Here is a 107,247-nt window from a genome sequence, read left to right as displayed (position 1 = left end):
ATAGCGGTGGTGGTGGGATATCTGTGGAGGTGGGATAGTGGGCCCTTTAGCTGCAATGTCTTGCTGCAGAGGTCCTGTTCCAGAAGTGTTGAAGGTGATCACAGCCCTATCAGTGCCAAGTTCAGTACCTGATTTATGTGCACAGATAGTTCATTTTTTAGGAAAATCTTAATAATTCCGCCAACTTCCTCTGGGGGAAGGGTCTCGGTCCCAGCGGTGGAGGAAGGGTCCCGATGTTAGCGGTGGAGGAAGGGTCTCAATCCTAGCGGTGGAGGAAGGGTTCCTGATCCTAGCGGTGGAGGAAGGGTCCCGATCCTAGCGGTGGAGGAAGGGTCCCGATCCCAGCGATGGAGGAAGGGTCTGGGTTCCAGAGGTGGAGGAAGGGTCTCGGTTCCAGCGGTGGAGGAAGGGTATTGGTCCCAGCGGTGGAGGAAGGGTATCGGTCCCAGCGGTGGAGGAAGGGTCTCAGTCCCAGCGGTGGAGGAAGGGTCTCGGTCCCAGAGGTGGAGAAAGGGTCTCAGTCCCAGCGGTGGAGGAAGGGTCTAGGTCCCTGCGGTGGAGGAAGGGTCTCGGTCCCTGCGGTGGAGGAATGGTCTCGGTCCCAGTGGTGGAGGAAGGGTCTCAATCCCAGTGGTGGAGGAAGGGTCTTGGTCCCAGGGGTGGAGGAAGGGTCTCGGTCCCAGCAGTGGAGGAAGAGTCTCGGTCCCAGAGGTGGAGAAAGGGTCTCAGTCCCTGCGGTGGAGGAAGGGTCTCGGTCCCTGCGGTGGAGGAAGGGTCTCGGTCCCTGCGGTGGAGGAAGGGTCTCGGTCCCTGCGGTGGAGGAATGGTCTCGGTCCCAGTGGTGGAGGAAGGGTCTCGGATGTAGTCTGCAGTCTCTCCCCCCCTGTAGAGGTCATTCACTCATTGCAGATGTGTGCCGAGACTCCTTTTCTTGTGCTGCTCCTCTGCTGAAGAGACCCCACTGACTCCCCTCTGTGCTGCAGCCGAGGACACCGTCACCTTTCCCTCTTCACCCCATCCGCTTCTGTATTCCCCCCGGCATCCCAATGACACATCGCTCTGCAGATCCTACGTGGGCTTCGGGAACTGAGACTGTTCCAAAACGCTGCGGAGAACTCAAGGAGCAAATGGATTTGTGGCGGAGTCCCCCCCCCCTCCTATAAATAGACTGCAGATCCCCCCTCCCCGTACTACTAGGAGACCCATTCTATTCCTGACACCGATATGGACATATTACACCCGATGTGAGATCATACCCAACTCCGACAGGACGGGGGACGCCGAACACCCATCACCGCAATAAAGTGTAAGCTCCTGGGAGCCGGGGTCCCCATCCTGTTGAATCTGATCAATTACATTGTATCCATTATCCTACTGTGTGTGTGTGTGCCTCTGTCCTAGACATCTGCAGAGCATCGCTCCGTCCCATCCTCTTCCTGACAGATCCATATTGATATATTCTGCAGATTATCCCATCACTGGCCTCTCTAGAGATCTGCAGAGCATTGCTCCGTTCCATCCCCCTCCTGACAGATCCATATTGATATATTCTGCAGATTATCCCATCACTGACCCCTCTAGAGATCTGCAGAACATCACTCCCATCCCCCTCCTGACAAATCCATATTGATATATTCTGCAGATTATCCCATCACTGTCCTCTCTAGAGATCTGCAGAACATCGCTCTGTCCCACCCCCCAACAGATGCATATTAATATATTCTGTAGATTATTCCATCAATAACCTCTCTAGAGATCTGCAGAACATCGCTCCCTCCCACCCCCCCCCCCCCTGACAGATCCATATTAATATATTCTGCAGATTATCCCATCACTGACCTCTCTAGAGATCTGCAGAACATCGCAATGTCCCACCCCCCTCCTGACAGATCCATATTGATATATTCTGCAGATTATTCCATCACTGGCCCCTCTAGAGATCTGCAGAACATCGCTCCCTCCCATCCTCCTCCTGACAGATCCATATTGATATAATCTGCAGATTATTCCAACACTGACCTCTCTACAGATCTGCAGAGCATTTCTCCATCCCATCCTCCTCCTAACAGATCCATATTGATATATTCTGCAGATTATTCCATCACTGGCCTCTCTACAGATCTGCAGAGCATTTCTCCATCCCATCCCTCCCTGATAGATCTATATTGATATATTCTGCAGATTATCCCATCACTGACCTCTCTAGAGATCTGCAGAATATCCCCCTCCTGATATATTCTGCAGATTATTCCACCACTGACCCCTCCCTCTAAGGATCTATGATTTGGGGGTCACACAGGTGTGGTGGTGGGGGGGGGGGGGAATAAGGCCGTCTCGGTACAGATGAGGAGGATTCCGGGTTTCTCTGATCTGGAATGAAATGAAGATAATGATGATAGTTATCCGGATGTGAATGGGGGAAATGAAGCAATAAAGGGTCACTAATTGTTAGAGGAGACAAAAGACAACAAGGAAATGCAGATGAAGAAATGAGGAGCTAAATAGAGATTTGTAAGCAGGTCTCTTTCAATAGGAAGGTAGAAATGAAAAGTGAACCTGTCATCATCACATGTATTTCCTCATGTAGCACCCTCTAGTGTGCTAGAATGGGAATTGCACATAGTTTGTTAGTGTAGGTAAATTTGAGTTGTCTGGCAGCCAGGCTGGTTTGAATGGTTCAGGGTTTCGGTGACTCCGGGAGGCTTGATGACTCAAGCAGCATCTCTGTTACCTCCCCCTGCTTGCTGGAACTTTTGAGAAACTTCCAGAAGAATGGGGAGGGAGGTTAGGAGAAGATGCCTGGAGTATTGACCAGGGCCCCAACCATTCCCTGGCTAAATGTGCTGGCAGGGGGAGAGACCTTTTAAATACTCTGAGTCAGGCCAGCAGGGGTGTTCTCCCGAAAACTCCAACTTGCCGAGATCTCCAACGACGTTATTTACGGTGAGTGTACACAAGAAGTAATTGGAGATTTCGACCACTTGGGGCTTTCACAGAACACCGGCAGCCTTTACACTCCGGTAGATGCTAATATTAGTGGAGATAGTTAGTCCGTGGACTAACAATCTCCACTAATTATAAAATCTCCTGGAACGTATAGGCTGGCGGTGTTCTGTGAAAGCCCCAAGTGGTCGAAATCTCCAATTATTCGTAGTGTACAGTCATAGGAAATAACGTTGTTGGAGATCTCGGCAAGTTGGAGTTTTCGGCAGAACACCCCTGCTGGCCTGACTCAGAGTATTTAAAAGGGCTCTCTCTCTGCCAGCACATTAAGCCAGGGAATGGTTGGGGCCCTGGTCAATACTCCAGGCATCTTCTCCTAACCTCCCTCCCCATTCTTCTGGAAGTTTCTCAAAAGTTCCAGCAAGCAGGGGGAGGTAACAGAGTTCGTGGAGAGCAGTGGAGTTCGGGTGGAATTTGGAACAATCGCCATTTTATTCCCTGGGGTCTCTGCTAAAAAAAAAATGCATAATGATTGGGGGGTTATAAGTAAATTTTCTAGCAAAACAAATACTGATTTAAACTTGTAAACAAAAGTGCCAGAAAAGCCCGTTCTTCAAGTGTTAAATAGGAAGTTAATGGGCGGAGCAAAGGGTTCAAGGTTCAAGAGAAACAAGGTACGGTTGTCTAAAGAATCAGGCAGGGAAAGTTAATGGGTGGAGCAAATGTTCAAGGTTCAAGAGAAACAAGGTACGGTTGTCTAACGAATCAGGCAGAGAACTATCCAGCATCTCAGGTGGCTCAGCAAGAAGAGAAACCGCCAGACACAGCAGAGGTTGCAGGTTCAGATCCAGGTCCCGATACTAGCAGTAAAAACCCAGCAGGGTTTCTGGTCCTCCCCTGCTCCAATCAAAACTAAGAAAATAAAGTTTTTTGGTTGATATATACTTTAATATTGCTCATGTAGGTCAGCCCCTATTTATCATCAAGACGTTGCCTGGGAATGACACTTCTGCTTAAACCAAATCTTCCCGGCCCCTGAGTGCCCATCGCAGCATCAATGACTGACTCTTGGATTGGTTTACATACTTTTCAGACTTCATTCAAACTTGTGCGACTACAGTGTGACTTTGATCCAACTTTACACTTTCTGGATCAAAGCAGTGCAGGCACCAAGTCGAACCGATTTTAACAGGTGCCATCAAAAACAATAGGCTGCGGCTTGACATGCAACTTTGATGTCCAAAGTCGCATGAGAAGTTGCACAAGTGTGAATGGAGTCTCAATGTGTTCTTATGTACACTAAAGAGGTAGGAGAAATTTAGTCTACATAAGAACACATTGAGACTCCATGCACAAGTGTGAATGGAGTCTCAATGTGTACACTAAAGAGCTAGGAGACATTAAGTGTACATAGGAACACATTGAGACTCCATTCACACTTGTGCATGGAGTCTCAATGTGTACACTAAAGAGCTAGGAGACATTGAGTGTACAGAAGAACACATGGAGACTCCATGCACAAAGTGTGAATGGAGTCTCAATGTGTACACTAAAGAGCTAGGAGACATTGAGTGTACATAGGAACACATTGAGACTCCGTGCACAAGTGTGAATGGAGTCTCAATGTGTACACTAAAGAGCTAGGAGACATTGAGTCTACATAAGAACACATTGAGACTCCATGCACACTTGTGCATGGAGTCTCAATGTGTTCCTATGTACACTCAAGAGCTAGGAGACAGCGGCACTGTTGTACTACACGGTCAAGACTGATTGCTCCGCAATGTTGAGATCATCCAATCACGTGCAAAGCAAACTGATTCAAGGTGAGCGCAGCCTGACTTCGCTATCAAATCAGCTCCCACCAGCAGCCAGACCCCACCCCCTCACCCTGACTCTCAAGCTGAAAAGTCAGGCTCTGATAAAGTCATTATTTTTATTGAGTCGGCCGGTTCTCTTTAAAGCGAGTCGGTGGATTCCCGTAAATGAATTTGGAATCGGCCAGGATGGTTCGCCGCCAGGATGCGTCATTGGAAAGACAGAAGGTTTACACGTCTCCATTAATAATCGCTGACAAGTTTCTCCGGCCAACTCCATTAGCGAGATTGATTTTTCAGTTCAGGTTGTTACGAATCCTCTGAGCCGAGAGATTAAAAGCAAAAGTGTTAACGCCCCCCCCCCTTTCCCTCCCAACGCGCCGGCTTCGAACAGAGCCCCTATCAGCCGGATAATTGCCCCCTCCTTTCCTCTCTACGCTCCCCCTTCATACAGAGCCCCTATCAGCCGGATAATTGCCCCCTCCTTCCCTCTCTACGCTCCCCCTTCATGCAGAGCCCCTCTCAGCCGGATAATTGCCCCCCTTTCCCTCCCAACGTGCCCCCTTCGTGCAGAGCCCCTCTCAGCCAGATAATAGCCCCTCTTTCCCTCCCAACGTGCCCCCTTCATACAGAGCCCCTCTCAGCCGGATAATTGCCCCCTCCTTCCCTCTCTACGCTCCCCCTTCATACAGAGCCCCTATCAGCCGGATAATTGCCCCCTCCTTCCCTCTCTACGCTCCCCCTTCATACAGAGCCCCTCTCAGCCGGATAATTGCCCCTCCTTCCCTCTCTACGCTCCCCCTTCATACAGAGCCCCTCTCAGCCGAATAATTGCCCCCCTTTCCCTCCCAACATGCCCCCTTTGTACAGAGCCCCTCTCAGCTGGATAATTGCCCCCCTTTCCCTCCCAACGCACCCCTTCGTGCAGAGCCCCTCTCAGCCAGATAATTGCCCCCCTTTCCCTCCCAACGCGCCCCTTCATGCAGAGCCCCTCTCAGCCGGATAATTGCCCCCCTTTCCCTCCCAACGCTCCCCCTTCATACAGAGCCCCTCTCAGCTGGATAATTGCCCCCCTTTCCCTCCCAAAGCTCCCCCTTCATACAGAGCCCCTCTCAGCCGGATAATTGCCCCCCTTTCCCCCCCAACGCTCCCCCTTCATACAGAGCCCCTCTCAGCTGGATAATTGCCCCCCTTTCCCTCCCAACGCGCCCCCTTTGTACAGAGCCCCTCTCAGATGGATAATTGCCCCCTTTCCCTCCCAACGCGCCCCCTTTGAGCAGAGCCCCTCTCAGCTGGATAATTGCCCCCCCTTTCCCTACCAACGCGCCCCCTTTGTACAGAGCCATTCTCAGCCGGATGATTACCAGCGGGTGGGCTCACACATCACAGATCGGTGACGAGGAGGGGGCAGGAGGAGGAGGGGGGCGCTACTTCTTTCCCCTACCAGCGCAATAAAACTGAAGAGCAAAACCCATTAAGCAGCGATTACCCACCTGGGAACGGCATGTAATATGGTTATAACCATCTCTAATTTATGAGAAGTTGGGAAGGATCCCGCTAAGCGTTATTAATACACAACATACGAGCCGTTATCCGTGTACAAAACACTCACTATTATTATTATACCATTTATATACATATACCGCAGCGCTGTACAGAGATCACTGAGCCAGTCACATCAGTCTCCGTACCAGAGGAGCTTACACTCTAATGTCCCCTCCCCCCACAGTCACATCAGTCTCTGTACCAGAGGAGCTTACACTCTAATGTCCCCTCCCCCACAGTCACATCAGTCTCTGTACCAGAGGAGCTTACACTCTAATGTCCCCTCCCCTACAGTCACATCAGTCTCTGTACCAGAGCAGCTTACACTCTAATGTCCCCCCACAGTCACATCAGTCTCTGCACCAGAGGAGCTTACACTCTAATGTCCCCTCCCCCTACAGTCACATCAGTCTCTGTACCAGAGGAGCTTACACTCTAATGTCCCCTCCCCCACAGTCACATCAGTCTCTGTACCAGAGGAGCTTACACTCTAATGTCCCCTCCCCCACAGTCACATCAGTCTCTGTACCAGAGGAGCTTACACTCTAATGTCCCCTCCCCCACAGTCACATCAGTCTCTGTACCAGAGGAGCTTACACTCTAATGTCCCCTCCCCCACAGTCACATCACTCTCTGTACCAGAGGAGCTTACACTCTAATGTCCCCTCCCCCACAGTCACATCAGTCTCTGTACCAGAGGAGCTTACACTCTAATGTCCCCTCCCCCACAGTCACATCACTCTCTGTACCAGAGGAGCTTACACTCTAATGTCCCCCCACAGTCACATCAGTCTCTGCACCAGAGGAGCTTACACTCTAATGTCCCCTCCCCCTACAGTCACATCAGTCTCTGTACCAGAGGAGCTTACACTCTAATGTCCCCTTCCCCACAGTCACATCAGTCTCTGTACCAGAGGAGCTTACACTCTAATGTTTCCTCCCCCCACAGTCATATCAGTCTCTGTACCAGAGGAGCTTACACTCTAATGCCCCCTCCCCCACAGTCACATCAGTCTCTGTACCAGAGGAGCTTACATTCTAATGTCCCCTCCCCCACAGTCATACACTATTATAATACATTTATATAGCTCTGACGTATACCGCAGCGCTGTACAGAGATCACTGTAACTGTCAGCTTTTATTTCTCAGGTCTTCCTGGCTCTTATAGTGCCCCCTGCGGGAGGGTGGGGAGGGGGGGTCACGTGCCAGGTCCCGCAGCCAATAAAATTCCAGGAAGCTTTGGCTGTTTGATAGGTGATAAGCGGCTTCATCCCTCCGCCCGTGCGGCTGATCGGTGAATCAAAGGAACTATTTTTATCTCTCGGCACCCCTGAGGATCTTCCTTTACAAAAAGTGTCAAATCTTGCGGCTCTCCGACGTCCTTGAGAGACGAGCTCGGTGGGAGGGGTGGTGTAGATACGTTCGATAATCCCTCCGCTGTACAATAGCGCATGAGTCACCGACGCGGGGTTATATTTCGTTACAACCGATCGTAACGTGAGATAAAAAGAAAGCCAAAAAAATATAGAAGAAACCAATCACCACAAAACAATCACCAATACATAACAGCAGCTCTGCACTCAGCGTCATCAAATCCCAAAACAATCATGTAAAAAATAATAATCAGTGCAGCGCTGCACTGATTCATTTTTTAAATAAAAAGGAGCCGCTGACTCTGCTGTAACTTTTGAAAGAAATTTTCCCCATGTTTTGGCTGAACATTTGCCAATTTTGGTTAAGTTCTTTATTTTTGCCTGTGACCAAGGGGAGGACTGGGCCAGGGGGCAGGGAGGCAATTGCCCCCTGGGCCACTCTGATGCCCTGTAAAAAGGCTGCACTGCTTCTGCTACAGACATGCCTAAGGGATTCCTGGTGAAGAGAAGAAAAAAGCCCCTGCCGCTGACCCCCCCCCCCCCCCCCAGCATGGATGGTGTAAACTGTGTCTGAGCAGAGGCCAGTTTAATGCCCCACTTGAGACTCTCCTCCCCCAGCCAGCCCCAACTGAGCTGTTCCAGCTCCTTCCAACTGCCCCCTGGTGGCCAGGTTGGGAACCAGGATTCAGTCGGTGAGTAGAGAGTACCGGGAGCAGAGCGGCCAGGTTGGGAACTAGGATTCAGCCGGTGAGTAGAGAGTATCGGGAGCAGAGCGGCCAGGTTGGGAACTAGGATTCAGCCGGTGAGTAGAGAGTATCGGGAGCAGAGCGGCCAGGTTGGGAACTAGGATTCAGCCGGTGAGTAGAGAGTATCGGGAGCAGAGCGGCCAGGTTGGGAACTAGGATTCAGCCAGTGAGTAGAGAGTATCGAGAGCAGAGCGGCCAGGTTGGGAACTAGGATTCAGCCGGTGAGTAGAGAGTATCGGGAGCAGAGCGGCCAGGTTAGGAACTAGGATTCAGCCGGTGAGTAGAGAGTCCCAGGAGCAGAGCGGCCAGGTTGGGAACTAGGATTCAGCCGGTGAGTAGAGAGTAACGGGAGCAGAGCGGCCAGGTTGGGAACTAGGATTCAGCCGGTGAGTAGAGAGTAACGGGAGCAGAGCGGCCAGGTTGGGAACTAGGATTCAGCCGGTGAGTAGAGAGTACCGGGAGCAGAGCGGCCAGGTTGGGAACTAGGATTCAGCCGGTGAGTAGAGAGTAACGGGAGCAGAGCGGCCAGGTTGGGAACTAGGATTCAGCCGGTGAGTAGAGAGTACCGGGAGCAGAGCGGCCAGGTTGGGAACTAGGATTCAGCCGGTGAGTAGAGAGTACTGGGAGCGGAGCTTCAGCCTAGAATGAGGGTCAAGAGGAGGATAGGAAGAGGTAGAGTGGGAGTCTCTGCACCATGGGCCTCTGGCTTGTACTTGCCCCATGGGCTGAAAGTTGCCGGTCTGCCCCTGCTGTGACCCCATTGGAGAGTTTTTCCTCCCTTCCTGTGCCTGTGACACCTGTATAGGAAATGGAGTGGTTGTCATTATGACAGGAATACCCACTATATGACTAAGGATATTCTGGGGTCATGGGGTGAACTAGAGTCAATAGATGACTCAGAATACTCCGGGGACACAGGGCAAACTGGAGTCAATAGATGACTCAGGATACTACGGGGACACAGAGTGAACTGGAGCCGCTATATTACTCAGAATACTCCGGGGACACAGGGCAAACTGGATTCAATAGATGACTCAGGATACTCCGGGGACACAGGGTGAACTGGAGCCGCTATATTACTCAGAATACTCTGGGGACACAGTGCAAACTGGATTCAATAGATGACTCAGGATATTACGGGGACACCGGGTGAACTGGAGTCATCTAGTGACTCTAGTTCACTCCTTGACCCCAAAGTATATTGAGTCATCTAGTGACTCTAGTTTACTATGTGCACCCCGTAACCCTAGGGTATCCTAAGTTACCCACTGCCTTCAATGCACCCCATAAGCCCCAATACTCAAAGTCTTCTTAAGAGGTATATTAGTGTTGTCACCAGGAATCCTGTCTGCGGGGGATTTTACACACCAATGTGAAAATTTTTAGCAGCAATTTTGCAGAAAACTTTGTTTTTCCTGTAAACTTTCTGTCTCCTGTCATATTCTCTTTAATCTGGAGATGAAAGCTTCGGCCGCAGTAATGAAGTGTTTTTCTCGCAGAGTAAACCTGTATTTAGGCCGTTCACATCACACACAGAACCCTGGTAATTGGCCGGAACATACATGGCGACAATGGATACTTAGGGATCGATGGCAGCGGCGTGGACATGTGAATTACAGGGGAGGACGCCGCCTGCAGAGATCACATCCTTCTTTATGCTCGTGAAGGAATTTATGGTTTGCAGAGGATCCCTGTAATTACAGGCAGTGGAAATTTGTTGAAACAAAGTAACATCAGATCTGGATTTCCCATGCAGAAAAATGTGCCACTTGTATGGAGGATGGCGAAATCCCGGAGTATATTATACAGGTAATGGAAGAATTAGAAGGAGACGATAAGAGGTATTTAGCAAAAATTTGTTGGAAGATTCGCTCAACATTCGGCCAAGATTCACCAAGAAAAACTAGAAAATAACTTCTGCTGTGTCTGAGATGTTAATAGGACATTTCATTGACAAATTGCAGTTTTTCAAGATTCGCCCACTATCTGCGGTGTATTATATACAGCGATTGCTGCCAGAAGCTGAGGGTCAAATTCCATTGGCTCTTAGGAAGAACACATTTCCCCTCGCATCATTCTTAAAACGACCTGAATGTTTAGTGCTATAAAGTACACAGGCCTACTCTAACCCTATCCTAACCCAATGTCAACCCTAATCCTAATCTAACCCTAATCCTAACCCAGTTCTAACCCTAATCTAACCCTAATCCTAGCCCTAACCCTATTCTAACCCAGTTCTAACCCTAATCTAACCCTAATCCTAGCCCAGTTCTAACCCTAATCCTAGCCCAGTTCTAACCCTAATCTAACCCTAATCCTAGCCCAGTTCTAACCCTAATCTAACCCTAATCCTAGCCATAACCCTATTCTAACCCAGTTCTAACCCTAACCCTACTCTAACCATAACCCTAACCTTATCCTAACCCAATTCTAACCCTAATCTAACCCTAAACCTAACCCAGTTCTAACCCTAATCTAACCGTAATCCTAGCCCTAACCTAACTCTAATCCTAGCCCTAACCCTATTCTAACCCAGTTCTAACCCTAACCCTACTCTAACCCTATCCTAACCCAATTCTAACCCTAATCTAACTCTAATCCTAGCCCTAACCCTATTCTAACCCTAACCCTACTCTAACCCTATCCTAACCCAATTCTAACCCTAATCTAACTGTAATCCTAACCCAATGTCAACCCTAATCTAACCCTAATCCTAGCCTTAACCCTATTCTAACCCTAACCCTACTCTAACCATAACCCTAACCTTATCCTAACCCAATTCTAACCCTAATCTAACCCAGTTCTAACCCTAATCTAACCTTAATCCTAGCCCTAACCCTATTCTAACCCAGTTCTAACCCTAATCGAATCCTAATCCTAGCCCTAACCCTATTCTAACCATAACCCTAACCCTATCCTAACCCAATTCTAACCCTAATCCTAACCCAATTCTAACCCTAATCTAACTGTAATCCTAGCCCTAAACCTATTCTAACCCAATTATAACCCTAACCCTACTCTAACCATAACCCTAACCCTATCCTAACCCAATTGTAACCCTAATCCTAACCCAGTTTTAACCCTAATTTAACTCTAATCCTAGCCCTAAACCTATTCTAACCCAATTTTAACCCCAACCCTATTCTAACCCAGTTCTAACCCTAACCCTACTCTAACCATAACCCTAACCCTATCTTAACCTAATTCTAACCCTAATCCTAACCCAGTTCTAACCCTAATCCTAGCCCTAACCCTAACTCAGTTCTAACCCTAATCCTAGCCCTAACCCTAACCTAACTCTAATCCTAACCCTAACCCTATTCTAACCCAGTTCTAACCCTAACCCTACTCTAACCATAACCCTAACCCTATCCTAACCCAGTTCTAACCCTAATCTAACTCTAATCCTAGCCCTAACCCTATTCTAACCCAGTTATAACCCTAATCTAACTCTAATCCTAGCCCTAACCCTATTTTAACCCAGTTCTAACCCTACTCTAACCATAACTCTAACCCTATCCTAACCCAATTCTAACCCTAATCTAACCCTAATCCTAACCCAGTTTTAACCCTAATCTAACGTAATCCTAGCCCTAAACCTATTCTAACCCAATTTTAACCCTAACCCTATTCTAACCCAATTCTAACCCTACTCTAACCATAACCCTAACCCTATCCTAACCTAATTCTAACCCAAATCTAACCCTAATCCTAACCCAGTTCTAACCCTAATCTAACCCTAATCCTAGCCCTAACCTAACTCTAATCCTAGCCCTAACCCTATTCTAACCCAGTTCTAACCCTAACCCTACTCTAACCATAACCCTAACCTTATCCTAACCCAGTTCTAACCCTAATCTAACCCTAATCCTAGCCCTAACCTAACTCTAATCCTAGCCCTAACCCTATTCTAACCCAGTTCTAACCCTAACCCTACTCTAACCCTAACCCTAACCCTATCCTAACCCAGTTCTAACCCAAATCTAATCCTAACCCAGTTCTAACCCTAATCCTAGCCCTAACCCTAATCCTAACCCAGTTCTAACCCTAATCCTAGCCCTAACCCTATCCTAACCCAATTCTAACCCTGATCCTATTCTAACCCTAACCTAATCCAATTCTAAACCTGACACTACTCTAACCATAACCCTATCCTAATCCAAATCTAACCCTAACCCTATCCTAACCCAATTCTAACCTTTCCCCTAACCATATTCAAACACAAAACCAATTATAACCCTAAGATAGAGCAGGGGTCTTCAAACTACGGCCCTCCTGCTGTTCAGGAACTACAATTCCCATCAGGCCTAGTCATGTCTGTGAATGTCAGAGCTTTACAATGCCTCATGGGATGTGTAGTTCCGCAACAGCTGGAGGGCCGTAGTTTGAGAATCCCTGGTCTAACCCAATTATAACCCTAACCCTATTCTAACCATAACCCTAACCCTATTCTAACCATAACCCTAACCCTATTCTAACCATAACCCTATTCTAACCACAACCCTAACCCTATTCTAACCCTAACCCTATTCTAACCCTAACCCTATTCTAACCATAACCCTAACCCTATTCTAACCATAACCCTAACCCTATTCTAACCATAACCCTATTCTAACCCTATTCTAACCATAACCCTATTCTAACCATAACCCTAACCCTATTCTAACCCTAACCCTATTCTAACCCTAACATAACATTAACCCTATTCTAACCCTAACCCTATTCTAACCCTAACCCTATTCTAACCATAACCCTAACCCTATTCTAACCCTAACCCTATTCTAACCATAACCCTAACCCTATTCTAACCATAACCCTAACCCTATTCTAACCATAACCCTATTCTAACCCTAACCCTATTCTAACCATAACCCTATTCTAACCCTAACCCCATTCTAACCATAACCCTATTCTAACCCTAACCCTATTCTAACCCTAACCCTAACCCTATTCTAACCATAACCCTATTCTAACCCTAACCCTAACCCTATTCTAACTATAACCCTAACCCTATTCTAACCATAACCCTATTCTAACCATAACCCTAACCCTATTCTAACCATAACCCTATTCTAACCCTAACCCTATTCTAACCATAACCCTAACCCTATTCTAACCATAACCCTAACCCTATTCTAACCATAACCATATTCTAACCCTAACCCTATTCTAACCCTAACCCTATTCTAACCATAACCCTATTCTAACCCTAACCCTATTCTAACCATAACCCTATTCTAACCATAACCCTATTCTAACCCTAACCCTATTCTAACTATAACCCTAACCCTATTCTAACCATAACCCTATTCTAACCGTAACCCTAACCCTATTCTAACCATAACCCTATTCTAACCCTAACCCCATTCTAACCATAACCCTATTCTAACCCTAACCCTATTCTAACCCTAACCCTAACCCTATTCTAACCCAGTTCTAACCCTAACCCTACTCTAACCCTAACCCTATCCTAACCCAGTTCTAACCCAAATCTAATCCTAACCCAGTTCTAACCCTAATCCTAGCCCTAACCCTAATCCTAACCCAGTTCTAACCCTAATCCTAGCCCTAACCCTATCCTAACCCAATTCTAACCCTGATCCTATTCTAACCCTAACCTAATCCAATTCTAAACCTGACACTACTCTAACCATAACCCTATCCTAATCCAAATCTAACCCTAACCCTATCCTAACCCAATTCTAACCTTTCCCCTAACCATATTCAAACACAAAACCAATTATAACCCTAAGATAGAGCAGGGGTCTTCAAACTACGGCCCTCCTGCTGTTCAGGAACTACAATTCCCATCAGGCCTAGTCATGTCTGTGAATGTCAGAGCTTTACAATGCCTCATGGGATGTGTAGTTCCGCAACAGCTGGAGGGCCGTAGTTTGAGAATCCCTGGTCTAACCCAATTATAACCCTAACCCTATTCTAACCATAACCCTAACCCTATTCTAACCATAACCCTAACCCTATTCTAACCATAACCCTATTCTAACCACAACCCTAACCCTATTCTAACCCTAACCCTATTCTAACCCTAACCCTATTCTAACCATAACCCTAACCCTATTCTAACCATAACCCTATTCTAACCCTATTCTAACCATAACCCTATTCTAACCATAACCCTAACCCTATTCTAACCCTAACCCTATTCTAACCCTAACATAACATTAACCCTATTCTAACCCTAACCCTATTCTAACCATAACCCTAACCCTATTCTAACCCTAACCCTATTCTAACCATAACCCTAACCCTATTCTAACCATAACCCTAACCCTATTCTAACCATAACCCTATTCTAACCCTAACCCTATTCTAACCATAACCCTATTCTAACCCTAACCCCATTCTAACCATAACCCTATTCTAACCCTAACCCTATTCTAACCCTAACCCTAACCCTATTCTAACCATAACCCTATTCTAACCCTAACCCTAACCCTATTCTAACTATAACCCTAACCCTATTCTAACCATAACCCTATTGTAACCATAACCCTAACCCTATTCTAACCATAACCCTATTCTAACCCTAACCCTATTCTAACCATAACCCTAACCCTATTCTAACCATAACCCTAACCCTATTCTAACCATAACCATATTCTAACCCTAACCCTATTCTAACCCTAACCCTATTCTAACCATAACCCTATTCTAACCCTAACCCTATTCTAACCATAACCCTATTCTAACCATAACCCTATTCTAACCCTAACCCTAACCCTATTCTAACTATAACCCTAACCCTATTCTAACCATAACCCTATTCTAACCGTAACCCTAACCCTATTCTAACCATAACCCTATTCTAACCCTAACCCTAACCCTATTCTAACTATAACCCTAACCCTATTCTAACCATAACCCTATTCTAACCATAACCCTAACCCTATTCTAACCATAACCCTATTCTAACCCTAACCCTATTCTAACCATAACCCTAACCCTATTCTAACCATAACCCTAACCCTATTCTAACCATAACCATATTCTAACCCTAACCCTATTCTAACCCTAACCCTATTCTAACCATAACCCTATTCTAACCCTAACCCTATTCTAACCATAACCCTATTCTAACCATAACCCTATTCTAACCCTAACCCTATTCTAACTATAACCCTAACCCTATTCTAACCATAACCCTATTCTAACCGTAACCCTAACCCTATTCTAACCATAACCCTATTCTAACCCTAACCCTATTCTAACCCTAACCCTATTCTAACCATAACCCTAACCCTATTCTAACCATAACCCTAACCCTATTCTAACCATAACCCTATTCTAACCCTAACCCTATTCTAACCATAACCCTATTCTAACCATAACCCTATTCTAACCATAACCCTAACCATATTCTAACCATAACCCTATTCTAACCCTAACCCTATTCTAACCCTAACCCTATTCTAACCATAACCCTAACCCTATTCTAACCATAACCCTAACCCTATTCTAACCATAACCCTATTCTAACCCTAACCCTATTCTAACCCTAACCCTATTCTAACCATAACCCTATTCTAACCATAACCCTAACCCTATTCTAACCATAACCCTAACTATTCTAACCATAACCCTATTCTAACCATAACCCTAACCCTATTCTAACCATAACCCTATTCTAACCATAACCCTATTCTAACCATAACCCTATTCTAACCCTAACCCTATTCTAACCCTAACCCTATTCTAACCATAACCCTAACCCTATTCTAACCATAACCCTATTCTAACCATAACCCTATTCTAACCCTAACCTTATTCTAACCATAACCCAATTCTAACCCTAACCCTATTCTAACCATAACCCTAACCCTATTCTAACCCTAACCGTATTCTAACCATAACCCTAACCCAATTCTAACCCTAACCCTTTTCTAACCATAACCCTAACCCTATTCTAACCATAACCCTATTCTAACCCTAACCCTATTCTAACCATAACCCTAACCCAATTCTAACCCTAACCCTATTCTAACCATAACCCTAACCCTATTCTAACCATAACCCTATTCTAACCATAACCCTATTCTAACCATAACCCTAACCATATTCTAACCATAACCCTATTCTAACCCTAACCCTATTCTAACCCTAACCCTATTCTAACCATAACCCTAACCCTATTCTAACCATAACCCTAACCCTATTCTAACCATAACCCTATTCTAACCCTAACCCTATTCTAACCCTAACCCTATTCTAACCCTAACCCTATTCTAACAATAACCCTATTCTAACCATAACCCTATTCTAACCATAACCCTATTCTAACCCTAACCCTATTCTAACCCTAACCCTATTCTAACCATAACCCTAACCCTATTCTAACCATAACCCAATTCTAACCCTAACCCTATTCTAACCATAACCCTAACCCTATTCAAACCCTAACCCTATTCTAACCATAACCCTAACCCTATTCTAAACCATAACCCTATTCTAACCATAACCCTATTCTAACCCTAACCCAATTCTAACCCTAACCCTATTCTAACCATAACCCTAACCCTATTCTAACCATAACCCTAACCCTATTCTAACCATAACCCTAACTCCAACCTAACCCTATCCTAACTCTAACCCTAACCCTATTCTAACCATAACCCTAACCCTATTCTAACCATAACCCTAACCCTATTCTAACCATAACCCTATTCTAACCCTAACCCTATTCTAACCATAACCCTAACCATATTCTAACCATAACCCTATTCTAACCCTAACCCTATTCTAACCCTAACCCTATTCTAACCATAACCCTAACCCTATTCTAACCATAACCCTAACCCTATTCTAACCATAACCCTATTCTAACCCTAACCCTATTCTAACCCTAACCCTATTCTAACCCTAACCCTATTCTAACCATAACCCTATTCTAACCATAACCCTAACCCTATTCTAACCATAACCCTAACTATTCTAACCATAACCCTATTCTAACCATAACCCTAACCCTATTCTAACCATAACCCTATTCTAACCATAACCCTATTCTAACCCTAACCCTATTCTAACCCTAACCCTATTCTAACCATAACCCTAACCCTATTCTAACCATAACCCTATTCTAACCATAACCCTATTCTAACCCTAACCTTATTCTAACCATAACCCAATTCTAACCCTAACCCTATTCTAACCATAACCCTAACCCAATTCTAACCCTAACCCTATTCTAACCATAACCCTAACCCTATTCTAACCATAACCCTATTCTAACCCTAACCCTATTCTAACCATAACCCTAACCCAATTCTAACCCTAACCCTATTCTAACCATAACCCTATTCTAACCATAACCCTAACCCTATTCTAACCATAACCCTATTCTAACCATAACCCTATTCTAACCATAACCCTATTCTAACCCTAACCCTATTCTAACCATAACCCTAACCCTATTCTAACCATAACCCTAACCCTATTCTAACCATAACCCTATTCTAACCCTAACCCTATTCTAACCCTAACCCTATTCTAACCCTAACCCTATTCTAACCATAACCCTATTCTAACCATAACCCTATTCTAACCATAACCCTATTCTAACCATAACCCTATTCTAACCCTAACCCTATTCTAACCCTAACCCTATTCTAACCATAACCCTAACCCTATTCTAACCATAACCCAATTCTAACCCTAACCCTATTCTAACCATAACCCTAACCCTATTCAAACCCTAACCCTATTCTAACCCTAACCCTATTCTAACCCTAACCCTATTCTAACCATAACCCTAACCCAATTCTAACCATAACCCTAACCCTATTCAAACCCTAACCCTATTCTAACCCTAACCCTAACCCTATTCTAACCATAACCCTATTCTAACCCTAACCCAATTCTAACCCTAACCCTATTCTAACCATAACCCTAACCCTATTCTAACCATAACCCTAACTCCAACCTAACCCTATCCTAACTCTAACCCTAACCCTATTCTAACCATAACCCTATTCTAACGCTATCTCTAACTCGGATAGTTCCACTAGAGTGGGGGTCCCCAAACTGTTTTTAAGTCCAAGACCAAGATATTACCAACATAGTACATTTTACAAATATTTCTGGACTGAAAAAACAATTTAAATAAATGAGTTCTTCCTTATATCAGGGTCCCCATCTGAGTCCCTTCTTACATCAAGGTCCTCATCAGAGTATCCCCCTACATCAGGGTCCCCATCAGAGTCCCCCTTATATGAGGGGCCCTTCTTAAATCAGGATCCCCCTCAGAATCTCCCCCTACACCAGTCTCCCCATCAGAGTCCCCTCTTACATCAGGGTCTCCATCAGAGTCCCCCCTTTATCGGGGTCCCCATCAGAGTCCCCCGTGATATCAGAGTCCCCCCTTACATCAGGCTGAAGCAGACTCTGGTGACCCAAATCCTCAATCTGTGCACATGCCACCTTAGCTGCGGGCCATATAAAATATGTTGGGTGATCAGATCTGGCCCCAGGGCTGTGGTTTGGAGACATCTGTACTGCAGTCTGTGCCTGTTTATAAATTCAAGCTGAGAATGACTACACTGTGCGCATGCTGGACTGCAGAGCTAACACTTCACCAATGATTTCTGCCTTTTGTCTCCCCCTAACTGACAGGCACACGTGGAGAAGTTTGAAGTGTTGCTCCTCCTTTTTATTACCCCCCAGCTGAGCGGGTGTCACCCCGAAAGGATCATCTCTGCTCCCATAGGGAGGGGAACTTTCCCTTCTCTGTTGCTGCATGAGTTTTACTGACTGTTTGGTGGATGAGGTGAGTACTTTGTGTGGCTTCCGGGTACAGGACTGCCACTTCAGCTTCTATTCCATTTTTATTTTAACCTTTTAGTCTTTAATTTTCCTGCAGAAAGATTACTACAGAAGTAACCAGCAATACAAAACGAGTGTGTCCTGTGACCAATCACAATACAGTTTACTCCCCCGCTATTCCCATCCACAGGGACTGTCCACTGTGCACTGCTGCCCCCTAGAGTCCAATATTCATATTACACCCAACAGGGAGCTCATTATCCACGACACTGGAAGTCAGAGGAATGCAAAGACCTACAGGACAGGGAATCACTGAGAGGAAGAGCGCCACCCTGTGGGATAAACCGTGCATTACTCATCTAATGAAAATTATTTAGGAAGATTACTGCTTTGTATAATGTGCATAATTATACAGGAGTGACATCACCGCTCTCCAGATATAAGATATATTATACAGGAGTGACATCACCGCTCTCCAGATATAAGATATATTATACAGGAGTGACATCACCGCTCTCCAGATATAAGATATATTATACAGAGTGACATCACCGCTCTCCAGATATAAGATATATTATACAGAGTGACATCACCGCTCTCCAGATATAAGATATATTATACAAAGTGACATCACCGCTCTCCAGATATAAGATATATTATACAGAGTGACATCACCGCTCTCCAGATATAAGATATATTATACAGAGTGACATCACCGCTCTCCAGATATAAGATATATTATACAGAGTGACATCACCACTCTCCAGATATAAGATATATTATACAGAGTGACATCACCACTCTCCAGATATAAGATATATTATACAGAGTGACATCACCGCCCTCCAGATATAAGATATATTATACAGAGTGACATCACCGCTCTCCAGATATAAGATATATTATACAGAGTGACATCACCGCTCTCCAGATATAAGATATATTATACAGGAGTGACATCACCACTCTCCAGATATAAGATATATTATACAGGAGTGACATCACCGCTCTCCAGATATAAGATATATTATACAGAGTGACATCACCGCTCTCCAGATATAAGATATATTATACAGAGTGACATCACCGCTCTCCAGATATAAGATATATTATACAGGAGTGACATCACCACTCTCCAGATATAAGATATATTATACAGGAGTGACATCACCGCTCTCCAGATATAAGATATATTATACAGAGTGACATCATCACTCTCCAGATATAAGATATATTATACAGAGTGACATCACCGCTCTCCAGATATAAGATATATTATACAGAGTGACATCATCACTCTCCAGATATAAGATATATTATACAGGAGTGACATCACCGCTCTCCAGATATAAGATATATTATACAGAGTGATATATGGGGGATTTGCTGTCATGGCCGCCTTCCCTCTCCTCCTCAGTCAGGTGACAACAATGATTTGTTGTCTCACAATCTCAGTAAACATTTTTTTACCCTGAATTCGCTGCAAGAGGTTAAAGGTCGGAGCCAACATGGAACGAGCTTATCAGTGAGTGTGGGTGATGGCATCTTGTGCAACTGTTTGCTTCTCCTCAACCTTCGCCCCGACCTGAGAACGATGACATTGCTGCCTCCAGCACAATTTATAAAATCATTTCTGACTCTCAGGGCCAACAATTGTCAGCTTCAGTCTTTAAAGGCGACTCCGCCGAGAAAATCAGATTTCAGGGTTTGGTGGCGCCTGAAGACTAAAACACGCTCATGGCCGTTTAATTATTTAGCACTTGGAGGAAGCCAGTGCTAATGTCACTCCTCACTCCAATAGGGCCCCTGTGTGCCCCTGTGTGCTCTGTGACTCCAGGTGCGCCCCTGTGTGCTCTGTGACTCCAGGTGCGCCCCTGTGTGCTCTGTAATTCCAGGTGTCCCCCTGTGTGCTCTGTGACTCCAGGTGTGCCCCTGTGTGCTCTGTAATTCCAGGTGTGCCCCTGTGTGCTCTGTGACTCCAGGTGCGCCCCTGTGTGCTCTGTGACTCCAGGTGCGCCCCTGTGTGCTCTGTAATTCCAGGTGTGCCCCTGTGTGCTCTGTAATTCCAGGTGTGCCCATGTGTGCTCTGTGACTCCAGGTGCACCCCTGTGTGCTCTGTGACTCCAGGTGCGCTCCTATATGCTCTGTGACTCCAGGTGCGCCCCTGTGTGCTCTGTAATTCCAGGTGTGCCCCTGTGTGCTCTGTGACTCCAGGTGCGCCCCTGTGTGCTCTGTGACTCCAGGTGCACCCCTGTGTGCTCTGTGACTCCAGGTGCGCCCCTGTGTGCTCTGTAATTCCAGGTGCGCCCCTGTGTGCTCTGTGACTCCAGGTGCACCCCTGTGTGCTCTGTGACTCCAGGTGGACCCCTGTGTGCTCTGTGACTCCAGGTGCACCCCTGTGTGCTCTGTGACTCTAGGTGTGCCTGTGTGCGCTGTGACTCCAGGTGTGCCTGTGTGCTCTGTGACTCCAGGTGTGCCCCTGTGTGCTCTGTGACTCCAGGTGCGCCCCTGTGTGCTCTGTGACTCCAGGTGTGCCCCTGTGTGCTCTGTGACTCCAGGTGTGCCCCTGTGTGCTCTGTGACTCCAGGTGCGCTCCTATATGCTCTGTGACTCCAGGCGCGCCCCTGTGTGCTCTGTGATTCCAGGTGCGCCCCTGTGTGCTCTGTGATTCCAGGTGCGCTCCTGTGTGCTCTGTGATTCCAGGCGCGCCCCTGTGTGCTCTGTGACTCCAGGTGCGCCCCTGTGTGCTCTGTGACTCCAGGAGCGCTCCTATATGCTCTGTGACTCCAGGCGCGCCCCTGTGTGCTCTGTGATTCCAGGTGCGCCCCTGTGTGCTCTGTGACTCCAGGTGTGCCTGTGTGCTCTGTGACTCCAGGTGCGCCCCTGTGTGCTCTGTGACTCCAGGTGCGCCCCTGTGTGCTCTGTGACTCCAGGTGCGCTCCTGTGTGCTCTGTGATTCCAGGCGCGCCCCTGTGTGCTCTGTGATTCCAGGCGCGCCCCTGTGTGCTCTGTGACTCCAGGTGCGCCCCTGTGTGCTCTGTGACTCCAGGTGCGCTCCTATATGCTCTGTGACTCCAGGCGCGCCCCTGTGTGCTCTGTGATTCCAGGTGCGCCCCTGTGTGCTCTGTGACTCCAGGTGTGCCTGTGTGCTCTGTGACTCCAGGTGCGCCCCTGTGTGCTCTGTGACTCCAGGTGCGCCCCTGTGTGCTCTGTGACTCCAGGTGCGCTCCTATATGCTATGTGACTCCAGGTGCGCCCCTGTGTGCTCTGTAATTCCAGGTGTGCCCCTGTGTGCTCTGTGACTCCAGGTGCGCCCCTGTGTGCTCTGTGACTCCAGGTGCGCCCCTGTGTGCTCTGTGACTCCAGGTGCGCTCCTATATGCTCTGTGACTCCAGGCGCACCCCTGTGTGCTCTGTGATTCCAGGTGCGCCCCTGTGTGCTCTGTGATTCCAGGTGCGCTCCTGTGTGCTCTGTGATTCCAGGTGCGCCCCTGTGTGCTCTGTGACTCCAGGTGCGCCCCTGTGTGCGCTGTGACTCCAGGTGCGCCCCTGTGTGCTCTGTGACTCCAGGTGCGCCCCTGTGTGCGCTGTGACTCCAGGTGCCCCCCTGTGTGCTCTGTGACTCCAGGTGCGCCCCTGTGTGCGCTGTGACTCCAGGTGCGCCCCTGTGTGCTCTGTGACTCCAGGTGCGCCCCTGTGTGCTCTGTGACTCCATCAGTGCCCCTGTGTGCTCTGTGACTCCAGGTGTGCCCCCGTGTGCTCTGTGACTCCAGGTGTGCCTCTGTGTGCTCTGTGACTCCATCAGTGTCCCTGTGTGCTCTGTGACTCCATCAGTGTCCCTGTGTGCTCTGTGACTCCAGGTGTGCCCCTGTGTGCTCTGTGACTCCATCAGTGCCCCTGTGTGCTCTGTGACTCCAGGTGCGCCCCTGTGTGCGCTGTGACTCCAGGTGTGCCTGTGTGCTCTGTGACTCCAGGTGCGCCCCTGTGTGCTCTGTGACTCCAGGTGCACCCCTGTGTGCTCTGTGATTCCAGGTGTGCCCCTGTGTGCTCTGTGACTCCAGGTGCACCCCTGTGTGCTCTGTGACTCCAGGTGTGCCCCTGTGTGCTCTGTGACTCCAGGTGCGCCCCTGTGTGCGCTGTGACTCCAGGTGCGCGTCTGTGTGCTCTGTAATTCCAGGTGTGCCCCTGTGTGCTCTGTGACTCCAGGTGTGCCCCTGTGTGCGCTGTGACTCCAGGTGTGCCCCTGTGTGCTCTGTGACTCCAGGTGCGCCCCTGTGTGCTCTGTGACTCCAGGTGCACCCCTGTGTGCTCTGTGACTCCAGGTGTGCCCCTGTGTGCTCTGTGACTCCAGGTGTGCCCCTGTGTGCTCTGTGATTCCAGGTGCGCCCCTGTGTGCTCTGTGACTCCAGGTGTGCCCCTGTGTGCTCTGTGACTCCAGGGGCGCTCCTATATGCTCTGTGACTCCAGGCGCACCCCTGTGTGCTCTGTGATTCCAGGTGCGCCCCTGTGTGCTCTGTGATTCCAGGTGCGCTCCTGTGTGCTCTGTGATTCCAGGTGCGCCCCTGTGTGCTCTGTGACTCCAGGTGCGCCCCTGTGTGCTCTGTGACTCCAGGTGCGCTCCTATATGCTCTGTGACTCCAGGCGCGCCCCTGTGTGCTCTGTGATTCCAGGTGCGCCCCTGTGTGCTCTGTGACTCCAGGTGTGCCTGTGTGCTCTGTGACTCCAGGTGTGCCTGTGTGCTCTGTGACTCCATCAGTGCCCCTGTGTGCTCTGTGACTCCAGGTGTGCCCCTGTGTGCTCTGTGACTCCAGGTGTGTCCCCGTGTGCTCTGTGACTCCAGGTGTGCCCCTGTGTGCTCTGTGACTCCATCAGTGTCCCTGTGTGCTCTGTGACTCCAGGCGCGCCCCTGTGTGCTCTGTGACTCCATCAGAGCCCCTGTGTGCTCTGTGACTCCAGGTGTGCCCGTGTGCTCTGTGACTCCAGGTGTGCCCGTGTGCTCTGTGACTCCATCAGTGCCCCTGTGTGCTCTGTGACTCCAGGTGTGCCCCTGTGTGCTCTGTGACTCCAGGTGTGCCCCTGTGTGCTCTGTGACTCCAGGTGTGCCCCTGTGTGCTCTGTGATTCCAGGTGCGCCCCTGTGTGCTCTGTGACTCCAGGTGTGCCCCTGTGTGCTCTGTGACTCCAGGTGCGCTCCTATATGCTCTGTGACTCCAGGCGCACCCCTGTGTGCTTTGTGATTCCAGGTGCGCCCCTGTGTGCTCTGTGATTCCAGGTGCGCTCCTGTGTGCTCTGTGATTCCAGGTGCGCCCCTGTGTGCTCTGTGACTCCAGGTGTGCCCGTGTGCTCTGTGACTCCAGGTGTGCCCGTGTGCTCTGTGACTCCATCAGTGCCCCTGTGTGCTCTGTGACTCCAGGTGTGCCCCTGTGTGCTCTGTGACTCCATCAGTGCCCCTGTGTGCTCTGTGACTCCAGGTGCGCCCCTGTGTGCGCTGTGACTCCAGGTGCGCCCCTGTGTGCTCTGTGACTCCAGGTGCGCCCCTGTGTGCGCTGTGACTCCAGGTGCGCCCCTGTGTGCTCTGTGATTCCAGGTGCGCTCCTGTGTGCTCTGTGATTCCAGGTGCGCCCCTGTGTGCTCTGTGACTCCAGGTGCGCCCCTGTGTGCTATGTGACTCCAGGTGCGCTCCTATATGCTCTGTGACTCCAGGCGCGCCCCTGTGTGCTCTGTGATTCCAGGTGCGCCCCTGTGTGCTCTGTGACTCCAGGTGTGCCTGTGTGCTCTGTGACTCCAGGTGTGCCTGTGTGCTCTGTGACTCCATCAGTGCCCCTGTGTGCTCTGTGACTCCAGGTGTGCCCCTGTGTGCTCTGTGACTCCAGGTGTGCCCCCGTGTGCTCTGTGACTCCAGGTGTGCCCCTGTGTGCTCTGTGACTCCATCAGTGTCCCTGTGTGCTCTGTGACTCCAGGCGCGCCCCTGTGTGCTCTGTGACTCCATCAGTGCCCCTGTGTGCTCTGTGACTCCAGGTGTGCCCGTGTGCTCTGTGACTCCAGGTGTGCCCGTGTGCTCTGTGACTCCATCAGTGCCCCTGTGTGCTCTGTGACTCCAGGTGTGCCCCTGTGTGCTCTGTGACTCCATCAGTGCCCCTGTGTGCTCTGTGACTCCAGGTGCGCCCCTGTGTGCGCTGTGACTCCAGGTGCGCCCCTGTGTGCTCTGTGACTCCAGGTGCGCCCCTGTGTGCGCTGTGACTCCAGGTGCGCCCCTGTGTGCTTTGTGATTTCAGGTGCGCCCCTGTGTGCTCTGTGACTCCAGGTGCGCCCCTGTGTGCTCTGTGACTCCAGGTGCGCCCCTGTGTGCTCTGTGACTCCAGGTGCGCCCCTGTGTGCGCTGTGACTCCAGGTGCGCCCCTGTGTGCTCTGTGATTTCAGGTGCGCCCCTGTGTGCTCTGTGATTTCAGGTGCGCCCCTGTGTGCTCTGTGACTCCAGGTGCACCCCTGTGTGCTCTGTGACTCCAGGTGCACCCCTGTGTGCTCTGTGACTCCAGGTGCGCCCCTGTGTGCTCTGTGATTTCAGGTGCGCCCCTGTGTGCGCTGTGACTCCAGGTGCGCCCCTGTGTGCGCTGTGACTCCAGGTGCGCCCCTGTGTGCTCTGTGATTTCAGGTGCGCCCCTGTGTGCTCTGTGACTCCAGGTGTGCCTGTGTGCTCTGTGATTCCAGGTGTGCCTGTGTGCTCTGTGATTCCAGGTGTGCCTGTGTGCTCTGTGACTCCAGGTGCGCCCCTGTGTGCGCTGTGACTCCAGGTGCGCCCCTGTGTGCTCTGTGATTTCAGGTGCGCCCCTGTGTGCTCTGTGATTTCAGGTGCGCCCCTGTGTGCTCTGTGACTCCAGGTGTGCCTGTGTGCTCTGTGATTCCAGGTGCGCCCCTGTAAGCGCACTAGGGTAGGGGGGGACACAGATGTAAAGGGTGCTCTGCAGACTCTGTGTCTTCCCCCTGCATCCTGTGCCTCAGAAAAGGTATGTGTGGGTGGGAAATTCCAAGCCCAGCAGCTGGCAGATACATCATGGATGAAAGGTGCCAATGCCAGAGCCTGCTTCCTCGGGTGAATGAGCTCACCATTCGCTGTCTGTAACTGAAGTCTCCCCCCTCCCTCCAAATTTTATTTGGGTACAGCGTTGCACAACCGCGCAACTGTCATTTAACCACTTAAGGACTGGTCCTATTTCTGACACATTTTCTGTCTACAATTTAAAATCAGTATTTTTGCCAAGAAATTATTTAGAACCCCCAAACATTATATATATATATTTTTTTTTAGTAGACATTAAAGGAAAAAAAGAGAGATCATTGCAATACTTTATGTCGCACCGTATTTGCGCAGCGCTATTACAAACGCAATTTTTTTGGGGAAAAAATACACTTTTTTGAATTGAAAAATAAGAAAACAGTAAAGTTAGCCCAATTTTTTTCTATAATGTGAAAGATAATGCTACGCCGAGTAGATAGATACCCAACATGTCAGGCTTTAATATTGCGCGCGCTCGTGGAATGGCGACAAACATTGATGCCTAAAAATCTCCATAGGCGACGCTTTAAATTTTTTTTACAGGTTACCAGTTTAGAGTTACAGAGGAGGTCTGGGGGTAGAATTATTGCTCTCGTTCTAACGATTGCAGCGATACCTCACATGTGTGGTTTGAACACCGTTTACATATGTGGGCGTGACTTGCGTATGCGTGAGAGCTCGGAGGGACGGGGCGCTTTACATTTTTTTTTTTTTTTTATTATTTCTTATTTATTTTACCTGTTACTTTTTATTAAAAAAAAAATTTGATCACTTTTATTCCTATTACAAGGAATGTAAACATCTCTTGTAATAGAAATAAGCAGGACAGGTCCTCTTTAATGTGAGATCTGGGGGTCCAAAAGACCTCACATCTCACATCTACACTAAAAAGCAAAAAAAAAAAAAATGGGCCCTTTAAGGCCGTTGGGAGGAAGCGATGTAGGAGGTCGCTCCGGTCCTCCAAGGCCATAGAGTGGAGTGGGGGCCAGCTTGCCCTTACTCGACTTCCTGCCTAAGACATGGACGGATTGGGTGGTTTTCCCCGCTACCGATGGCTCCAGTAATCGGGGAAAATGAGCGGGAAGCAGTGGGGGGGGGACCTCTCCCGCCACCCATAAAAGTGATCCCGTGGCGAATCCACCACTGGGACCACTTTTATGTGAAAGAGGACCACCAGCCCTGTAAGAAAATACCGGGGTTATGGCTGCTATCTGCTAACTCCGGCATTTAACGCCAAAGTACCGACATAAAACTGCGGCGGGCGGGCGGTCCGGAAGTGGTTAAAGTAACAGTGCCGTATTCTATAATACTAAATTAACAATCATGTTTGTTTTGTAATTAGATATATGTGGCATATTTGCAGCTGGTCTTGAGGAAGCATGAAGCGAAACGCGTCGACCACTACGCCAAATCAACACCTCTTGTGTTAAGTTCATAGGTAGAGGTTTTACATCTTTGCCACTAATTTTATGTGTAACCAATACATAACTTATGTGTGTTGTTTTCACAAGCCACTATGGCGTCTATCATGTTTTTATATATGATGTTTTATAAATTAATTTTTAATCTATATACCGTCCACTAGTGGGACCCGGTTCCTGCAAACCTCCTACTATAACACAGTGCCGTATTGCAAAAAATGGCCTGGTCATGAAGGGGGGCATAGGCATGCACAAGGGGTGTGCTGGGTGTGCCTGGCCACACCCAAATCACCCTGTGTGGCGCAGATTCCCCCTGCGGATATTTCATCAAAGCCCCCCAGCAGAGCTCCTAAAAATTTTTTTTTAAAAATAAGAAAATTCAATAAAAATAAAAAAAAAATACTGACCCCGTCCACTGCCCTACTGACACCAACCTCTGCCCTACTGACAAGTCCACTGCCCTACTGACACCAACCTCTGCCCCACTGACAAGTTCACTGCCCTACTGACACCAACCTCTTCCCCACTGACAAGTCCACTGCCCCACTGACACCGACCTCTGCCCTACTGACAAGTCCACTGCCATACTGACACCAACCTCTGCCCGACTGTCAAGTCCACTACCCTACTGACACCAACCTCTGCCCGACTGACAAGTCCACTGCCCTACTGACACCAACCTCTGCCCGACTGACAAGTCCACTGCCCTACTGACACCAACCTCTGCCCTACTGACAAGTCCACTGCCCTATTGACACCAACCTCTGCCCTATTGAGAAGTCCACTGCCCTACTGACACCAACCTCTGCCCTACTGACAAGTCCACTGCCCTACTGACACCAACCTCTGCCCTACTGACAAGTCCACTGCCCTACTGACACCAACCTCTGCCCTACTGAGAAGTCCACTGCCCTACTGACACCAACCTCTGCCCGACTGACAAGTCCACTGCCCTACTGACACCAACCTCTGCCCTACTGAGAAGTCCACTGCCCTATTGACACCAACCTCTGCCCTACTGACAAGTCCACTGCCCTACTGACACCAACCTCTGCCCTACTGAGAAGTCCACTGCCCTATTGACACCAACCTCTGCCCTACTGAGAAGTCCACTGCCCTACTGACACCAACCTCTGCCCTACTGACAAGTCCACTGCCCTACTGACACCAACCTCTGCCCTACTGACAAGTCCACTGCCCTACTTACACCAACCTCTGCCCTACTGAGAAGTCCACTGCCCTACTGACACCAACCTCTGCCCTACTGACAAGTCCACTGCCCTACTGACACCAACCTCTGCCCGACTGACAAGTCCACGGCCCTATTGACACCAACCTCTGCCCGACTGACAAGTCCACTGCCCTACTGACACCAACCTCTGCCCTACTGACAAGTCCACTGCCCTACTGACACCAACCTCTGCCCCACTGACAAGTTCACTGCCCTACTGACACCAACCTCTGCCCCACTGACAAGTCCACTGCCCCACTGACACCAACCTCTGCCCTACTGACAAGTCCACTGCCCCACTGACACAGACCTCTGCCCTACTGACAAGTCCACTGCCATACTGACACCAACCTCTGCCCGACTGTCAAGTCCACTACCCTACTGACACCAACCTCTGCCCGACTGACAAGTCCACTGCCCTACTGACACCAACCTCTGCCCTACTGAGAAGTCCACTGCCCTATTGACACCAACCTCTGCCCTACTGACAAGTCCACTGCCCTACTGACACCAACCTCTGCCCTACTGACAAGTCCACTGCCCTACTGACACCAACCTCTGCCCTACTGACAAGTCCACTGCCCTACTTACACCAACCTCTGCCCTACTGAGAAGTCCACTGCCCTACTGACACCAACCTCTGCCCGACTGACAAGTCCACTGCCCTACTGACACCAACCTCTGCCCGACTGACAAGTCCACTGCCCTACTGACACCAACCTCTGCCTGACTGACAAGTCCACGGCCCTATTGACACCAACCTCTGCCCTACTGAGAAGTCCACTGCCCTACTAACACCGTCCATGTTTTAATATATTTGGGGTGCACACCCTAATGCAATAGGCTTAGGGGGGTAAATGTTTCCGAGGTCAAGTGGTTAAGGATGAAAACATGTCATGTGACTGATGTCTGAATATTCCCCCTCTCTAAAACGATCTACCATGAATGATTGACTTGGGTCTGTTTGGCGATGGATCAAGAAAAGGTGAAGAGGGGGGAAAACACACAGAGCTTCTCTGGGTCAGCGTCCTCGTCAATCATTGCGCAATCAGCACGCGGATTTGACACTTCCTTATTATTCCTGTGAAAGAAGAGTATTATCTTTCACAAAATGTCCTGGGGAGCGAGGGGAGGGGGGGGAGGGTCTGTTTGTGATGTCCCAGGTGATGGCGGCTAATTGATGTTTTCCTCCTTCGACCCCTTAGAAGTATCTGGCAGGTCTGGGCCAGTTCCGACTTTGTTGTGGATGTTTCAACACAGTTCTGTCCCTGATACTTTTGTACTAAGGCTTCATGCACTTTGGGCGTTTAACCCCCGTGCATCCAGCCCTGCGTCTATAAGAGAACGCGCTCTACGGCGAATTACCTGGAGGACTGGAAACTGGTGCACTGGTCCCAATGCTTTGAATTATATTACTAATCAATAATACAATAAAGCTGGATACTTGGTAACATCCATTGTAACAACTCTTTATTGGCTACATGGCTGGAAACAGCAACAACACCCTAATGCGTTTCGGCTGAAGCCTTACTCGTAGCATGCCGAAACGCGTTAGCATGTTATTGCTCTATCCAGCCATGTAGCCAATAAGGAATCATTGCAGTGGATGTTACGGAGTATCCAGCTTTATTGTATCAGAGGATTACTGTGTGCTTTGACACCCTAAAATACAGTATCACACAAAAGTAAGTACACCCCTCCCATTTTTGTAAATATTTTATTCTATCTTTTCATGTGACAACACTGAAGAAATGACACTTTGCTACAATGTAAAGTAGTGAGTGTACAGCTTGTATAACAGTGTAAATTTTCTGTCACCTCAAAATAACTCAACACACAGCCATTAATGTCTAAACTGCTGGCAACAAAAGTGAGTACACCCCTAAGTGACAATGTCCAAATTGGGCCCAATTAGCCATTTTCCCTCCCCGGTGTCATGTGACTCGTTAGTGTTACAAGGTCTCAGGTGTGAATGGGGGGCAAGTGTGTTACATTTGGTGTTATCGCTCTCACTCTCTCATACTGGTCACTGGAAGTTCAACATGGCACCTCATGGCAAAGAACTCTCTGAGGATCTGAAAAAAGAATTGTTGCTCTACATAAAGATGTCCTAGGTTATAGGAAGATTGCCAAGACCCTGAAACTGAGCTGCAGCACGGTGGCCAAGACCATACATCTGTTTAACAGGCCAGGTTCCACTAAGAACAGGCCTCGCCGTGATCGACCAAAGAAGTTGAGTGCACGTGCTCAGCATCATATCCAGAGGTTGTCTTTGAGAAATAGACGTGCACATTGCTTGATGGGTTTACTTTAAGTTATCTCATGAGTTTCAATGTACTTTAAAGGTGTCCCAGATAATCCTGCAGATCTCGGTTGGTGTATCACATGACCTTTGGAGCCCTGCAATGTGTCTTGGGTCATGTCACGCACACCTGGGGCGGTTGTGAAGGACAAAGGTGATAAGCTTTATGGATTCTCAGCTGAGAGAACCAAGTCTGAGATAAAACAGAAAGCAAAGAGCATGTTGATAGAAAAACCGTGAATAGAGGGAAAGTAGCTTTCAGATATCACCATCTGTGATCAGATCTGAAGGCTGGATGGAAGCCATCTTCAGCTCATCGTCTCCACACAGCCAGCATCGTATTCTTGCCCTATTTAGAGGCAAACCTTTGTCTGTACATGGGGATTGCCATCATGTTGGCTTGGCTATGATGCTCTGGTGTATCAGCCTGAGAAATGGTCTGACCAGTTTAGTTTGGAGGGTCTCCATAAAAATATGGTTTGACCAGTTTTGTTTAGAGGGTCTCCATAAAGACATGGTTTGAGCAGTTTGGTGTGGAGGGTCTCCATAAAGACATGGTTTGAGCAGTTTGGTGTGGAGGGTCTCCATAAAGACATGGGTTGACCAGTTTGGTGTGGAGGGTCTCCATAAAGACATGGTTTGACCAGTATGGTGTGGAGGGTCTCCATAAAGACATGGTTTAACCAGTTTGGGGTGAAGGGTTTCCATAAATACATTGTTTGACCAGTTTGATGTGGAGGGTCTCCATAAAGACATGGTTTGACCAGTTTGGTGTAGAGGGTCTCCATAAACACATGGTTTGACCAGTTTGGTGTGGAGGGTCTCCATAAAGACATGGTTTGACCAGTTTAGTGTGGAGGGTCTCCATAAAGACATGGTTTGACCAGTTTGGGGTGAAGGGTCTCCATAAAGACATGGTTTGACCAGTTTGGTGTGGAGGGTCTCCATAAAGACATGGTTTGACCAGTTTGGTGTGGAGGGTCTCCATAAAGACATGGTTTGACCAGTTTGGTGTGGAGGGTCTCCATAAAGACATGGTTTGACCAGTTTGGTGTGGAGGGTTTCCATAAAGACATGGTTTGACCAGTTTAGTGTGGAGGGTCTCCATAAAGACATGGTTTAACCAGTTTGGTGTGAAGGGTCTCCATAAAGACATGGTATGACCAGTTTGGTGTGGAGGATCTCCATAAAGACATGGTTTGACCAGTTTGGTGTGGAGGGTCTCCATAAAGACATGGTTTAACCAGTTTGGTGTGGAGGGTCTCCATAAAGACATGGTTTGACCAGTTTGGTGTGGAGGGTTTCCATAAAGACATGGTTTGACCAGTATGGTGTGGAGGGTCTCCATAAAGACATGGTTTGACCAGTTTGGTGTGGACGGTCTCCATAAAGACATGGTTTGACCAGTTTGGTGTGGAGGGTCTCCATAAAGACATGGTTTGACCAGTTTGGTGTGGAGGGTCTCCATAAAGACATGGTTTGATCAGTTTGGGGTGAAGGGTTTCCATAAACACATGGTTTGACCAGTTTGGTGTGGAGGGTCTCCATAAAGACATGGTTAGACCAGTTCGGTGTGGAGGGTCTCCATAAAGACATGGTTTGATCAGTTCGGTGTGGAGGGTCTCCATAAAGACATGGTTTGAACAGTTTGGTGTGGAGGGTTTCCATAAAGACATGGTTTGACCAGTTTAGTGTGGAGGGTCTCCATAAAGACATGGTTTAACCAGTTTGGTGTGAAGGGTCTCCATAAAGACATGGTATGACCAGTTTGGTGTGGAGGATCTCCATAAAGACATGGTTTGACCAGTTTGGTATGGAGGGTCTCCATAAAGACATGGTTTAACCAGTTTGGTGTGGAGGGTCTTTTTAAAGACATGGTTTGACCAGTTTGGTGTGGAGGGTCTCCATAAAGACATGGTATGACCAGTTTGGTCTGGAGGGTCTCAATAAAGACATGGTTTGACCAGTTTGGTGTGGAGGGTTTCCATAAAGACATGGTTTGACCAGTTTGGGGTGAAGGGTTTCCATAAACACATGGTTTGATCAGTTTGGTGTGGAGGGTCTCCATAAAGACATGGTTTGACCAGTATGGTGTGGAGGGTCTCCATAAAGACATGGTTTGACCAGTATGGTGTGGAGGGTCTCCATAAAGACATGGTTTGACCAGTATGGTGTGGAGGGTCTCCATAAAGACGTGGTTTGATCATTTTCGGTTGAAGGGTTTCCATAAACACATGGTTTGACCAGTATGGTGTGGAGGGTCTGCATAAAGACATGGTTTGATCAGTTTGGGGTGAAGCGTCTCCATAAAGACTTGGTTTGACCAGCATGGTGTGGAGGGTCTCCATAAAGACTCGTATGTGCGATGGGGCATTTCTAAGCACCTTTGAGGCCAGGGCTCACATTCCAATTCAATGACTTTACAAATGTGTAGAGATTCAGTAAGATACAAACCAGAAAAAAAGAAACAATAGTTAACAAATGAGGCCCCAAGGTAAGCACTGGACCATACCATTAGGTGGTAACTTTTTGCGCACACAGTTGCAGCTATTACAGTGAGCCATTCCTTCCATCAGTGAGCATGATGGAGTATTTTATGGAGCTTCACAGACCCGTTCCAAGACAGGGCCACTTGGAAACTATTAAACAATAATTCCCCCATGGCGTTACACAGTTTTCAAGGCCAAGAAGCATTTACTGCACTCATTTCCTCCTATCTACAGGCAATAAAACCTTCCTACAGCCCTCAAAATTGTGTTTTGTTCAGTTTAGATTTTATTTGTGGTTTTTTTTTGTCTCTGCTGGCTTTTCTCAGAATCCCCGGACTGTCCTCTGTATGTTCATGCCGTGTGATATCAGGGTGACACAACACCAAATCAGCAAAACCTCAGCAAGATAAAGAGGCCGTGTATTGGAGGAGCAAAGTCCTGTAAACACCAGTCAGGTAATAAACTGTCAGGAGCCACCGACCAATGGGAAGTTGGGAGGGCGGGGCTATCTCTGTATATATAGGACCGAAGTGGGAAGCTCCCTCAGTTCCAGAGTTGAGAAGTACCTCCAGATTGGCAGAGGTAAGTTGCACTTTACATCTGGCTTTGGCAGTCATTTATTTATATATATATATATATATATATTATATATATATTTTTTTTTATTTATATATATATATATATATATATATATATATATATATATATATATATATATATATATATATATATATATATATATATATATATATATATATATAGTCATTTATATACATATTTTTTTTTTAGTTATTATTATATATAAATTTGTTTTTGAGTGTTTTAGTTATTATTCCCAATTTTATATATATACAGTTTTATATATACATATAAAAACAATAAAAAAAAATATATATATATATAAATGACTATATATATTTTTTTTTATTGTTTTTATATGTATATATAAAACTGTATATATAAAATTGGGAATAATAACTAAAACACTCAAAAACAAATTTATATATAACTGAAATTTTTTATTATATATATATATATATATATATATATATATATATATATAATTTTTTTTAAATATATTATTATATATCAATTTGTTTTGGGGTGTTTTAGTTTATGTTTATATTCATAATTTTATATATACACACATACATATATTTTTTTTCATATATTATTTTTTATGTAAATTTGTTTTAGAGTGTTTTAACTATTAGCTCCCATTTTTGCTGTAATATTTCTATTGGGTCTTGAGAACTGTTATTTTGCTACGAGCAATTAAAACTGTTTTAATTTTGTCCTCACAACCCAAAAACTAAAAAAACTGACCAATAGGTTTCTTGGCTTTTACCCAAAATTGGTACACGGGACTGCTGTGGGAATGTTGAATTGTAAGCTCTGTGGGGGTCAGGGATATGAAGGGTCTATATAGAATATATGAGCCCCATATAGCTGTACGAATCATACAATTTAACCAGCGGTGGATGAAATAATGCCAAATATTTATTAAAGTGTATATAAAAGGCAAAACTTTTTTTTTTAGTTTTGGGTAATTGGTGAGGGTTATGTCCCTGTGAAAAGTTTTGGGTTTAGATACATTTTATTGCTCTGTACAGAATGTTTTAGCCCCATAATGATAGACCAGTTATTATTATTATTATTAAGGATTTCTATAGCTCCAGCAGTTTACGCAGCGCTTTACAATATTAGAGGGAGACAAAACATATACAATACAATAAAATACAAGAGGATTAAGAGGGCCCTGCTCAGAAGAGCTTACAATCTAATTAAACATTTAAACCGGGGGTTAGAGAAACAACCCCGAATATTTCTTATAATGTGAAGTATAATTAGAATATGTCCGTCCAGCCTATAATCTTCTCATAAAGCTTTGGAAATATTGAATTGATTGGAGAAAATTAATTGGAAAATGAAACAATTTAATTTTTTTTTTTTTTATTTTTAGTAGGTGATAGACAGGCCAACTCATAGCACACAGTTATTTCTTATTATTACACACAGTAACAGATGTATTGGGTGATGTTTCATTTATGGCTGGGACCAAATAACCACACCTTATGGATTCCTATGGGGAGACTGCTGGTGGCGGCTGAGGAGACTCACTCCTTCTGCTGCACATTCTGTAACCTAAAAATAAATAAAAAATCCAACACAAGGGGTGAGACCTGCTTGTAACTCTTAAACACAGAGACCTCAATGCCTGCCGTTCCATATAAATCTGCCTCATGAGTTGCCTTGCTAGCAATAGAAATGGGGGTCATGAAGAAAAGTTTTGGGTGGAGTTGGGATTTAACTATCAGATGGGAGTTGTAGTACCCTGGAGGTTGGAGGGAGTTGTAGTACCCTGGAGGTTGGTGGGAGTTGTAGTACCCTGGAGGTTGGAGGGAGTTGTAGTACACTGGAGGTTGGAGGTGACAGACTAGTCAGGCCCTATGTACTGTATTTAGAATCTCATCATATCATTGTCTCGGATTTCAGAACCTCAGCACTGACAGCCGTCATCATGAAAGTCTTGGCCCTTGTTGTCCTCGTCATCGCCATCAGCGGCCTGGAAGGTAAGATAAAACCAGGAGAAGGTTGGAACAAACTGCTGTGGGTAACGGATTAGGAGGCCCTGTCAGGATAGCAATGAGGGAGCTGCCATTGGCAGTTTGGTATTGGAGGAATCCTGTAGTGTTTCTTCTTTCTGTGGATGAGCACATTGAACCATCATTATAATGGGTAACCAGTTCTATGCTGTCCCATATTTATTACATTTTCTATGTAGGTTTGCATTGCTCCCTCTAGTGGATATCCCTATATTAGATACTGTGATTAGCATAAGGATTGGTCATCCTCACTGAGGGACGGCTGTGTGTAACCCTGACACCACCAGCTAATGATGACAACACTAAACTTTGCAGCGATAGATCACTTTATAACTCTGCAGCTGATTTGCCCATCTACAACATTTTTATACTTTTTTTTTTTATGAACACAGAAGACTTTTATTTTGGATCATGTTTTATTTGAGACCTGGGTGCCATCTGCAGGTTAAGGGGGTAATGGTGTGAAGGATTGGCGTGTCATGGCGATTACATGAGCAGGAACAGAGCTGATCATTAGTACAGGCCTTCCACTACTAACAATGAGGTCTGATGAAGAAGGAGTGAGCCCCGAAACGCGTCCAGAACAGATCTGTAGATTGTATAGAAAGTCTCTCCCTCTCTATCTCTTCTTTTTCTCCACTCTGGACCCCTCTCTGCACTCTGTCTCCTTCCTCTTCAAATGGACCCCCCTACCCCCCTCTCTTCTCTATCTTTCTCTAGCGCCATCTCTTTTCTCTCCACCTCTACCCCCCCCTCCCTTCTCTATCTCCCTCCACCCCTTATCCTCTTGCTCTTTCCCTCTCTTCTCTCTCTCCTTCTCCTTTTTCCCCCTCCCCTCTCGATCTCCCCCACCCCTTCTTCTTTCTCTTCTTATCCACAGCTTTTCCTGTCTCTTCCCCTCTCCCTCTTTCCTTTTACCCCTCTCCTCTCCCTCCACCCCATCTCACCTCTCTATCCCTTTCTCTAGCCCCCTCTCCTCTATTTCTCTCTATCCTCCTATCCTCCCTCTCCTCTCTTTCCGTCTACCATCCTCTCCTCTCTTTCTATCCTCTCCTCCCTCTCCCCTTTCTTCTCTCTCTCCCTATCCCACTCCTCCCTCTCTCTCTCCCACTTCTCCTCTCTCATTTCTTCTCCCTCTCACCCTTCCCCTCTCTCTTCCACTTCTTTTTTTTCTCTCTCACCCCCTCTCTCCTCCCTTTTCCCCTTCTCCTCTCTCCCCCCCTCCCTCTCCCACTTCTTTCTCATCCACCCCTCTCCTCCCTTTCACACTCCCCCTCTCTCTCTCTCCTCCCTTTCCCCCTTCTCCTCTCTCCCTCTCCCACTTCTTTCTCATCCCCCCCTCTCCTCCCTCTCACACTCCCCCCTCTCTCTCTCCTACCTTTTCCCCCCCTTCTCTTCTCTCCCCTCCTCCCCTCTCCCACTTCTTTCTCACCCACCCCTCCTCTCCTCCCTCTCACACTCCCCCACTCTTTCTTCCCTTTCTTTACTCCTCCCTCTCCCCCTTCTCCTCTCTCTCCCACTCCTCCCTTATTCCCCCTCTTCTTTCTCATTTCTCCCCCTCTCCTCTCTCTGCCTCTCCCCTTTCTCTCCTCCTACATCTTTCCTCTCTCCATTCTCATCGCTCATTATAATCCTCCCTCTCCCCTTCTCCTCTCTCTCTCCCACTCCCTTTCTCTGCTGCCTCTTTTCTCTCTCCTCTGTCTTTCCCCTCTCCTTTCTCATCTCTCCTTCTCCTCCCTCTCCTCTCTCTCTCCCCCCTCTCTCTTTCTCCTCTTTCTCTCATGCCTCTTTTCTCTCTCCTCCATCTTTCCCTTCTACTTTCTCATCTCTCCTTCTTCTCCTCCCTCTCACCTTCTCCCCCCTCTCTCTCTCCCTTTCTCCTCTTTCCCTGCTGGCTCTTTTCTCTCTCCTCTGTCTTTCCCCTCTCCTTTCTCATCTCCCCTCCTTCTTCTCCCTCTCCCCTTCTCTCTCTCTCTCCCCTCTCTCTCTCTCCCACTCCCTTTCTCCTTTCTCTCCTGCCTCTTTTCTCTCTCCTCCATCTCCCCCCCCCCTTTTCCTCCCTCTTTCGCTTCTCCTCTCTCTCTCCTACTCCCTTTCTCCTCTTCCTCTCCTCCAACACTCTCCCCTCTCACTCTCCTGCCTCTTTTCTCTCTCCTCCATCTTTCCCCTCTCCTTTCTCATCTCTCCCACTTCTCCTCCCTGTTTCCCCTCTTCTCCTCCTTTTTCCCCTCTCCTCTCCTCTCCTTTCTCATCCCCCCCCCCTCCTCACTCCCTCTATCCAAATCTCTACTCTCTCTCTCTCTCTACCCCTAAACCCCCTCTATCTCCCTCTCTTTATCCCCTTTGTTAAATTTCTACACCTTCTTCTTCCAGCCGGTGTTGTGAAGAGGGATGCAGAGGATCCAGTGCAAAAATTTACTGAGTTTTTCCAAGGACTTTCCAAGACCATCCAGGAGAAGATTTCCAATGCAGAGATTCCAGCTCAGACTCAGTAAGTTGGTTTCCCTGTCGTTGTCTCTTGTCTTGGTTCCCCTGTCGTTGTCTCTTGTCTTGGTTCCCCTGACGTTGTCTCTTGTCTTGGTTCCCCTGTCGATGTCTCTTGTCTTGGTTCCCCTGTCGTTGTCTCTTGTCTTGGTTCCCCTGTCGTTGTCTCTTGTTCTAGGTTCCCCTGTCGTTGTCTCTTGTCTTGGTTCCCCTATCGATGTCTCTTGTCTTGGTTCCCCTATCGATGTCTCTTGTCTTGGTTCCCCTGTCGTTGTCTCTTGTCTTGGTTCCCCTGTCGTTGTCTCTTGTCTTGGTTCCCCTGTCGTTGTCTCTTGTCTTGGTTCCCCTATCAATGTCTCTTGTCTTGGTTCCCCTGTCGTTGTCTCTTGTCTTGGTTCCCCTGTCGTTGTCTCTTGTCATGGTTCCCCTGTCGTTGTCTCTTGTCTTGGTTCCCCTGTCATTGTCTCTTGTCTTGGTTCCCCTGTCGTTGTCTCTTGTCTTGGTTCCCCTATCAAAGACTCTTGTCTTGGTTCCCCTATCAATGTCTCTTGTCTTGGTTCCCCTGTCGTTGTCTCTTGTCTTGGTTCCCCTGTCGATGTCTCTTGTCTTGGTTCCCCCAACGATGTCTCTTGTCTTGGTTCCCCTGTCGATGTCTCTTGTCTTGGTTCCCCTGTCGATGTCTCTTGTCTTGGTTCCCCTGTTGTTGTCTCTTGTCTTGGTTCCCCTGTCGTTGTCTCTTATCTGTACTGTGACATTTTTATTTTCGAGAGTTGGATCCACTTTTAGGTTTTTATTGCAGTGAAATTGCAATGTATGGAGCTACAGCTGGAAGTTAAAGAAACGAGAGGGGGAGGGAAATCGCGGCAAAATCATATTATTGCCAGAGAATGTCCTTTTATTGGATAGATATAGTATCATGTTTTTGTGCTCTTTTCCAAGGGGCGCTGATGATGTCATCACTGGGCTGTACGGCTTTTATATTCACATCATTATTTTTCTCTACAGGGACCTGGGTGCCAAGATCCAGGAACACGGAGCAACAATCTCCGCCAGCATTCAGAAATGGATTGAGGAGATGGTTGCCCTCAGCAAGCAAAAACTGAGCTAAGCTGTAACCCATTATCCTGCGATCTGCGGCACTCCCCCCGAACCCCATCTCTACCCGACCCCCTTCATCTTCTGTTACTGTGTGACTGACTGTTCCTTTTATAACATAATATAATAAAACTCGTATTCTGTGCCAACTCTGGTTTCAGCGTGTCGTTCCTCAAAACCTTTCATGTTGCCCCAATATAGAACCACACAAGGGACTAAAGAGTCACCCCAAAAAGAACTTTTATTTACACGTTTGATGATTGCTGCACAGTTAACCTGACCATCAGTGGGATCCAATCCCAGGTCTGTACACCCGCTGTGCCCATTATGAGGGGTTCCCACCATCCCTGTGCTGAGTTCCCGGGTCTGTACACCGCTGTGTCCATTATGAGGGGTTCCCACCATCCCTGTGCTGAGTTCCCAGGTCTGTACACCCGCTGCGCCCATTATGAGGGGTTCCCACCATTCCTGCGCTGAGTTCCTGGGTCTGTACACCTGCTGTGCCCATTATGAGGGGTTCCCACCATCCCTGTGCTGAGTTCCCGGGTCTGTGCACCCGCTGTGCCCATTATGAGGGGCTCCCACCATCCCTGTGCTGAGTTCCCGGGTCTGAACACCCGCTGTGCCCATTATGAGGGGTTTCCACCATTCTATCTTGGGGGTGCAGAGTGTGGCAGGTAATATTCTTGTCAAATTTGCCCATTGAGCCTTATTGGGCTTGCACTATTTATCAATTCAGCTTAAACCTAAAGTGAACCTGTCTGGCATGGGTGTCTGCAAAACTTTTTTCAGGGGGAGCATCATTTTAAGGTCACCCATGTTCTGCCCCTTTTTGCCCCCATAGATCCCCCTTTAGAGCAGGCCAGGGTCACCCATGGATCCCCCTTTAGAGCAGGCCAGGCCAGGGTCCCCCATAGATCCCCCTTTACAGCAGGCCAGGGCCCCCCATAGATCCTCCTTTAGAGCAGGATACCCATAGATCCCCCTTTAGAGCAGGCCAGAGTCCCCCATAAATCCCTCTTTAGTCCTACCTTTTCACCTATATTCCCCTGTGCTACCAGGTATATATATACAGTATATACTATATAGCCAATATGACCCCCTTTGGAGCAGGCCAGGATCCTCATAGATTCCCTTTAGAGCAGGCCATGGTCCCCATAGATCCCCTTTAGAGCAAGCCAGGCCAGGGTACCCCATAGATCCCCTTTAGAGCAGGGTCCCCATAGATCCCCCTTTAGAGCAGGCCAGGCCAGGGTCCCCCATAGATCCCCTTAAGAGCAGGGTCCCCATAGATTCCCCTCTTACAGCAGGCCAGGAAATTTCCAGGGCGGGGGGGGGGGGGGGGGGGTGCAAGTTGCGGATGCCCATGGTGAACAAATTATTAATAGCGTTTATATAGAGGTACCTTTGTGGTACTCCTGTAAGCACCCCAGTGTTTGATATTGTTGTTGGTATGAATGTTTCAGTTACCTGTCAGGTTCACTTGTTGCTGGGGGGGGGGCAATAGACAGATCCCAACACTATCACATGGTTGGTGAAGGGGATTCATATTTAGGCCTCAGCGTGTATCAACCTCAGAAAGTAGAAATTTCCTGGTAAGGCAGGTAAGGTATGAACAGCTCCTGGGGTTCCAGCATATTCAGGTGGTTGATGGGGGCAGAGGACGTCCTCCAGGGTAGGATGAAGACCGAGGACGTCCTCCTGAGTAGGATGAGGGCAGAGGATGTCCTCCAGGATGGGTTGAAGACATCCTCCTGAGTGGGATAAGGGTAGAGGACGTCATCCAGGGTGGGATGAGGACCGAGGACGTCCTTCTGAGTAGGATGAGGGCAGAGGACGTCCTCCAGGGTGGGATGAAGACCGAGGACATCCTCCTGAGTAGGATGAGGGCAGAGGACGTCCTCCAGGGTAGGATGAAGACCGAGGACATCCTCCTGAGTAGGATGAGGGCAGAGGATGTCCTCCAGGATCGGTTGAAGACATCCTCCTGAGTGGGATGAGGGCAGAGGACGTCATCCAGGGTGGGATGAGGACCGAGGACATTCTCCTGAGTAGGATGAGGGCAGAGGACGTCCTCCAGGGTGGGATGAGGACCGAGGACATCCTTCTGAGTAGGATGAGGGCAGAGGACGTCCTCCAGGGTGGGATGAGGACCGAGGACGTCCTCCTGAGTAGGATGAGGGCAGACGACGTCCTCCAGGGTGGGTTGAAGACCGAGGACATCCTCCTGAGTGGGATGACAGCAGAGGACCTCCTCCAGGGTGGGTTGAAGACCGAGGACATCCTCCTGAGTGGGATGACAGCAGAGGACCTCCTCCAGGGTGGGTTGAAGACCAAGGACGTCCTCCTGAGTGGGATGAGGGCAGATAACGTCATTCTGGGTGGGATGAAGACAGGGGACACCCTCCTGGGTGGGATGAGGACATGGGACGTCCTCCTGGATGGGATTAGAGCTCTGTCAGAAGTTGTGACGTCACCCAGAAGTGTTGGCAGCGCCACCTGAGGTGATTTTTTTAAAAAGATTTTGGCCACTGTTTAGAAATGGGGGGGTTGTCAAAAAAGCCGATTTTCCAAGTCGCACGCTTTAATGGCCGACTCTGTTCTCCCCAGAAGGGAAATCTCTCTAATGGAGCCCCCAGATAGCAAGAAAAACCTGACAGGGGTCCTGACCCTCCCCCATCCTACCCCCAAACACAATGCTGTTTGTAAACAAACTATTCATCTAAAATGGAGAAAAAACAATGACCTCAGGTGGGGCCTCCGACACCTCCGGAGGAACGGGTGACGTCACCGTGCAGAGGTCGGAGTTAGGAATGGTCCAGAGAGCATTTTGGTGGGGTTTTGAGCTCCTGGTTCTGTCAGAAGGCGTAGGGACTAGGGATAGACCGATTATCGGCAAGCCTCCGGAACTGGCCGATATTGCCGATATTTTTGTGACGTCATTTTGCCTTCTTAGGCCGCCTCCCTCGCCTTGGACAGCCTCATCTGGAGTCGGGACTAGTCTCGCGGGAGTGTATCACAGCCATACACCCACCCACAGCAGCCCAGTACCAGCCACTCACATCCACAGGCCCTGTACCAGCCAGCCACCCACAGGCCCTGTACCAGCCAGCCACCCACCCACAGGCCCTGTACCTTCCAGCCACAGGCACTGTACCAGCGAGCCACCCACAGGCCCTGTACCAGCCAAACCCACCACAGGGTGCCAGCCAGCCACCCACCACAGGGTGCCAGACAGCCACCCACCACAGGGTGCCAGACAGCCAGTCACCCACATGCCCTGTACCAGCCAGCCACAGGCACTGTACCAGCCAGCTGTCCACAGGCTCTGTACCAGCCAGCCACCCACAGCCCCTGTGCCAGCCACCCACCTACCACAGGGTGCATGACAGCCAGCCACCCACCACAGGGTGCCAGCCAGCCAGCCAACCACCACAGGATGCCAGACAGCCACCCCCCACATGGTGCCAGCCAGCCACCCACCACAGGGTGCCAGCCACCACAGGATGCCAGCCAGCCATCCACCACAGGGTGCCAGCCAGCCACCACAGGATGCCAGCCAGCCATCCACCACAGGGTGCCAGCCAGCCACCCACCACAGGATGCCAGCCAGCCATCCACCACAGGGTGCCAGCCAGCCATCCACCACAGGGTGCCAGCCAGCCGCCCACCACAGGGTGCCAGCCAGCCATCCACCACAGGATGCCAGCCAGCCATCCACCACAGGGTGCCAGCCAGCCACCCACCACAGGATGCCAGCCAGCCATCCACCACAGGGTGCCAGCCAGCCATCCACCACAGGGTGCCAGCCAGCCGCCCACCACAGGGTGCCAGCCAGCCATCCACCACAGGATGCCAGCCAGCCATCCACCACAGGGTGCCAACCAGCCACCAACCCACCACAAGGTGCCAGCCAGCCACCCACCCACCACAGGATGCCAGCCACCCACCCACCAAAGGATGCCAGCCAGCCACCCACCATAGGGTGCCAGTAAGCCAGCCATTAAGCATTAAAGAGGAAGTAAACCCTCCTCTACAACTTGTACCTATAGGTAAGCCTATGATAAGGCTTACCTACAGGTACTGTAAATATCTCCTAAACATGTACCGTTTAGGAGATATTTACCTTCGATGCATCCAGTGACGTCACTGGCGCATGCGCTATGAAGTAACGGCCGCTCGCGCCGTTCCTTCAGAGCCCCGTGCCGTGACTGTCGAGTGACGTCACCGCGGCTCCGGCCAATCAGATGGCCGGATGCCGCGATCCCGGAAGACGGGCGACTAGACATGTCGCCCGTCATAGAGGTGAGCGGACGGCACGGCGGGGGCTCGTTGTAAGGTAAGTATTTCATAATGAGCTAATATGCAATGCATACTAGCTCATTATGTATTTCTCTTTCAGGTTGTAAAAAAAAAAAGAAAAACATTTTTTACAGAGTTTACAACCTCTTTAAACAAAAATTAACATGTGTTCAGTATCAGATTTGTGTCAAAAATTGTCTTTATTTTTCAAAACTTTAAAACTACAAAATATCGGCCCATATCAGCCGATACCGATACGTTGAGACGAAAATATCGGTAACGGCCCTGAAAAAAACATATCGGTCTATCCCTAGTAGGGACGTCACCCAGAAGTGTCAGTGGCGCCACCTGAGGTATTTTTTTAAAAATATTTGGGCTACAAATGTGTGGGAGGGGCTGTAAAAAAAAAAGCAGATTTTCGAATTCGCATGCTTTAACTACCAACGCAGTTGTCCGCGGAGAGGAAAGCTCTCTAATGGAGCCCCCGGATAGCAAGAAAAACCTGACAGGGGTCCTTAACGCTCCCCCATCCTACCCCCCAAACACAATGCTAATTGCAAACAATCCGTTCGCCCAATATGAAGAAAAAATTACCTCAGGTGGGGCCTCCGACACCTCCGGAAGGAATGGGTGAGGTCACCAGCTCGGTCTGGAGAGCATTTTGGTGAGATTTTGCTCCTGGCTTTGTCACGAGGCATAGTGACATCACCCAAAACGTGCCAGGGGTGCCACCTGAGGTGATTTTTATTTTTTAATTTTGACCACTTTGTTTAGGAATGGGGGGGCTGTCAAAAAATATGATTTTTCCAGGCCGCACGCTTCAACAACCAACCTAGTTGCCCCTGCAGGGGAAATCTCTTAATGGAGCCCCCGAATAGCAGCTAAAAACTGACAGGGGTCCTAACCCTCCCCCATCCTACCCCTAACACAATGCTATTTGCAAACAATCCGTTCGCCCAAAATGAAAAAAAAATTACCTCAGGTGGGGGGCTTCCGACACCTTCGGGAGGAATGGGTGACGTCACTGCGCAGAGGTCGGAGCTCAGGATGGTCAGGAGAACATTTTGGTGAGGTTTTGAACTCCTGGCTCCATCAGAGGGCATAGCGACCTCACCCAAAAGTTCTGGTGGCACCACCTGAGGTCATTTTTATTTTTTATTTTGATCACTTTGTTAAGAAATGGTGGGAGGGGAAATCTCTCTAATAGAGCTCCAGTATAGCAAAAAAAAACATCTGACAGGGGTCCTAACCCTTCCCCATCCCACCCCCAAACCCAATGCAATTTGCAAACAATCTATTCGCCCAAAATTACCTCAGGTGGGGACTCCGACACCTTCGGAAGGAATGGGTGACATCACTGCGCAGAGGTTGGAGCTCAGGATGGTCAGGAGAAGATTTTGGCGGGATTTTGAGCTCCTGGCTCTGTCAGAAGGCGTGGTGACGTCACCCAGAAGTGCCAGCGGAGCCACCTGAGGTAATTTTTCTACAAAATGTGCCCACTTTGTTTAGAAATGGGGTGGAGGGCTGTCAAAAAAGCCAATTTTCCAAACCGCACGCTTCACCAGCCGACGCAGTTTTCCTCGTAGGGGAAATCTCTCTAATAGAGCTCCAGTATAGCAAAAAAAAGCTGTCAGGGGTCCTAACTCTCCCCCATCCTACCCCCAACACACAATGCGATTTGCAAACAATCCATTCACCCAAAATTACCTCAGGTGGGGGGCCTCCGACACTTCTTGTTGTAACAGGCGACGTCACCGCGCAGAGGTCGGAGCTCAGAATAGTTTGGAGAGCATTTTGGTGGGATTTTGAGCTCCTGGTTCTGTCAGAAGGTGTGGTGACGTCACCCAGAAGTGCCAGCGGAGCCACCTGAGGTAATTTTTCTAAAAAATTTGCCCACTTTTTTAGAAATGGGGTGGAGGGCTGTCAAAAAAGCCAATTTTCCAAGCCGCACGCTTCACCAGCCGACGCAGTTTTCCTCGTAGGGGAAATCTCTCTAATAGAGCTCCAGTATAGCAAAAGAAACCTGTCAGGGGTCCTAATTCTCCCCCATCCTACCCCCAACACAAAATGCTATTTGCAAACAATACATTCACTAAAAATAATCTCAGGTGGGGACTCCGACACCTTCGGGAGGAATGGGTGACGTCACTGCGCAGAGGTCGGAGCTCAGGATGGTCAGGAGAACATTTTGGTGGGGTTTTGAGCTCCTGGCTCTGTCAGAAGGTGTGGTGACGTCACCCAGAAGTGCCAGCGGAGCCACCTGAGGTAATTTTTCTAAAAAAAATTGCCCACTTTGTTTAGAAATGGGGTGGGGGGCTGTCAAAAAAAACAATTTTCCAAGCCGCACGCTTCACCAGCCAACGCAGTTTTCCTCGGAGGGGAAATCTCTCTAATAGAGCTCCAGTATAGCAAAAAAATAACCTGACAGGGGTCCTAACTTTACCCCATCCTACCCCCAACACACAATGCTGTTTGCAAACAATCCATTCACCGAAAATTACCTCAGGTGGGGGGCCTCCGACACTTCTTGTTGTAATAGGTGACGTCACCGCGCAAAGGTCGGAGCTCAGAATGGTTCGGAGAGCATTTTGGCGGGATTTTGAGCTCCTGGTCCTGTCAGAAGGTGTGGTGACGTCACCCAGAAGTGTCAGCAGCACCACCTGAGGTAATCTTTTAAAAAAATTTGCTCACTTTGTTTATAAATGGGGTGGGGGGCTGTCAAAAAAGCCAATTTTCCAAGCTGCACGCTTCACCAGCTGACGCAGTTCCCCCCGGAGGGGAAATCTCTCTAAGAGAGCTACAGTATAGTAAAAAAAAGCTTTCAGGGGTCCCAACTCTCCCCCATCCTACCCCCAACACACAATGCGATTTGCAAACAACCCATTCACCCAAAATTACCTCAGGTGGGAGGCCTCCGACACTTCTTGTTGTAACAGGCGACGTCATCGCGCAGAGGTCGGAGCTCAGAATAGTCCGGAGAGCATTTTGGCGGGATTTTGAGCTCCTGGTCCTGTCAGAAGGCGTGGTGACGTCACCCAGAAGTGCCAGCGGCGCCACCTGAGGTGATTTTTTAAAAAACTTTTGCCCATTTTGTTTAGAAATGGGGGCGGAACTGTAAAAAAAAAACGCAGTCCTTCAATTTTTTAAGGAAAATCCACTTTAACCATCAATATATGTGCAGTAAAGCAACACGCGGTCATATATAAGAAAATATAATTTATTAGAAAAAAAGAAAATATAATGTACTCATCCAGCTTGTTGCCTCGGTAACGACAAGATCGCAATAGCCGTCCATATCCGCATGCTTCAGGTAACCTAGAATATGCTGTATATCTTCTGTTGGGACGCAGCCAGCCAAAGTGTGGTTCGATAATCCAAGCCACTTGCTTCAACGACAAGTTCTGACAAAAGCGCTTCAACCACCCACGCATTTCGCCACAGTGATCTGCGGACATCCTCAGGGCAGCAAAATGCAGGCTTTATTGTCATTTCAGTGAGTTATTCAGGATGGTTCCAAGTCTCTCTTTCGTTTTTTGCCGGGCTGACACCATCATTTTAAAAAATTTCTGTCAGAACAAGTGAAAGTTTACAGGAAACTCCAGTTGCCAGTAGTCAAGATGGCGGCGCCGGTCTCAAGCTAGCATGACAGGCACTTCCGGGCTCTCCTCCTCTCGGCCATCATGGTGGATGAGGCTACACGCCGGGTGGTGTCGGAGATCCCGCTGCTGAAGACCGGGGCCAGCCCGCGGGACAGGGAGCTGTGGGTGCAGCGGCTGAAGGAGGAGTACCAGACCCTCATTAAGGTGAGCGGGGAGGGGGCGGTGCGCCGCTGTAATGCGCCCCCCGGGGATTAGGAGGGGCTCAGTGGTTCCGGGGTGAAGGAGGGGGGATCCTCTGACAGAACTACTTATGAGGCTGTTGCACAGGGCCATATTCAATGGGCCTAATACTGAAATCTGATTTATATTGGTTAAATCATGACTATACACTGCAATATGATTGGTCATATCATGACTATACACTGCAATATGATTGGTCATATCATGACTATACACTGCAATATGATTGGTCATATCATCACTATACACTGCAATATGATTTAGGTTAGCTGCCCACTTCCTGTCCCGGTGACACCCTATGGGTTTCCATCCTGGTGCCACCCTATGGCCTTGTGCCCTGGTGACACCCTCTGTCCCGATGACACCCCCACCCTCTCATTTCCTGTTCTGGTGACACCCCCTCACATCCTGCCCAGGTGACACCCCCCAATCTCTCACGTCCCGTCCTGGTGACAGCCCTACCCTCTCACATCCCTTCCTGGTGACAGCCCTACTCTCTCACGTCCTGTCCTGGTGACAGCCCTACCCTCTCACGTCCTGTCCTGGTGACAGCCCTACCCTCTCACGTCCTGTCCTGGTGACAGCCCTACCCTCTCACGTCTTGTCCTGGTGACAGCTCTACCCTCTCATGTCTTGTCCTGGTGACAGCCCTACTCTCTCACGTTCTGTCCTGGTGACAGCTCTACCCTCTCACGTCTTGTCCTGGTGACAGCCCTACTCTCTCACGTCTTGTCCTGGTGACAGCTCTACCCTCTCACGTCCTGTCCTGGTGACAGCCCTACCCTCTCAAGTCTTGTCCTGGTGACAGCCCTACTCTCTCACGTCTTGTCCTGGTGACAGCTCTACCCTCTCACGTCCTGTCCTGGTGACAACCCTACCCTCTCACGTCTTGTCCTGGTGACAGCCCTACTCTCTCACGTCCTGTCCTGGTGACAGCCCTACCATCTCACGTCCTGTCCTGGTGACAGCCCTACCCTCTCACGTCCTGTCCTGGTTACAGCCCTACCCTCTCACGTCCTGTCCTGGTGACAGCTCTACCCTCTCACGTCCTGTCCTGGTGACAGCTCTACCCTCTCACGTCCTGTCCTGGTGACAGCTCTACCCTCTCACGTCCTGTCCTGGTGACAGCTCTACCCTCTCACGTCCTGTCCTGGTGACAGCTCTACCCTCTCACGTCCTGTCCTGGTGACAGCCCTACCCTCTCACGTCCTGTCCTGGTGACAGCTCTACCCTCTCACGTCTTGTCCTGGTGACAGCCCTACCCTCTCACGTCCTGTCCTTGTGACAGCCCTACCCTCTCACGTCTTGTCCTGGTGACAGCCCTACCCTCTCACGTCCTGTCCTGGTGACAGCCCTACCCTCTCACGTCTTGTTCTGGTGACAGCTCTACCCTCTCACGTCCTGTCCTGGTGACAGCCCTACCCTCTCACGTCTTGTTCTGGTGACAGCTCTACCCTCTCACGTCTTGTCCTGGTGACAGCCCTACCCTCTCACGTCCTGTCCTGGTGACAGCCCTACCCTCTCATGTCTTGTCCTGGTGACAGCCCTACTCTCTCACGTCCTGTCCTGGTGACAGCCCTACCATCTCACGTCCTGTCCTGGTGACAGCCCTACCCTCTCACGTCCTGTCCTGGTGACAGCCCTACCCTCTCACGTCCTGGTGACAGCCCTACCCTCTCACGTCCTGTCCTGGTGACAGCCCTACCCTCTCACGTCTTGTCCTGGTGACAGCTCTACCCTCTCATGTCTTGTCCTGGTGACAGCCCTACTCTCTCACGTTCTGTCCTGGTGACAGCTCTACCCTCTCACGTCTTGTCCTGGTGACAGCCCTACTCTCTCACGTCTTGTCCTGGTGACAGCCCTACCCTCTCACGTCCTGTCCTGGTGACAGCCCTACCCTCTCAAGTCTTGTCCTGGTGACAGCCCTACTCTCTCACGTCTTGTCCTGGTGACAGCTCTACCCTCTCACGTCCTGTCCTGGTGACAACCCTACCCTCTCACGTCTTGTCCTGGTGACAGCCCTACTCTCTCACGTCCTGTCCTGGTGACAGCCCTACCATCTCACGTCCTGTCCTGGTGACAGCCCTACCCTCTCACGTCTTGTCCTGGTGACAGCTCTACCCTCTCATGTCTTGTCCTGGTGACAGCCCTACTCTCTCACGTTCTGTCCTGGTGACAGCTCTACCCTCTCACGTCTTGTCCTGGTGACAGCCCTACTCTCTCACGTCTTGTCCTGGTGACAGCTCTACCCTCTCACGTCCTGTCCTGGTGACAGCCCTACCCTCTCAAGTCTTGTCCTGGTGACAGCCCTACTCTCTCACGTCTTGTCCTGGTGACAGCTCTACCCTCTCACGTCCTGTCCTGGTGACAACCCTACCCTCTCACGTCTTGTCCTGGTGACAGCCCTACTCTCTCACGTCCTGTCCTGGTGACAGCCCTACCATCTCACGTCCTGTCCTGGTGACAGCCCTACCCTCTCACGTCCTGTCCTGGTTACAGCCCTACCCTCTCACGTCCTGTCCTGGTGACAGCTCTACCCTCTCACGTCCTGTCCTGGTGACAGCTCTACCCTCTCACGTCCTGTCCTGGTGACAGCTCTACCCTCTCACGTCCTGTCCTGGTGACAGCTCTACCCTCTCACGTCCTGTCCTGGTGACAGCTCTACCCTCTCACGTCCTGTCCTGGTGACAGCTCTACCCTCTCACGTCCTGTCCTGGTGACAGCCCTACCCTCTCACGTCCTGTCCTGGTGACAGCTCTACCCTCTCACGTCTTGTCCTGGTGACAGCCCTACCCTCTCACGTCCTGTCCTTGTGACAGCCCTACCCTCTCACGTCTTGTCCTGGTGACAGCCCTACCCTCTCACGTCCTGTCCTGGTGACAGCCCTACCCTCTCACGTCTTGTTCTGGTGACAGCTCTACCCTCTCACGTCCTGTCCTGGTGACAGCCCTACCCTCTCACGTCTTGTTCTGGTGACAGCTCTACCCTCTCACGTCTTGTCCTGGTGACAGCCCTACCCTCTCACGTCCTGTCCTGGTGACAGCCCTACCCTCTCATGTCTTGTCCTGGTGACAGCCCTACTCTCTCACGTCCTGTCCTGGTGACAGCCCTACCATCTCACGTCCTGTCCTGGTGACAGCCCTACCCTCTCACGTCCTGTCCTGGTGACAGCCCTACCCTCTCACGTCCTGTCCTGGTGACAGCCCTACCCTCTCATGTCTTGTCCTGGTGACAGCCCTACTCTCTCACGTCCTGTCCTGGTGACAGCCCTACCATCTCACGTCCTGTCCTGGTGACAGCCCTACCCTCTCACGTCCTGTCCTGGTGACAGCCCTACCCTCTCACGTCTTGTCCTGGTGACAGCTCTACCCTCTCATGTCTTGTCCTGGTGACAGCCCTACTCTCTCACGTTCTGTCCTGGTGACAGCTCTACCCTCTCACGTCTTGTCCTGGTGACAGCCCTACTCTCTCACGTCTTGTCCTGGTGACAGCTCTACCCTCTCACGTCCTGTCCTGGTGACAGCCCTACCCTCTCAAGTCTTGTCCTGGTGACAGCCCTACTCTCTCACGTCTTGTCCTGGTGACAGCTCTACCCTCTCACGTCCTGTCCTGGTGACAACCCTACCCTCTCACGTCTTGTCCTGGTGACAGCCCTACTCTCTCACGTCCTGTCCTGGTGACAGCCCTACCATCTCACGTCCTGTCCTGGTGACAGCCCTACCCTCTCACTTCCTGTCCTGGTTACAGCCCTACCCTCTCACGTCCTGTCCTGGTGACAGCTCTACCCTCTCACGTCCTGTCCTGGTGACAGCTCTACCCTCTCACGTCCTGTCCTGGTGACAGCCCTACCCTCTCACGTCCTGTCCTGGTGACAGCCCTACCCTCTCACGTCCTGTCCTGGTGACAGCTCTACCCTCTCACGTCTTGTCCTGGTGACAGCCCTACCCTCTCACGTCCTGTCCTTGTGACAGCCCTACCCTCTCACGTCTTGTCCTGGTGACAGCCCTACCCTCTCACGTCCTGTCCTGGTGACAGCCCTACCCTCTCACGTCTTGTTCTGGTGACAGCTCTACCCTCTCACGTCCTGTCCTGGTGACAGCCCTACCCTCTCACGTCTTGTTCTGGTGACAGCTCTACCCTCTCACGTCTTGTCCTGGTGACAGCCCTACCCTCTCACGTCCTGTCCTGGTGACAGCCCTACCCTCTCATGTCTTGTCCTGGTGACAGCCCTACTCTCTCACGTCCTGTCCTGGTGACAGCCCTACCATCTCACGTCCTGTCCTGGTGACAGCCCTACCCTCTCACGTCCTGTCCTGGTTACAGCCCTACCCTCTCACGTCCTGTCCTGGTGACAGCCCTACCCTCTCACGTCCTGTCCTGGTGACAGCTCTACCCTCTCACGTCCTGTCCTGGTGACAGCCCTACCCTCTCACGTCCTGTCCTGGTGACAGCTCTACCCTCTCACATCTTGTCCTACTGACAGCTCTACCCTCTCACGTCTTGTCCTGGTGACAGCTCTACCCTCTCACGTCCTGTCCTGGTGACAGCCCTACCCTCTCACGTCCTGTCCTGGTGACAGCCCTACCCTCTCACGTCCTGTCCTTGTGACAGCCCTACCCTCTCACGTCTTGTCCTGGTGACAGCCCTACCCTCTCACGTCCTGTCCTGGTGAAAGCCCTACCCTCTCACGTCTTGTTCTGGTGACAGCTCTACCCTCTCAGGTCCTGTCCTGGTGACAGCCCTACCCTCTCACGTCTTGTTCTGGTGACAGCTCTACCCTCTCACGTCTTGTCCTGGTGACAGCCCTACCCTCTCACGTCCTGTCCTGGTGACAGCCCTACCCTCTCACGTCTTGTTCTGGTGACAGCTCTACCCTCTCACGTCCTGTCCTGGTGACAGCCCTACCCTCTCACGTCTTGTTCTGGTGACAGCTCTACCCTCTCACGTCTTGTCCTGGTGACAGCCCTACCCTCTCACGTCCTGTCCTGGTGACAGCCCTACCCTCTCACGTCCTGCCCTGGTGACAGCTCTACCCTCTCACGTCCTGTCCTGGTGACAGCTCTACCCTCTCACGTCCTGTCCTGGTGACAGCCCTACCCTCTCACGTCCTGTCCTGGTGACAGCTCTACCCTCTCACGTCCTGTCCTGGTGACAGCTCTACCCTCTCACGTCCTGTCCTGGTGACAGCCCTACCCTCTCACGTCCTGTCCTGGTGACAGCTCTACTCTCTCACGTCCTGTCCTGGTGACAGCTCTACCCTCTCACGTCCTGTCCTGGTGACAGCCCTACCCTCTCACGTCTTGTCCTGGTGACAGCCCTACTCTCTCACGTCTTGTCCTGGTGACAGCTCTACCCTCTCACGTCCTGTCCTGGTGACAGCCCTACCCTCTCACGTTCTGTCCTGGTGACAGCTCTACCCTCTCACGTCCTGTCCTGGTGACAGCCCTACCCTCTCACATCTTGTCCTGGTGACAGCCCTACCCTCTCACGTCCTGTCCTGGTGACAGCCCTACCCTCTCACGTCCTGTCCTGGTGACAGCCCTACCCTCTCACTTCCTGTCCTGGTGACAGCTCTACCCTCTCACGTCCTGTCCTGGTGACACCCCCACCCTCTCACGTCCTGTCCTGGTGACACCCCCATCCTCTTAATTTCTGTCCTGGTGTCACACCTACCCTCTCACTTCCTGTCCTGGTGACACCCCCACCCTCTCACTTCCTGTCCTGGTGACACCCCACCCTCTCACTTCCTGTCCTGGTGACACCCCTACCCTCTCACGTCCTGTCCTGGTGACACTCCCATCCTCTCACTTTCCGTAGAAATTGGGACAGGTCCACCTTACAGCTCCTCCCCTGCACAGAATGACCCGCCTCTGTCCCGCTATGTGATTGGCTGTATATGTTTGTAATTCATTTTCCAATTTTGCCCCCGCAGTATGTGGAGAACAACAAGAAGGCGGACAATGATTGGTTCAGGTTGGAGTCAAATAAAGAAGGCACCAGGTAAGATGTAGGAGGGGCTACTGGCAGGAGCTCCGCCTCCCACGCTGGTTGACGATGTGATGATATAACGTGCTCTCCTCTGCTGTGCTGTAGGTGGTTCGGGAAATGCTGGTACATCCATGAGCTGCTGAAGTACGAGTTTGATGTGGAGTTTGATGTGAGTGGTTTTCATGGCTTTGACCAGAGTGGTGGATTTACTGTCCAATCCCTGACCCTAGATGTCAGGAGACACTCCCAACCTCTCACTTCCTGTCCTGGTGAACCTCACAACCTCTCACTTCCTGTCCTGGTGACACTCCCAACCTCTCACTTCCTGTCCTGGTGAACCTCACAACCTCTCACTTCCTGTCCTGGTGACACTCCCAACCTCTCACATCCTGTCCTGGTGACACTCCCAACCTCTCACTTCCTGTCCTGGTGACACTCTCAACCTCTCACTTCCTGTCCTGGTGACACTCTCAACCTCTCACTTCCTTTCCTGGTGACACTCTCAACCTCTCACTTCCTTTCCTGGTGACACTCCCAACCTCTCACATCCTGTCCTGGTGACACTCCCAACCTCTCACTTCCTGTCCTGGTGAACCTCACAACCTCTCACTTCCTGTCCTGGTGACACTCCCAACCTCTCACATCCTGTCCTGGTGACACTCCCAACCTCTCACTTCCTGTCCTGGTGACACTCCCAACCTCTCACTTCCTGTCCTGGTGACACTCCCAACCTCTCACTTCCTGTCCTGGTGACACTCCCAACCTCTCACATCCTGTCCTGGTGACACTCCCAACCTCTCACTTCCTGTCCTGGTGAACCTCACAACCTCTCACTTCCTGTCCTATTGAACCTCACAACCTCTCACTTCCTGTCCTGGTGAACCTCACAGCCTCTCACTTCCTGTCCTGGTGAACCTCACAACCTCTCACTTCCTGTCCTGGTGACACTCCCAAACTCTCACTTCCTGTCCTGGTGACACTCCCATCCTCTCAGTTCCTGTCCTGGTGACACTCCCAAACTCTCACTTCCTGTCCTGGTGACACTCCCACCCTCTTACTTCCTGTCCTGGTGACACTCTCAACCTCTCACTTCCTGTCCTGGTGACCCTCACAACCTCTCACTTCCTGTCCTGGTGACCCTCACAACCTCTCACTTCCTGTCCTGGTGACCCTCACAACCTCTCACTTCCTGTCCTGGTGACCCTCACAACCTCTCACTTCCTGTCCTGGTGACCCTCACAACCTCTCACTTCCTGTGCTGGTGACACCCCCACCCACTCAGTTCCTGTCCTGGTGACACTCCCACCCCCTCTCACTTCCAGTCCTGGTGACACCCCCACCCTCTCACTTCCTGTCCTCCTGGTGACACTCCCAACCTCTCAGTTCCTGTCCTGGTGACACACCCAACCTCTCAGTTCCTGTCCTGGTGACACTCCCAACCTCTCAGTTCCTGTCCTGGTGACACTCCCAACCTCTCAGTTCCTGTCCTGGTGACACTCCCAAACTCTCACTTCCTGTCCTGGTGACACTCCCATCCTCTTACTTCCTGTCCTGGTGACACTCTCAACCTCTCACTTCCTGTCCTGGTGACACTCTCAACCTCTCACTTCCTGTCCTGGTGACACTCCCAACCTCTCACTTCCTGTCCTGGTGACACTCTCACCCTCTCACTTCCTGTCCTGGTGACACTCCCACCCTCTCACTTCCTGTCCTGGTGACACTCCCAACCTCTCACTTTCTGTCGTCCTGGTGACACTCCCAACCTCTCACTTCCTGTCCTGGTGACACTCACAACCTCTCACTTCCTGTCCTGGTGACACTCCCACCCTCTCACTTCCTGTCCTGGTGACACTCTCAACCTCTCACTTCCTGTCCTGGTGACACTCACAACCTCTCACTTCCTGTCCTGGTGACACTCTCAACCTCTCACTTCCTGTCCTGGTGACACTCCCACCCTCTCACTTCCTGTCCTGGTGACACTCCCACCCTCTCACTTCCTGTCCTGGTGACACTCCCAACCTCTCAGTTCCTGTCCCGGGGGCACTCATAACCTCTTAGTTCTTGTCCTGGTGACACTCACAACCTCTCACTCCCTGTCCTGGTGACACTCCCAACCTCTCACTCCCTGTCCTGGTGACACTCCCAACCTCTCACTTCCTGTCCTGGTGACACTCCCAACCTCTCACTTCCTGTCCTGGTGACACTCCCACCCTCTCACTTCCTGTCCTGGTGACACTCCCACCCTCTCACTTCCTGTCCTGGTGACACTCCTAACCTCTCAGATTATAATAAGTGGGATTTTTTGTCTCCTCGGTGTAGATTCCGGTCACTTACCCGGCCACGGCCCCCGAAATCGCCATTCCAGAGCTGGACGGCAAGACGGCGAAGATGTACAGGTAAGGGGGGGCACTGACGGCCATGTATGCCCATTAAAGGGGAACTCTGACACTCACATTATTACATGCTTGCTGTACCATATTTCCCTTATTGTAATACACAGATATGCGCCATTCACTGGCCGCATGCTTATACGGAGGGGGGGGGGGGTGACAGGCAATGAGCATTTTTAGCTCTTGTATTTTCCCCAGTATTGGTTCTCAAAGATAAATAGAGGGATGGAAGAAACAGCTTGTACTCAGCATGCACCCAGTGAAGGCTCCACCCTGCCCTGCTTGTAATATGTTTTTTTTTTTTCCCCCATAGAGGAGGGAAGATCTGCCTGACGGAACACTTCAAACCCCTGTGGGCGCGGAACGTACCGAAATTCGGCCTTGCCCATCTGATGGCTTTAGGGGTGAGTATCGGTCAGGACGTGAAGAAATCCCTGACATGTCACAGTATGCAGCGGCAGTATCATAGTTCAGAAGAGCTCCGCCTTTTATCAGGCAAAAGCCGTCTTTGATCTCCACCAGTCAGTAACTCCGCCTAGGCTAAGGTGATGTCATCAGTCTGCTGCATGCAGGAGGAAGCATTTCCTCAGTCTCCCCTCCCCCTAGTGATTAGACTCCATCATTGTAATGCTACTTCCCTGGCTCTCATGCTGGACCCATCTGTCTTCAGTACAGACCTAAGACCTGAAGTAGATCTGGTCAGTTTTCAGTGATCTGTTTCTGGCCGAGTTGCAGTGATCTGTTTCTGGCCGAGTTGCAGTGATCTGTTTCTGGCCGAGTTGCAGTGATCTGTTTCTGGCCGAGTTGCAGTGATCTGTTTCTGGTCCAGTTTGCAGTGATCTGTTTCTGGCCCAGTTGCAGTGATCTGTTTCTGGCCAATTTTCAGTGATCTGTTTCTGGTCCAGTTGCAGTGATCTGTTTCTGGCCGGTTTTTAGTGATCTGTTTCTGGCCCAGTTGCAGTGATCTGTTTCTGGTCGGTTTTCAGTGATCTGTTGCTGGTCGGTTTTCAGTGATCTGTTGCTGGCCAGTTTTCTGTGATCTGTTTCTGGCCCAGTTGCAGTGATCTGTTTCTGGCCCAGTTGCAGTGATCTGTTTCTGGCCCAGTTGCAGTGATCTGTTTCTGGCCCAGTTGCAGTGATCTGTTTCTGGCCCAGTGGCAGTGATCTGTTTCTGGCTCAGTGGCAGTGATCTGTTTCTGGCTCAGTGGCAGTGATCTGTTTCTGGCCCAGTTGCAGTGATCTGTTTCTGGCCCAGTTGCAGTGATCTGTTTCTGGCCCAGTTGCAGTGATCTGTTTCTGGCCCAGTTGCAGTGATCTGTTTCTGGCCCAGTTGCAGTGATCTGTTTCTGGCCCAGTTGCAGTGATCTGTTTCTGGCCCAGTTGCAGTGATCTGTTTCTGGCCTAGTTGCAGTGATCTGTTTCTGGTCCCGTTGCAGTGATCTGTTTCTGGCCGGTTTTCAGTGATCTGTTGCTGGTCGGTTTTCAGTGATCTGTTGCTGGTCGGTTTTCAGTGATCTGTTGCTGGTCGGTTTTCAGTGATCTGTTGCTGGCCAGTTTTCTGTGATCTGTTTCTGGCCCAGTTGCAGTGATCTGTTTCTGGCCAATTTTCAGTGATCTGTTTCTGGCTCAGTGGCAGTGATCTGTTTCTGGCCCAGTTGCAGTGATCTGTTTCTGGCCCAGTTGCAGTGATCTGTTTCTGGCCCAGTTGCAGTGATCTGTTTCTGGCCCAGTTGCAGTGATCTGTTTCTGGCCCAGTTGCAGTGATCTGTTTCTGGCCCAGTTGCAGTGATCTGTTTCTGGCCCAGTTGCAGTGATCTGTTTCTGGCCGGTTTTCAGTGATCTGTTTCTGGCCCAGTTGCAGTGATCTGTTTCTTGCCCAGTTGCAGCGATCTGTTTCTGGCCAATTTTCAGTGATCTGTTGCTGGCCGGTTTTCAGTGATCTGTTTCTGGCCCGGTTGCAGTGATCTGTTTCTGGCCCGGTTGCAGTGATCTGTTTCTGGCCGGTTTTCAGTGATCTGTTTCTGGCCCGGTTGCAGTGATCTGTTTCTTGCCCAGTTGCAGTGATCTGTTTCTGGCCAATTTTCAGTGATCTGTTGCTGGCCGGTTTTCAGTGATCTGTTTCTGGCTCGGTTGCAGTGATCTGTTTCTGGCCCGGTTGCAGTGATCTGTTTCTGGCCCGGTTGCAGTGATCTGTTTCTGGCCGGTTTTCAGTGATCTGTTTCTGGCCGGTTTTCAGTGATCTGTTTCTGGCCGGTTGCAGTGATCTGTTTCTGGCCAGTAGCAGTGATCTTTTGCTGGTCCGGTGTCCAGCGATCGGTTGCTGGCCGGTGTCCAGCGATCGGTTGCTGGCCGGTGTCCAGCGATCGGTTGCTGGCCGGTGTCCAGCGATCGGTTGCTGGCCGGTGTCCAGCGTTTTTTTGCTGGGCCGAGGCGTCGACCGTTTGCTGGGCCCGAGGCGGCGATCGCTTGCTGGGCCGAGGCGGCGATTGGTTGCTGGCCCGCTACGTTTTACCAAATTGATAAAAACTGTTGTGTGGCCCTTTGGACCCCATTTGAGGATTTCTATATTTGCTAAGCTGAGCCTCTGTGTCCTCCTTAGGGAGATTTCCCTTCACTTCCTATAAGGACAGGAAGTGATGGGAAACTTCCTCAGGGACACAGACCAAAACTCATCTTCAATAGAGCAGGAAATGGATGTGAACTTCTTATCCTGGTGATGGGTGTCATAGGGACAGGAAGTGAGGGAAAATCTCCCCAGTGGGGTCACATACAGGACCTGATAGGAATTTAACTATTCCCCCCCCCCCCCCCCCCCCAAATTTCCTTCTGCACTCCTGGTAACACTTTTCTCTCCGTCTCTCAGCTGGGCCCGTGGCTGGCAGTGGAAATTCCCGATCTGATCAGCAAAGGATTAATCAAACATAAGGACAATTGAGGATGAGATTTCAGCCAATCAAGACCCGGGGGCAAAGGATCAGCCAATCGCTTTTCCTGATACAAGACCCCGGGGGCCACTAACCAGCCAATTACACCTTTGATACAAACGACTAGCCAATCACCTCCCTGAGAAGAGACCCAGGGACCACCAACCAGCCAATCACGTCGCCGATACAAGACCCAGGAAGTCAGCAGCCAGCTCTGATTCGTCAGAATCTGTAATTTATTTATCATATTTGTACCCAAAACTCTTCCACCGACCATCTGCTATTCTGTGTAATAAACCTTCTGTTGCGCTCACCTGGTCTGTCCGCTGTGACGTCATTACGCCGGGGGAGATTTGGGCAGATTTTGGTTCCTGTGTCTCACTCGTGCAGGAGCAGGGCAGAGCCAATTCTAGATGCTTGGTTCTAGGTGAGAGGTGTACGGGTTTGGAGGTGACACCATAGATCCCATCAGAATACATCGACCACCGAAGGCCTACTACAGCCAAACCTTTGTGGACAGAGCAGGGAAGGGGTGGAATTTTCAGGAAAGGAAATGAGAGGAAATGTTTCCGATGGGGACACAGACAGAAAAAAAAACACATTTTCTTAGTAGATTGTCAATCAGTGTGCTGCCTGGAGTTCCCGGTGGGGTGGAGGGATGAGATTGTTGTCCATGGAAGCCAATCAGATTTACAGCTTCGTAAAAAAAATAAATAAATGCAGCCCACGGTGTGACCACTGACCCCATATATAGTGATGAATACTCCTGTGTGACCCCTGACCCTTCTGTATATTAATCAGTATACCTGTGTGACATGACCCCTCATTATCAAAACAGTGTGACCTCTGACCTCTTCATATGTAAGTCGGTGGACCTAAATGACCTCCAACCCCTCTGTATATAGATCAGTGACCTCTGACCCCTCTGTATATAGATCAGTTACCTCTGACCCCTCTGTATATAGATCAGTGACCTCTGACCCCTCTATATATAGATCAGTTACCTCTGACCCCTCAATATATAGATCAGTTACCTCTGACCCCTCAATATATAGATCAGTTACCTCCAACCCCTCTGTATATAGATCAGTGACCTCTGACCCCTCTATATATAGATCAGTTACCTCTGACCCCTCAATATATAGATCAGTTACCTCTGACCCCTCTGTATATAGATCAGTGACCTCTGACCCCTCTATATATAGATCAGTGACCTCTGACCCCTCTATATATAGATCAGTGACCTCTGACCCCTCTTTATATAGATCAGTGACCTCTGACCCCTCTTTATATAGATCAGTGACCTCAGAATCCTCTGTATGTAGCTTAGTGACCTCTGACCCCTCCCTATATAGAGAAATGACCTCAGAATACACTGTATGTAGCTTAGTGTCCTCTGTATATCGATCAGTGACCTCTCTCTGTATATAGATCAGTGACCTCTGACCCCTCTGTATATAGATCAGTGACCTCTGACCCCTCTGTATATAGATCAGTGACCTCTGACCACTCTGTATATAGATCAGTGAACTATGACCCCTCTGTATATTGATCAGTGACCTCTGACCTCTCTTTATATATATATATATATATATATCAGTGACCTCTGACCCCCTCTGTATATACATCAGTAACCTCTAAACACTCTCTATATAGACCACTGACCCATGGCCCCTCTGTATATAGATCAGTGACCTCTGACCCCTCTGTATATTGATCAGTGACCTCTGACCTCTCTTTTTATATATATATATATATATATATATATATATATATATATATATATATATATATATATATATATCAGTGACCTCTGACCTCTTTTTATATATATATATATATATATATATCAGTGACCTCTGACCCCCTCTGTATATACATCAGTAACCTCTAAACACTCTCTATATAGACCAGTGACCCATGACCCCTCTGTATATATATCAGTGTCCTCTGTCTCCTCTGTATATAGATCACTGACCTCTGACCCCTCTGTATATAGATCACTGACCTCTGACCCCTCTGTATATAGATCACTGACCTCTGACCCCTCTGTATATAGATCACTGACCTCTGACCCCTCTGTATATAGATCACTGACCTCTGACCCCTCTGTATATAGATCAGTGACCGCTGACACCTCTGTATATACATCAGTAACCCCTGATTTATATATATATATATATATATATATATTGATCAGTGATCCCTTGGTGATCTGTACATTATTAATCAGTGATCCCCTGGTGATCTGTACAATATTGATCAGTGATCTCCTGGTGATCTGTACATTATTGATCAGTGATCCCCTGGTGATCTGTACATTATTAATCAGTGATCTTCTCCTGGTGATCTGTACATTATTAATCAGTGATCTCCTGGTGATCTGTACATTATTAATCAGTGATCTCCTGGTGATCTGTACATTATTAATCAGTGATCCCCTGGTGATCTGTACAATATTGATCAGTGATCTCCTGGTGATCTGTACATTATTAATCAGTGATCTCCTGGTGATCTGTACATTATTAATCAGTGATCTCCTGGTGATCTGTACATTATTGATCAGTGATGATCTGGTGATCTGTACATTATTGATCAGTGATGATCTGGTGATCTGTACATTATTAATCAGTCATTATATAATTTTCAGTCACATCCTCCATTGTAAATATAAACAGAGCGGCGCTCGGCGGGCAGCCCCGGACTGTACCATTGTAGTGATGCCGGGGAGGGGGGGCAGGCGGTATCGGTGCCCCGTATCGCTCCGGTGGGATATGTAATCCTCCTAATTTAATGGCGGTACCGGGTGAGACGTCGGGGTGATTCTAAGTACCCTCCCCCCCTCTCACTCCACTTTTATAATCTGCCAGGGAGTACCTTCCCCCCCCCTCGCCTCACCCCAGTGGTTGAGTCCGATTTGTGCGCAGGCGCAGTGTGCTCGGAATGGCCCCTCTGACCATGCGAGGTGCGGGCGGAGGAAGCTGAGTCCGCCATGTTGGCTCCTGGCAGGAGACGGTTTACAAACAGACGGTGACTATGGACAACCGCCGTACATGTGAAAGCAGAGCGGAGCCGCCCGTCACCGGACAGCCCTCCCCCACCCGGCGTGCACCATGACCCGCACCCCCAGCCCCGGTGAGTGTTTACCCCCCTCCCTGTGCGGCCATTAACCCCTCAGTGACCCTCCCAGTGTAATCCGGCCTATCCCCTGCCAGCATGCTGCAAAGAGGGGGTCTAATGGGGGAAGCAGTGGTCTCTCTGCAGAGGTCCAACACTCCCCTCCCCCTTCCTGAGCAGGAAACCCTGTCCCCTGCCAGCATGCTGCAAAGAGGGGGCCTTGTGGGGGAAGCAGAGGTCTCTCTGCAGAGGTCCTACACTCCCCTCCCCCTTCCTGAGTATTAAAGCCTGTCCCCTCCCATCATGCTGTAAATAGGGGCCTTATAGGGGAAGCAGAGGTCTCTCTGCAGAGGTCCTACACCCCCTCCCCCTTCCTGAGAAGAAAAGCCTGTCCCCTGCCAGCATGCTGCAAAGAGGAGGTCTTATTGTGGGGGAAGCAGAGGTCTCTCTGCAGAGGTCCCACCCCCCTCCCCCCTTCCTGAGAAGAAAAGCCTGTCCCCTGCCAGCATGCTGCAAAGAGGAGGTCTTATTGTGGGGGAAGCAGAGGTCTCTCTGCAGAGATCCTACACCCCCCTCCCAGACAAGGAAAGCCTGTCCCCTGCCAGCATGCTGCAAAGAGGGTCCTTGTGGGGGAAGCAGAGGTCTCTCTGCAGAGGTCCCACCCCCCTCCCCCCTTCCTGAGAAGAAAAGCCTGCCCCCTGCCAGCATGCTGCAAAGAGGGTCCTTGTGGGGGAAGCAGAGGTCTCTCTGCAGAGGTCCTACACCCCCTCCCCCTTCCTGAGAAGAAAAGCCTGTCCCCTGCCAGCATGCTGCAAAGAGGAGGTCTTATTGTGGGGGAAGCAGAGGTCTCTCTGCAGAGATCCTACACCCCCCTCCCAGACAAGGAAAGCCTGTCCCCTGCCAGCATGCTGCAAAGAGAGGGGGCCTTGTGGGGGAATCAGGGGTCTCTCTGCAGAGGTCCTACACCCCTCCCCCCTTCCTGAGGAGGAAAGCCTGTCCCCTGCCAGCATGCTGTAAAGTGGGGGCCTTGTGGGGGAAGCAGGGGTCTCTCTGCAGAGGTCCTACACCCCCTCATTCCTGAGTAGGAAAGCCTGTCCCCTGCCAGCATGCTGTAAAGAGGGGCCTTGTTGTTGTGGGGGAAGCAGAGATCCTACACCCCCCTTTCTGAGTAGGAAAGCCTTTCAGCATGCTGCAAAGAGGGGGCCTTGTGGGGGAAGCAGGGGTCTCTCTGCAGAGGTCCTACACCCCTCCCCCCATCCTGAGAAGAAAAGCCTGTCCCCTGCCAGCATGCTGCAAAGAGGGGGCCTTGTGGGGGAGGGAAGCAGTGGCCCCTCTGCAGAGGTCCTACACCCCCTCCTGTCCCCTGCCAGCATTCCTTAGGTCCCTTAAAGGCCACCCCCCCTTCTCCTGCACATATACAGCAAGTGTCGGCCAATGATTTACAGCCGCCACCTGCTGATCAGCTTTGTCCAATCACAGTGCAGAGCTCTGTGTTGACAATCAACACAGAGCTCTGTACAGAGGGAGCGATCTCTCTGTTTCTAATCCCTGCACAGCAGAGAAAAGAAGCCAATTGATGTGTAGTAAAAGCAGGTGGTCCCCTTACAGTGCGGCGGGAAAGGTGGTCGTTTTCCCCACTTACCGGACCCGCTGGCAGCGAGGGGAAATGATTCAGTCCGCGCTCCTCACAGCCAGGGAGTCGAGTTGAGGGCAAGATGGCCCCCCCCCCCACTCCACTCTATGGTCTTGGAGGACCGGAGCAACGCCAAATGTCGTCTCCTAGCAACGCATTTTTTTTAGTGTAGATGTGAGGTGTGAGGTCTTTTTGACCCCCAGATCTCACATTAAAGAGGACCTGTCCTGCCGATTTCTATTACAAGGGATGATTACATTCCTTGTAATAGGAATAAAAGTGATCAAAAAATTGTTTTAAAAAATAAAAGATAAAAAAAAAAAAAAAAAATCATCCGGTCCCTGTTAGCTCGCGCGCAGAAGCGAACGCATACGCAAGTCGCGCCCACATATGTAAACGGTGTTCAAACCACACATGTGAGGTATCGCCGCGATCGTTAGAGCGAGAGCAAAAATTCTATCCCCAGACCTCCTCTGTAACTCCAAACTGGTAACCTCTAGAAATTTCTAAAGGGTCGCCTGGGTATCTATTTACTCGGTGTAACATCATCTTTCACATTATAGAAAAAAATTTGGCTAACTTTATTTTTTTCTTATTTTTTAATTTAAAAAAAAAAAATGAATTTTGTTCCAAAAAAAAAAAAAAATTGCGTTTTGGAAGATCGCTTTGCAAATACAATAAAAGATTTTTGCAACGATCTCCCATTTTATTCTCGCAGCGATGGTGAACCTTGGCACCCCAGATGTTTTGCAACTACATTTCCCATAACTCCTTTGCAAAGTATTTCAGCATCATGGGAAATGTAGTTCCAAAACATCTGGGGTGCCAAGGTTTGCCGTCTCTGCTAAAAAAAAAAAAAAAAAAATATATATATATATATATATATATATATATATATATATATATATTTTTTTTTTTTTTTAATGTTTGGGTGTTTGGGGGTTCTAAATAATTTTCTAGCCAAAAAAAAAAAAAATGATTTTAAATTTTAACAAGTGTCAGGATTAGGCCCGGTCCTTAAGTGGTTAAAAAAATATATATTTTTTAAATTATTATTTAAACTATATTTTATCCAAAAAAATTAAAACCTCTGTGCAAATACAATGTAACAAAAAATTGCAACAAAAGCCATTTTAATCCCTAGGGTCTCTGCTAAAAAAAAAAAAAATAAATATAAAAATATATATATATATATATAAATAAATATAAAAAAATATATATATATATATAAATAAATATATATTTGGGGTTCTAAGTAAATTTCTAGCAAAAAAGACTGTAAACAAAAAGTGCCAGAAAAAAACCTGGTCCTTAAATGGTTAAAGTAGTGCATAGTGAATAGCAAAAAAAAAAAATTATTTTCTAGCCAAAAAATGATTTGAAATTTTAACAAGTGTCAGAAATAGGCCCGGTCCTTAAGTGGTTAAAAAAAAAAAAATATATATTTTTTTTAAATTATTATTTAAAATGTATTTTATCCAAAATAATTGCGTTGAAAACCTCTGCGCAAATGCCGTGGGACATAAAAAATTGCAACAAACGCCATTTAAAGCGTCCTTCCTCCCCCCCCCCCCCCCCCCCTTACCTGGGACGCCTCTCCTGGTGATCGGCACCAAAAGAGTTTTAACCCTTTACCGATCGCTCTCGGCCGTGCATCCATTAACCCATGACTGCCCGAAGAACGGCAGAGTCCTAGAATGGAGGTGCGTTTCGCACTCCTGATGGAGGAAAGACTGCGGCTCTTTCAGCGACTCGGGGGTTAATCCCTCCAGGGCGGCGAATCCCCCGCGGGACGCCATATTTATAGATGCCGTTTATTTCTGTAGGCCTCGGGAATTCCCCTGGGGGGGGCAGCTGCTCTCTTGTCTCGCAGCCCGCAGCGATGTGAGGGTGTCAGGAACGCAAAGCCGGTCGACCACAGGCACCAGTTATGCTCTCAAAATCTCAAAATAAATGGCAAGTGAAGGGTTAATCCCCCCCCTGACACCCCCTGACACCTTCACTTATTTGGCGCCCTAAGTTCGGCTTACAAAATGTCCGCCATCTTGTTTTATGGAAGTCCTGGCAGATGCGACACAGGTGAAAAAATACCGAACTAATATACAGGGGGCGCTGCTCTGGGTGCCAATTACGTTCTAAAAATAAATGGCAAGGGAAGGGTTAATTCCCCCATCCCCCGTGACACCGTCACTTCTTTGGCGCCCTTAGTTCGGCTTACAAAACGTCCGCCATCTTGTTTTATGGAAGTCCTGGCAGATGCGACACAGGTGGGAAAATACCGAACTAATTTATAGGGGGCGCTGCTCTGGGTGTTCTCAGAATGGCACATCTGACAGTCTCATATTTCATTTTTAGATGGGAGGGGTTCAAGCAATGTACAGAAAAGCTCCGCCCACTGTCGGTTGCAGGTTGATGAAGCACTGTGAAAGTCCTGCTGTATTTGGATGCCGAGTATTCTACTGAATGTGTGGGCGGGTCACTAATGTAACATTTTGCTTCTCTCTCTTTTTTCCAGGGGGGCCCCGCCCCATCAGGGCCACAATGCCGCAGGTCTGCGAAGCCAGATTTGGGCGGGGCCGCGACTCCTCGCTGGTCGCCTCCCAACCTCCCACCGCCGGCAAAATCCTCACTTCCCTCCGTACCGTCAGCCAAGAGAGGTCGGCGGTCTCCAGCACGGTTTTCAGCAACGGCGTGCCGAAACGGCGGCCCCTGCCCCCGCCTCCGTGCCTGGAGGAGAAAATCAAGGTGGAACGCGGACGCAGCACTCAGCGGGGGGCGGAGTCCTCCGGCAGGAAGGGGCCCCTAAAGGCCGACCACTTGCTGGCAGTCAGCAGCAGCGCCCCCGCCATAAAACCGCCGGCTCAGCCTCTGGCGCCCAGGCCGGGAAGTCTGTCGCGGTCTAAATCGGTCAGCTATGGAGACCTGAACTCTGCTGGGAAGAAAGTGGAGGAGATCAGCAAAGGACTGTCCCGGGTGACACTCAGGCAGCGGAGCGCCTCCTCAAGTAGGAAGCCGCCATTGGACCCCACCGTGCTGAAAAGGAGCAGCTCGCTAAAGAGGCTGAATTCCTTACCAACGGTGGAGGCGCCACACAAAGCCGGCGCCGTCTCAGTGACGACAGTACGAGCGAACGCTGCAACCAAACCGACACCGCAAGAGGCAGAGGATAGGAAAGACTCACACCAGGCCCGACCAGCCTGCAGCTCGCCGACTACAGAGGCGCCAACCGTCAACGGTACGAAGACGCAGGAGAGGCGACCGTCATCATCTACACCGATACACGTGTCAGAGGTGAGCCTGAACATTGCTATAACTGACAGAATTTATATATATATATAGCTCTGTACCAGAGGAGCTTACACTCTAATGTCCCCTCCCCCACAGTCACATCAGTCTCTGTACCAGAGGAGCTTACACTCTAATGTCCCCTCCCCTACAGTCACATCAGTCTCTGTACCAGAGGAGCTTACACTCTAATGTCCCTTCCCCCCACAGTCACATCAGTCTCTGTACCAGAGGAGCTTACAATCTAATATCTCCTCCCCCACAGTCACATCAGTCTCTGTACCAGAGGAGCTTACACTCTAATGTCCCCTCCCCCCACAGTCACATCAGTCTCTGTACCAGAGGAGCTTACACTCTAATGTCCCCTCCCCCCACAGTCACATCAGTCTCTACCAGAGGAGCTTACGCTCGAATGTCCCCTCCCCCACAGTCACATCAGTCTCTGTACCAGAGGAGCTTACACTCTAATGTCTCCTCCCCCACAGTCACATCAGTCTCTGTACCAGAGGAGCTTACACTCTAATGTCCCCTCCCCCACAGTCACATCAGTCTCTGTACCAGAGGAGCTTACACTCTAATGTCCCCTCCCCCACAGTCACATCAGTCTCTGTACCAGAGGAGCTTACACTCTAATGTCCCCTCCCCCACAGTCACATCAGTCTCTGTACCAGAGGAGCTTACACTCTAATGTCCCCTCCCCAACAATCACATCAGTCTCTGTACCACAGGAGCTTACACTCTAATGTCCCCTCCCCCACAGTCACACACTATTATGGTAGGTACGGTATCTATGTAGATGGGAGGTACAGGATCTATGTAGATGGGAGGTACGGGATCTGTGTAGATGGTAGGTACAGGATCTGTGTAGATGGTAGGTATGGGATCTGTGTAGATGGTAGGTACGGGATCTGTGTAGATGGTAGGTACGGTATCTGTGTGGATGGTAGGGAGGGGATCTGTGTGGATGGTAGGTACGGGATCTGTGTAGATGGTAGGTATGGGATCTGTGTAGACGGTAGGTACGCTATCTGTGTAGATGGTAGGTACGGGATCTGTGTAGATGGTAGGTATGGGATCTGTGTAGACGGTAGGTACGCTATCTGTGTAGATGGTAGGTACGGGATCTGTGTAGATGGTAGGTACGGGATCTGTGTAGATGGTAGGTACGGGATCTGTGTAGATGGTAGGTAAGGGATCTGTGTAGATGGTAGGTACGGGATCTGTGTAGATGGTAGGTACGGGATCTGTGTAGATGGTAGGTACGGGATCTGTGTAGATGGTAGGTACGGGATCTGTGTAGATGGTAGGTACGGGATCTGTGTAGATGGTAGGTACGGGATCTGTGTAGATGGTAGGTACGGGATCTGTGTAGATGGTAGGTACGGGATCTGTGTAGATGGTAGGTACGGGATCTGTGTAGATGGTAGGTACGGGATCTGTGTAGATGGTAGGTACGGGATCTGTGTAGGCGGTAGGTACGGGATCTGTGTAGATGGAAGGTACGGGATCTGTGTAGATGGTAGGGACGGGATCTGTGTAGATGGTAGGTACGCTATCTGTGTAGATGGTAGGTACGGGATCTGTGTAGATGGTAGGTACGGGATCTGTGTAGATGGTAGGTACGGGATCTGTGTAGATGGTAGGTACGGGATCTGTGTAGATGGTAGGTACGGGATCTGTGTAGATGGTAGGTACGGGATCTGTGTAGATGGTAGGTACGGGATCTGTGTAGATGGTAGGTACGGGATCTGTGTAGATGGTAGGTACGGGATCTGTGTAGATGGTAGGTACGGGATCTGTGTAGATGGTAGGTACGCTATCTGTGTAGATGGTAGGTACGCTATCTGTGTAGATGGTAGGTACGGGATCTGTGTAGATGGTAGGTACGGGATCTGTGTAGATGGTAGGTACGGGATCTGTGTAGATGGTAGGTACGGGATCTGTGTAGATGGTAGGGACGGGATCTGTGTACATGGAAGGTACGGTATCTTTGTAGATGGTAGGTACGGGATCTGTGTAGATGGTAGGTACGGGATCTGTGTAGATGGTAGGTACGGGATCTGTGTAGATGGTAGGTACGCGATCTGTGTACATGGAAGGTACGGTATCTGTGTAGATGGCAGGTAGTTGGCGTAGTGACACAGCTTTGTGTACATCACCAAGGTCATATTGGGCTCCCTGCACGCTCGTAGCGTACGTTCTCCTCCCGTCCGCAGAGAGAAAGCAGCGTGACTCCACAGCTAATTAATCCCAAGGAGATGAGCTCTCGTTGATCCACCTTGAACAGTCCCAGGCACAATCCTCTGAGAAGGATGATCAGGAGGAGAGGTTGTCCCTTTAATCCCTGTCATTCTCCCGAGGACGAGCGAGCAGTCAGGACGGACTGGCCCCCTCGCAGAGCCGCACCATGCCTGGGCTGCAGGGGACCGGTCTGGTCGAGCTGCCCCAGAAGCTCCAGCACATGCTGGCCGATAAGAAGGAAGTCCAGGGAAAAGGCGTGGATATCTCCGAGTCCGTGGTCCATACGGCCATGATGGGGCTCCTACTTATGACCACTGAGGTAATGCCGGACAGCAGAATCTTCCAGAACCACTCAGGCCTTCCTAGGGAAGGTTTCATGGACAGAGGTCTATATGTACTGATGGAAGGTATGTTCAGATGATGCAGGAGCATATTGGAGGCTGCATGGGGGCAAAGCTCTCGGGGGGGGGGGGGTGCACTAGGTGTCATTGAATAGCACAGAATGCTCCGGGGTGATCCTGAAGTCACAAGATGCTCTGGGGTAATCCTGAAGTCAGGGGGTACACAGGGGCACTAGTAGTCAGATGACACAGGATACTCTGGGACAGGCCTGAAGTCATGGGGTACACAGGGGGCACAAGAGTCAATTGATTCAGGATAATCTGGGACAGGCCTGAAGTCACGGGGTACACAGGGGGCACTAGGAGTCATTCGATGACACAGGATGCTCTGGGGTGCTCATGAAGTCTCTGGGTACATAGGGGCACCAAGAGTGAGATGACACAGGATGCTTTGGGGGACCGTCCTGTATTCATGGGGTATACAGGTGGTACTATGAATCTTTAGATGACACTGGATGCTCTGAAGTGGTCTTGAAATCATCGGGTACACAGAGGTGCACTAGGAGTGCGATAACTCAGGATGCTCAGGGGCAATTCTTAAGTTACGGGGTACACAGGGGGGCATTAGGAGTCAGATGACATAGGATACTCTGGGGCGGCCCTGAAGTCATTGGGGTACACAGGGTGCATTATAAGTCATTTGTTGACAGAGGATACTCTGGGGCGGTCCTGAAGTCACAGGGGGCACTAGGAGTCAGATGACACAGGATGCTCTGGGGCGGTCCTTAAGTCACAGGATGCTCAGGGGCATTCCTGAAGTCTTGGGGTAAACAGGGGCCACTAGGTGTCATTAGATGACAGAGGATGCTCTGGGGCGGTTCGGAAGTCATTGGGGTACACAGGGTGAATTATAAGTCATTCGTTGACACAGGATGCTCTGGGGCGGTCCTGAAGTCACAGGGGGCACTAGGAGTCAGATGACACGGGATGCTCTGGGGGCGGTCCTGAAGTCATGCAGTACACAGGGGTCACTAGGAGTCATTAGATGACACAGGATACTCTGGGGCGGTCCTGAAGTCTTGGGGTAAACAGGGGGCACTAGGTGTCATTAGATGACAGAGGATGCTCTGGGACGGTTCTGTAGTCACGGGGCACTAGGAGTCATTAGATGACAAAGAAAGCTCTGGGGCGGTCCTGAAGACATTGGGGTACACATGGTGCATTATAAGTCATTCGTTGACACAGGATGCTCTGGGGCGGTCCTGAAGTCTCAGGGAACGCTAGGAGTCAGATGACACAGGATGCTTTGGGGCGGTCCTGAAGTCACGTGGTACACAGGGGGCACTAGGAGTCAGATGACACAGGATGCTCTGGGGCGGTCTTGAAGTCACACGGTACACAGGGGGCACTAGGAGTCATTAGATGACACAGGATGCTCTGTGGCGGTCCTGAAGTGATAGGGTAAACAGGGGGCACTAGGTGTCAGATGACGAAGGATGTTCTAGGGATGTCCTGAAGTCATGGGGTACACAGGGGGCACTAGGAGTCATTAGATGAGACAGGATGCTCTGGGGCGGTCCTGAAGTCACAGGGGGCACCTGAGTGATGGAAGTTTTTGCAGATTTTTGGGTACATCGATCCCAGTTCTGTAGAACGCATTTTTTTTTTTTAAAGTCTTGTTATTCCAACCGAAGTCCTACTGATTTCTCATGTCTGTTCTTCCTTGCAGCCTCCTCGTGTTCCCGTCCTTGGATCTGGCCATGTTGGGCTGCGGAATTTGGGCAACACGGTAAGAATTTGTTGTGTGAGCATTTTTAAAGACTTGGATGGGGGGAACCCCTCATAATGGGCACAGCGGGTGTACAGACCCAGGAACTCAGCACAGGGATGGTGGGAACCCCTCATAATGGGCACAGCAGGTGTACAGACCCGGGAACTCAGCACAGGGATGGTGGGAACCCCTCATAATGGGCACAGCAGGTGTACAGACCCGGGAACTCAGCACAGGGATGGTGGGAACCCCTCATAATGGGCACAGCGGGGGTACAGACCCGGGAACTCAGCACAGGGGTGGGGGGAACCCCTCATAATGGGCACAGCGGGTGTACAGACCCAGGAACTCAGCACAGGGATGGTGGGAACCCCTCATAATGGGCACAGCGGGTGTACAGACCCAGGAACTCAGCACAGGGATGGTGGGAACCCCTCATAATGGGCACAGCGGGTGTATAGACCCAGGAACTCAGCACAGGGATGGTGGGAACCCCTCATAATGGGCACAGCGGGTGTACAGACCCGGGAACTCAGCACAGGGATGGTGGGAACCCCTCATAATGGGCACAGCGGGTGTACAGACCCGGGAACTCAGCACAGGGATGGTGGGAACCCCTCATAATGGGAACAGAGTAAGTAATTTTATTACAGAATGGAGATCAGATTTTCTATAATCATTATTGATTTCGGTTTGATTTTCATTTCAGTGTTTCCTGAACGCCGTCCTGCAATGTCTGAGCAGAACCAAACCGCTCCGGGATTATATCTTGCGTCAGGAATATCGCCAGGAGCAACACACAAGCTGCCGGACACAGCAGGAGCTCACTGAAGGTATATCGCCTTTGTACATCTAGCCGGAGGCTCCGCCCAGTGCGCCGATACACCCACATCTTGCAAATTAAGTATTATGAAAGGACCGCACACATCCCCCTTTTGTGCATTGAGGCATTTTTAGCTTTATCAATTTCCCTCAGAGTATAGTGATGTCATTAGCTGCAAGTATATTGATTGGCTCCTCCTCCACCATTGGCCTTTTCGCTCCGTGTTTTATTAGGCGTACCGCCATTTCTGATCGTCTATTTATGTACATAACACACGAGCGCTTCCAGATAATCCCATTTATCCTGAACTATAAATAGATAAGTCATATCCAGTAATAGCGGCGGATTTACTCCCACCATACCGCAAATCTTTGTTGCCGAAGAATCGCCGTTCTTAAAGGGAACATCCACCCTTTTCACAGCCGGGTTTCCTGTATATCCATATGATTGGTCTAGCAAAATAAGTCCATCTGTTTATGTTTTTCGGAAAGCCCCTTTCATCACTTTGCATTTGGCGATTAGTAATGTAACCGGTTGCTGCCATCTTAGCTTTTCTAAACTAAGGGTGGGTCCATTTAAATGCTGCTCCCCTCCCCCTTCCAAGGCTTTATATATATGGCTTTATATATATATATATATATATAGGCTTTGTATATATGTGTGTGTGTATATATATATATATATATATATATATATATATAAGTTCAGGATTGCTGCTCTCAAATTTATTCAAAAATATAAAAAATGTATACAAATATACAACAGTTTCGGGCTATATATCGTTCACCCCCTTCTTCAAGTTCCTACCTAAAGAAGGGCGTGAACGATATGTAGCCAAAAACTGTAGATATGTGACCTTTCTATATTTGTATATATTCTATTTTTCAATAAATTTAAGTGCAGCAATCTCAGATTTTTTTTTTTGTGGCCTGTGGGATGAGCTTGATTTCTTGCACCTACAAGAGAGGTGAGTGCTATTCGCCTCACCTGTATACTAGATATATATATATATATATATATATATATAACTTTGTTGTGTACACTGCACTGTCTGATCTCTACAAACTGTAAAAAGCAAAAATCTGTCTCTCTGCCAGCAATATATTATTAACTATAGAATTCCACTTATCAATCACCCTCTGGCCAAGCGAATCTAACCCACAACCATCTCAATTGCAAGCCTGGTATTCTACCACCTACGCCACCGTCAAGCATGCTTAGGCTGAACACACTCCCCCTGCCTACACACAGTGAATGAGATAGAAGTTAGGGAGAGTGTGTTCAGCCTAAGCAGGCTTGACGGTGGTGTACGTGGTAGAATACCAGGCTTGCAATTGAGATGGTTGTGGGTTTGAATCCCTTGGCCAGCGGGTGATTTTTTGGAATCCATGATAATGCGGGAACTCAAAGTTCCCACTAAGAAGCCCATTTTGTTCATTATTCGACGAACGAGCGAACAGCCGATGTTCAACTCAAGTTTGCGCAGCTTTTACCAAACATAGCTGAATAGTAAAGCTAAACGTGAACGGACGCATTTCAGGTTTAAGAAAGCCATTTCGTACCCTTTTCATGCTACCTTTCACACTGATGTGGTGCAAGAAACGCAGCGATTCCTGTGTGTTTCCCGCACTGCATGGCAATCGCACTGTGTTCTGTTTACTGATCATCCAAACTATATGACCACCCACCTCATATTGAGTAGGCCCCCCGCCCCTTTTGCCACCAAAACAGCCCTGAACCATTATGGCGTGGACGCCACTAGGTATGGTGTGGTATCTGGCACCAAGCGGTCAGTAGCAGATCCTGCAATCGGCCAGCAATAGGTCACTATAGCATTGATCTATTTCTGTAGAGAGAGACTGGACAGAGCTGCAACCCCTGTGCCCGAACCTCCATACGAATAACGAGGCCGGTCCTTGAAACAACACAGCTCCTATGTCCTTAGAGTGACAAACCACAACCATGGAAAGGCCAACGCGTTTCAACGTACCCTTCATGAAAGCTTTAGGCCCATTGAAATTGCATTGGTAAAGCTGTTGTCCCTAAAGCTTTTGGAAGCCGGTTTTGGACAGTAACTGAGTTCTTGTTCCCTCTGCAGCCTTCGCTGATGTCATCGCCTCCTTGTGGAGCCCGGAGGCTCCGGACGCAGCGAACCCATCCCGTCTACGAGCGGTGTTCCAAAAATACGTCCCGTCCTTTAACGGATACAGGTAAGATCTTCATCCACAAGCACATATAGCAGCAATCAAATCGGGAAATCACAAATGTCCTGGGTCACATGACTGTGAGTGCAGATTCGTCCAGTCAGTAGCCTGGATTCCATGATTGTTGTGTCCTGTTACCCAGAATGCATCAGTGTTTTAATATGGCTGCCAGTGCCGCTATTTCATCCTTCATTCTTAAAAAGGAGAACCTGGATTACTTTCAGAGAAAGCAGATCTTTGATTGTGATATTTGATAGAAACTTTGGGCAGTGGCTTAGTGGTTGGGACATCTGCCGTGCAGCCCTGGGGTCCAGGGTTTAAATCCAGATCAGGACACTACCTGCATGGAGTTTTGTATGTTCTCCTTGTGCTTGTGTTGGTTACTTGCAGGGCAATGGCATAGAGGTTGGGACCTCTGCCGTGCAGCACTGGGGTCCAGGGTTTAAATCCAGGTCACAACACTACCTGCATGGAGTTTGTATGTTCCCCTTCTGCTTGTGTTGGTTACTTGCTTTGCAGTGGCTTACTGGTTGGGACCTCTGCCTTACAGATCAGGACACTACCTGCATGGAGTTTGTATGTTCTCCTTGTGCTTGTGTTGGTTACTTGCAGGGCAATGGCTTAGAGGTTGAGACCTCTGCCGTGCTGCACTGGGGGTCCAGGGTTTAAATCCAGATCACAACATTACCTGCATGGAGTTTGTATTTTCTCACTGTGCTTGAATGGGTTACTAGCTGGGCAGTGGCTTAGTGGTTGGGACCTCTACCATGCAGCACTGGGGTCCTGGGTTTAAATCCAGACCAGGACACTACCTGCATGTTCCCCCTGTGTTTGCATGGGTTACTTGCAGGGCAGTGGCTTAGTGGTTGGAACATTTGCCGTGCAGCACTGGGGTCCAGGGTTTAAATCCAAGACCACGAGATGCATGGAGTTTGAAAGTTCTGCTTGTGTGTGTTTTTTTTTTTGTTTTTTTATTAGTTTTCAATGTGTTTGCATGGGTTACTAGCTGGGCAGTGGCTTATTGGTTGGGACCTCTGCCTTGCAGCACTGGGGTCCTGGGTTTAAATCCAGACCAGGACACTACCTGCATGGAGTCCGCATGTTCCCCCTGTGCTTGCATGGGTTACTTGCAGGGCAGTGGCTTAGTGGTTGGGACCTCTGCTGTGCAGCGCTGGATTTTCAGAATTTAAATCCAGATCACACGACCTGCATGGAGTTTGTATGTTCTCCCTGTGCTTGCGTGGGTTACTAGCTGGTCAATGGCTTAGTGGTTGGGACCTCTGCCGTGCAGCACTTGGGTCCTGGTTTTAAATCCAGACCAGGACATTACCTGCATGGAGTTTGCATGTTCTCCCTGTGCTTGTGTGGGTTACTTGCAGGGCAATGGCTTACTGGTTGGGACCTCTGCCTTGCAGCACTGGGGTCCTGGTTTTAAATCCAGACCAGGACACTACCTGCATGGAGTTTGTATGTTCTCCCTGTGGTTGCGTGGGTTACTTGCTGGGCAGTGGCTTAGTGGTTGGGACCTCTGCCGTGCAGCACTGGGGTCCTGGGTTTAAATCCAGACCAGGACACTACCTGCATGTTCTCCTTGCGCTTGCGTGGGTTTCTCCCACATTACAAAGATATTCTGGTAGGTTAATTGGTTCCTGTCTAAACTGGCCCTCATATGTGGATGTATGTTAGGGACCTTAGATTGTAAGCTCTTTGAGGACAGGGACTGATATGCCTGTAAAATCAATAAATCAATAAAAATAATCCCCCGATCGTTCAGAAATGGTTCCTTCTGCCATCTGTAGGGATTTAGCACAGGACGGCAGGCAAGAGGCTGTAGTCCCACCTGGTGACCTCTTTTCCTCCTCTTACAGCCAGCAAGACGCTCAGGAATTCCTCAAGTTCTTCATGGACCGGATCCACGTGGAGATCAACAGGAAGTGCAGGAAAACTCCCAGCATCCTCTCTGATGCCAAGCGGCCCATGTCTCTGGAGTCCCAAGACTCGCTCAGGTAAGTGGCCCAGGACCAGCAGGCTTCCATGGTTCAGTATAGAAATGGGGCAGATCATTGCCGCATCCTCCACCAAAAGAAATGGGAGGGGTAATTGCCTGCATCCTCCACCAAAAGAAATGGGGTGGATCATTGCCCGCATTCTCCACCAAAAGAAATGGGGGGGGGTAATTGCCTGCATCCTCCACCAAAAGAAATAGGGGGGTAATTGCCTGCATCCTCCACCAAAAGAAATGGGGGGGTAATTGCCTGCATCCTCCACCAAAAGAAATAGGGGAGGTAATTGCCTGCATCCTCCACCAAAAGAAATTGGGGGGTAATTGCCTGCATCCTCCATCAAAAGAAATAGGGGAGGTAATTGCCTGCATCCTCCACCAAAAGAAATTGGGGGGTAATTGCCTGCATCCTCCACCAAAAGAAATAGGGGAGGTAATTGCCTGCATCCTCCACCAAAAGAAATTGGGGGGTAATTGCCTGCATCCTCCATCAAAAGAAATAGGGGGGTAATTGCCTGCATCCTCCACCAAAAGAAATTGGGGGGTAATTGCCTGCATCCTCCACCAAAAGAAATGGGGGGGATAATTGCCCGCATCCTCCACCAAAATAAATGGGAGGGATAATTGCCCGCATCCTCCACCAAAATAAATGGGAGGAATAATTGCCCGCATCCTCCACCAAAATAAATGGGAGGAATAATTGCCCGCATCCTCCACCAATAGAAATGGGGGGATAATTGCCCGCATCCTCCACCAATAGAAATGGGAGGGATAATTGCCCGCATCCTCCACCAAAAGAAAATAAATGGAGGGGGACGGGGGTAATTGCCCGCATCCTCCAACAAAAGAAATGGGGGGGGGGGGATAATTGCCCGCATCCTCCACCAAAAGAAATCTGACTTTCACAGATATATTTCTCTTCCACAGTGACGACGAACGAGCCAATCTGATGTGGAAGAGATACCTGGAGAGAGAGGACAGCAAAGTTGTTGGTGAGTTTCTGACATTGTAGAGTTACCTAATACCAGCACTGACCCCCATCACTGGGTCTATGTGCTTCTCTATGCAATGCAGGTAGATCCTGGCTGGTGGGAGGGGCTGGCAGTGGGCAGAGTTATGCAAACATCAGAATGTCTTGATGGGCAGGTGTCAGTCTGGAGGAGTGGGCATTCATAGGTGGGCTGTATTTGCATAGGTAACACCCACATGTGATGCTGAACCTCCATGATCGAAAGAACTGAAATCCAATGAATGCAAGGGGCGGTCCAGGGAAGGTCAGTCCGGGGCGCGTGCCCCTTTTGCCCCCTTCCCTTCAGCTCTGATGAAAGGTGGGGGCCAGGGACAGTCAGACTGGGGTTAAGGGCTAGATGATGCTGGACACCCTCCAGCCGGGAAATGGGGCGGGGCTCTATCTGACTGGCTGCAGCTTCTAATGCACATTGTGAGAAGCTCACAGTGTGCAGTGAAATCGGAGGAAGCCGTTTCATGTCCAGGGGGAGGAGCCGGTACACCCGGAGGGCTGCCCTGTGGAATTCTGGGATTGGTGTCGCCATGTTCCAATGATTGTATCCGTTTTACCATCCTAACCTCCCTGTCTGTCTCTTTCCTTCCCGTCTCTGCAGATCTCTTTGTGGGTCAGTTGAAGAGTTGCCTTAAGTGCCAATCGTGTGGCTACCGGTCACCGACCTTCGAGGTGTTCTGCGATCTCTCCCTCCCCATTCCAAAGGTACCCAGGAGCGCCCCGCAAAGATAGAATAAATACTCGTTACTGCAGACAGTTTGTGGGTGATAGTGGGGCCCATCTCTGTGTTACACCCACTATCAACTGCTAAACTGCAGCAGCTGGAAGATGTGTGTGCCGCTGTCAGTGACATTTCCCAGCGTTCTGGGTGACATTTCTCAATGAGTAATAAATACCCGGAAGGGTTACACTGACCCCTCACCCAGCGAGGACAGGTCCTCTCCAAATTCAAAGAGGAATGTTCTAGAAAATTAACTTTGGAAAAATGAAAAATAAAATGGTTTTGTTCTCCATTTCCTTTCCACTGCGGCCATTGTTATAAAATATAATAATTATTCCTTTGTATTATAAGTGTAGTATTATTATTTACCATTATAATTATTACTATATATATATATATATATATATTTTTTTTTTTTTTTTAGTTGTAGTATTCCATTTATCATATATTTTTGTTAGTGGCAGTTGTAGTATTCTACATTATTATCAATTAAATTAAAATAATTATACATTATTATTTTTTAGCATTATAATTATATATATATATATACATACTTTTTATTAGTAGTAGTATTATATTTGATATATATTTTATTAATAGTACTGGTAGTATTATACATTACTATTCTGTGTGTGTGTGTATATATACACACACTAGTAGTATTATATTTTTTATTGTTTTTAGTGTTGTATATTCTTATATTTAAATATTTATTATATATTATTATTATTATTATTATTATTATTATAAGTACATAGTAGTTGTAGCATTTACCATATATATATATATATATATATATATATATATATATATATATATATATATATAATATAGAGAGAGAGAGAGAGAGATATTATTAGAATTAATATAAAATGTTATTAAATGTATCATGTATGTTTGATATCCATAATTGTAGTAGTATTATACACTGTTATTGTAAGTATGTAGTAGTAATATTAATATTATTTCACATTATAACTACAATAATATAGATATTATTTTATTAGTAGAAATATTATATTTTTTATATAACATATTTCTTTTAATTAATAGCAGTATTAGTACTATACATTATAATAAAATAATTATACGTTATGGTATTAGAAGTATGTAACAGTATTATTATTTAACAGTACAATTATATATAATGAGATTATATATATATATATATATATATATATATATATATATATATATATATACTTTTCATTAGTAGTAGTGTTATTATATTTTATTTTTTATTATATTTGTATTAATATTCTTTATAGTAGTAGTAAACATTTGTACATTAACATAATAATTATAGGTTATCTTATCTTTATAAGTGTGGGGTACTATTAATATTTAACATTAGAATTATCATTATATATATATATATATATATATATATATATATATATATATATATATATATATATATATTATTTTTATTAGTAGTAGTATTATATTTATTATATAATTTAATAATTATTAATAGTACTGGTAGTATTATACATACTATTCAGTATTTATGTATGTATAAGTTCATATATATATATATATATATATATATATATATATATATAAACAAAAATATAATATATCTCTCTATTAAAAATAATAATATATATACTTATTATCTTAATATGATAATAATGTATAATACTAATAATATTAAAAATATATTAAAAATACTATATATATATATATATATATATATAATATATATATATATATATATATATAGAATGAAGAGAGGTAGGAAGCAACCCATATCTAGACAAATAGCCCTCATCCCGGTTGAGTAATTTTACAAAAAAAAAAATGTATTCCACATCAGTGATCCCAGAATACACTGATGATAGGAAAAAAGGTAGGGACTATAACGGACTATTGGTCAGAAGTATGTAGGTAAGCCAAGGAAAGAGTAAAGAAAAAGGATAAAATTTAACAATATTTATTAGAAAATTGATAAAAGTCGACATAGAAAAAGTGAAAAAAATAATACAATACAATACAGCATGTTATGTCATGGTAGTAGTCGATCAAACGGGTGAGTGCCTTTGTTCAATGCATTTCGCCTTTAGCTTCGTCAGGAACTCCGGCGTAATTGAATCACCCTTTTGTTGAATTAGGACTACATTAAGACCTTCAAAGTTTATACATAAAAAACAAAAAGAAAAGCATATATAAATACAGATTCATATCTTGAAAATGGAAAACAATCTACAATATTCATTTTAACCCTAGTATGGAAAAATACAGGGTCATAAGGAGAGGAACATATAGCTTACCACACTTAAAAATATATTATGCCTAATACATGGAAAGGTTGGACCAAGGATTGCGCTTCCCAATGGCTTGTCTTGAGGCTCCGAACCACATAAACCCAGGTGGGGCCCAACAGGGGTCCTCCATGGAGGTGGTTTTCAGGTATGAATTGGACCAGTCTTGAATGGGTACCACCACAGCGGACAAAGGGTGGAGTCCGGAGTTCTGTGGACAAACATAGTGTGTCTTGTATAGCATGTCTAATGTCATACAAATTTGCTTAGAATAGGTGGACATGGAATATACTATAATGAATGGTCATGGCTATCTGGGGAAATAGAAATAGAAATAGTGACAAATGGTAGATATACTACAGACCTACCAAAGCTGGGGTCAGTTCTAGGAAGGAACATAGAAGTAAGAATACTATACCAAATGTTATATCCATACAAATATCTAAGCCCATGAGTCTATAAGAGCACTTTTTCTATGTCGACTTTTATCAATTTTCTAATAAATATTGTTAAATTTTATCCTTTTTCTTTACTCTTTCCTTGGCTTACCTACATACTTCTGACCAATAGTCCGTTATAGTCCCTACCTTTTTTCCTATCATCAGTGTATTCTGGGATCACTGATGTGGAATACATTTTTTTTTTTTTATATATATATATATATATATATATATATATATATAGATAGATAGATTTCTCTCTCTCTCTCTCTCTCTCTCTCTCTCTATATATATATATATATATATATATATATATATAGTATTTTTTATATATTTTTAATATTATTAGTATTATACATTATTATCATATTAAGATAATAAGTATATATATTATTATTTTTATAAGTACATAGTAGTAGTATTATTTGACATTATAATTATCATTATCTGTATTTATTATGTTTATTAGTAGTGGAGTTCTATTTATTATATGTTTTGTATTTTTTTTATTATTAGTAGTAGTATTAGCATTATACATTCTTTTTATCATATTAAAATTTAAAAAAAAAGTATACTTTATTATATTATATGCAGCAATAATAAAATAAAAGTAGTATTCTTTTACATTATAATTATTCTTATATATGATTTTATTCATTTTGTTATTTTTATTATTATAACATATAATAATTATTACACGTTATTTATTATATTATGTATATTCTTTTCCTTGTTACCTCTGACACCCTCTTCCTGTCTTTGTTTCCCTCTCTCTGTAGAAAGGTTTCAGCGGCGGGAAGGTCTCCCTATATGACTGTTTCAGCCTGTTCACCAAGGAGGAGGAGCTAAATTCAGAGAACGCCCCCGTGAGTGCCTCTTTGCGCCATTTACACGCCGCCGCCATAAATGCTCATGTTACCCGATGAGGCAGAGCTGGGAAAACCCACGAGTCTTGTGATTGGCTCGTATCCCTGTGGCCTGCACAGGCTCTTGTCATATCCCCAGAGACCAATGGGAGAGGCTCAGATCTTGCAAGGAGCTGTAGTTGCCTAAGAAGGGTTTTCCCTCACTTTGGAGAATTTCTTCTCACTTCCTGTTGTGTCTCCAGGACAGGAAGTGAAAAGAAATCTCCCTAAGCAGTCACAGACCTAAAAAAAAAAAAAAGCCTACTCCTATCGGAGGGGGCCTAAGGCCAAGTCAGGAGCAAGATGGTCCTAGTAGCGTATGGTAAATCGCACTCCGGGCACCTGAACTCATTTAGGATCCGGAGTCTTGAACCTAGGGGGCGGAGTCACCACTGACAGCGGCTAACCGTGACACTCTTCTTATTCTCCGACAGATCTGCGATCGCTGCCGGCAGAAGACCAAAAGTACAAAGAAGCTCACCATCCAGCGCTTCCCCCGAATACTCGTCCTACGTATCCTTTTATATCACTGACCCAGAGGTAGAACCCGATTTTTAACTTTCTTTTTCCTGGCTCTGTCCCCGCCCACTATGGGATGTTCCCGCCTTACGTTTTGTAAGCCTAAGTTTCTTTTTGTTTCCTCTTCTGTTTTTTTTTTTTTGTATACTATGTTGTTTTTAATTCTATTACTTTTTTTTTTTTTGTTTTTGTTTACTATGTTTTTAATTATATTACAATTTTTTTTGTATACTATGTTGTTTTTAATTATATTACGATTTTTTTTGTATACTATGTTGTTTTTAATTATATTACGATTTTTTTTTTGTATGCTATGTTGTTTTTCATTTTATTACTTTTTTTTTTTGTACACCTATGATGTTTTTAATTCTATTGCTATTTTTTTTGTATACTATGTTGTTTTTAATTCTATAACTTTTTTTTTTTTTTGTTTACTATGTTTTTAATTATATTACGATTTTTTTTGTATGCTATGTTGTTTTTCATTTTATTACTATTTTTTTGTATACTATGTTGTTTTTCATTTTATTACGATTTTTTTTTTTGTATACTATGTTGTTTTTCATTTTATTACTATTTTTTGTATACTATGTTGTTTTTCATTTTATTACTTTTTTTTGTACACCTATGATGTTTTTAATTCTTTTACTATTTTTTTTTGTATACTATGTTGTTTTTAATTCTATTACTATTTATTTATTTTTTGTTTACTATGTTTTTAATTTTATTACTATTTTTTTGTATACTATGTTGTTTTTAATTCTATTACTATTATTTTTTTTGTATACTATGTTTTTTTTTTTAATTCTATTACTATGTTTTTTTTTTTGTGTACTATGTTTTTAATTTTAATTCTATGTTTTTTTTTTTTATACTATGTTGTTTTTTAATTTTAATTTTGGGTCTTTGGTGAAACATCATGGATCTCTAAACAGACCCCTAATATCTCTTTTCTGAGACAGAGAAGGAGACTGAAGACATACAGCAAGGGGAAAAAGTATTTGAACCCCCTGCTGATTTTGTACATTTGCCCACTGACAAAGAAACGATCAGTCTATAATTTTATTGGTCGGTTTATTTTACCAATGAGAGACGGAATAACAACAAAAATATCCAGAAAAACGAATTTCAAAGAAAAGTTATAAATTTGATTTGCGTTTTAACGAGTGAAATAAGTATTTGATCCCCAAACAATCAGCAAGATTTCTGACTCTCAGGTGTCTTCTATACAGGTAACAAGCTGAGATTAGGAGGACTCTTCTTAAAGGGAAAGCTCCTAATCTCAGCTTGTTACCTGTATAGAAGACACCTGTCCACAGAAGCAACCAATCAGATTCCAATCTCTCCACCATGGCCAAGACCAAAGAGCTGTCCAAGGATGTCAGGGAGAAGATTGTAGACCTACACAAGGCTGGAATGGCCTGCAAGACGATCGCCAAGCAGCTTGGTGAGAGGTGACAACTGTTGGTGCAAAGAAACACAAAATAATTGTCAGTCTCCCTCAGTCTGGGGCTCCATGGAAGATCTCCCCTCGTGGAGGTTCAATGATGATGAGAACGGCGAGGAATCAGCCCAGAACTACACAGGAGAAGCTTGTCTATGATCTCAGCTGGGACCATAGTCAGCAAGAAAACAATTGGTAACACACTACGCCGTGAAGGACTGAAATCCTGCAGCACCCACAAGGTCCTCCTGCTGAAGAAAGCTCATGTATAGGCCATCTGAAGGTTGCTAATGAACATCTGAATGAGTCAGAGGAGAACTGGGTGAAAGTGTTGTGGTCAGAGGAGACCAAAAACCTCTTTGGCATCAACTCAACTCGCCGTGTTTGGAGGAGGAGGAGACCCTCAAGAACACCATCCCCCACCATCACACATGGAGGTGGAAACATTATTCTTTGGGGGTGTTTCCCTGCTAAGGGGACAGGACAACTTCACTGCATCAAAGGGATGATGGATGGGGCCATGTACCATGAAATCTTGGGTGAGGAACCTCCTTCCCTCAGCCAGGGCATTGAAAATGGGTCGTGGATGGGTATTCCAGGAGGACAATGACCCAAAACACACGGCCAAGGCTACAAAGGAGTAGCTCAAGAAGAAGCACTTTAAGGTCATGGAGTGGCCTAGACGTCAATCTTATAGAAAATGTATGGAGGGAGCTGAAATTTCGAGTGTCCAAGAGACAGCCAAGAAACCTTGAGGATTTAGAGAAGATCTGTAAAGACCAAAATCCCTCCTGAGATGTGTGCAAACCTGGTCACCAACTACAAGAAACGTCTAGTCTCCAGACCTTAATCCCATATAAAAATATGTGGAGGTAGCTGAAGGTTCGAGTAACCAAACGTCCTCGAATCCTTCAAGATTTGGAGAGGATCTGCAAGGAGGAGTGGGACAAAATCCCTTCTGAGATGTACAAACCTGGAGGCCAATTACAAGAAACGTCTAGTATCCAGACCTTCATCCCGTAGAAAATATGTGGAGGGAGCTGAAGGTTCGAGTTACCAAACCTCAGCCTCGAATCCTTTATGACTTGGAGAGGATCTGTAAAGAAGAGTGGGAGAAAATCCCTCCTGAGATGTGTTCAAACCTGGTCACCAACTACAAGAAACGTCTAGTCTCCAGACCTTAATCCCATAGAAAATATGTGGAGGGAGCTGAAGGTTTGAGTTACCAAACAACAAGGGTTTGTTTCTTCACCAACTACTAAGTCATGTTTTGCGAAGGGTTCAAATGCTTATTTCAATCATTAAAATTGAAAATGGGTCGTGGATGGGTATTCCAGCATGACAATGACCCAAAACACACGGCCAAGGCTACAAAGGAGGGGCTCAAGAAGAAGCAAATTAAGGTCATGGTGTGGCCTAGACCTTTATGGAGGGAGTTGAAACTTCGAGTGGCCAAGAGACAGCCAAGGAACCTTAGGGATTTAGAGAAGATCTGTAAAGACCAAAATCCCTCCTGAGATGTGTGCAAACCTGGTCACCAACTACAAGAAACGTCTAGTCTCCAGAACTTAATCCCATAGAAAATATGTGGAGGGAGCTGAAGGTTCGAGTTACCAAACGTCCTCGAATCCTTCAAGATTTGGAGAGGATCTGCAAGGAGGAGTGGGACAAGATCCCTCCTGAGATGTGTGCAAACCTGGAGGCCAACTACAAGAAACGTCTAGTATCCAGACCTTCATCCCGTAGAAAATATGTGGAGGGAGCTGAAGGTTCGAGATACCAGACGTCAGCCTTGAATCCTTCATGACTTGGAGAGGATCTGCAAAGAGGAGTGGGAGAAAATCCCTCCTGAGATGTGTGCAAACCTCAGAAACATCTAGTCTCCAGACCTTAATCCCATAGAAAATATGTAGAGGGAGCTGAAGGTTCGAGTTACCAAACAACAAGGGTTTGTTTCTCCACCAACTACTAAGTCATGTTTTGCGAAGGGTTCAAATGCTTATTTCAATCATTAAAATTGAAAATGGGTCGTGGATGGGTATTCCAGCATGACAATGACCCAAAACACACGGCCAAGGCAACAAAGGAGTGGCTCAAGAAGAAGCACATTAAGGTCATGGTGTGGCCTAGACCTTTATGGAGGAAAATTCGAGTGGCCAAGAGACAGCAAAGAAACCTTAAGGATTTAGAGAAGATCTGTAAAGAAGAGTGGACCAAAATCTCTCCTGAGATGTGTGCAAACCTGGTCACCAACTACAAGAAACGTCTAGTCTCCAGACCTTAATCCCATAGAAAATATGTGGAGGGAGATGAAGGTTCGAGTTACCAAACCTCATCCTCGAATCCTTCATGACTTGGAGAAGATCTGCAAAGAGGAGTGGGACAAAATCCCTCCTGAGATGTCTTCAAACCTGGTCACCAACTACAAGAAACGTCCAGTCTCCAGACCTTAATACCATAGAAAATATGTGGAGGGAGATAAAGGTTTGAGTTACCAAACAACAAGGGTTTGTTTCTCCACCAACTACTAAGTCATGTTTTGCGAAGGGTTCAAATGCTTATTTCAATCATTAAAATTGAAAATGGGTCGTGGATGGGTCTTCCAGCATGACAATGACCCAAAACACACGGCCAAGGCCACAAAGGAGTGGCTCAAGAAGAAGCACATTAAGGTCATAGTGTGGCCTAGACCTTTATGGAGGAAACTTCGAGTGGCCAAGAGACAGCCAAGGAACCTTAGGGATTTAGAGAAGATCTGTAAAGACCAAAATCCCTCCTGAGATGTGTGCAAACCTGGTCACCAACTACAAGAAACGTCTAGTCTCCAGAACTTAATCCCATAGAAAATATGTGGAGGGAGCTGAAGGTTCGAGTTACCAAACATCCTCGAATCCTTCAAGATTTGGAGAGGATCTGCAAGGAGGAGTGGGACAAGATCCCTCCTGAGATGTGTGCAAACCTGGAGGCCAACTACAAGAAACGTCTAGTATCCAGACCTTCATCCCGTAGAAAATATGTGGAGGGAGCTGAAGGTTCGAGATACCAGACGTCAGCCTTGAATCCTTCATGACTTGGAGAGGATCTGCAAAGAGGAGTGGGAGAAAATCCCTCCTGAGATGTGTGCAAACCTCAGAAACATCTAGTCTCCAGACCTTAATCCCATAGAAAATATGTGGAGGGAGCTGAAGGTTCGAGTTACCAAACAACAAGGGTTTGTTTCTCCACCAACTACTAAGTCATGTTTTGCGAAGGGTTCAAATGCTTATTTCAATCATTAAAATTGAAAATGGGTCGTGGATGGGTCTTCCAGCATGACAATGACCCAAAACACACGGCCAAGGCCACAAAGGAGTGGCTCAAGAAGAAGCCCATTAAGGTCATAGTGTGGCCTAGACCTTTATGGAGGAAACTTCGAGTGGCCAAGAGACAGCCAAGAAACCTTAAGGATTTAGAGAAGATCTGTAAAGACGAGGGGACCAAAATCCCTCCTGAGATGTGTGGAAACCTGGTCACCAACTACAAGAAACGTCCAGTCTCCAGACCTTAATCCCGTAGAAAATATGTGGAGGGAGATGAAGGTTCGAGTTACCAAACGTCCTCTTCGAATCCTTCAAGATTTGGAGAGGATCTGCAAGGAGGAGTAGGACAAAATCCCTCCTGAGATGTCTTCAAACCTGGTCACCAACTACAAGAAACGTCCAGTCTCCAGACCTTAATCCCATAGAAAATATGTGGAGGGAGATGAAGGTTCGAGTTATCAAACCTCAGCCTCGAATCTTTCATGACTTGGAGAGGATCTGCAGAGCAGTGGGACAAAATCCCTCCGGATATGTGTGCAAACCTGGGGGTCAACTACAAGAAACGTCTGACCTCCTGTGATTGCCAACAAGGGTTTCACCACCAACTACTAAGTCATGTTCTGTGAAGGGTTCAAATACTTATTTCACTCATTAAAATGCAAATCAATTTATAACTTTTTTGAAATGCGTTTTTCTGGATATTTTTGTTGTTATTCCGTCTCTCACTGGTCTTTGTCAGTGGGCAAACGTATAAAATCAGCAGGGGGTCAAATACTTTTTTTCCCCTCACTGTAGAGTCCTCAGTCCCTTTCTCTGCTGTCGGGTGAATAGAAGTCTCTGTACAGAGGGTTCTTGGTTCATTCACAAACTGAAGCATAGAAAATACGGTTTACTATGCTTCAGTGAAGAATAAACACAGGAGTGATTTTATACTGATCGCTCACTGTGTTCATTCAGGAAGGAGCTGGTAAACATGACATGTAGGGGTTCTACTTTCAGAGTTAAATCCCCTGCGGCTCCCCTGCATCCGGCGGGAGGGGGAGGAGCCGACGTGAACTGCACTGACTGATCGCCTTAACCACACACTGCTGGAGGATTATCCTTAACGCACCACCCACCAGACCTCAACCGCTTCTCCACCACGCGCTTTTCAATCAAGAAGAGTTTGGTGTCTGTGGAGTTCCCGGTACACCGACTCAACCTGAAGGATTTCGCCAGCGAGAAGGCCGGTAAGTGCAGAAGATATGAGGATTGGTGAAGCACAATCACCGCACAGCCATGGCCAACATGGCTTCTGGAATTACTAACCGTCCATACGGTTGTCAGCCTAGGAAAGGAGTACAGAACACCTCCCCCTCTCTTCTTCTCCATAACATGGGGTGAGGTGTTCTGTAGTCCTCAGAGATAACTGGGAACAATGTAACTAATAAGAGTCCAGCACAGGACATTGCGCACTGCTGACCCCTGCAGTCTGCATTAGATATTGCTGGCCCCGGCATTCTGCATTACATACTCCTGACCCCTGCACTCTGCATGAGGCACTGCTGACCCCTGCACTCTGCATTACATACTGCTGACCCCCTGCACTCTACATTACATACTGCTGACCCCCTGCACTCTGCTTTAGGTACTGCTGACCCCCTGCACTCTGCTTTAGGTACTGCTGACCCCCTGCACTCTGCATTAGATACTGCTGACCCCAGCACTCTGCATTAGATACTGCTGACCCCCTGCACTCTGCATTACGTACTGCTGATCCCCCTACACTCTGCATTACATACCGCTGACCCCTGCACTCTGCATTACATGCTGCTGATCTCTGCACTCTGCATTACATGCTGCTGACCCCTGCACTTTGCATTAGGTACTGCTGACCCCTGCACTCTGCGTTACATGCTGCTGACCCCTGCACTCTGCGTTACATGCTGCTGACCCCTGCACTCTGCGTTACATGCTGCTGACCCCTGCACTCTGCGTTACATTCTGCTGACCCCTGCACTCTGCGTTACATGCTGCTGATCCCTGCACTCTGCGTTACACGCTGCTGATCCCTGCACTCTGCGTTACATGCTGCTGACCCCTGCAGTCTTCATTAGGTACTGCTGACCCCTGCACTCTGCTTTAGGTACTGCTGACCCCCTGCACTCTGCTTTAGGTACTGCTGACCCCCTGCACTCTGCATTAGATACTGCTGACCCCAGCACTCTGCATTAGATACTGCTGACCCCAGCACTCTGCATTAGATACTGCTGACCCCCTGCACTCTGCATTACGTACTGCTGATCCCCCTACACTCTGCATTACGTACTGCTGATCCCCCTACACTCTGCATTACATACCGCTGACCCCTGCACTCTGCATTACATGCTGCTGATCCCTGCACTCTGCATTACATGCTGCTGACCCCTGCACTTTGCATTAGGTACTGCTGACCCCTGCACTCTGCGTTACATGCTGCTGACCCCTGCACTCTGCGTTACATGCTGCTGACCCCTGCACTCTGCGTTACATGCTGCTGACCCCTGCACTCTGCGTTACATGCTGCTGACCCCTGCACTCTGCGTTACATGCTGCTGACCCCTGCACTCTGCGTTACATGCTGCTGACCCCTGCACTCTGCGTTACACGCTGCTGATCCCTGCACTCTGCGTTACACGCTGCTGATCCCTGCACTCTGCGTTACATGCTGCTGATCCCTGCACTCTGCATTACATGCTGCTGACCCCTGCACTTTGCATTAGGTACTGCTGACCCCTGCACTCTGCGTTACATGCTGCTGACCCCTGCACTCTGCGTTACATGTTGCTGACCCCTGCACTCTGCGTTACATGCTGCTGACCCCTGCAGTCTTCATTAGGTACTGCTGACCCCTGCACTCTGCTTTAGGTACTGCTGACCCCCTGCACTCTGCTTTAGGTACTGCTGACCCCCTGCACTCTGCATTAGGTACTGCTGACCCCCTGCACTCTGCATTAGATACTGCTGACCCCAGCACTCTGCATTAGATACTGCTGACCCCAGCACTCTGCATTAGATACTGCTGACCCCCTGCACTCTGCATTACGTACTGCTGATCCCCCTACACTCTGCATTACGTACTGCTGATCCCCCTACACTCTGCATTACATACCGCTGACCCCTGCACTCTGCATTACATGCTGCTGATCCCTGCACTCTGCATTACATGCTGCTGACCCCTGCACTTTGCATTAGGTACTGCTGACCCCTGCACTCTGCGTTACATGCTGCTGACCCCTGCACTCTGCGTTACATGCTGCTGACCCCTGCACTCTGCGTTACATGCTGCTGACCCCTGCACTCTGCGTTACATGCTGCTGACCCCTGCACTCTGCGTTACATTCTGCTGACCCCTGCACTCTGCGTTACATGCTGCTGACCCCTGCACTCTGCGTTACATGCTGCTGACCCCTGCACTCTGCGTTACACGCTGCTGACCCCTGCACTCTGCGTTACACGCTGCTGATCCCTGCACTCTGCGTTACACGCAGCTGATCCCTGCACTCTGCGTTACACGCTGCTGATCCCTGCACTCTGCGTTACACGCTGCTGATCCCTGCACTCTGCGTTACACGCTGCTGATCCCTGCACTCTGCGTTACACGCTGCTGATCCCTGCACTCTGCGTTACACGCTGCTGATCCCTGCACTCTGCGTTACACGCAGCTGATCCCTGCACTCTGCGTTACATGCTGCTGATCCCTGCACTCTGCGTTACACGCCGCTGATCCCTGCACTCTGCGTTACACGCTGCTGATCCCTGCACTCTGCGTTACACGCTGCTGATCCCTGCACTCTGCGTTACACGCTGCTGATCCCTGCACTCTGCGTTACACGCTGCTGATCCCTGCACTCTGCGTTACACGCAGCTGATCCCTGCACTCTGCGTTACATGCTGCTGATCCCTGCACTCTGCGTTACACGCCGCTGATCCCTGCACTCTGCGTTACACGCCGCTGATTCCTGCACTCTGCGTTACACGCTGCTGACCCCTGCAGTCTGCATTAGGTACTGCTGACCCCTGCAGTCTGCATTCTGTACTGCTGACCCCTGCACTCTACATTGCGTACTGCTGACCCCTGCAGTCTGCATTAGGTACTGCTGACCCCTGCACTCTGCATTCTGTACTGCTGACCCCTGCATTACATACTGCTGACCCCCTGCACTCTGCATTAGGCACTGCTGACCCCCTGCACTCTGCGTTACATACTGCTGACCCCTGCACTCTGCTCTCTGCTCTTACTGAACAGTTCTAACACTCCTTGCATTATGTTGTGCCGGGGGAACCTTTCCCTGCTACAAAGCCGGTGGCGGTGGTGTGGCGTCCCCGGTGACCCCGGCAGTGAAAGGGGATCTGCCTGTATTAGTGTCAAGGACTCGCCTGACCGGATTAGGGCGGATTAGGAAACCTGCTGTGATCCGAACAAATAACACTGCAAAGTCACCTGCAGATAATACAGTCCAGTCTGCCCTCCATCCTCGCCAGAGGAGCTTACCATCTAATGCTGGAGCAAAGAGTCTAATCCCAGCAGCCAAAATGTATCTATTATTTTCTATTGGAAAGAGTGGGGGTGGAGAAGGGTTTTTATTGCCGTCTGTGTCCTGCTGGGTCACGTGGAAGTAAAAACTTAAAAGGAATTTATTAGTGTTGGAGAAATTTTGTTCACTTCCTGTTCAAGAGATCTTCTCTCACTTCCTGTTGTGTTTCCAGAACAGGAAGTGAAGTCTCCCCAGTGGGACAGCAAAAGCGCGGTTCTACCATTCCTACACCATCCAATACTTTTGGAGAAATTTTGCTTGCGTCCTATCTAAGGCACCACACAGGAAGTGAAGGGAAGGTTTCCCTTACATTGAAATTGCCTCTTACTTCCTGTTGTGTCTCCAGAACAGGAAGTGAGGGAAATCTCCCCAATATTAACGCAAATGTGATTCTTCCATCCCTACACCATCCAATACCTTTGGAGAAATTTTGCTTGGTCCTATCTCAGGCACTACACAGGAAGTGAAGCAAAGTTTTCTCCTACATTGAATAGATTGCTTCTCACTTCCTGTTGTGTCTCCAGAACAGGAAGTGAAGGCAAATTTACCCAATAGGACAGTGAAAGCGTTTCTTCATCCTTACGTCATACAATACTTTTTGAGAACACTGCTTGCTTCCTGTCTCAGGCAGCACACAGGAAGTTGAATGTTTCTCTTACATTGAGGAGATCGCCTCTCACTTCCTGTTGTTTCTGCAGAGCAAGAAGTGAAGTGAAATCTCCCCAATGGGACAGTGAAAGCGGTTCTACATCCCTGCACCATCCAATACTTTTTGAGAACTCTTGCTCACTTCCTGTCTCAGGCAGCACACAGGAAGTAAAGAGAAGGTTTCTCCTACATTGAAGAGATTGCCTCTCACTTCCTGTTGTGTCTCTAGAACAGGAAGTGTAGAAAAAGCTCCCTAATAGGAAAGCGAAAGCGGTTCTACCATCCCTACATCATCCAATACCTTCGGAGAAATGTTGCTTACTTCTTGCCTCAGGCACCACACAGGAAGTGAAGAGAAGCTTTCCCTTACATTGGAGAGATCGGTTCTCACTTCCACTTGTGTTTCCAGAACAGGAAGTAAAGGCAAATTTCCCCAATGGGACAGCAAAAGCAGTTCCACATCCCTACATCATATAATACATTTGTAGAAATTTGCTCAATTCTTGTCTTGGGAACTACACAGGAATTTAAAAAGTTTCCCTTAGATTGGAGAGATTGACTCTCACTTCCTGTCCTAGAGACACAACAGGAAGTGAGAGGCAATCTCTTCAATGTAGGGGAAACCTTCCCTTCCTGTATGGTGCCTGAGACAGGAAGCAAGCAAAACCAAAGGTATTGGATGATGTAGGGATATAGAACCGCTTTCGCTGTCCCATTGGGGAGATTTCCCTTGACTTCCTGTTTTGCAGACACAACAGGAAGTGAGAGACGGTCATCCTAATGTAAAGGAAACCTTCCCTTCCTGTGTGGTGCATGAGACAGGAAGTGAGCAAGATTTCTCTAAAGGTATTAGATGATGTAGGGATAGTAGAACCGCTTTCGCTGTCCCATTGGGGAGATTCCTATTCACTTCCTGTTGTGCAGATACAACAGGAAGTGAGAGGCGATCTTCCTAATGTAAAGGAAACCTTCCCTTTACTTCCTGTGTGGTGCATGAGACAAGAAGTGATCAAAATTTCTCTAAAGGTATTCGATGATGTAGGGATGGTAGAACTGCTTTTGCTGTCCCATTGGGGAGATTTCCCTTCCCTTCCTGTTCTATAGACACAACAGGAAGTGTGAGGCAATCTCTTCAATGTACGTGAAACCTTCCCTTTACTTCCTGTGTGGTGCCTGAGACCGGAGGGAAGCAAAATTTCTCTAAGGATATTGGATGATGTAGGGATGTAGAACGGCTTTCGCTGTCCCATTAGGAAGATCACTTCTCACTTCCTGTTGTGTCTGCAAAACAGGAAGTGAGAAGTGATCTTCCTAATGTAAAGGAAACCTTCCCTTCCTGTGTGGTGCCTGAGACAGGAGGGAAGCAACATTTCTCTAAGGATATTGGATGATGTAGGGATGTAGAACCGTTTTCGCTGTCATTGGGGAGATTTCTCTTCACTTCCTGTTTTGCAGACACAACAGAAAGTGATAAGTGATCTTCCTAATGTAAAGGAAACCTTCCCTTCCTGTGTGGTGCATGAGACAGGAAGTGATCAAGATTTCTCTAAAGGTATTGGATGGTGTAGGGAGGGTAGAACCGCTTTTGTTGTCCCATTGGGGAGATTTCCCTTCACTTCCTGCTCTAGAGACACAACAGGAAGTGAAGGGAAATCTCCAAAAAGATTATCCTTTTCAGTTCCAAAGTTAGGTTCAGTGGGTTTTGAATCTATTTCTAGGAGTCTCAGTACTATCGCTGCACACATCCAGTGAATTTACAAACACCCTGTAATTTTTCCCCCCCCTCCCCTCCCCTCCCCCCCTGTGGGTAACGGCCGTGATTTGTGGTTTCAGGAAGCCCCGTGTATAACCTGTACGCCCTCTGCAACCACTCGGGCAGCGTCTACTACGGCCACTACACCGCCTACTGCAAGGACCCGTCCGGCTGGTACGCCTACAACGACTCCAGGTGAGCCCCGCCTCTGCCCGCCCCAGCCTGCCCCAGAGGGTTCTGGGAAATTTCCACTGACACCTCTCCCCTTCCTGTCCGCAGGGTGACGCCCATCAGCGAGAGCCTGGTGCAGTCCAGCGAGGCCTACGTCCTGTTTTATGAACTGGAAGACTCCTGTCCGAAGAAGTGAGTGGTGGGGATACCCCTCGGGGGCGTCACCTGACCCCGCCCCCCTCCTTCGTGGGAGGGGTCAGCATTGCACTAGCAGAGAACTCTAGCAATAAAATGGTTCCAGCCAAGTTGGTTTAACAACTTCTGATTGGACCAAAGACTTGATGCATTTTTTTTACGTCTATTGTTCTGGCCTGCCACAGCGCGCCACGCACGAGGTCACTTCTGGTCACCGGAGTCCGGGTTCAAAGGTCAAAGAATAAAAAAGACCGGTCATCTGCACTCAAAACAAAAACTTTATTGGCAAAGCTGTTGAGGTCACTGAAGAGAAGCGGTTATTGTTTGGGCTTTTGTCTCCGGAGCTGGGAGGAGCTTGTAATATGAAGATCAGCTGGTGTGTTACAGGGGACACCCGGAAAATTGTCTGGGCCCGCCTACCTTTAAGGTCACTGGGGGTTATACTGTCTGGGCCCGCCTACCTTTAGGGTCACTGTGGGGTCATACTGTCTGGGCCCGCCCACCTTAAGGTCACTGGGGGTCATACTGTCTGAGCCCGCCCACCCTTAAGGTCGCTGGCAGTCATACTGTCTTGGCCCGCCCACCTTTAAGGTCACTGGGAGTCATACTGTCTGGGCCCGCCCACTTTTAAGGTCACTGGGAGTCATACTGTCTGGGCCCACCCACCTTTAAGGTCACTGGGGGTCATACTATCTGGGCCCGCCCACCTTTAAGGTCACTGGGAGTCATACTGTCTGAGCCCACCTGCCTTTAGGGTCACTGGGGGTCATACTGTCTGGGCCTGCCTACCTTTAGGGTCACTGGGGGTCATACTGTCTGGGCCTGCCTACCTTTAGGGTCACTGGGGGTCATACTGTCTGGACCTGTCTACCTTTAGGGTCACTGGGGGTCATACTGCCTGAGCCTGCCTACCTTTAAGGTCACTGGGAGTCATACTGTCTGAGCCCGCCTACCTTTAGGGTCACTGGGGTTTATACTGTCTAGGCCGCCTACCTTTAGGGTCACTGGGGGTCATACTGTCTGAGCCCGCCTACCTTTAGGGTCACTGGGGGTCATACTGTCTGAGCCTGCCCACTTTTAAGGTCACTGGGAGTCATACTGTCTGGGCCCACCCACCTTTAAGGTCACTGGGGGTCATACTATCTGGGCCCGCCCACCTTTAAGGTCACTGGGAGTCATACTGTCTGAGCCCACCTGCCTTTAGGGTCACTGGGGGTCATACTGTCTGGGCCTGCCTACCTTTAGGGTCACTGGGGGTCATACTGTCTGGGCCTGCCTACCTTTAGGGTCACTGGGGGTCATACTGTCTGGGCCTGTCTACCTTTAGGGTCACTGGGGGTCATACTGCCTGAGCCTGCCTACCTTTAAGGTCACTGGGAGTCATACTGTCTGAGCCCGCCTACCTTTAGGGTCACTGGGGGTCATACTGTCTGAGCCCGCCTACCTTTAGGGTCACTGGGGGTCATACTGTCTGAGCCCGCCTACCTTTAGGGTCACTGGGGGTCATACTGTCTGAGCCCGCCTACCTTTAGGGTCACTGGGGGTCATACTGTCTGAGCCCGCCTACCTTTAGGGTCACTGGGGGTCATACTGTCTGAGCCCGCCTACCTTTAGGGTCACTGGGGGTCATACTGTCTGAGCCTGCCTACCTTTAGGGTCACTGGGGGTTATACTGTCTAGGCCCGCCTACCTTTAGGGTCACTGGGGGTCATACTGTCTGGGCCCGCCTACCATTAAGGTCACTGGAAGACATCCCATCTGGGACCGCCCACCTTTAAAGTCACTGGCAGTCATAGGGTTTCTTTGCCCTTTCACCTTTAACCACTTTCCTTTTTTTTTTGCTAGGAAACGACTGGACTTATATTTTTTTTAAGCAGAGGCCCTGTAGAATAAAACGGCGGGTGATGATATTGTTTGTCGCCGGGTATTTGAACAAAGGTTTTTCAAACTAATTTTTTTGGAAAAAATACACTTTGATGAATTTTAATGCAGACAAACTCAATAGAATACCCAATTTTTTTGGGGTAAAATATAAAATGCGATGTTACGCAGCTTTAAAATCGTGCAATGGCGCCAAACTACGGGACATTACATTTTCCATAGGTGACGCTTTAAAAGCCTTAACAGGTTACCGCTTTAGAGTCACACGGGAGGTCTGCAGCTAGAATTATCGCTCTCACTCTGCCGTTCGCGGCGATACCTCACACCTGTGGTGAGATCGCTATTTACACATGCGTGCGGGTCCTACGTGCACATGAGCCCGGGGGGGGGGGGGTGCTTTAACATTTTTATTTTATTATTTATTTTATTTAAAAAAAAAATAAAATTTTACTTATCCTAATTTTTTTTTTTTTTTACACGATTTTAATTTTTTTTTTTATTGCTATCAGGGATGAACAACCTGGCACACCCACATTGTCTTTGGGGTGTTTTGGTTTTCTTTAAATTTGGTGGGAGGGGCTTATTTTTAAAGCAGTCCTGTCCTTAAAATGCATCTTTGACATGAATTAAGAGACGCCATCACCAACATTTGTGTTCCTTGATATGAATTTAGAACCTTTTTTTTTTTTTTTTTTTTTTAGAGACCCTAGAAAAAAAAATGGCGATCATTGAAATTTTTTTAGAGACTCTAGAGAAAAAAATAGCGATCATTGAAATTTTTTTAGAGACCCTAGAGAAAAAAATGGCGATCATTGAAATTTTTTATGTCACACCGTATTTGCGCAGCAGTTTTTCAAATGCAATTTTTTGGGAAAAATTTTTTTTTTATTTAAAAAAAAAAAAAAAACACTATGTACCCCAATTTTTTTTTTTTATTTAGTATAATGTGAAAGATGATTTTACACCGCGTAAATAGATACCTAACATGTCACGCTTTAAAATTGCGCAAGCTCGTGAAATGGCAACAACCTACAGTACTTAAAAAAACTCTATAGGCGACGTTACTGGTTACCAGTTTAGAGTTACAGAGGAGGTCTAGTGCTAGAATTATCGCTCTCGCTCTAACGATCGCGGCGATACCTCACATGTGTGGTCTGTTTTCATATGCGCACAATCACGGAGAGATAGGGGCGCTTTAAAAATATTTATATTTTTTATATTTATGTTTCATATTTATATTATTTTTTTATTTTTACACTGTCCTTTTTAATTTAATTTTATTTATCACTTTTATTCTTATTACAAGGAATGTAAATTTCCCCCGTAATATAAATAAGGATGAGGGGTCCTTTTTATGGAGAGATCTGGGGTCAAAAAGACCCCAAATCTCTTCTTTACCTTTTTAAAAGCATAACATTAAAGAAAAAATATATATATATATATATATATATATTTACTTGCCTTTTTAAAAGCAAAAAAAAAAAAATAGATTTTATTTTATTTATTTATTTTTTGCTTTAAAAAAATAAAATCTATTTTTTTTGCTTTTAAAAGGCAAGTAAATTATATTTTTTTTAAAGCAAAAAAAAAATAAATAAAAATGAAAGCAAATAAATAAAAATAAAATCTATTTTTTTTATTTTATTTTATTTTTTTTTTGCTTTCTTTTAAAAGGCAAGTAAATTATTTTTTTAAAAGCAAAAAAATAAATAAAAATAAAATCAATTTTTTTATTTTATTTTATTTATTTTTTTTGCTTTTAAAAAAAAAAGAAAAAGATTTACTTGCAGCCTGAACTGGAAGTGACATCATGGCGTTGCTCCGGTCCTCCAAGGCCATAGAGGTGATCAAAGAGTATCTTTAAACTACATGAAGGTGGGTCTGGTCATGAGACACAGCAAAGGGGGCGGGGCTCTGACACGTAGTTTACAAAGGGTGTCAGGCACTAGGTCAGCAAATCTGCGGCTCTTCTGGTTGCAATGCTGCTAAAATAACAGGTTATATATTTTTTAAAAGAACGGTTCCTGAATTTTAATTCTTATGAAAAAGAATGAAGTTTATACATTTCTGTAGCAATAATAATGATGGAAAAGTGTTGAACATTTCAGCATCTTCCTGATGGACATTTCTTATTCCGGACACATGGGGGCGCCCTCTGAGACGTTTTCCGCCCCTCATTGGCATTTTAAACATTTATTATATTTTCTATGGTATGTTTGTATAAGAGATGACTGAAGGCGGAAGAGATTTCTATGTATATATATATATATCTGTGTACAGGTCGCCGGAGTTCTATTACATTTTATCAGTAAATTTTATTATAAAAATTTTTAAAAAGTGATGTTTGGCGTCTTATCTGTGTGATCGGTTACTGGAGCTAAGGAGCTCTGTCTCTTTAGATAACCCATAGTGCTCTGGGATTCCATATTTAGTGTTGTCTCTTTTAGATAACCCGTAGTAATCTTGGATTCTATAATCAGAACTACCTCTTTAGATAACCCGTAGTGCTTTGGGATTCCATAAGTATAGATAACCTATGGTTTTCTGGGATTCCATAAGTAGTGCTGTCTCTTTAGATAATCCGTAGTGCTCTGGGATTTTATACGTAGTTCTGTCTCTTTAGATAACCCATAGTGCTTTGGGATTCCATATTTAGTGTTGTCTCTTTTAGATAACCCGTAGTGCTCTTGGATTCTATAAGTAGCTCTATCTCTTTAGATAACCCTTAATTTTCTTGGATTCCATAGGTAGTTGGGTGTCTTTAGATAACCTGTAGTGCTTTGGGATTCCATAAGTATATATAACCTATATTTTTCTGGGATTCCATAAGTAGCGCTGTGTTTTTAGATAACTCATAGTGATCTGGGATCCCACAAGTAATTCTGTCTTTAGCTAACCCGTAGTGCTCTGGGATTTTATAAGTAGTGCCGTCTCTTTAGATAACCCGTAGTGCTCTGGGATTCCACAAGCAGTGCTTTCTCTTTAGCTAACCCATAGTGCTCTGGGATTCCATAAGTAGTGCCATCTCTTTAGATAACCCGTAGTGCTCTGGGATTCCATAAGTATAGATAACCCATAGTTTTCTGGGATTCCATAAGTAGTTCTGTCTTTTTAGCTAATCCATAGTGCTCTGGGATTCTATAATTAGCACTGTCTCTTTTGATAACCCATAGTGCTCTGGGATTCCATAAGTAGTTCTGTCTCTTGAGATAATCCATAGTGCTCTGGGATTCCATAAGTAGCTCTGTCTTTTTACATAACTCATAGTGCTCTGGGGTTCCATAAGTCATTTTTTCTCTTTAGCTAACCCGTAGTGCTCTGGGGTTCTATAATTAGCACTGTCTTTTTAGATAACCCATAGTGCTCTGGGATTACATAAGTAGTTCTGTCTCTTTAGATAACCTTTAGTGCTCTGGGATTCCATATTTAGTTTTGTCTCTTTAGATAACCCATAGTGCTCTTGGATTCTATAATCAGAACTACCTCTTTAGATAACCGGTAGTGCTCTGGGATTCCATAAGTATAGATAACCTATAGTTTTCTGGGATTCCATAAGTATAGATAACCTATAGTTTTCTGGGATTCCATAAGTAGTTCTGTCTTTTTAGCTAACCCTTCGTGCTTAGGGATTCTATAATTATCACTGTCTCTTTTGATAACCCGTAGTGCTCTGGGATTCCATAAGTAGTTCTGTCTTTTTAGATAACGCATAGTTCTCTGGGATTCCACAAGTAATTTTGTTTCTTTAGCTAACCCATAGTGCTCTTGGATTCCATAAGTAGTTCTGTCTCTTTAGCTAACCCATAGTGCTCTGCGATTCCATAAGTAGTTCTGTCTCTTTAGCTACCCATAGTTCTCTGGGATTCCATAAGTAGTTCTGTCTCTTTAGCTACCCATAGTTCTCTGGGATTCCATAAGTAGTTCTGTCTCTTTAGCTACCCATAGTTCTCTGGGATTCCATAAGTAGTTCTGTCTCTTTAGCTACCCATAGTTCTCTGGGATTCCACAAGTAATTTTGTTTCTTTAGCTAACCCATAGTGCTCTGGGGTTCTAAAATTAGCACTGTCTCTTTAGCTAACCCGTTGTGCTCTGGTATTCCATAAGTAGTTCTGTCTCTTTAGATAATCCGTAGTGCTCTGGCATTTCATAAGTATAGGTAACCCGTAGTGCTCTGGGATTCTATAATTAGCACTGTCTCTTTAGCTAACCTATAGTTTTCTGGGATTCCATAAGTAGCTCTGTCTTTTTAGATAACTCCTAGTGCTCTGGGGTTCCACAAGTAGTTCTGTGTCTTTAGCTAACCCATAGTGCTCTGGGATTCTATAATTAGCACTGTCTCTTTAGATAACCCATAGTGCTCTGGGGTTACATAAGTAGTTCTGTCTCTTTAGATAACGCATAGTGCTCTGGGATTCCATAAGTAATACTGTCTCTTTAGCTAACCCGTAGTGCTCTGGGGTTCCACAAGTAGTTCTGTCTCTTTAGCTAACCCATAGTTCTCTAGGATTCTATAATTAGCACTGTCTCTTTAGATAAGCCGTAGTGCTCTGGGATTCCACAAGTAGTCCTGTCTCTTTAGATAACCCATAGTGCTCTGGGATTCTATAATTAGCACTGTCTCTTTAGATAAGCCGTAGTGCTCTGGGATTCTATAATTAACACGCTGTAATTCAACTTTATTGATCCAGACAGACAAGAAATCTTCGCCTGAGACCTCTTCCCCCCTGCGGAAGGATTCCTTGTTCATTGGTGTAGATCAGAGGTTTCCAAACTTTCTAAACAAAGCCAGTGTCCTGTCCTTCTGACATTAGGGGGCTGGACTGTGGACATTGGGAGTAGAAATTGTCCTGGCATCAATGGGAGTAAACAACTCATCTTTGGTATGGGGGGGGGGGGGGGAGGAGGAATAATGTCCCATCGTTGGTGTCAGTGGGAGGAATAGTGCCCCTCCCCCAGTGATCAGACTGTACACTGTAACTTTGTAGGAAAGGCTGCAGCAGGAGGGCTGATCTGTGTCAGACATTTGTGAGCCAAGGACTGCACCGGCACCAGGATTTTACATAATGGTGTCATCTCTGAGCTGACATCCCAGTCCAGGAAGCACATGGTGATGCTGGATGATGCTTGCAGTGCAGAGACAAGGTCATCCAGCGCCCAGGGCAAGGATGCCAAACTGCGCCCCCCCCCCCTTCCCTCAGGGTTAGGGTCAAGGCGCCCACCCATCCCTGCAATAAACTATTGTGCCCAGGGCAACCGTCCGTCCTGCCCACCCCTTGTCCCGGCCCTGGATGCTTGAACCAAGTTCTGAAGAGGAAAGAGGATGAAGGCATTGTCAGGTGGGGGGGCGTTGGGGGGGGGGGGTCCTGTGATCTCTGTGAGAGGTAATAAACACCTGGAAGGGCTGCACTGACACATTACTCAGCATGTTTCATGTATCATGAAATCTAGGTCTAGTATGAATAAAATGGCGCTATACACATTTTTGTCCACTAGATGGCGACAATTAGTCAAATATCTTTTTACTGTTATTTCTTTATGGTTTATTGTACTTTTTACTGCACATTATGATCGCCATAAAGCAACATTCAGAAGTCGGAGCTGATCCAGAGTTGTGAATATTATAATACTCTTCTACGGTATGAATTTTACTACTGTGCAGTGAGTAGCCCCGGGCGGCCCCTGAGGGCGGGAGGGTTATAGCTTTATTCACCCAAGCCTCTAGTAACAGAGGATTATGGGGGAGGGGGCGGGGTGTCCGGCGACCATGGTGAAACCGCCACTGACAATAGAGTTGAACTTTAAGGGACAGTTAATAAAAGTCAAAAATTCCTCCCCCATTTTCGATGGATCGGGGATGGGTTAGGTTTGTGTCCCCGCTGGAGAGATTTCCTCTCACTTCCTGTTCTAGTGACAATGTCGCCCTCAACAGGCTAGAGCCGCTGTCGGGACAAGGTCAGCTAGAGCCCAGGGTGAACATGCTAAATTGATACCCCCCCCTTCAGCAAAAATCCCCCCCCCCAAAAAAAAAAAAAAAAATTGAGCGCTATTCTGCATGCTTACCCCCTATGCATAAATTCCTGCTCCTGAAATCCACCACCCCTGCTAAAAATCCCCCCCCCCTCCCAGCTCAAATCTTTGCCCTCCCCCAGCTCAAATCCTCTCTCTCCCCACAAATCCCCCCCCCCAAAAAAAATTCCACCTCCTAGCACAAATCCTCTGCTCCCCCAAATTCCCCATCCTAGCACAAACCCCCAAAAATGCCCCCTCCTAGCACAAATCCTCTGCCCCTCAAATTTCCCCTTTGAGCACTAATCCCCCACTCCAAATCCCCTATTCTAGCACAACCCCCCCCCCCCCCCAAAAAAAATAAATTCCTTCCTAGAACAAATCCTCTGCCCCCCCCCCCCATGTTAACTTTTCTAGCACAAAACCGCGCCAAATACCCCCTACTAGGACAAACTCTCTCCTCCCCCACTCCAAATCCCCCATTCTAGCACAACCCCCCCCCCCTTCAAAAAAAACATTTCTCCTCCTAGCACAAATCCCCCACATTACCTATTCTAGCACAAACCCCCAAATACCCCCTTCTAGCAGAAACACCCCCCCCCCCCCCACTCAAAATCCCTCATCCTAGCACAAATCCCCCACCCCCTACATTTCCCCTCCTAGCACAAATCCCCCCATCTGACCTTTTCTAGTACAACCCCCCCCCCCCATGCCACTCAAACTTCCCTCTGAGCACAAACCCCCCCCCCACTCCAAATCCCCATTCTAGCACAACCCCCCCCCCCCCCAAAAAAAAAATTCCTCTCCCATATAACCTTTTTACAGCACCAACCCCCCCAAATGCCCCTTCTAGCAAAAATCCTCTTTCCCCAACTCCAAATCCCCCATCCTAGCACAAATCCCCCCCCCCCTCAAAAGAAAAAATTTCCCCCTCCTAGCCCAAATCCTCTGCCCTGCAAATTTCCCTTCCAAGCAAAAATCCTCCCCCACTCCAAATCCTACATTCTAGCACAAACCCCTCCCCCCCAAAAAAACATTCCCTCTCCTAGCACAAATCCCCCCCCCCCCCATATTACCTTTTTGAGCCCAAACGCCTACAAATACCTCCTCCTAGCACAAATCCTTTCCCCATTTTAGCACAAATCCTCCACCCCCCAAATAAACATTTCCACTCCTAGCACAAATCCCCCTAATATTACCTTTTTCTAGCACAAACCCCCACAAATACCCCCTCCTAGTACAAATCCTCCCCCCCCCCCCCCCCTATTCCACATCCCCTATCCTTGCACAAATCCCCCACCCACCAAAAAAAACATTTCCCCTCCTAGCACAAATCCCCCTCATATTACCTTTTCTGGCACAAATAACCCCCCCCCCCCCACCTACTCCAAATCCCCCATTCTAGCACAACCCCCCCCCCCCCCCCAAAAAAAAAATGGTATCTTGTGTTTTTTCTGGCTTTTTGGTTGATATTTTCACACTGTATAATTACAGAGGACTGGAATAAGTCCCTAAATCTGTCCTCCTATTATCCTTCTGTCACCCGCTGGGCACTGCTGAGAGGGCGGGGCAAATCCGGGGCCAATTACACAGAGCTGTCACTGGAGGAGAGGGTTGACTTTATCATTGTGCTGCTGCCCCTTTATTGTCCAATCACAGGCTGGGAGGGGGGGGAGCGGGTTCAAGACCAAGCATAGCTCTACAGCAGTGTTGCCCGCAAGGAGGGTCCAGGGCCTGGCTGGGAAATCTGGAAAGGGGCAATTTGTTCCAATTGATGGCTAATTCCCCCTCCGGAAAGGTGCGGGTGCCTTAGGATTTAGGGGGGGGGGTCCCAGATTTCAGGTGCAATCTCCTGATTACCCCGCGGTGATTTCTACCATAGACATAGCCCTGGGAACTCCAGACCGATAAACAGTCCTTTCACCTCCGGCCTTTGTGAGCGGATTAAAGACTAATGTGTGAGCAAACAAAGCGAGTCAACACTCCGTGTATGGAAATGTCAGATGTAAATATTGGAGGAAGACCTGAGCAAGAGAGCCGGCCAGACTCTGCACACCTGTCACAGGTATAACCCGGAGAACTACAACTTCCAGCATGCCCAGTCACTGAATTATGTTCTCAGTGATGTCACCGCTCTCTAGTGATTGGATAGGCTGCATTCTCAGTGATGTCACCGCTCTCTAGTGAATGGATAGGCTGCATTCTCAGTGATGTCACCGCTCTCTAGTAAAGGATAGGCTGCATTCTCAGTGATGTCACCGCTCTCTAGTGATTGGATAGGCTGCATTCTCAGTGATGTCATCGCTCTCTAGTGATTGGATAGGCTGCATTCTCAGTGATGTCATCGCTCTCTAGTGATTGGATAGGCTGCATTCTTAGTGATGTCACCGCTCTCTAGTGATTGGATAGGCTGCATTCTCAGTGATGTCACCGCTCTCTAGTGATTGGATAGGCTGCATTCTCAGAGATGTCATCGCTCTCTAGTGAATGGATAGGCTGCATTCTCAGTGATGTCACCGCTCTCTAGTGATTGGATAGGCTGCATTCTCAGTGATGTCATCGCTCTCTAGTGATTGGATAGGCTGCATTCTCAGAGATGTCACCGCTCTCTAGTGATTGGATAGGCTGCATTCTCAGTGATGTCACCGCTCTCTAGTGATTGGATAGGCTGCATTCTCAGAGATGTCACCGCTCTCTAGTAAAGGATAGGCTGCATTCTCAGTGATGTCACCGCTCTCTAGTGATTGGATAGGCTGCATTCTCAGAGATGTCACCGCTCTCTAGTAAAGGATAGGCTGCATTCTCAGTGATGTCACCGCTCTCTAGTAAAGGATAGGCTGCATTCTCAGAGATGTCATCGCTCTCTAGTGAATGGATAGGCTGCATTCTCAGTGATGTCACCGCTCTCTAGTGATTGGATAGGCTGCATTCTCAGTGATGTCACCGCTCTCTAGTGATTGGATAGGCTGCATTCTCAGTGATGTCATCGCTCTCTAGTGATTGGATAGGCTGCATTCTCAGTGATGTCACCGCTCTCTAGTGATTGGATAGGCTGCATTCTCAGTGATGTCACCGCTCTCTAGTGATTGGATAGGCTGCATTCTCAGTGATGTCATCGCTCTCTAGTGAATGGATAGGCTGCATTCTCAGTGATGTCACCGCTCTCTAATGATTGGATAGGCTGCATTCTCAGTGATGTCATCGCTCTCTAGTGATTGGATAGGCTGCATTCTCAGTGATGTCACCGCTCTCTAGTGATTGGATAGGCTGCATTCTCAGAGATGTCATCGCTCTCTAGTGAATGGATAGGCTGCATTCTCAGTGATGTCACCGCTCTCTAGTGATTGGATAGGCTGCATTCTCAGAGATGTCACCGCTCTCTAGTGATTGGATAGGCTGCATTCTCAGTGATGTCATCGCTCTCTAGTGATTGGATAGGCTGCATTCTCAGAGATGTCACCGCTCTCTAGTGATTGGATAGGCTGCATTCTCAGAGATGTCATCGCTCTCTAGTGATTGGATAGGCTGCATTCTCAGAGATATCACCGCTCTCTAGTGATTGGATAGGCTGCATTCTCAGTGATGTCATCGCTCTCTAGTGATTGGATAGGCTGCATTCTCAGAGATGTCATCGCTCTCTAGTGATTGGATAGGCTGCATTCTCAGAGATGTCACCGCTCTCTAGTGATTGGATAGGCTGCATTCTCAGTGATGTCATCGCTCTCTAGTGATTGGATAGGCTGCATTCTCAGAGATGTCACCGCTCTCTAGTGATTGGATAGGCTGCATTCTCAGTGATGTCATCGCTCTCTAGTGAATGGATAGGCTGCATTCTCAGTGATGTCATCGCTCTCTAGTGATTGGATAGGCTGCATTCTCAGAGATGTCACCGCTCTCTAGTGATTGGATAGGCTGCATTCTCAGTGATGTCATCGCTCTCTAGTGATTGGATAGGCTGCATTCTCAGTGATGTCACCGCTCTCTAGTGATTGGATAGGCTGCATTCTCAGAGATGTCACCGCTCTCTAGTGATTGGATAGGCTGCATTCTCAGTGATATCACCGCTCTCTAGTGATTGGATAGGCTGCATTCTCAGTGATGTCATCGCTCTCTAGTGATTGGATAGGCTGCATTCTCAGTGATGTCACCGCTCTCTAGTGATTGGATAGGCTGCATTCTCAGAGATGTCATCGCTCTCTAGTGAATGGATAGGCTGCATTCTCAGTGATGTCACCGCTCTCTAGTGATTGGATAGGCTGCATTCTCAGTGATGTCATCGCTCTCTAGTGAATGGATAGGCTGCATTCTCAGTGATGTCACCGCTCTCTAGTGAATGGATAGGCTGCATTCTCAGTGATGTCATCGCTCTCTAGTGATTGGATAGGCTGCATTCTCAGTGATGTCACCGCTCTCTAGTGAAGGGGTAGGCTGCATTCTCAGTGATGTCATCGCTCTCTAGTGATTGGATAGGCTGCGTTCTCAGTGATGTCATCGCTCTCTAGTGATTGGATAGGCTGCGTTCTCAGTGATGTCATCGCTCTCTAGTGATTGGATAGGCTGCATTCTCAGTGATGTCATCGCTCTCTAGTGAATGGATAGGCTGCATTCTCAGTGATGTCACCGCTCTCTAGTGATTGGATAGGCTGCATTCTCAGTGATGTCATCCCTCTCTAGTGATTGG

General features: G+C 47.8%; 3 protein-coding genes across 3 annotated transcripts; all 3 read left to right on the top strand.

The window, feature by feature from the left end:
- Positions 1-34,202: 34,202 nt before the first annotated feature.
- Positions 34,203-40,035, top strand: APOA2 (apolipoprotein A2). Its single transcript, XM_082275068.1, has 4 exons — positions 34,203-34,280; positions 36,195-36,271; positions 38,678-38,795; positions 39,794-40,035. The coding sequence occupies exons 2-4, from the start codon at positions 36,220-36,222 to the stop codon at positions 39,894-39,896; spliced, it is 273 nt and encodes a 90-aa protein (XP_082131194.1). The 5' UTR covers positions 34,203-34,280; positions 36,195-36,219; the 3' UTR covers positions 39,897-40,035.
- A 7,796-nt stretch (positions 40,036-47,831) lies between these two features.
- Positions 47,832-59,639, top strand: UFC1 (ubiquitin-fold modifier conjugating enzyme 1). The gene is made up of 6 exons (XM_082242838.1): positions 47,832-47,988; positions 53,957-54,024; positions 54,118-54,181; positions 56,332-56,408; positions 56,716-56,806; positions 59,266-59,639. The coding sequence occupies exons 1-6, from the start codon at positions 47,866-47,868 to the stop codon at positions 59,335-59,337; spliced, it is 495 nt and encodes a 164-aa protein (XP_082098964.1). The 5' UTR covers positions 47,832-47,865; the 3' UTR covers positions 59,338-59,639.
- A 2,666-nt stretch (positions 59,640-62,305) lies between these two features.
- USP21 (ubiquitin specific peptidase 21) lies at positions 62,306-94,832 on the top strand. The gene is made up of 13 exons (XM_082242751.1): positions 62,306-62,461; positions 66,592-67,367; positions 71,673-71,732; positions 72,424-72,547; positions 74,636-74,747; positions 76,610-76,747; positions 77,671-77,735; positions 78,366-78,469; positions 81,969-82,055; positions 82,529-82,607; positions 88,478-88,585; positions 94,394-94,508; positions 94,593-94,832. Exons 1-13 carry the CDS (start codon positions 62,440-62,442, stop codon positions 94,678-94,680), a joined length of 1,878 nt encoding a protein of 625 aa, XP_082098877.1. The 5' UTR covers positions 62,306-62,439; the 3' UTR covers positions 94,681-94,832.
- The last annotated feature ends 12,415 nt before the right edge of the window (positions 94,833-107,247 follow it).

The sequence above is a fragment of the Pelophylax lessonae genome (assembly GCF_965119305.1).
Source record: "Pelophylax lessonae genome assembly, chromosome: 13".
Classification (NCBI taxonomy): domain Eukaryota; kingdom Metazoa; phylum Chordata; class Amphibia; order Anura; family Ranidae; genus Pelophylax; species Pelophylax lessonae.
This window is presented reverse-complemented; position numbering and strand designations above follow the sequence as displayed.

Excerpts from the sequence above, each read along its gene's own strand:
- APOA2 (XM_082275068.1), top strand. The coding sequence starts at position 36,220 with ATGAAAGTCTTGGCCCTTGTTGTCCTCGTCATCGCCATCAGCGGCCTG. Across the intron at positions 36,272-38,677 it reads CGCCATCAGCGGCCTGGAAG|CCGGTGTTGTGAAGAGGGAT; the intron begins GTAAGATAAAAC and ends TTCTTCTTCCAG. Across the intron at positions 38,796-39,793 it reads GAGATTCCAGCTCAGACTCA|GGACCTGGGTGCCAAGATCC; the intron begins GTAAGTTGGTTT and ends TTTTCTCTACAG.
- UFC1 (XM_082242838.1), top strand. The coding sequence starts at position 47,866 with ATGGTGGATGAGGCTACACGCCGGGTGGTGTCGGAGATCCCGCTGCTG. Across the intron at positions 47,989-53,956 it reads AGTACCAGACCCTCATTAAG|TATGTGGAGAACAACAAGAA; the intron begins GTGAGCGGGGAG and ends TTGCCCCCGCAG. Across the intron at positions 54,182-56,331 it reads AGTTTGATGTGGAGTTTGAT|ATTCCGGTCACTTACCCGGC; the intron begins GTGAGTGGTTTT and ends TCCTCGGTGTAG.
- USP21 (XM_082242751.1), top strand. The coding sequence starts at position 62,440 with ATGACCCGCACCCCCAGCCCCG. Across the intron at positions 71,733-72,423 it reads TGCGGAATTTGGGCAACACG|TGTTTCCTGAACGCCGTCCT; the intron begins GTAAGAATTTGT and ends TTTTCATTTCAG. Across the intron at positions 82,056-82,528 it reads TAAATTCAGAGAACGCCCCC|ATCTGCGATCGCTGCCGGCA; the intron begins GTGAGTGCCTCT and ends ATTCTCCGACAG.